We start from the raw sequence: 121,123 nt of genomic DNA, 5'->3' as shown, positions 1-121,123 counted from the left end.
CCTCGGCGGGCGCACCCCTGCTACCATCTCCTATCACCTCTGGCTGGGACCCGGGGCAGAAGGGGACGAAGACACCGAGCAGCCACCAGAAGACAGAGGAGTCAGGAGCGGGAAGACACCCACACCCTCCGTGTGCTCTGCACAAAGCAGAAGCCCCGCCCCCGGCATCCTCTGACCTACAGCCAATCCCCTGTGGCCCGGCCGGCATTCTAAGCCTCGCCCCCGGCATCCTCTGACCTGCAGCCAATCCCCCCCGGCAGCATTCATTCATTCACATTCTAAATAGAAAATACTTACCAGCTGTCGCATCCTCCTCACCGCCGCCGCATCTAAATACCGGGACCAGGGATAAAACCCAGGACATTTCCGGGACGGACCCGCAACCGGGACAGGAAAGAAAAAAACGGGACTATCCAGGCAAAACCTAATTATGCCCCAGCTTGGCCCCGACTCCCACATAGTTTGTGGCTGCGATAGGGTCTTGCCCCTAATATAGGGACCCTGCCCTGCTTAGCAATATTAGTGTTAGGGAAACAGGGAGAAGCCGCACGGTGGCTGCGGCCTGTGGTCCAGGACACAGATCGCCCTACATTAATAAAGACATTATTTACAGTGGTACAATCCACGAGGTACCCACCGAACGTAGAGGCGGAGGCTTCGCAGTATCAGCATCAGATCCGTGGATCCCAGCATCGTGACATCAGCGCGCCCGGGTGTGGCATCACCCGGCAGGTACCCAACGCATCAGTGCACCAACTCAAACACTATAGTGGGACAGCGCTGTCACACACACCTTGGGTGGGGGAGAGGAGCATTGGAGGGTACGGCCGTGCGTGGTTTGGTTGGTGATATATACATATCCTAGGAGAGAAAAAACACAGGCGCATATGGACAAAACCAATGAAGATGAATAAAGTAGCAGATAAAATAGGCATGTAGGATATCAAGATCCTCTCCTCACTGCTGATCTGTATGGCGGCTAGTTTTTTTGGCTCCACCTGGAACGCAGAGACTCCGCACAGGCTCAGATGTGTCTGCAGCTTCCTCCAGTGTTGTCCTGGCTATCCCTCCAGTCTCGCAGGATTGTGAGTATGACGTAAGCGCGTTGTATCCGTTGAAGGGAGGAATCAGCATACACTGTCCAGCTAATACTAGACCAATATTGCCAGATAGAGCTAAGAACTCAGAGAGTCAGGGAGATCTTAAGGGAATGCTATTCCAGTCTCCACCCTACGCGTATCGTCGTGAAAAAGACTTCATTCCCATACCCCAGCTACACACACACACACATAGTACAAACACACCTTATCAACTGTATACACACCACACACACCTTATTTACTGTATACACAACAAAGCTACTGACACACACACACATACACCTAATCTAAAATAAATACAGATACTGACACACACCTCATCTACTGTATACACAACACTGATACAGACACACAGACAGACACACTTTATCTACTGTATGCATAACACATTTACAAACAACATGCACAATATTCATACATGACACGTGCTCACAACAGAAAAACACCATATATACTGTACATGCAAACATCTTCATTTGAGGTATGGGATTTCACCGTAATAGTGTTTGGACACCATAGGTTCATCCCTGGTTTAGAAGGGACAATGAGGTTATGAGGAGTATAACTATTTTACACCTAAAATTAAAGACTATAAAGGGGGGGGGGGAGGGGAGCACATTCTTGTAATTATTTAGCAGCTGCAACAGTGTATCGGTGATTAAGAGTACAAACATATTTTAGCACCATCCCGACTCTTGCGTTCCGCTCAAGGATGTCTTCTCTCTACCCCCTTTGTATCTAAAACCCTCTCCCACCTTAAACCTTTCTCACTGACTGCCCCACACCTCTGGAATGCCCTTCCCCTCAACACCCGACTAGCACCCTCTCTATCCACCTTTAAGACCCACCTTAAAACACACTTGCTTAACGAAGCGTATGAATAGCTCCGCGGCTAATACTATACACATGATACATATTGTAAAGCTTGACTCCTTGCAGACGCACATACCAGAATGCCCTCCTACTGTCTCTGTACGCCCTTCCTACCTACTGATTAGACTGTAAGCTCTTCGGAGCAGGGACTCCTCTTCCTAAATGTTAATTTTGAAGTCTGAAGCCCTTCTTCCCATTATCTGTTATTTGTACTATTTGTTATTTATATGATTGTCACTTATATAACTACTGTGAAGTGCTATGAACATTAATGGCACTATATAAATAAAGACATACATACATACATACATACAACACCATATTGCTTATTATTTTTTTATTGTTTTATGGGATGGGAGACTTCACTAGACACCCTTGCCCCACAACATTCCATAGTGTTGTTGAACACCAGTAAAAACACATAGAATAGAGCATGACTTTATCCACATTGGTGTAATCCCTACAAACAAACTGAAATGTACTGTATACTGAAGGTAGTCCTCGTTATCCAATGTTTTACTTTACAACGAATGGCATATCCAACGCTTTGCAATGCAACCCTAAGGGCCATTTTTCGATGCCGGAATGCGTTATCCCACGCTCACTGCCACTGATTAATATAGGACTCACTTTACAATGGTTTCACTATCCAACGCTACTTCCAGAACAGATTGCGTTGGATAACCGAGGACTGTCTTTATAGTATCTAAATAATCAGGCATCCTCCTCAAGAAGCAAACAAAAATTTAGAGTGCAAAGTGACTTCACACAGTATGAAGTAAAGTACTATTATTACAGTATAAAAAATGATACAAAAGAACCCAGGTGGGAATGCAGCTTCATAACAAGATTTCCCAAAAAGTCTTAATGCCACGTAGCAGAAACAGATCTGAAGTGCAAAATCAAGTGCAGATTAAATTCTGGCAGGGTTAGAATATTTAATGGTTATTTCACGAGTCACTTTCAAAATAAACAGGTCATCCCTAATCATCTCAAAGAGAGAGGAAGGCAAACATGCTGACTCCTCACTGGCCAAAACTTTGGTGACTGGTGTTCCTGCAAGGAAGCTACACAGCGACGGATATTTTCAGTGACGTCACCTCAACCTGCTCTTGGTGTGCACAGACCAGACAGATGGACTATGTGTCTGTGAGGAGTCAGCATGTTTGCCTTCCTGTCTATTTGAGGGGATTTTGGAAGACCTGGTTATTTTGAAATTGACTCGTGAAATAACCATTGAATATACTAACCCTGCCTGAATTAAGTCTGCACATGATTTTGCGCTTCAGATCTGCTTCTGCTATCCTCCACAGGAAGTTGGTGCCCTACTGTTCTTAAAATATAGGTTTCGGATCTGTCTCTGTTTCCAGCACAAAGATTGGTTGTCTCTGTGTTCCCCAAACTATATATAAGATTCCTCTCAGTCACTACATGTTCAGAGATGAGGTAGAGTTGCACCTTTTCATATTTGAGTGGTGAAACATCCAAACTATAAGTTGTATCTCTCAAAGTTTCCCTTTGTGTATTCTTGCAAATAAGTTACCTATAATAAAGGTGGGAAAGAGATGACTATGTAAAAAGGAGTCCAACTCTTGTCATCTTCACCCTATTGGTTTGGTGGAGAATGTCTTGCTCTCCTCATGCTTCTCCCCAAGTCTTCCCAGCTCCACAGACTCATTTCGACTTCGCTGACGGAAGACTTGAGAGACTTTGTGAAAGCTGGAAACCTCGGATGATGTCCCCTCAAAGAGCTTGGCCATGAATCCCAACCCAGCAGTCCTAATGAAGGAGCCACCGGCAAATGCATACAGGACGGGGTTGATGCTACTGCTCAAGAAGGCCACGGCTGTGACATTGGGTCGGGCAACGCGAGCTGCATTCTTGAGATTTTGTGCTGTGGTGCCTGAGGTAAGGTTGCCAAACACCTGCAGGATATTTACCACCTGGTAGGGCAGCCAGAAGAGGGCAAAGGTCACGATGATCATGACCACTAGCCGTCCTGTTCTGCGCTTGCTCTGGAATTTTGCGGTACGTAGCCTGAGTCTGATGTACAGGTAGCTGAATACAATAACTGTGAATGGGATAATAAACCCCAGCATAGTCTCAAAGAGGTACTGAAAGACAATTTGCCGAGGGCTGGTATGGAAGGGCAGGCAGATCAGTCGGTTGTTACCTACATTCAACACAGTGCGGTAAAATGGCATGGGGATGGCAAGCAAAGACGCTAATAACCATATGACTGCAACCAGGCTTCTGACCACGGGCTTGGTCCGCATCTTCTGGGAGGAGAACGGTTTAGCAACGGCCAGAAAGCGGTCCACACTCATGAAAGTGATGAGGAAGATACTGGCATACATGCTCAGGCAGCTGACGTAATGGCACAGCTTACAAATTGTGTCCCCAAAGACCCAATTGCCGGTGGTCAGAAGGTGGAGGAAGAAGGGTGCTGTGAGAAGTACTATGATGTCGGCCATGGCCAAGTGGAAAATGAGGATGCAAGTGACTGTGCGATTCTTCATGCGGGTCAGAACAGTCCAGATGATGAAGGCGTTGCCTGGGAAACCAATGAAGAAAGCCAGGGAGAGGATGGCGATGCCTAGCCGAGGGGATGATCCAGACGGAGGGGGTACTGAGTGCCGGGTAGAGTTTGCAAGAGAGGAACTGTCAGTGGTCATCAGGGCAAGCATTGTACTCTAAGTTGATGGGAGATGAGAAAAATTAGTAAAAGTTGAGATCATTCTTAAAATAGCTAATTCAGAAAAGTGTTTAAGCAGCATGGGCTATGTAAAGCTAACTTAAATATTGAATATTGCCCACCTTCCCCAAAAAGGCACTGCTTGCATGCGAAGGAAGAGAACACAATTGTCTGTATCAATGCAATTTAAAACAATATTAATATATTACTATCCACCCTGCATCTCTTCTAACTGACTTCAATTGTGGGGAAACTACTTGAAGGTTTAATACGGGATAATATTCAGGAAAACCTAATGGAAAACAAAATTATTAGTAATAGTCAGCATGGATTTATGAAGGATAGATCATACCAAACTAACCTTATTTGTTTCTTTGAGGAGGTAAGTAGGAATTTAGACCAGGGTAATATAGTTGATGTGGTCTACTTAGATTTTGCAAAGGCTTTTGATACGGTTCCACACAAGAGGTTGGTGTACAAAATCAAGCAAATTGGATTGGAAACTGGTTGAAGGATAGAAACAATGGGTTGTCATAAATTGAACTTTTTCAGGTTGGGCTAAGGTCGTGAGTGGAGTACCTCAGGGATCGGTAGTGGGACCACTGCTTTTTAACGTGTTAATTAATGACCTTGAGGTTGGCATCGAGCGCAAAATCTCCATCATTGCTGACGATACTAAATTGTGTAAGGTAATAGAATCAGAGCAGGGTGTAATTTCTCTCCAGAAGGACTTGGAGAGACTGGAATTGTGGGCAGGTAAATGGCAGATGAGGTTTAATACAGATAAATGTAAGGTTATGCATTTGGGAAGTAATAATAAACAGGTGACTTACGAATGAAATGGGGATAAATTGGGGGAATCCTTGATGGAGAAGGATTTAGGAGTGCTTGTAGACAACAGGCTTAGCAATAGAGCCCAATGTCATGCAGTAGCTGCAAAGGCAAACATGATCTTATCTTGCATTAAACAGGCAATGAATGGAATGGAAGTAAACATAGTTATTCCTCTTTTCAAAGCATTAGTAAGACCACACTTGAATATGGAGTACAATTTTGGGCACCACTCCCTAGAAAAGACATTATGGAACTAGAGAGAGTGCAGAGAAGAGCCACCAAATTAATAAAGGGGATGGACAATCTAACTTACGAGGAGAGGCTAGCTAAATTAGATTTATTTACATTAGAAAAGAGGCGTCTAAGAGGGGATATGATAACTATGTACAAATATATTTGGGGACAATACAGGGAGCTTTCAAAAGAACCATTCATCCCAAAGCCAGTACTAAGGACTCAGGGGCATCCCTTAAGGTTGGAGGAAAGGAGATTTCACCAACAACAAAGGAAAGGGTTCTTTACAGTAAGGGCAGTTAAAATGTGGAATTCATTACCCATGGAGACTGATGGCAGATACAATAGATTTGTTCAAAAAGGTTGGACATCTATTTAGAAAGGAAAGGTATACAGGGATATAGCAAATAAGTAAACATGGGAAGGATGTTGATCCAGGGATTCTTGGAGCCAGGAAGGAATTTATTTTTCCCCTTATGAGATATCATTGGATGATATGACACTGGGGTTTTGTGTTTGCCTTCCTCTGGATCAATAAGGAAGTAGTGATATAGGATAACGTATCTGTTGTCTAAATTTAGCATAGGTTGAACATGATGGACGTACAGTATGTCTTTTTTCAACCTCATCTACTATGTTACTATATATGTAACTGTTACATCGGACCCATGTGTGGCGGGGGAAGGGAGAACCAGGCTTATAATAAAGGTCAAAGCCCACTTGGTTACCCCTGACCCATGTTTTGGGGTCCTAGAGTGTCAGCTCTTGGGCCCGGGCATTGTGTATGCATTACTGTGACTGTGTGCAAAATATGAGACAATTGCCGTTTGTGTTTGACCGTTTCCAGAGGTGCTGGGACGCCCTGCTTCAGCACAGAGCAGGAAAAGGTAAAAATGGGTATGAAGGGGTTAAAAGATATCTGCAGGTATACACGGAGTCCTTAGTATAGCAAGGGGCTCCCCAGTATAGCAGTGATACCCACATACTGTACATGCCCAGGTATCCTGAGCCTAGAGTAGGGGTTCAGGAAGGTGCTCACGCTAAGGTTATGAAGCTGAGCAGGTTTTTCAGTGTTTTCTCAATGTTTAAAAGTATTTTTCTAATGTGTGCCAGGAATGAGGCTAGTTTATGACCCACCATTCCAGGGGGCAAGTAAGCATAACCGAAGGCTAGCTTATAAGGGACCCTGGGGAGAGGCCCTCCAGGATGTATACAAAAAGTTAGAGCTTCAAAGGGGTTAAACAGCTGGCCAGCAACTGGGGTGATTCTTTGACTAGAAGCAGATATTCTGTCACTGAGCAAAGGGGGCTTGGCCAGGTGGTATTATAAGCTGGTGCAGGCCATGGGGAAATTGTTCTCTACTGTAACATCAAGAAGGAGGGGGTGGGGGTGAAGAGGAGTTTTATCACCATCACAGATTTGAACCCCTCTCAAGATGCATCAGTTCTAAGAGATCCATCTAAGTATTTCATGAGTCCATCAGTTTCATCTTGTGTGATTCACCTGAGATTCAGTCCCATTTGAGAAGTTCCAGCTCTTACATACATAGTTACATAGTTACATAGTAGATGAGGTTGAAAAAAGACTTTCGTCCATCAAGTTCAACCTCTTGAGTAAATCGTCTAAATTTCTCAGAGGATAAGTGACCGGAATTCAACAGCAAGAGGCCACAGGAATGAAAAGTGGCCTGGAATATTTTGCTGTGTGTTTGAAATTAGGAAAGATTAGTTTTGTAATCGGAGTTTCTAAAGTAAGTGTGTCTTTTTACTGTATTTTTGTGTAACATAGTTGTGTGCGTTCATTAGGTGAATAATCGCAATTTATTTTTATCTCTCTGCTTGCTCAATCAATGATCCCGGTAATTAAAAGTCGTAATAAACTGGGTCCATCGTGACACCATGTACATGTGATATGGAGCGTTTACAGAAGGAATCAGGGAAATTTTGATAGGCAGCCCACATATTACAATACAATGCATACAGTACAGTGTATACTGTACAGTGTATACAATGCACACAGTACACTGCATACAGTACAATGTATACAATGCATACAGTACAATGCACACAGTACAATGCATACAGTACAATGCACACAGTACAATGTATACAATGCATACAGTACAATGCGTACAATACATACAATGCATAGCAAGACACGTAGAGGAAAAACAGAGCACTATCCAGGGTAAAAAAAACTGATTCAGAGGGGGCTCACTCATAAAAGAAATGATCAGGTTTTATTGGATCATACAAGAATAACCTCTATAGAGGTAGCATAACACAACGCGTTTCGCGCATATAGCGCTTCATCATGGTGTAAAGTTGTGATATAAAAATTGACATATTTAAATGATCTGGCGTGCAAGTGACGTCAGATGCCAAAACACACCTCAGCTACATTCCTCCATTGATCATAATGAGCATGTATTCCCATTGGACTACAGGGAATCAAAGCAAAAGCTTTATTATTGAGAACAACAGAGTGAGGGGGAGAGGGATCTCTAACGTCACGCGTATCTGCGTATGTAGCACATGCCCCCTCTACGTAGGTGCGTGACCAGGGCCAGTTAATTCAATAAACAAAAAATGGACAAATTAACCCCATAATGCCCAGATCTGCCAATAGTGAAGACAAAATATAAAAACAATCACAAGTTCATAAAAAAAACTTGAAATTGAAATTGATGTACCACAACAGAACCCCCCCACAACCTCGCCTTTTTCACCCCCCTTCTTCCCCCTTTTTTCACACTTCTTTTTCTTTATTCTTCTTGACATGTCATTTGCAACTCTGTTGTGAAACATCAATTTCAATTTTTGTTTTTATGAACTTGTGATTGTTTTTATATTTTGTCTTCACTATTGGCAGATCTGGCCGTTAAGGGTTTAATTTGTCCATTTTTTGTTTATTAAAGTTTGCTTTGATTCCCTGTAGACCAATGGGAATACATGCTCATTATGGTCAATGGAGGAAAGTAGTGGAGGTGTTTTGGTGTCTGACGTCACTCCCGCGCCAGATCATTTAAATATGCCATTTTATTATCACAACTTTTCACCATGATGAAGCGCGAAACGCGTTGTGTTATGCTACCTCTCTAGAGGTTATTTTAGTATGATCCAATAAAGCCTGATCATTTCTTTTATGAGTGAGCCCCCTCTGGATCTGTGTTTTACCCTGGATAGTGCCCCGTTTTTCCTCTACGTGTCTTGCTGTTCTACCTACATGGATGCACATCATTGGACCTCCTAAGGACTTATCTGGATATCTACCAAAGTGAGTTCCACTTATGCCTCTATCATTGTTATATTACTAGTGGGTGGGAGATTGCTTCATGTTTATACCGACCAGATACAATAGACACTAGTCTCCCCATACCTGCAACTCACATGGTATATCACTATTATGGAAGTGCCTTAAACTTTCTATATATTAAGCAGTATTTGCTGGATGGATGTCTGTTTGGAAGCACTAGACCTCTTCTACTATTACATACACTGCATATACTGCATACACTGCATACAGTACAATGCATACAGTACAATGTATACAATCCATACAGTACAATGTACAATACAATTTATACAATGCATACAGTACACTGCATACAGTACAATGTATACAATGCATATATTACAATGCATCTCTAACAAAGCAAGCCTTTTCTCTGGAAAAAAAAACCCCAACTTATCTGAGTTGGTGGAAACTCCTCTGACTAAGGATCTCTGGCAAATGTAAGACATTTTATTATCAAAGTTCTTACATGTGGCACAGTTACAAGCAGAGAGAGATACAATGCCCTGTGCCATATCTGTGGGTTGATGAATAGATGCGTACGGGTTGTGTGTTTGCATTGATACACAGTGGCCATATGGATTTTGTACGATTATTCTATAGTACAACAGAATATTGGGGGCTATGACCTAATCTGAATATGCAGGAAAATGTACACAGGGGACTTGCTACTTCACAAGCTGGTGGATGGGAATTCTCTGTTGATATGGAAGTCCCACTGAGGAGTTGAGCTACTGCATGTTCTTGGTTCTAAGTAGGGCAGAATAGATAGAGGGCACATACCAGTTCAGTCATGATGCTGCTCCTGTATCTCAGAGGTGGTGGTCCCAGTAAGCAGTTGCAGATCACAGCTGGTACAGAAATCCTCACTCAGTGGATCTACAGACACTGTCCCCAGAGAGGACTGAGTGTGTCACACAGGTTCACGAAGAAGCTTGCAGGATATTGCAAAGAGGTCCTTCTGTATGTTACCGGACGTACATATTTCCTGCCAGCATGATGCAAGCTGTTTTGTCCTCAGAATGTGGCCATCTCTGCTTATTGCAGTGGTTGATACAAAATTACAAATGGTGGTGTACAGACGAGGCCACGATTATCCTAACGCTTGCTTTAAACTAGCTGGGTTACATTCAGGGTATGTGCTGGGTATGTTCTGGGCTAGTTTGAGGCACCTTTAAGGCATTTCTGCATTGACTAACGACCCATAGGATTAACACAGCAGGGGTCCCTGGCAGTCCAATTCAGTTTGAATGGGACTGCCAGGGACCCCCGCTGTTAATCTGATAGGCCATTAATCAATGCAGAAATGCTGGGGCTAGTTTAAGGCACGTTTAAGGCATGTATGCAGGCTATTCCTGGGTCTTTTTGGTGATTGCCACTGGTTTGTGTTAGAATAGTCGCAGTCTCTACTGTACAACACAATATAGTAACTGAAGCAACAAATTATAAACAAAAGGGTATCATCAGGTGCAATAACCTCCTCATATGGATTCCAAAATTAGTCCCACCCCAAAATATTCAAGAGAGAAAGGTGAGGGGAATAGGGTTTGAAAACATGGACCATGCTCATTGGCATTGCAAAAAAGTTTTATATTGTTGAAAAGAGAAATTTACAAAAATCTAGCACAGTGATTTTCAACCAGGGTTTCGCGTGCACCCCTCAGTGGTTACGTGGTCGCCAGGGGGGTGAGAGCTGGAACAGCTCTTCCATGCTGTCCCAGGCCAGGCGGCTTCCCACATAGCAGTAACCATGCGGCTCCTGAGCTCAGCAGCCACCCGGTCACTGCTATCCTTCCATTCCCTGCCAGCGCCGGAAGTTTCATCAACTTTCGGCTGACAGGAGGGAGAGGAAGGATAGGGTAAGAGTGCTCGCGTGCGCTCTCAGCGGGGGGTGGTGTGTGTGTTAGTGGAAGAGCGTGTGTGTAAGTGGGAGAGCGTGTGTGTAAGTGGGAGGGGAGAGGCTGTGTTTGTGTAAGTGAGAGGGGGAGATTGTGTGTGTAAGTGAGAGGGTGTGTGTGTAAATGAGAGGGGGAGTGTGTGTGTAAGTGGGAGGGGAGAGTGTGTGTTTGTGTAAGTGAGAGGGGGAGTGAGAGTGTGTGTGTGTAAGTGAGAAGGGGAGAGTGTGTGTGTGTAAGTGAGAGGGGGGCGATGGTTGGGGTTCCCTATAATTTCACAATCAAATTCTGGGGTTCCCTAACCAAGAAAAGGTTTAAAACCACTGACCTAGAATAATATATACATTCTCTGCTATAGGTGTCTGTGTGTGTAAGTGAGAGCGGGAGTGTGTGTAAGTAGGAGGGGCGAGTGTGTAAGTAGGAGGGGAGTGCGTGTAAGTAGGAGTGGAGTGCGTGTAAATGGGAGGGGAGAGTGGGTAGGTGTGTAAGTGAGAGGGTATATATGTTTGTAAGTGAAAGGGGGCATGTGTGTGTGTGTGTGTGTAGGTAGGATGGGAGTGTGTGTAAGTGAGAGGGGAGTGTGTGTGTGTGTGTGTGTAAGTGAGAGGGGGAGAGAGTGTGTAAGTGGGAGGGGAGTGTGTGTGGGAGGGAAGTATGTGTGTGTGTAAGTGAAAGGGGGAGTGTGTGTGTGTGTGTGTGAGGGGGAGTTTGTGTGCGTGCGTGTGAGTGGGGGAGTTCGTGTGCATGCGTGTGAGTGGGGGAGTGTGTGTGAGTGTGAGTGTGTGTGTGTGTGTGTAAGTGAGAGGGTTAGTGTGTGAGTGTGTGTGTGTGTGTGTGTGTGTGTGTGTGTGTGTGTGTGTGTGTGTGTGTGTGTGTGTGTGTGTGTGTGTGTGTGTGTAAGTGGGAGGGGCAAGGGTTGGGGTTCCCTAGAATTTCACAATCAAATTCTGGGGTTCCCTAACCAAGAAAAGGTTTAAAACCACTGACCTAGAATAATATATACGTTCTCTACTATAGGTGTCTGTTTGCTGTACAGCTGATACCACTTTATCTCAGACTCTCTTAGAAATTATACAGTAACAACCGTGTTGCAGCAAAGACGTCCCCCAAATAAAAGTTTCCCCACTATGCTTCTCTTACACTGATCCTGTCCACTATAAACTGATGTAGCGGCCGTTATTCGAACAGTTCTCTGCTGTTCCCCGTGCAGCATGAACGCGGCCAATCGCCCCAGGCACCCGCGCTTATCCCAGGCACCCGCGCTTATCCCAGGCACCCGCGCTTATCTCAGGCACCCGCGCTTATCTCAGGCACCCGCGCTTATCTCAGGCACCCGCGCTTATCTCTGGCACCCGCGCTTATCTCTGGCACCCGCGCTTATCTCTGGCACCCGCGCTTATCTCAGGCACCCGCGCTTATCCCAGGCACCCGCGCTTATCTCAGGCACCCGCGCTTATCCCAGGCACCCGCGCTTATCCCAGGCACCCGCGCTTATCCCAGGCACCCGCGCTTATCCCAGGCACCCGCGATTATCTCAGGCACCCGCGCTTATCCCAGGCACCCGCGCTTATCCCAGGCACCCGCGCTTATCCCAGGCACCCGCGCTTATCTCAGGCACCCGCGCTTATCCCAGGCACCCGCGCTTATCCCAGGCACCCGCGCTTATCCCAGGCACCCGCGCTTATCTCAGGCACCCGCGCTTATCTCGGGCACCCGCGCTTATCTCGGGCACCCGCGCTTATCTCAGGCACCCGCGCTTATCCCAGGCACCCGCGCTTATCCCAGGCACCCGCGCTTATCTCAGGCACCCGCGCTTATCTCAGGCACCCGCGCTTATCTCAGGCACCCGCGCTTATCTCAGCCACCCGCGCTTATCCCAGGCACCCGCGCTTATCTCAGGCACCCGCGCTTATCTCAGGCACCCGCGCTTATCCCGGGCACCCGCGCTTATCTCAGGCACCCGCGCTTATCCCAGGCACCCGCGCTTATCTCAGGCACCCGCGCTTATCCCGAGCACCCGCACTTATCCCAGGCACCCGCGCTTATCCCAGGCACCCGCACTTATCCCAGGCACCCGCGCTTATCTCTGGCACCCGCGCTTATCTCAGGCCCCCGCGCTTATCTCAGGCACCAGCGCTTATCCCAGGCACCCGCGCTTATCCCAGGCACCCGCGCTTATATCTGGCACCTGCGCTTATCTCAGGCACCCGCGCTTATCTCAGGCACCCGCGCTTATCCCGGGCACCCGCGCTTATCTCTGGCACCCGCGCTTATCTCAGGCACCCGCACTTATCTCAGGCACCCGCGCTTATCTCAGGCACCCGCGCTTATCCCAGGCACCCGCGCTTATCCCAGGCACCCGCGCTTATCCCAGGCACCCGCGCTTATCCCAGGCACTCGCGCTTATCCCAGGCTCCCGCGCTTATCTCAGGCCCCCGCGCTTATCTCAGGCCCCCGCGCTTATCTCAGGCACCCGCGCTTATCCCAGGCACCCGCGCTTATCCCAGGCACCCGCGCTTATCCCAGGCCCCCGCGCTTATCCCAGGCACCCGCGCTTATCTCAGGCACCCGCGCTTATCTCTGGCACCCGCGCTTATCTCAGGCACCCGCGCTTATCCCAGGCACCCGCGCTTATCCCAGGCCCCCGCGCTTATCCCAGGCACCCGCGCTTATCTCAGGCACCCGCGCTTATCCCAGGCACCCGCGCTTATCCCAGGCACCCGCGCTTATCTCAGGCACCCGCGCTTATCTCAGGCACCCACGCTTATCCCAGGCACCCGCGCTTATCCCAGGCACCCGCGCTTATCCCAGGCACCCGCGCTTATCTCAGGCACCCGCGCTTATCTCAGTCACCCGCGCTTATCTCTGGCACCCGCGCTTATCCCAGGCACCCGTGCTTATCCCAGGCACCCGCGCTTATCCCAGGCATCCGCGCTTATCCCAGGCACCCGCGCTTATCTCAGGCACCCGCGCTTATCCCAGGCACCCGCGCTTATCCCGGGCACCCGCGCTTATCTCTGGCACTCGCGCTTATCCCAGGCACCCGCGCTTATCCCAGGCACCCGCGCTTATCCCAGGCACCCACGCTTATCTCAGGCACCCGCGCTTATCCCAGGCACCCGCGCTTATCCCAGCACCCGCGCTTATCCCAGGCACCCGCGCTTATCCCAGGCACCCGCGCTTATCCCAGGCACCCGCGCTTATCCCAGCACCCGCGCTTATCTCAGGCACCCGCACTTATCTCAGGCACCCGCGCTTATCCCGGGCACCCGCGCTTATTCCAGGCACCCGCGCTTATCCCAGGCACCCGCGCTTATCTCAGGCACCCGCGCTTATCCCAGGCACCCGCGCTTATCTCAGGCACCCGCGCTTATCCCGGGCACCCGCGCTTATCCCAGGCACCCGCGCTTATCCCGAGCACCCGCGCTTATCCCAGGCACCCGCGCTTATCCCAGGCACCCGCGCTTATCTCTGGCACCCGCGCTTATCCCAGGCACCCGCGCTTATCTCAGGCACCCGCGCTTATCCCAGCCCCTGCGCTTATCTCAGGCACCCGCGCTTATCCCAGCACCCGCGCTTATCTCAGGCACCCGCGCTTATCTCAGGCATCCGCGCTTATCTCAGGCATCCGCGCTTATCCCAGGCACCCGCGCTTATCCCAGCACCCGCGCTTATCTCAGGCACCCGCACTTATCTCAGGCACCCGCGCTTATCTCAGGCACCCGCGCTTATCCCAGGCACCCGCGCTTATCCCAGGCACCCGCGCTTATCCCAGGCACCCGCGCTTATCCCAGGCACTCGCGCTTATCCCAGGCTCCCGCGCTTATCTCAGGCCCCCGCGCTTATCTCAGGCCCCCGCGCTTATCTCAGGCACCCGCGCTTATCCCAGGCACCCGCGCTTATCCCAGGCACCCGCGCTTATCCCAGGCCCCCGCGCTTATCCCAGGCACCCGCGCTTATCTCAGGCACCCGCGCTTATCTCTGGCACCCGCGCTTATCTCAGGCACCCGCGCTTATCCCAGGCACCCGCGCTTATCCCAGGCCCCCGCGCTTATCCCAGGCACCCGCGCTTATCTCAGGCACCCGCGCTTATCCCAGGCACCCGCGCTTATCCCAGGCACCCACGCTTATCTCAGGCACCCGCGCTTATCCCAGGCACCCGCGCTTATCCCAGCACCCGCGCTTATCCCAGGCACCCGCGCTTATCCCAGGCACCCGCGCTTATCCCAGGCACCCGCGCTTATCCCAGCACCCGCGCTTATCTCAGGCACCCGCGCTTATCTCAGGCACCCGCGCTTATCCCGGGCACCCGCGCTTATTCCAGGCACCCGCGCTTATCTCAGGCACCCGCGCTTATCCCAGGCACCCGCGCTTATCCCAGGCACCCGCGCTTATCCCAGGCACCCGCGCTTATCCCAGGCACCCGCGCTTATCTCAGGCACCCTCGCTTATCCCAGGCACCTGCGCTTATCCCAGGCACCCGCGCTTATCCCAGGCACCCGCGCTTATCCCAGGCACCCGCGCTTATCTCTGGCACCCGCGCTTATCCCAGGCACCCGCGCTTATCCCAGGCACCCGCGCTTATCTCAGGCACCCGCGCTTATCTCAGGCACCCGCGCTTATCCCAGGCACCCGCGCTTATCTCAGGCACCCGCGCTTATCCCAGGCACCCGCGCTTATCTCAGGCACCCGCGCTTATCCCGGGCACCCGCGCTTATCCCAGGCACCCGCGCTTATCCCGAGCACCCGCGCTTATCCCAGGCACCCGCGCTTATCCCAGGCACCCGCGCTTATCTCTGGCACCCGCGCTTATCCCAGGCACCCGCGCTTATCTCAGGCACCCGCGCTTATCCCAGCCCCTGCGCTTATCTCAGGCACCCGCGCTTATCCCAGCACCCGCGCTTATCTCAGGCACCCGCGCTTATCTCAGGCATCCGCGCTTATCTCAGGCATCCGCGCTTATCCCAGGCACCCGCGCTTATCCCAGCACCCGCGCTTATCTCAGGCACCCGCACTTATCTCAGGCACCCGCGCTTATCTCAGGCACCCGCGCTTATCCCAGGCACCCGCGCTTATCCCAGGCACCCGCGCTTATCCCAGGCACCCGCGCTTATCCCAGGCACTCGCGCTTATCCCAGGCTCCCGCGCTTATCTCAGGCCCCCGCGCTTATCTCAGGCCCCCGCGCTTATCTCAGGCACCCGCGCTTATCCCAGGCACCCGCGCTTATCCCAGGCACCCGCGCTTATCCCAGGCCCCCGCGCTTATCCCAGGCACCCGCGCTTATCTCAGGCACCCGCGCTTATCTCTGGCACCCGCGCTTATCTCAGGCACCCGCGCTTATCCCAGGCACCCGCGCTTATCCCAGGCCCCCGCGCTTATCCCAGGCACCCGCGCTTATCTCAGGCACCCGCGCTTATCCCAGGCACCCGCGCTTATCCCAGGCACCCGCGCTTATCTCAGGCACCCGCGCTTATCTCAGGCACCCACGCTTATCCCAGGCACCCGCGCTTATCCCAGGCACCCGCGCTTATCCCAGGCACCCGCGCTTATCTCAGGCACCCGCGCTTATCTCAGTCACCCGCGCTTATCTCTGGCACCCGCGCTTATCCCAGGCACCCGTGCTTATCCCAGGCACCCGCGCTTATCCCAGGCATCCGCGCTTATCCCAGGCACCCGCGCTTATCTCAGGCACCCGCGCTTATCCCAGGCACCCGCGCTTATCCCGGGCACCCGCGCTTATCTCTGGCACTCGCGCTTATCCCAGGCACCCGCGCTTATCCCAGGCACCCGCGCTTATCCCAGGCACCCACGCTTATCTCAGGCACCCGCGCTTATCCCAGGCACCCGCGCTTATCCCAGCACCCGCGCTTATCCCAGGCACCCGCGCTTATCCCAGGCACCCGCGCTTATCCCAGGCACCCGCGCTTATCCCAGCACCCGCGCTTATCTCAGGCACCCGCGCTTATCTCAGGCACCCGCGCTTATCCCGGGCACCCGCGCTTATTCCAGGCACCCGCGCTTATCTCAGGCACCCGCGCTTATCCCAGGCACCCGCGCTTATCCCAGGCACCCGCGCTTATCCCAGGCACCCGCGCTTATCTCAGGCACCCTCGCTTATCCCAGGCACCCGCGCTTATCCCAGGCACCCGCGCTTATCCCAGGCACCCGCGCTTATCCCAGGCACCCGCGCTTATCTCTGGCACCCGCGCTTATCCCAGGCACCCGCGCTTATCCCAGGCACCCGCGCTTATCTCAGGCACCCGCGCTTATCTCAGGCACCCGCGCTTATCCCAGGCACCCGCGCTTATCTCAGGCACCCGCGCTTATCCCAGGCACCCGCGCTTATCTCAGGCACCCGCGCTTATCCCGGGCACCCGCGCTTATCCCAGGCACCCGCGCTTATCCCGAGCACCCACGCTTATCCCAGGCACCCGCGCTTATCCCAGGCACCCGCGCTTATCTCTGGCACCCGCGCTTATCCCAGGCACCCGCGCTTATCTCAGGCACCCGCGCTTATCCCAGCCCCTGCGCTTATCTCAGGCACCCGCGCTTATCCCAGCACCCGCGCTTATCTCAGGCACCCGCGCTTATCTCAGGCATCCGCGCTTATCTCAGGCATCCGCGCTTATCCCAGGCACCCGCGCTTATCCCAGCACCCGCGCTTATCTCAGGCACCCGCGCTTATCTCAGGCACCCGCGCTTATCCCGGGCACCCGCGCTTATCCCGGGCACCCGCGCTTATCCCGGGCACCCGCGCTTATCCCAGGCACCCGCGCTTAGCTCTGGCACCCGCGCTTATCTCAGGCACCCGCGCTTATCTCAGGCACCCGCGCTTATCTCAGGCACCCGCGCTTATCCCAGGCACCCGCGCTTATCTCTGGCACCCGCGCTTATCTCAGGCACCCGCGCTTATCTCAGGCACCCGCGCTTATCTCAGGCACCCGCGCTTATCCCAGCACCCGCACTTATCCCAGGCACCCGCGCTTATCTCAGGCACCCGCGCTTATCTCAGGCACCCTCGCTTATCCCAGGCACCCGCGCTTATCTCTGGCACCCGCGCTTATCCCAGCACCCGCGCTTATCCCAGGCACCCGCGCTTATCTCAGGCACCCGCGCTTATCTCAGGCACCCGCGCTTATCCCAGGCACCCGCGCTTATCTCAGGCACCCGCGCTTATCTCAGACGCCCGCGCTTATCTCAGACGCCCGCGCTTATCCCAGGCGCCCGCGCTTATCCCAGGCACCCGCGCTTATCTCAGGCACCCGCGCTTATCCCAGGCACCCGCGCTTATCCCATGCACCCGCGCTTATCCCAGGCACCCGCGCTTATCCCAGGTACCCGCGCTTATCCCAGGCACCCGCCCTTATCCCAGGCACCAGCGCTTATCCCAGGCACCCGCGCTTATCCCAGGCACCCGCGCTTATCCCAGGCACCCGCGCTTATCTCAGGCACTCGCGCTTATCCCGGGCACCCGCGCTTATCTCAGGCACCCGCGCTTATCTCAGGCACCCGCGCTTATCCCAGGTACCCGCGCTTTTCCCAGGCACCCGCCCTTATCCCAGGCACCCGCCCTTATCCCAGGCACCCGCGCTTATCCCAGGCACCCGCGCTTATCTCAGGCACCCGCGCTTATCCCAGCACCCGCGCTTATCTCAGGCACCCGCGCTTATCCCAGCACCCGCGCTTATCTCAGGCACCCGCGCTTATCTCAGGCACCCGCGCTTATCCCAGGCGCCCGCGCTTATCTCAGGCATCCGCGCTTATCCCAGGCACCCGCGCTTATCCCAGCACCCGCGCTTATCTCAGGCACCCGCGCTTATCTCAGGCACCCGCGCTTATCCCGGGCACCCACGCTTATCCCAGGCACCCGCGCTTATCCCGGGCACCCGCGCTTATCCCAGGCACCCGCGCTTATCCCAGGCACCCGCGCTTATATCTGGCACCTGCGCTTATCTCAGGCACCCGCGCTTATCTCAGGCACCCGCGCTTATCCCAGCACCCGCGCTTATCCCAGGCACCCGCGCTTATCTCAGGCACCCGCGCTTATCTCAGGCACCCGCGCTTATCCCAGGCACCCGCGCTTATCTCAGGCACCCGCGCTTATCTCAGACGCTCGCGCTTATCCCAGGCGCCCGCGCTTATCCCAGGCACCCGCGCTTATCTCAGGCACCCGCGCTTATCCCAGGCACCCGCGCTTATCCCAGGCACCCGCGCTTATCCCAGGCACCCGCGCTTATCCCAGGTACCCGCGCTTATCCCAGGCACCCGCCCTTATCCCAGGCACCCGCGCTTATCCCAGGCACCCGCGCTTATCCCAGGCACCCGCGCTTATCCCAGGTACCCGTGCTTATCCCAGGCACCCGCCCTTATCCCAGGCACCCGCGCTTATCCCAGGCACCCGCCCTTATCTCAGGCACCCGCGCTTATCTCAGGCACTCGCGCTTATCCCGGGCACCCGCGCTTATCCCAGGCACCCGCGTTTATCTCAGGCACTCGCGCTTATCCCGGGCACCCGCGCTTATCTCAGGCACCCGTGCTTATCCCAGGTACCCGCGCTTATCCCATGTACCCGCGCTTATCCCAGGCACCCGCGCTTATCTCAGGCACTCGCGCTTATCCCGGGCACCCGCGCTTATCTCAGGCACCCGCGCTTAACTCAGGCACCCGCGCTTATCCCAGGTACCCGCGCTTATCCCAGGCACCCGCCCTTATCCCAGGCACCCACGCTTATCTCAGGCACCCGCGCTTATCTCAGGCACCCGCGCTTATCCCAGGTACCCGCGCTTATCCCAGGCACCCGCGCTTATCCCAGGTACCCGCGCTTATCCCAGGCACCCGCCCTTATCCCAGGCACCCGCGCTTATCCCAGGCACCCGCGCTTATCCCAGGCACCCGCGCTTATCTCAGGCACTCGCGCTTATCCCGGGCACCCGCGCTTATCTCAGGCACCCACGCTTATCTCAGGCACCCGCGCTTATCCCAGGCACCCGCGCTTATCTCAGGCATTCGCGCTTATCCCGGGCACCCGCGCTTATCTCAGGCACCCGCGCTTATCTCAGGCACCCGCGCTTATCCCAGGTACCCGCGCTTATCCCAGGCACCCGCGCTTATCTCAGGCACCCGCGCTTATCTCAGGCACCCGCACTTATCTCAGGCACCCGCGCTTATCTCAGGCACCCGCGCTTATCCCAGGCACCCGCGCTTATCTCGGGCACTCGCGCTTATCCCGGGCACCCGCGCTTATCTCAGGCACCCGCGCTTATCTCAGGCACCCGCGCTTATCCCAGGCACCCGCACTTATCCCAGGCACCCGCGCTTATCCCAGGCACTCGCGCTTATCCCAGGCGCCCGCGCTTATCCCAGGCCCCCGCGCTTATCTCAGGCACTCGCGCTTATCCCGGGCACCCGCGCTTATCTCGGGCACCCGCGCTTATCCCGGGCACCCGCGCTTATCCCGGGCACCCGCGCTTATCCCGGGCACCCGCGCTTATCTCGGGCACCCGCGCTTATCCCGGGCACCCGCGCTTATCCCTGGCACCCGCGCTTATCCCAGGCACCCGCGCTTATCCCAGGCACCCGCGCTTATCCCAGGCACCCACGCTTATCCCAGGCACCCGCGCTTATCTCAGGCACCCGCGCTTATCCCAGGCACCCGCGCTTATCTCTGGCACCCGCGCTTATCCCAGGCACCCGCGCTTATCTCAGGCACCCGCGCTTATCTCAGGCACCCGCGCTTATCTCTGGCACCCGCGCTTATCCCAGGCACCCGCGCTTATCCCAGGCACCCGCGCTTATCTCAGGCACCCGCGCTTATCCCAGGCACCCGCGCTTATCCCAGGCACCCGCGCTTATCCCAGGCACCCGCGCTTATCCCAGGCACCCGCTCTTATCTCAGGCACCCGCGCTTATCTCAGGCACCCGCGCTTATCTCAGGCACCCGCGCTTATCCCAGGCACCCGCGCTTATCTCAGGCACCCGCACTTATCTCAGGCACCCGCGCTTATCCCAGGCACCCGCGCTTATCTCTGGCACCCGCGCTTATCTCTGGCACCCCCGCTTATCCCAGGCACCCAAGCTTATCCCAGGCACCCGCGCTTATCTCACGCACCCGCGCTTATCCCAGGCACCCGCGCTTATCCCAGCACCCGCGCTTATCCCAGCACCCGCGCTTATCCCAGGCACCCGCGCTTATCCCAGGCACCCGCGCTTATCTCTGGCACCCGCGCTTATCTCTGGCACCCGAGCTTATCCCAGGCACCCGCGCTTATCTCAGGCACCCGCGCTTATCTCAGGCACCCGCGCTTATCTCAGGCACCCGCGCTTATCCCAGGCACCCGCGCTTATCCCAGGCACCCGCGCTTATCCCAGGCACCCGCGCTTATCCCAGGCACCCGCGCTTATCCCAGGCACCCGCGCTTATCCCAGGCACCCGCGCTTATCTCAGGCACCCGCGCTTATCCCAGGCACCCGCGCTTATCCCAGGCACCCGCGCTTATCCCAGGCACCCGCGCTTATCCCAGGCACCCGCGCTTATCCCAGGCACCCGCGCTTATCCCAGGCACCCGCGCTTATCTCAGGCACCCGCGCTTATCCCAGGCACCCGCGCTTATCCCAGGCACCCGCGCTTATCTCAGGCACCCGCGCTTATCTCTGGCACCCGCGCTTATCCCAGGCACCCGCGCTTATCCCGGGCACCCGCGCTTATCTCGGGCACTCGCGCTTATCCCGGGCACCCGCGCTTATCTCGGGCACCCGCGCTTATCCCGGGCACCCGCGCTTATCCCAGGCACCCGCGCATATCTCAGGCACTCGCGCTTATCCCAGGCACCCGCGCTTATCCCAGGCACCCGCGCTTATCCCAGGCACCCGCGCTTATCCCAGGCACCCGCGCTTATCCCAGGCACCCGCGCTTATCCCAGGCACCCGCGCTTATCTCAGGCACCCGCGCTTATCCCAGGCACCCGCGCTTATCCCAGGCACCCGCGCTTATCTCAGGCACCCGCGCTTATCCCAGGCACCCGCGCTTATCCCAGGCACCCGCGCTTATCCCAGGCACCCGCGCTTATCTCGGGCACCCGCGCTTATCCCGGGCACCCGCGCTTATCTCGGGCACCCGTGCTTATCCCGGGCACCCGCGCTTATCCCAGGCACCCGCGGTTATCTCAGGCACTCGCTCTTATCCCAGGCACCCGCGCTTATCTCGGGCACCCGCGCTTATCCCAGGCCCCCGGGGTTATCTCAGGCACCCGCGCTTATCCCAGGCACCCGCGCTTATCCCAGGCACCCGCGCTTATCCCAGGCACCCGCGCTTATCTCAGGCACCCGCGCTTATCTCAGGCACCCGCGCTTATCTCAGGCACCCGCGCTTATCCCGGGCACCCGCGCTTATCCCGGGCACCCGCGCTTATCTCGGGCACATTTGCGCTTATCCCGGGCACCCGCGCTTATCTCGGGCACCCGTGCTTATCCCGGGCACCCGCGCTTATCCCAGGCACCCGCGGTTATCTCAGGCACTCGCGCTTATCCCAGGCACCCGCGCTTATCTCGGGCACCCGCGCTTATCCCGGGCACCCGCGCTTATCCCAGGCACCCGCGCTTATCCCAGGCACCCGCGCTTATCTCAGGCACCCGCGCTTATCTCAGGCACCCGCGCTTATCCCAGGCACCCGCGCTTATCCCAGGCACCCGCGCTTATCTCAGGCACCCGCGCTTATCCCAGGCACCCGCGCTTATCTCTGGCACCCGCGCTTATCTCTGGCACCCCCGCTTATCCCAGGCACCCAAGCTTATCCCAGGCACCCGCGCTTATCTCACGCACCCGCGCTTATCCCAGGCACCCGCGCTTATCCCAGCACCCGCGCTTATCCCAGCACCCGCGCTTATCCCAGGCACCCGCGCTTATCCCAGGCACCCGCGCTTATCTCTGGCACCCGCGCTTATCTCTGGCACCCGAGCTTATCCCAGGCACCCGCGCTTATCTCAGGCACCCGCGCTTATCTCAGGCACCCGCGCTTATCTCAGGCACCCGCGCTTATCCCAGGCACCCGCGCTTATCCCAGGCACCCGCGCTTATCCCAGGCACCCGCGCTTATCCCAGGCACCCGCGCTTATCCCAGGCACCCGCGCTTATCCCAGGCACCCGCGCTTATCTCAGGCACCCGCGCTTATCCCAGGCACCCGCGCTTATCCCAGGCACCCGCGCTTATCCCAGGCACCCGCGCTTATCCCAGGCACCCGCGCTTATCCCAGCCACCCGCGCTTATCCCAGGCACCCGCGCTTATCCCAGGCACCCGCGCTTATCTCAGGCACCCGTGGTTATCCCAGGCACCCGCGCTTATCCCAGGCACCCGCGCTTATCTCAGGCACCCGCGCTTATCTCAGGCACCCGCGCTTATCCCGGGCACCCGCGCTTATCCCGGGCACCCGCGCTTATCTCGGGCACTCGCGCTTATCCCGGGCACCCGCGCTTATCTCGGGCACCCGCGCTTATCCCGGGCACCCGCGCTTATCCCAGGCACCCGCGCATATCTCAGGCACTCGCGCTTATCCCAGGCACCCGCGCTTATCCCAGGCACCCGCGCTTATCCCAGGCACCCGCGCTTATCCCAGGCACCCGCGCTTATCCCAGGCACCCGCGCTTATCCCAGGCACCCGCGCTTATCCCAGGCACCCGCGCTTATCTCAGGCACCCGCGCTTATCCCAGGCACCCGCGCTTATCCCAGGCACCCGCGCTTATCTCAGGCACCCGCGCTTATCTCAGGCACCCGCGCTTATCCCAGGCACCCGCGCTTATCCCGGGCACCCGCGCTTATCTCGGGCACTCGCGCTTATCCCGGGCACCCGCGCTTATCTCGGGCACCCGTGCTTATCCCGGGCACCCGCGCTTATCCCAGGCACCCGCGGTTATCTCAGGCACTCGCGCTTATCCCAGGCACCCGCGCTTATCTCGGGCACCCGCGCTTATCCCAGGCACCCGCGCTTATCCCAGGCCCCCGGGCTTATCTCAGGCACCCGCTCTTATCCCAGGCACCCGCGCTTATCTCTGGCACCCGCGCTTATCTCAGGCACCCGCGCTTATCCCAGGCACCCGCGCTTATCTCTGGCACCCGCGCTTATCCCAGGCACCCGCGCTTATCTCAGGCACCCGCGCTTATCTCAGGCACCCGCGCTTATCTCTGGCACCCGCGCTTATCCCAGGCACCCTCGCTTATCCCAGGCACCCGCGCTTATCTCAGGCACCCGCGCTAATCCCAGGCACCCGCGCTTATCCCAGGCACCCGCGCTTATCCCAGGCACCCGCGCTTATCCCAGGCACCCGCGCTTATCTCAGGCACCCGCGCTTATCTCAGACACCCGCGCTTATCTCAGGCACCCGCGCTTATCTCTGGCACCCGCGCTTATCCCAGGCACCCGCGCTTATCTCAGGCACCCGCGCTAATCCCAGGCACCCGCGCTTATCCCAGGCACCCGCGCTTATCCCAGGCACCCGCGCTTATCCCAGGCACCCGCGCTTATCTCAGGCACCCGCGCTTATCTCAGGCACCCGCGCTTATCTCAGGCACCCGCGCTTATCTCTGGCACCCGCGCTTATCCCAGGCACCCGCGCTTATCTCAGGCACCCGCGCTTATCTCAGGCACCCGCGCTTATCCCAGGCACCCGCGCTTATCTCTGGCACCCGCGCTTATCTCTGGCACACCCGCTTATCCCAGGCACCCAAGCTTATCTCTGGCACCCCCGCTTATCCCAGGCACCCAAGCTTATCCCAGGCACCCGCGCTTATCTCACGCACCCGCGCTTATCCCAGGCACCCGCGCTTATCTCACGCACCCGCGCTTATCCCAGGCACCCGCGCTTATCCCAGCACCCGCGCTTATCCCAGCACCCGCGCTTATCCCAGGCACCCGCGCTTATCCCAGGCACCCGCGCTTATCTCTGGCACCCGCGCTTATCTCTGGCACCCGAGCTTGTCCCAGGCACCCGCGCTTATCTCAGGCACCCGCGCTTATCTCAGGCACCCGCGCTTATCTCAGGCACCCGCGCTTATCTCAGGCACCCGCGCTTATCCCAGGCACCCGTGCTTATCTCAGGCACCCGCGCTTATCCCAGGCACCCGTGCTTATCCCAGGCACTCGCGCTTATCTCTGGCACCCGCGCTTATCCCAGGCACCCGCGCTTATCCCGGGCACCCGCGCTTATCCCGGGCACCCGCGCTTATCCCAGGCACCCGCGCTTATCCCAGCACCCGCGCTTATCCCAGGCACCCGCGCTTATCTCAGGCACCCGCGCTTATCCCAGGCACCCGCGCTTATCTCAGGCACCCGCGCTTATCTCAGGCACTCGCGCTTATCTCAGGCACCCGCGCTTATCTCAGGCACCCGCGCTTATCCCAGGCACCCGCGCTTATCCCAGGCACCCGCGCTTATCTCAGGCACCCGCGCTTATCTCAGGCACCCGCGCTTATCCCAGGCACCTGCGCTTATCCCAGGCACCCGCGCTTATCCCAGGCACCCGCGCTTATCTCAGGCACCCGCGCTTATCTCAGGCACCCGCGCTTATCCCAGGCACCCGCGCTTATCTCAGGCACCAGCGCTTATCCCAGGCACCCGCGCTTATCCCAGGCACCCGCCCTTATCCCAGGCACCCGCGCTTATCCCAGGCACCCGCGCTTATCTCAGGCACCCGCGCTTATCCCAGGCACCCGCCCTTATCCCAGGCACCCGCGCTTATCCCAGGCACCCGCGCTTATCCCAGGCACCCGCGCTTATCCCAGGCACCCGCGCTTATCCTAGGACCCGCGCTTATCTCTGGCACCCGCGCTTATCCCGGGCACCCGCGCTTATCCCAGGCACCCGCGCTTATCCCAGGCACCCGCGCTTATCCCAGGCACCCGCGCTTATCCCAGGCACCCGCGCTTATCCCAGGCACCCGCGCTTGTCTCTGGCACCCGCGCTTATCTCAGGCACCCGCGCTTATCCCAGGCACCCGCGCTTATCTCTGGCACCCGCGCTTATCCCAGGCACCCGCGCTTATCTCAGGCACCCGCGCTTATCTCAGGCACCCGCGCTTATCCCAGGCACCCGCGCTTATCTCTGGCACCCGCGCTTAGCTCTGGCACCCGCGCGTATCCCAGGCACCCGAGCTTATCCCAGGCACCCGCGCTTATCTCACGCACCCGCGCTTATCCCAGGCACCCACGCTTATCCCAGCACCCGCGCTTATCCCAGCACCCGCGCTTATCCCAGGCACCCGCGCTAATCCCAGGCACCCGCGCTTATATCAGGCACCCGCGCTTATCCCAGGCACCCGCGCTTATCTCAGGCACCCGCGCTTATCCCAGGCACCCGCCCTTATCCCAGGCACCCGCGCTTATCCCAGGCACCCGCGCTTATCTCAGGCACCCGCGCTTATCCCAGGCACCTGCGCTTATCCCAGGCACCCGCGCTTATCCCAGGCACCCGCGCTTATCTCAGGCACCCGCGCTTATCTCAGGCACCCGCGCTTATCCCAGGCACCCGCGCTTATCTCAGGCACCAGCGCTTATCCCAGGCACCCGCGCTTATCCCAGGCACCCGCCCTTATCCCAGGCACCCGCGCTTATCCCAGGCACCCGCGCTTATCTCAGGCACCCGCGCTTATCCCAGGCACCCGCCCTTATCCCAGGCACCCGCGCTTATCCCAGGCACCCGCGCTTATCCCAGGCACCCGCGCTTATCCCAGGCACCCGCGCTTATCCTAGGACCCGCGCTTATCTCTGGCACCCGCGCTTATCCCGGGCACCCGCGCTTATCCCAGGCACCCGCGCTTATCCCAGGCACCCGCGCTTATCCCAGGCACCCGCGCTTATCCCAGGCACCCGCGCTTATCCCAGGCACCCGCGCTTGTCTCTGGCACCCGCGCTTATCTCAGGCACCCGCGCTTATCCCAGGCACCCGCGCTTATCTCTGGCACCCGCGCTTATCCCAGGCACCCGCGCTTATCTCAGGCACCCGCGCTTATCTCAGGCACCCGCGCTTATCCCAGGCACCCGCGCTTATCTCTGGCACCCGCGCTTAGCTCTGGCACCCGCGCGTATCCCAGGCACCCGAGCTTATCCCAGGCACCCGCGCTTATCTCACGCACCCGCGCTTATCCCAGGCACCCGCGCTTATCCCAGCACCCGCGCTTATCCCAGCACCCGCGCTTATCCCAGGCACCCGCGCTAATCCCAGGCACCCGCGCTTATCTCTGGCACCCGCGCTTATCTCTGGCACCCGTGCTTATCCCAGGAACCCGCGCTTATCTCAGGCACACGCGCTTATCTCAGCCACCCGCGCTTATCTCAGGCACCCGCGCTTATCTCAGGCACCCGCGCTTATCCCAGGCACCCGCGCTTATCTCAGGCACCCGCGCTTATCCCAGGCACCCGCGCTTATCCCAGGCACTCGCGCTTATCTCTGGCACCCGCGCTTATCCCAGGCACCCGCGCTTATCCCAGGCACCCGCGCTTATCCCAGGCACCCGCGCTTATCCCAGGCACCCGCGCTTATCTCAGGCACCCGCGCTTATCTCAGGCACCCGCGCTTATCCCAGGCACCCGCGCTTATCCCAGGCACCCGCGCTTATCTCAGGCACCCGCGCTTATCCCAGGCACCCGCGCTTATCTCAGGCACCCGCGCTTATCTCAGGCACCCGCCCTTATCCCAGGCACCCGCGCTTATCTCAGGCACCCGCCCTTATCCCAGGCACCCGCGCTTATCCCAGGCACCCGCGCTTATCCCAGGCACCCGCGCTTATCCCAGCACCCGCGCTTATCCCAGGCACCCGAGCTTATCCCAGGCACCCGCGCTTATCTCACGCACCCGCGCTTATCCCAGGCACCCGCGCTTATCCCAGCACCCGTGCTTATCCCAGTACCCGCGCTTATCCCAGGCACCCGCGCTAATCCCAGGCACCCGCGCTTATCTCTGGCACCCGCGCTTATCTCTGGCACCCGTGCTTATCCCAGGAACCCGCGCTTATCTCAGGCACCCGCGCTTATCTCAGGCACCCGCGCTTATCTCAGGCACCCGCGCTTATCTCAGGCACCCGCGCTTATCCCAGGCACCCGCGCTTATCTCAGGCACCCGCGCTTATCCCAGGCACCCGCGCTTATCCCAGGCACTCGCGCTTATCTCTGGCACCCGCGCTTATCCCAGGCACCCGCGCTTATCCCAGGCACCCGCGCTTATCCCAGGCACCCGCGCTTATCCCAGGCACCCGCGCTTATCTCAGGCACCCGCGCTTATCTCAGGCACCCGCGCTTATCCCAGGCACCCGCGCTTATCCCAGGCACCCGCGCTTATCCCAGGCACCCGCGCTTATCCCAGGCACCCGCGCTTATCTCAGGCACCCGCGCTTATCTCAGGCACCCGCCCTTATCCCAGGCACCCGCGCTTATCTCAGGCACCCGCCCTTATCCCAGGCACCCGCGCTTATCCCAGGCACCCGCGCTTATCTCAGGCACCCGCGCTTATCCCAGGCACCCGCGCTTATCCCAGGCACCCGCGCTTATCCCAGGCACCCGCGCTTATCTCAGGCACCCGCGCTTATCTCAGGCACCCGCGCTTATCCCAGGCACCCGCGCTTATCTCAGGCACCAGCGCTTATCCCAGGCACCCGCGCTTATCCCAGGCACCCGCCCTTATCCCAGGCACCCGCGCTTATCCCAGGCACCCGCGCTTATCTCAGGCACCCGCGCTTATCCCAGGCACCCGCCCTTATCCCAGGCACCCGCGCTTATCCCAGGCACCCGCGCTTATCCCAGGCACCCGCGCTTATCCCAGGCACCCGCGCTTATCCTAGGACCCGCGCTTATCTCTGGCACCCGCGCTTATCCCGGGCACCCGCGCTTATCCCAGGCACCCGCGCTTATCCCAGGCACCCGCGCTTATCCCAGGCACCCGCGCTTATCCCAGGCACCCGCGCTTATCCCAGGCACCCGCGCTTGTCTCTGGCACCCGCGCTTATCTCAGGCACCCGCGCTTATCCCAGGCACCCGCGCTTATCTCTGGCACCCGCGCTTATCCCAGGCACCCGCGCTTATCTCAGGCACCCGCGCTTATCTCAGGCACCCGCGCTTATCCCAGGCACCCGCGCTTATCTCTGGCACCCGCGCTTAGCTCTGGCACCCGCGCGTATCCCAGGCACCCGAGCTTATCCCAGGCACCCGCGCTTATCTCACGCACCCGCGCTTATCCCAGGCACCCGCGCTTATCCCAGCACCCGCGCTTATCCCAGCACCCGCGCTTATCCCAGGCACCCGCGCTAATCCCAGGCACCCGCGCTTATCTCTGGCACCCGCGCTTATCTCTGGCACCCGTGCTTATCCCAGGAACCCGCGCTTATCTCAGGCACCCGCGCTTATCTCAGCCACCCGCGCTTATCTCAGGCACCCGCGCTTATCTCAGGCACCCGCGCTTATCCCAGGCACCCGCGCTTATCTCAGGCACCCGCGCTTATCCCAGGCACCCGCGCTTATCCCAGGCACTCGCGCTTATCTCTGGCACCCGCGCTTATCCCAGGCACCCGCGCTTATCCCAGGCACCCGCGCTTATCCCAGGCACCCGCGCTTATCCCAGGCACCCGCGCTTATCTCAGGCACCCGCGCTTATCTCAGGCACCCGCGCTTATCCCAGGCACCCGCGCTTATCCCAGGCACCCGCGCTTATCTCAGGCACCCGCGCTTATCCCAGGCACCCGCGCTTATCTCAGGCACCCGCGCTTATCTCAGGCACCCGCCCTTATCCCAGGCACCCGCGCTTATCTCAGGCACCCGCCCTTATCCCAGGCACCCGCGCTTATCCCAGGCACCCGCGCTTATCCCAGGCACCCGCGCTTATCCCAGCACCCGCGCTTATCCCAGGCACCCGAGCTTATCCCAGGCACCCGCGCTTATCTCACGCACCCGCGCTTATCCCAGGCACCCGCGCTTATCCCAGCACCCGCGCTTATCCCAGCACCCGCGCTTATCCCAGGCACCCGCGCTAATCCCAGGCACCCGCGCTTATCTCTGGCACCCGCGCTTATCTCTGGCACCCGCGCTTATCTCTGGCACCCGTGCTTATCCCAGGAACCCGCGCTTATCTCAGGCACCCGCGCTTATCTCAGGCACCCGCGCTTATCTCAGGCACCCGCGCTTATCTCAGGCACCCGCGCTTATCCCAGGCACCCGCGCTTATCTCAGGCACCCGCGCTTATCCCAGGCACCCGCGCTTATCCCAGGCACTCGCGCTTATCTCTGGCACCCGCGCTTATCCCAGGCACCCGCGCTTATCCCAGGCACCCGCGCTTATCCCAGGCACCCGCGCTTATCCCAGGCACCCGCGCTTATCTCAGGCACCCGCGCTTATCTCAGGCACCCGAGCTTATCCCAGGCACCCGCGCTTATCCCAGGCACCCGCGCTTATCTCAGGCACCCGCGCTTATCCCAGGCACCCGCGCTTATCCCAGGCACCCGCGCTTATCCCAGGCACCCGCGCTTATCTCAGGCACCCGCGCTTATCCCAGGCACCCGCGCTTATCCCAGGCACCCGCGCTTATCCCAGGCACCCGCGCTTATCTCAGGCACCCGCGCTTATCTCAGGCACCCGCGCTTATCCCAGGCACCCGCGCTTATCTCAGGCACCAGCGCTTATCCCAGGCACCCGCGCTTATCCCAGGCACCCGCCCTTATCCCAGGCACCCGCGCTTATCCCAGGCACCCGCGCTTATCTCAGGCACCCGCGCTTATCCCAGGCACCCGCCCTTATCCCAGGCACCCGCGCTTATCCCAGGCACCCGCGCTTATCCCAGGCACCCGCGCTTATCCCAGGCACCCGCGCTTATCCCAGGCACCCGCGCTTATCCTAGGACCCGCGCTTATCTCTGGCACCCGCGCTTATCCCGGGCACCCGCGCTTATCCCAGGCACCCGCGCTTATCCCAGGCACCCGCGCTTATCCCAGGCACCCGCGCTTATCCCAGGCACCCGCGCTTATCCCAGGCACCCGCGCTTGTCTCTGGCACCCGCGCTTATCTCAGGCACCCGCGCTTATCCCAGGCACCCGCACTTATCTCTGGCACCCGCGCTTATCCCAGGCACCCGCGCTTATCTCAGGCACCCGCGCTTATCTCAGGCACCCGCGCTTATCCCAGGCACCCGCGCTTATCTCTGGCACCCGCGCTTAGCTCTGGCACCCACGCGTATCCCAGGCACCCGAGCTTATCCCAGGCACCCGCGCTTATCTCACGCACCCGCGCTTATCCCAGGCACCCGCGCTTATCCCAGCACCCGCGCTTATCCCAGGCACCCGCGCTAATCCCAGGCACCCGCGCTTATCTCTGGCACCCGCGCTTATCTCTGGCACCCGAGCTTATCCCAGGAACCCGCGCTTATCTCAGGCACCCGCGCTTATCTCAGGCACCCGCGCTTATCTCAGGCACCCGCGCTTATCTCAGGCACCCGCGCTTATCCCAGGCACCCGCGCTTATCTCAGGCACCCGCGCTTATCGCAGGCACCCGCGCTTATCCCAGGCACTCGCGCTTATCTCTGGCACCCGCGCTTATCCCAGGTACCCGCGCTTATCCCAGGCACCCGCGCTTATCCCAGCACCCGCGCTTATCTCAGGCACCCGCGCTTATCCCATGCACCCGCGCTTATCTCAGGCACTCGCGCTTATCTCAGGCACCCGCGCTTATCTCAGGCACCCGCGCTTATCTCAGGCACCCGCGCTTATCTCAGGCACCCGCGCTTATCTCTGGCACCCGTGCTTATCTCTGGCACCCGCGCTTATCTCAGGCACCCGCGCTTATCCCAGCACCCGCGCTTATCCCAGGCACCCGCGCTTATCCCAGGCACCCGCGCTTATCCCAGGCACCCGCGCTTATATCAGGCACCCGCGCTTATCCCAGGCACCCGCGCTTATCTCTGGCACCCGCGCTTATCTCAGGCACCCGCGCTTATCTCTGGCACCCGCGCTTATCTCAGGCACCCGCGCTTATCTCAGGCACCCGCGCTTATCTCAGGCACCCGCGCTTATCCCAGGCACCCGCGCTTATCTCAGGCACCCGCGCTTATCTCAGGCACCCGCGCTTATCCCAGGCACCCGCGCTTATCTCAGGCACCCGCGCTTATCCCAGGCACCCGCGCTTATCTCAGGCACCCACGCTTATCTCTGGCACCCGCGCTTATCCCAGGCACCCGCGCTTATCTCAGCCACCCGCGCTTATCCCAGGCACCCGCGCTTATCTCTGGCACCCGCGCTTATCTCAGGCACCCGCGCTTATCTCTGGCACCCGCGCTTATCTCAGGCACCCGCGCTTATCTCAGGCACCCGCGCTTATCTCAGGCACCCGCGCTTATCCCAGGCACCCGCGCTTATCTCAGGCACCCGCGCTTATCTCAGGCACCCGCGCTTATCCCAGGCACCCGCGCTTATCTCAGGCACCCGCGCTTATCCCAGGCACCCGCGCTTATCTCAGGCACCCACGCTTATCTCTGGCACCCGCGCTTATCCCAGGCACCCGCCCTTATCCCAGGCACCCGCGCTTATCCCAGGCACCCGCGCTTATCCCAGGCACCCGCGCTTATCTCAGGCACCCGCGCTTATCTCAGGCACCCGCGCTTATCTCAGGCACCCGCGCTTATCCCAGGCACCCACGCTTATCCCAGGCACCCGCGCTTATCTCAGGCACCAGCGCTTATCCCAGGCACCCGCTCTTATCCCAGGCACCCGCCCTTATCCCAGGCACCCGCGCTTATCCCAGGCACCCGCGCTTATCTCAGGCACCCGCGCTTATCCCAGGCACCCGCCCTTATCCCAGGCACCCGCGCTTATCCCAGGCACCCGCGCTTATCTCAGGCCCCGCGCTTATCTCAGGCACCCGCGCTTATCCCAGGCACCCGCGCTTATCTCAGGCACCCGCGCTTATCCCAGGCACCCGCGCTTATCGCAGGCACCCGCGCTTATCCCAGGCACCCGCGCTTATCTCAGGCACCCGCGCTTATCCCAGGCACCCGCGCTTATCCCAGCACCCGCGCTTATCCCAGGCACCCGCGCTTATCCCAGGCACCCGCGCTTATCTCTGGCACCCGCGCTTATCTCTGGCACCCGAGCTTATCCCAGGCACCCGCGCTTATCTCAGGCACCCGCGCTTATCTCAGGCACCCGCGCTTATCTCAGGCACCCGTGCTTATCTCAGGCACCCGCGCTTATCTCAGGCACCCGCGCTTATCCCAGGCACCCGCGCTTATCTCAGGCACCCGCGCTTATCCCAGGCACCCGCGCTTATCCCAGGCACTCGCGCTTATCTCTGGCACCCGCGCTTATCCCAGGCACCCGCGCTTATCCCGGGCACCCGCGCTTATCCCAGGCACCCGCGCTTATCCCAGCACCCGCTCTTATCCCAGGCACCCGCGCTTATCTCAGGCACCCGCGCTTATCCCAGGCACCCGCGCTTATCTCAGGCACCCGCGCTTATCTCAGGCACTCGCGCTTATCTCAGGCACCCGCGCTTATCTCAGGCACCCGCGCTTATTTCAGGCACCCGCGCTTATCTCAGGCACCCGCGCTTATCTCAGGCACCCGCGCTTATCTCTGGCACCCGTGCTTATCTCTGGCACCCGCGCTTATCTCAGGCACCCGCGCTTATCCCAGCACCCGCGCTTATCCCAGGCACCCGCGCTTATCCCAGGCACCCGCGCTTATATCAGGCACCCGCGCTTATCCCAGGCACCCGCGCTTATCTCTGGCACCCGCACTTATCTCAGGCACCCGCGCTTATCTCTGGCACCCGCGCTTATCTCAGGCACCCGCGCTTATCTCAGGCACCCGCGCTTATCTCAGGCACCCGCGCTTATCCCAGGCACCCGCGCTTATCTCAGGCACCCGCGCTTATCTCAGGCACACGCGCTTATCCCAGGCACCCGCGCTTATCTCAGGCAACCGCGCTTATCCCAGGCACCCGCGCTTATCTCAGGCACCCGCGCTTATCCCAGGCACCCGCCCTTATCCCAGGCACCCGCGCTTATCCCAGGCACCCGCGCTTATCTCAGGCACCCGCGCTTATCCCAGGCACCCGCGCTTATCTCAGGCACCCGCGCTTATCTCAGGCACCCGCGCTTATCCCAGGCACCCGCGCTTATCCCAGGCACCCGCGCTTATCTCAGGCACCCGCGCTTATCCCAGGCACCCGCGCTTATCTCAGGCACCCGCGCTTATCTCAGGCACCCGCCCTTATCCCAGGCACCCGCGCTTATCTCAGGCACCCGCGCTTATCTCAGGCACCCGCCCTTATCCCAGGCACCCGCGCTTATCCCAGGCACCCGCGCTTATCTCAGGCACCCGCGCTTATCCCAGGCACCCGCGCTTATCCCAGGCACCCGCGCTTATCCCAGGCAAACGCGCTTATCTAAGGCACCCGCGCTTATCTCAGGCACCCGCGCTTATCCCAGGCACCCGCGCTTATCTCAGGCACCAGCGCTTATCCCAGGCACCCGCGCTTATCCCAGGCACCCGCCCTTATCCCAGGCACCCGCGCTTATCCCAGGCACCCGCGCTTATCCCAGGCACCCGCGCTTATCTCAGGCACCCGCGCTTATCCCAGGCACCCGCGCTTATCTCAGGCACCCGCGCTTATCCCAGGCACCCGCGCTTATCCCAGGCACCCGCGCTTATCCCAGGCACCCGCGCTTATCCCAGGACCCGCGCTTATCCCGGGCACCCGCGCTTATCCCAGGCACCCGCGCTTATCCCAGGCACCCGCCCTTATCCCAGGCACCCGCGCTTATCCCAGGCACCCGCGCTTATCCCAGGCACCCGCGCTTATCTCAGGCACCCGCGCTTATCTCAGGCACCCGCGCTTATCTCAGGCACCCGCGCTTATCCCAGGCACCCACGCTTATCCCAGGCACCCGCGCTTATCTCAGGCACCAGCGCTTATCCCAGGCACCCGCTCTTATCCCACGCACCCGCCCTTATCCCAGGCACCCGCGCTTATCCCAGGCACCCGCGCTTATCCCGGGCACCCGCGCTTATCCCGGGCACCCGCGCTTATCTCAGGCACCCGCGCTTATCCCAGGCACCCGCGCTTATCTCAGGCACCCGCGCTTATCTCAGGCACTCGCGCTTCTCTCAGGCACCCGCGCTTATCTCAGGCACCCGCGCTTATCTCAGGCACCCGCGCTTATCTCAGGCACCCGCGCTTATCTCAGGCACCCGCGCTTATCTCTGGCACCCGTGCTTATCTCTGGCACCCGCGCTTATCTCAGGCACCCGCGCTTATCCCAGCACCCGCGCTTATCCCAGGCACCCGCGCTTATCCCAGGCACCCGCGCTTATCCCAGGCACCCGTGCTTATCTCTGGCACCCGCGCTTATCTCAGGCACCCGCGCTTATCTCTGGCACCCGCGCTTATCTCAGGCACCCGCGCTTATCTCAGGCACCCGCGCTTATCTCAGGCACCCGCGCTTATCCCAGGCACCCGCGCTTATCTCAGGCACCCGCGCTTATCTCAGGCACACGCGCTTATCCCAGGCACCCGCGCTTATCTCAGGCAACCGCGCTTATCCCAGGCACCCGCGCTTATCTCAGGCACCCGCGCTTATCCCAGGCACCCGCCCTTATCCCAGGCACCCGCGCTTATCCCAGGCACCCGCTCTTATCTCAGGCACCCGCGCTTATCCCAGGCACCCGCGCTTATCTCAGGCACCCGCGCTTATCCCAGGCACCTGCGCTTATCCCAGGCACCCGCGCTTATCTCAGGCACCCGCGCTTATCCCAGGCACCCGCGCTTATCCCAGGCACCTGCGCTTATCTCAGGCACCCGCGCTTATCCCAGGCACCCGCGCTTATCTCAGGCACCCGCGCTTATCTCAGGCACCCGCGCTTATCCCAGGCACCCGCGCTTATCCCAGGCACCCGCGCTTATCTCAGGCACCCGCGCTTATCCCAGGCACCCGCGCTTATCTCAGGCACCCGCGCTTATCTCAGGCACCCGCCCTTATCCCAGGCACCCGCGCTTATCTCAGGCACCCGCGCTTATCTCAGGCACCCGCCCTTATCCCAGGCACCCGCGCTTATCCCAGGCACCCGCGCTTATCTCAGGCACCCGCGCTTATCCCAGGCACCCGCGCTTATCCCAGGCACCCGCGCTTATCCCAGGCACCCGCGCTTATCTCAGGCACCCGCGCTTATCTCAGGCACCCGCGCTTATCCCAGGCACCCGCGCTTATCTCAGGCACCAGCGCTTATCCCAGGCACCCGCGCTTATCCCAGGCACCCGCCCTTATCCCAGGCACCCGCGCTTATCCCAGGCACCCGCGCTTATCCCAGGCACCCGCGCTTATCTCAGGCACCCGCGCTTATCCCAGGCACCCGCGCTTATCTCAGGCACCCGCGCTTATCCCAGGCACCCGCGCTTATCCCAGGCACCCGCGCTTATCCCAGGCACCCGCGCTTATCCCAGGACCCGCGCTTATCTCGGGCACCCGCGCTTATCCCGGGCACCCGCGCTTATCCCAGGCACCCGCGCTTATCCCAGGCACCCGCGCTTATCCCAGGCACCCGCGCTTATCTCAGGCACCCGCGCTTATCCCAGGCACCCGCGCTTATCTCAGGCACCCGCGCTTATCTCAGGCACTCGCGCTTATCTCAGGCACCCGCGCTTATCTCAGGCACCCGCGCTTATCTCAGGCACCCGCGCTTATCTCTGGCACCCGTGCTTATCTCTGGCACCCGCGCTTATCTCAGGCACCCGCGCTTATCCCAGCACCCGCGCTTATCCCAGGCACCTGCGCTTATCCCAGGCACCCACGCTTATATCAGGCACCCGCGCTTATCTCAGGCACCCGCTCTTATCTCAGGCACCCGCGCTTATCCCAGGCACCCGCGCTTATCTCAGGCACTCGCGCTTATCTCTGGCACCCGCGCTTATCCCAGGCACCCGCGCTTATCCCAGGCACCCGCGCTTATCCCGGGCACCCGCGCTTATCCCAGGCACCCGCGCTTATCCCAGCACCCGCGCTTATCCCAGGCACCGGCGCTTATCTCAGGCACCCGCGCTTATCCCAGGCACCCGCGTTTATCTCAGGCACCCGCGCTTATCTCAGGCACTCGCGCTTATCTCAGGCACCCGCGCTTATCTCAGGCACCCGCGCTTATCCCGGGCACCCGCGCTTATCCCGGGCACCCGCGCTTATCCCAGGCACCCGCGCTTATCCCAGCACCCGCGCTTATCCCAGGCACCCGCGCTTATCTCAGGCACCCGCGCTTATCCCAGGCACCCGCGTTTATCTCAGGCACCCGCGCTTATCTCAGGCACTCGCGCTTATCTCAGGCACCCGCGCTTATCTCAGGCACCCGCGCTTATCTCAGGCACCCGCGCTTATCTCAGGCACCCGCGCTTATCTCTGGCACCCGTGCTTATCTCTGGCACCCGTGCTTATCTCTGGCACCCGCGCTTATCTCAGGCACCCGCGCTTATCCCAGCACCCGCGCTTATCCCAGGCACCCGCGCTTATCCCAGGCACCCGCGCTTATATCAGGCACCCGCGCTTATCCCAGGCACCCGCGCTTATCTCTGGCACCCGCGCTTATCTCAGGCACCCGCGCTTATCTCAGGCACCCGCGCTTATCTCAGGCACCCGCGCTTATCTCAGGCACCCGCGCTTATCCCAGGCACCCGCGCTTATCTCAGGCACCCGCGCTTATCCCAGGCACCCGCGCTTATCTCAGGCACCCGCGCTTATCCCAGGCACCCGCCCTTATCCCAGGCACCCGCGCTTATCCCAGGCACCCGCGCTTATCCCAGGCACCCGCGCTTATCCCAGGCACCCGCGCTTATCCCAGGCACCCGCGCTTATCCCAGGCACCCGCGCTTATCCCAGGCACCCGCGCTTATCTCAGGCACCCGCGCTTATCTCAGGCACCCGCGCTTATCTCAGGCACCCGCGCTTATCCCAGGCACCCACGCTTATCTCAGGCACCCGCGCTTATTTCAGGCACCCGTACTTATCCCAGGCACCCGCGCTTATCTCAGGCACCAGCGCTTATCCCAGGCACCCGCGCTTATCCCAGGCACCCGCCCTTATCCCAGGCACCCGCGCTTATCCCAGGCACCCGCGCTTATCTCAGGCACTGCGCTTATCCCAGGCACCCGCCCTTATCCCAGGCACCCGCGCTTATCCCAGGCACCCGCGCTTATCTCAGGCCCCGCGCTTATCCCAGCACCCGCGCTTATCCCAGGCACCCGCGCTTATCTCAGGCACCCGCGCTTATCCCAGGCACCCGCGTTTATCTCAGGCACCCGCGCTTATCTCAGGCACTCGCGCTTATCTCAGGCACCCGCGCTTATCTCAGGCACCCGCGCTTATCCCGGGCACCCGCGCTTATCCCGGGCACCCGCGCTTATCCCAGGCACCCGCGCTTATCCCAGCACCCGCGCTTATCCCAGGCACCCGCGCTTATCTCAGGCACCCGCGCTTATCCCAGGCACCCGCGTTTATCTCAGGCACCCGCGCTTATCTCAGGCACTCGCGCTTATCTCAGGCACCCGCGCTTATCTCAGGCACCCGCGCTTATCTCAGGCACCCGCGCTTATCTCAGGCACCCGCGCTTATCTCTGGCACCCGTGCTTATCTCTGGCACCCGTGCTTATCTCTGGCACCCGCGCTTATCTCAGGCACCCGCGCTTATCCCAGCACCCGCGCTTATCCCAGGCACCCGCGCTTATCCCAGGCACCCGCGCTTATATCAGGCACCCGCGCTTATCCCAGGCACCCGCGCTTATCTCTGGCACCCGCGCTTATCTCAGGCACCCGCGCTTATCTCAGGCACCCGCGCTTATCTCAGGCACCCGTGCTTATCTCAGGCACCCGCGCTTATCCCAGGCACCCGCGCTTATCTCAGGCACCCGCGCTTATCCCAGGCACCCGCGCTTATCTCAGGCACCCGCGCTTATCCCAGGCACCCGCCCTTATCCCAGGCACCCGCGCTTATCCCAGGCACCCGCGCTTATCCCAGGCACCCGCGCTTATCCCAGGCACCCGCGCTTATCCCAGGCACCCGCGCTTATCCCAGGCACCCGCGCTTATCCCAGGCACCCGCGCTTATCTCAGGCACCCGCGCTTATCTCAGGCACCCGCGCTTATCTCAGGCACCCGCGCTTATCCCAGGCACCCACGCTTATCTCAGGCACCCGCGCTTATTTCAGGCACCCGTACTTATCCCAGGCACCCGCGCTTATCTCAGGCACCAGCGCTTATCCCAGGCACCCGCGCTTATCCCAGGCACCCGCCCTTATCCCAGGCACCCGCGCTTATCCCAGGCACCCGCGCTTATCTCAGGCACCCGCGCTTATCCCAGGCACCCGCCCTTATCCCAGGCACCCGCGCTTATCCCAGGCACCCGCGCTTATCTCAGGCCCCGCGCTTATCTCAGGCACCCGCGCTTATCCCAGGCACCCGCGCTTATCTCAGGCACCCGCGCTTATCCCAGGCACCCGCGCTTATCGCAGGCACCCGCACTTATCCCAGGCACCCGCGCTTATCTCAGGCACCCGCGCTTATCCCAGGCACCCGCGATTATCTCAGGCACCCGCGCTTATCCCAGGCACCCGCGCTTATCCCAGGCACCCGCGCTTATCCCAGGCACCCGCGCTTATCTCAGGCACCCGCGCTTATCGCAGGCACCCGCGCTTATCGCAGGCACCCGCGCTTATCTCAGGCACCCGCGCTTATCTCAGGCACCCGCGCTTATCTCAGGCACCCGCGCTTATCCCAGGCACCCGCGCTTATCTCAAGCACCAGCGCTTATCTCAAGCACCAGCGCTTATCCCAGGCACCCGCGCTTATCTCAGGCACCCGCGCTTATCTCAGGCACCCGCGCTTATCTCTGGCACCCGCGCTTATCTCTGGCACCCGTGCTTATCTCTGGCACCCGCGCTTATCTCAGGCACCCGCGCTTATCCCAGCACCCGCGCTTATCCCAGGCACCCGCGCTTATCCCAGGCACCCGCGCTTATATCAGGCACCCGCGCTTATCCCAGGCACCCGCGCTTATCTCTGGCACCCGCGCTTATCTCAGGCACCCGCGCTTATCTCAGGCACCCGCGCTTATCTCAGGCACCCGCGCTTATCCCAGGCACCCGCGCTTATCTCAGGCACCCGCGCTTATCCCAGGCACCCGCGCTTATCTCAGGCACCCGCGCTTATCCCAGGCACCCGCCCTTATCCCAGGCACCCGCGCTTATCCCAGGCACCCGCGCTTATCTCAGGCACCCGCGCTTATCCCAGGCACCCGCGCTTATCCCAGGCACCCGCGCTTATCCCAGGCACCCGCGCTTATCTCAGGCACCCGCGCTTATCTCAGGCACCCGCGCTTATCCCAGGCACCCGCGCTTATCCCAGGCACCCGCGCTTATCTCAGGCACCCGCGCTTATCTCAGGCACCCGCGCTTATCTCAGGCACCCGCGCTTATCCCAGGCACCCGCGCTTATCCCAGGCACCCGCGCTTATCTCAGGCACCCGCGCTTATCTCAGGCACCCGCGCTTATCCCAGGCACCCGCGCTTATCTCAGGCACCAGCGCTTATCCCAGGCACCCGCGCTTATCCCAGGCACCCGCCCTTATCCCAGGCACCCGCCCTTATCCCAGGCACCCGCGCTTATCCCAGGCACCCGCGCTTATCTCAGGCACCCGCGCTTATCCCAGGCACCCGCCCTTATCCCAGGCACCCGCCCTTATCCCAGGCACCCGCGCTTATCCCAGGCACCCGTGCTTATCTCAGGCCCCGCGCTTATCTCAGGCACCCGCGCTTATCCCAGGCACCCGCGCTTATCTCAGGCACCCGCGCTTATCCCAGGCACCCGCGCTTATCGCAGGCACCCGCGCTTATCCCAGGCACCCGCGCTTATCTCAGGCACCCGCGCTTATCCCAGGCACCCGCGATTATCTCAGGCACCCGCGCTTATCCCAGGCACCCGCGCTTATCCCAGGCACCCGCGCTTATCCCAGGCACCCGCGCTTATCTCAGGCACCCGCGCTTATCGCAGGCACCCGCGCTTATCGCAGGCACCCGCGCTTATCTCAGGCACCCGCGCTTATCTCAGGCACCCGCGCTTATCTCAGGCACCCGCGCTTATCCCAGGCACCCGCGCTTATCCCAGGCACCCGCGCTTATCTCAGGCACCCGCGCTTATCTCAGGCACCCGCGCTTATCTCAGGCACCCGCGCTTATCCCAGGCACCCGCGCTTATCCCAGGCACCCGCGCTTATCCCAGGCACCCGCGCTTATCTCAGGCACCCGCGCTTATCCCAGGCACCCGCGCTTATCCCAGGCACCCGCGCTTATCTCAGGCACCCGCGCTTATCCCAGGCACCCGCGCTTATCCCAGGCACCCGCGCTTATCCCAGGCACCCGCGCTTATCCCAGGCACCCGCGCTTATCTCAGGCACCCGCGCTTATCCCAGGCACCAGCGCTTATCCCAGGCACCCGCGCTTATCTCAGGCACCCGCGCTTATCCCAGGCACCCGCGCTTATCTCAGGCACCAGCGCTTATCCCAGGCACCCGCGCTTATCTCAGGCACCCGCGCTTATCCCAGGCACCCGCGCTGATCTCAGGCACCCGCGCTTATCCCAGGCACCCGCGCTTATCTCAGGCACCAGCGCTTATCCCAGGCACCCGCGCTTATCTCAGGCACCCGCGCTTATCCCAGGCACCCGCGCTGATCTCAGGCACCCGCGCTTATCCCAGGCACCCGCGCTTATCTCAGGCACCCGCGCTTATCTCAGGCACCCGCGCTTATCCCAGGCACCCGCGCTTATCTCAGGCACCAGCGCTTATCCCAGGCACCCGCGCTTATCTCAGGCACCCGCGCTTATCTCAGGCACCCGCGCTTATCCCAGGCACCCGCGCTTATCTCAGGCACCCGCGCTTATCTCAGGCACCCGCGCTTATCTCAGGCACCCGCGCTTATCCCAGGCACCCGCGCTTATCTCAGGCACCCGCGCTTATCCCAGGCACCCGCCCTCATCTCAGGCCCCCGCGCTTATCCCAGGCACCCGCCCTTATCTCAGGCCCCCGCGCTTATCCCAGGCACCCGCGCTTATCCCAGGCACCCGCGCTTATCTCAGGCACCCGCGCTTATCCCAGGCACCCGCGCTTATCTCAGGCACCCGCGCTTATCCCAGGCACCCGCGCTTATCTCAGGCACCCGCGCTTATCCCAGGCACCCGCGCTTATCCCAGGCACCCGCGCTTATCCCAGGCACCCGCGCTTATCCCAGCACCCGCGTTTATCTCAGGCACCCGCGCTTATCCCAGGCACCCGCGCTTATCTCAGGCACCCGCGCTTATCTCAGGCACCCGCGCTTATCCCAGCACCCGCGCTTATCTCAGGCCCCCGCGCTTATCCCAGGCACCCGCGCTTATCCCAGGCACTCGCGCTTATCCCAGGCACCCGCGCTTATCCCAGGCACCCGCGCTTATCTCAGGCACCCGCGCTTATCCCAGGCACCCGCGCTTATCCCAGGCACCCGCGCTTATCTCAGGCACCCGCGCTTATCCCAGGCACCCGCGCTTATCCCAGGCACCCGCGCTTATCTCAGGCACCCGCGCTTATCTCAGGCACCCGCGCTTATCTCAGGCACCCGCGCTTATCCCAGGCACTCGCGCTTATCTCAGGCACCCGCGCTTATCTCAGGCACCCGCGCTTATCTCAGGCACCCGCGCTTATCTCAGGCACCCGCGCTTATCTCAGGCACCCGCGCTTATCCCAGGCACCCGCGCTTATCCCAGGCACCCGCGCTTATCTCAGGCACCCGCGCTTATCTCAGGCACCCGCGCTTATCTCAGGCACTCGCGCTTATCCCAGGCACCCGCGCTTATCCCAGGCACCCGCGCTTATCCCAGGCACCCGCGCTTATCCCAGGCACCCGCGCTTATCCCAGGCACTCGCGCTTATCCCAGGCACCCGCGCTTATCCCAGGCACCCGCGCTTATCCCAGGCACCCGCGCTTATCCCAGGCACCCGCGCTTATCTCAGGCACCCGCGCTTATCTCAGGCACCCGCGCTTATCTCAGGCACTCGCGCTTATCCCAGGCACCCGCGCTTATCCCAGGCACTCGCGCTTATCTCAGGCACTCGCGCTTATCCCAGGCACCCGCGCTTATCTCAGGCACCCGCGCTTATCTCAGGCACTCGTGCTTATCCCAGGCACCCGCGCTTATCTCAGGCACCCGCGCTTATCCCAGGCACTCTCGCTTATCCCAGGCACCCGCGCTTATCCCAGGCACCCGCGCTTATCTCAGGCACCCGCGCTTATCCCAGGCACTCTCGCTTATCCCAGGCACCCGCGCTTATCCCAGGCACCCGCGCTTATCTCAGGCACCCGCGCTTATCTCAGGCACCCGCGCTTATCTCAGGCACTCGCGCTTATCCCAGGCACCCGCGCTTATCCCAGGCACCCGCGCTTATCTCAGGCACCCGCGCTTATCCCAGGCACCCGCGCTTATCCCAGGCACCCGCGCTTATCCCAGGCACTCGCGCTTATCTCAGGCACCCGGGCTTATCCCAGGCACCCGCGCTTATCTCAGGCACTCGCGCTTATCCCAGGCACCCGCGCTTATCCCAGGCACCCGCGCTTATCTCAGGCACCCGCGCTTATCCCAGGCACCCGCGCTTATCCCAGGCACCCGCGCTTATCTCAGGCACCCGCGCTTATCCCAGGCACCCGCGCTTATCCCAGGCACCCGCGCTTATCTCAGGCACCCGCGCTTATCTCAGGCACCCGCGCTTATCCCAGGCACCCGCGCTTATCTCAGGCACCCGCGCTTATCCCAGGCACCCGCGCTTATCTCAGGCACCCGCGCTTATCTCAGGCACCCGCGCTTATCCCAGGCACCCGCGCTTATCCCAGAAACCCGCGCTTATCTCAGGCACCCGCGCTTATCTCAGGCACCCGCGCTTATCCCAGGCACCCGCGCTTATCTCAGGCACCCGCGCTTATCCCAGGCACCCGCGCTTATCTCAGGCACCCGCGCTTATCTCAGGCACCCGCGCTTATCCCAGCACCCGCGCTTATCTCAGGCCCCCGCGCTTATCCCAGGCACCCGCGCTTATCCCAGGCACTCGCGCTTATCCCAGGCACCCGCGCTTATCCCAGGCACCCGCGCTTATCTCAGGCACCCGCGCTTATCCCAGGCACCCGCGCTTATCCCAGGCACCCGCGCTTATCTCAGGCACCCGCGCTTATCCCAGGCACCCGCGCTTATCCCAGGCACCCGCGCTTATCTCAGGCACCCGCGCTTATCTCAGGCACCCGCGCTTATCTCAGGCACCCGCGCTTATCCCAGGCACTCGCGCTTATCTCAGGCACCCGCGCTTATCTCAGGCACCAGCGCTTATCTCAGGCACCCGCGCTTATCTCAGGCACCCGCGCTTATCTCAGGCACCCGCGCTTATCCCAGGCACCCGCGCTTATCTCAGGCACCCGCGCTTATCCCAGGCACCCGCGCTTATCTCAGGCACCCGCGCTTATCTCAGGCACCCGCGCTTATCCCAGGCACCCGCGCTTATCCCAGAAACCCGCGCTTATCTCAGGCACCCGCGCTTATCTCAGGCACCCGCGCTTATCCCAGGCACCCGCGCTTATCTCAGGCACCCGCGCTTATCCCAGGCACCCGCGCTTATCTCAGGCACCCGCGCTTATCTCAGGCACCCGCGCTTATCCCAGCACCCGCGCTTATCTCAGGCCCCCGCGCTTATCCCAGGCACCCGCGCTTATCCCAGGCACTCGCGCTTATCCCAGGCACCCGCGCTTATCCCAGGCACCCGCGCTTATCTCAGGCACCCGCGCTTATCCCAGGCACCCGCGCTTATCCCAGGCACCCGCGCTTATCTCAGGCACCCGCGCTTATCCCAGGCACCCGCGCTTATCCCAGGCACCCGCGCTTATCTCAGGCACCCGCGCTTATCTCAGGCACCCGCGCTTATCTCAGGCACCCGCGCTTATCCCAGGCACTCGCGCTTATCTCAGGCACCCGCGCTTATCTCAGGCACCAGCGCTTATCTCAGGCACCCGCGCTTATCTCAGGCACCCGCGCTTATCTCAGGCACCCGCGCTTATCCCAGGCACCCGCGCTTATCTCAGGCACCCGCGCTTATCTCAGGCACCCGCGCTTATCCCAGGCACCCGCGCTTATCCCAGGCACCCGCGCTTATCTCAGGCACCCGCGCTTATCTCAGGCACCCGCGCTTATCTCAGGCACTCGCGCTTATCCCAGGCACCCGCGCTTATCCCAGGCACCCGCGCTTATCCCAGGCACCCGCGCTTATCCCAGGCACTCGCGCTTATCCCAGGCACCCGCGCTTATCCCAGGCACCCGCGCTTATCCCAGGCACCCGCGCTTATCCCAGGCACCCGCGCTTATCTCAGGCACCCGCGCTTATCTCAGGCACCCGCGCTTATCTCAGGCACTCGCGCTTATCCCAGGCACCCGCGCTTATCCCAGGCACTCGCGCTTATCTCAGGCACTCGCGCTTATCCCAGGCACCCGCGCTTATCTCAGGCACCCGCGCTTATCTCAGGCACTCGTGCTTATCCCAGGCACCCGCGCTTATCTCAGGCACCCGCGCTTATCCCAGGCACTCTCGCTTATCCCAGGCACCCGCGCTTATCCCAGGCACCCGCGCTTATCTCAGGCACCCGCGCTTATCCCAGGCACTCTCGCTTATCCCAGGCACCCGCGCTTATCCCAGGCACCCGCGCTTATCTCAGGCACCCGCGCTTATCTCAGGCACCCGCGCTTATCCCAGGCACCCGCGCTTATCCCAGGCACCCGCGCTTATCTCAGGCACCCGCGCTTATCTCAGGCACCCGCGCTTATCCCAGGCACCCGCGCTTATCTCAGGCACCCGCGCTTATCCCAGGCACCCGCGCTTATCTCAGGCACCCGCGCTTATCTCAGGCACCCGCGCTTATCCCAGGCACCCGCGCTTATCCCAGAAACCCGCGCTCATCTCAGGCACCCGCGCTTATCCCAGGGACCCGCGCTTATCCCAGGCACCCGCGCTTATCTCAGGCACCCGCGCTTATCCCAGGCACCCGCGCTTATCCCAGGCACCCGCGCTTATCCCAGGCACCCGCGCTTATCTCAGGCACCCACGCTTATCTCAGGCACCCGCGCTTATCCCAGGCACCCGCGCTTATCCCAGGCACTCGCGCTTATCCCAGGCACCCGCGCTTATCCCAGGCACCCGCGCTTATCTCAGGCACCCGCGCTTATCCCAGGCACCCGCGCTTATCCCAGGCACCCGCGATTATCTCAGGCACCCGCTCTTATCTCAGGCACCCGCGCTTATCTCAGGCACCCGCGCTTATCCCAGGCACTCGCGCTTATCTCAGGCACCCGCGCTTATCTCAGGCACCCGCGCTTATCTCAGGCACCCGCGCTTATCCCAGGCACCCGCGCTTATCCCAGGCACCCGCGCTTATCTCAGGCACCCGCGCTTATCTCAGGCACCCGCGCTTATCTCAGGCACTCGCGCTTATCCCAGGCACCCGCCCTTATCCCAGGCACTCGCGCTTATCTCAGGCACCCGTGCTTATCCCAGGCACTCGCGCTTATCCCAGGCACCCGCGCTTATCCCAGGCACCCGCGCTTATCTCAGGCACCCGCGCTTATCTCAGGCACCCGCGCTTATCTCAGGCACTCGCGCTTATCCCAGGCACCCGCGCTTATCCCAGGCACCCGCGCTTATCTCAGGCACCCGCGCTTATCCCAGACACCCGCGCTTATCCCAGGCACTCGCGCTTATCTCAGGCACCCGCGCTTATCCCAGGCACCCGCGCTTATCTCAGGCACTCGCGCTTATCCCAGGCACCCGCGCTTATCCCAGGCACCCGCGCTTATCCCAGGCACCCGCGCTTATCCCAGGCACCCGCGCTTATCCCAGGCACCCGCGCTTATCCCAGGCACCCGCGCTTATCCCAGGCACCCGCGCTTATCCCAGGCACCCGCGCTTATCCCAGGCACCCGCGCTTATCTCAGGCACCCGCGCTTATCTCAGGCACCCGCGCTTATCCCAGGCACCCGCGCTTATCTCAGGCACCCGCGCTTATCCCAGGCACCCGCGCTTATCTCAGGCACCCGCGCTTATCTCAGGCACCCGCGCTTATCCCAGGCACCCGCGCTTATCCCAGGCACCCGCGCTTATCTCAGGCACCCGCGCTTATCCCAGGCACCCGCGCTTATCCCAGGCACCCGCGCTTATCTCAGGCACCCGCGCTTATCCCAGGCACCCGCGCTTATCCCAGGCACCCGCGCTTATCCCAGGCACCCGCGCTTATCCCAGGCACCCGCGCTTATCTCAGGCACCCGCGCTTATCTCAGGCACCCGCGCTTATCTCAGGCACCCGCGCTTATCCCAGGCACCCGCGCTTATCCCAGGCACCCGCGCTTATCTCAGGCACCCGCGCTTATCTCAGGCACTCGCGCTTATCCCAGGCACCCGCGCTTATCCCAGGCACCCGCGCTTATCCCAGGCACCCGCGCTTATCCCAGGCACCCGCGCTTATCCCAGGCACTCGCGCTTATCTCAGGCACCCGCGCTTATCCCAGGCACCCGCGCTTATCCCAGGCACCCGCGCTTATCTCACGCACCCGCGCTTATCTCAGGCACCCGCGCTTATCTCAGGCACCCGCGCTTATCTCAGGCACCCGCGCTTATCCCAGGCACCCGCGCTTATCTCAGGCACCCGCGCTTATCTCAGGCACCCGCGCTTATCCCAGGCACCCGCGCTTATCCCAGGCACCCGCGCTTATCCCAGGCACCCGCGCTTATCCCAGGCACTCGCGCTTATCCCAGGCACCCGCGCTTATCCCAGGCACTCGCGCTTATCCCAGGCACCCGCGCTTATCCCAGGCACCCGCGCTTATCTCAGGCACCCGCGCTTATCTCAGGCACCCGCGCTTATCTCAGGCACCCGCGCTTATCTCAGGCACTCGCGCTTATCCCAGGCACCCGCGCTTATCCCAGGCACTCGCGCTTATCTCAGGCACCCGCGCTTATCCCAGGCACTCGCGCTTATCCCAGGCACCCGCGCTTATCTCAGGCACTCGCGCTTATCCCAGGCACTCGCGCTTATCCCAGGCACCCGCGCTTATCCCAGGCACCCGCGCTTATCTCAGGCACCCGCGCTTATCTCAGGCACCCGCGCTTATCCCAGGCACCCGCGCTTATCCCAGGCACCCGCGCTTATCTCAGGCACCCACGCTTATCCCAGGCACCCGCGCTTATCCCAGGCACCCGCGCTTATCCCAGGCACTCGCGCTTATCTCAGGCACCCGCGCTTATCTCACGCACCCGCGCTTATCCCAGGCACCCGCGCTTATCTCACGCACCCGCGCTTATCTCAGGCACCCGCGCTTATCTCGGGCACCCGCGCTTATCCCGGGCACCCGCGCTTATCTCGGGCACCCGCGCTTATCTCGGGCAACCGCGCTTATCCTGGGCACCCGCGCTTATCCCGGGCACCCGCGCTTATCCCGGGCACCCGCGCTTATCTCGGGCACCCGCACCCGCGCGTATCCCGGGCACCCGCTCTTATCTCGGGCACCCGCGCTTATCTCGGGCACCCGCGCTTATCCCGGGCACCCGCGCTTATCTCGGGCACCCGCGCTTATCTCGGGCACCCGCGCTTATCTCGGGCAACCGCGCTTATCCCGGGCACCCGCGCTTATCCCGGGCACCCGCGCTTATCCCGGGCACCCGCGCTTATCTCGGGCACCCGCGCTTATCCCGGGCACCCGCGCTTATCCCGGGCACCCGCGCTTATCCCGGGCACCCGCGCTTATCCCGGGCACCCGCGCTTATCCCGGGCACCCGCGCTTATCCCGGGCACCCGCGCTTATCTCAGATGTTTTGTTAGAATTTCATGGATTCTGTTTCTTCGTTTGCAATAAAATGGATGAATTGTAATGTGTACAGTACTGTGCTACTGTGTCACTGTGTCACTGTGCTACTGTGTCACTGTGCTACTGTGCTACTGTGTCACTGTGCTACTGTGTCACTGTGCTACTGTGCTACTGTGTCACTGTGCTACTGTGCTACTGTGTCACTGTGCTACTGTGTCACTGTGTCACTGTGCTACTGCTCTACTGTGCTACTGTGATACTGTGTTACTGTGTCACTGTGCTACTGTGCTACTGTGTCACTGTGTCACTGTGCTACTGTGTCACTGTGCTACTGTGTCACTGTGCTACTGTGTCACTGTGCTACTGTGTCAATTTCATGGTTTTAAAAAAAAAATAGTTTTTCTGCTCTCGCTGCGCTCGCATCTTAGTGCGTGAGGCTGGAATTCCTCCCGCGGTTTCAAGTCGGGATTCCGATGTACATGACACGTGAAGTGTTCGAATAACGGCCGCTGCATCAGTACACAACACAAACACATATACAAACCTCACCTTCTCTATACACAACACAGATACACTGACACACATAGGGGGCTATGCATTAAGCAGCGCTTTTTTGCGCCCGATTGGAACATTTTTGCTCGGCCGTTACAAAGTGAAGCCAAATGCGGGATTCACCAATCAGTTCATGGCATTTTGTTCCAGCCGAGCAAAAATCTGCCCCGATCACACAAGCTTAACCCCCCCCCCCCCCCGCTATCGCGCTTACACTTGTAAAGCATGATAGCTGATAGCTGAGAGCTTACCGCCTGTAAGAACTGCATTGAGATGTTGCGTCTCCATGCACGGCTCTTACAGGCGTGAAGCATAAATATCCATTTTAATAATAGTGTAAACGTGTAGGGGGTCTTCTGAGCTGAACCGCATTGGTTTCAGGCTCGGGACCCCCTACTTCGTGAGATTCAAACCCTGTTATAAATCCTGCAGGGGGATACCGGCACCCCATAACGGGGCCTGTATCTCATGAAGTAGGGGGTCCCCAAGGCTGAAACCAATGCGTTTCAGCTCAGGAGACCCCCTGCTCAACTACACTAGTATGGAAACACACATAACAATAAAACATAATTAATTACCATAGCGGATAGCCGCTATTGTATTGTATTGTATGTCTTTATTTATATAGCGCCATTAATGTACATAGCGCTTCACAGCAGTAATACATGTGGTAATCAAATAAATAACAGATAATATAAATAACAGATCATGGGAATAAGTGCTTTAGACATTAAGGAAGAGGAGTCCCTGCTCCGAGGAGCTTACAGTCTAATTGGTAGGTAGGGAGAACGTACAGAGACAGTAGGAGGGAGTTCTGGTAAGTGCATCTGCAGGGGGCCAAGCTTTATGTATCATGTGTTCAGAATAGCCACAGTGCTATTCATATGCTTCTTTAAGCAAGTGTGTCTTAAGGTGGGTCTTAAAGGTGAATAGAGAGGGTGCTAGTCGGGTACTGAGGGGAAGGGCATTCCAGAGGTGAGGGGCAGTCAGTGAAAAAGGTTTAAGGCGGGAGAGGGCTTTAGATACAAAGGGGGTAGAAAGAAGACATCCTTGAGAAGAACGCAAGAGTCTGGATGATGCATAACGAGAAATTAGGGCTGAGATGTAAGGAGGGGCAGAAGAGTGTAAAGCTTTAAAAGTGAGGAGAAGAATGGAGTGTGAGATGCGGGAGTTGATTGGAAGCCAGGAGAGGGATTTCAGGAGGGGAGATGCTGAGACAGATCTCGGAAAGAGTAGAGTGATTCTGGCAGCAGCGTTTAGGATAGATTGTAGGGGAGACAGGTGAGAGGCAGGAAGGCTGGACAGCAGGAGGTTACAGTAATCAAGACGGGAGAGAATGAGGGCCTGAATCAGAGTTTTAGCAGTCGAGCAACAGAGGAAAGGCCGTATCTTTGTTATATTGCAGAGGAAAAAGCGTCAGGTTTTAGAAATGTTTGAATGTGAGGGGCGAATGTGAGAGAGGAGTCGAGTGTGACCACAAGGCAGCGTGCTTGGGCTACTGGGTGAATGATCATAGTTCCAACAGTAATGTGGAAGGAGGTAGTAGGGCCAGGTTTGGGAGGAAGTACAGTATGAGGAGCTCTGTTTTAGCCATGTTGTGTTTAAGGCGGCGGAAGGCCATCCAGGATGATATAGCAGAGAGACATTCAGAAACTTTGGTTTGTACAGCAGGTGTAAGGTCGGATGTTGAGAAATATATTTGTGTGTCGTCAGCATAGAGGTGATAATTAAACCCAAAAGATGTTATTAGGTCACCTAGAGAGAGTGTATACAGAGAAAAGAGAAGAGGTCCCAGGACAGAGCCCTGGGGTACCCCCACAGAGAGATCAATAGAGGAGGAGGAGGTGTTAGCAGAAGAGACACTGAAAGTACGATGGGAGAGGTAGGATGAGATCCAGGATAGAGCTTTGTTCCGAATGCCAAGAGTATGGAGAAGGTGGAGGAGAAGAGGGTGGTCCACGGTGTCAAATGCTGCAGAGAGGTCGAGTAATATGAGCAGAGTGTAATGACCTCTATCTTTGGCAGCAGGGAGGTCGTCAGTTATTTTAGTGAGGGCTGTTTCCGTGGAGTGAGCAGTGCGGAAGCCAGATTGTAGAGGGCCTAGGAGAGAATAGGTGTTGAGAAAATGGAGCAAGCGAGAGAATACAAGACGTTCAAGGAGTTTAGAGGCAAAAGGCAGGAGGGAGACAGGTCGATAGTTAGAAAGACAGGTAGTGTCAAGCGTGGTGTTTTTGAGTAATGGTATGACTGTTGCATGTTTGAAGGAAGATGGAAAGGTTTCAGAGCAGAGGGAGGAGTTAAAAATGTGCATGAGCGTAGGGATTATAGTAGGAGCAAGAGGTTTTAGGAGATGGGAGGGAATGGGGTCAAGAGGGCAAGTGGTAGAGGGAGAAGAGGCGATCAACACATCCTCCTCTGAGACAGTGGAAAAAGAGTCAAGGAAGGCAGGAGGAGAGTTAGGAAGAGGTGTAGGATGGGAGGAAGAAACAGAGGGGATGTTCTGACGTATGGATTCCACCTTTTCCTTAAAATAGTCAGCAAAGTCCTGAGCGGAGATGGAAGAAGGAGAAGCCGCTGAGGGTGGTTTGACTGAGGGTGGTTTGAGTAGAGTATCAAAGACAGAGAACAGTCGGCGTGGGTTAGACTTGTGCATGTTGATTAGTGAAGAAAAGTAGGCTTGTTTTGCTTGCGAGAGGGCAGAGTTGAAACAGGATAGCATAAATTTGTAGTGAAGGAAGTCTGCGAGAGTATGAGATTTCCTCAAGAGGCGTTCAGAGGAACGAGTGGATGAACGCAGCATGCGCGTGTGGGAATTTAACCAGGGTCTAGGGTTAAAAGAGCGAGTGTGGCAGAGAGAAAGCGGGGCATGTAGATCAAGAGAGAAGGACAAGACAGAGTTGTAGTTCCTGACCAGGTTGTCAGGGTCTGTAGCAGAGCTGAGAGAGAAGAGGGACTCAAAGTCAGGTAAGTGAATAGAGCGCAGGTTTCTGCAGAACCGGGGGGGGTAGATGGAGGTGGAGAAGGGGAGAAGCGAGATAGAGAGAATGAGATGAGGTGATTGTCAGAGAGAGAGGAAAAGGGGAAATGGAGAAATCGGAGAGAGAGAAGTTTTTAGTGAAAACCAGGTCTAAGTAGTGGCCATCCTTGTGGGTGCTGGCTGCAGTCCACTGTTGAAGGCCAAAAGAAGAGGTTAGAGAAAGAAAGCGGGAAGCCCAAGGGAGAGAGGGGTCATCAATGTGGCAATTGAAGTCCCCAAGGAGAAGAACAGGGGAGTCTGAGGAGAGAAAGAAAGAGCCAGGATTCAAAGTGAGAGAGAAAGGCAGAAGATTGATGAGTAGAGGTAGGTGGGTGATAGATGACAGCCACGTGGACAGGGAGAGGAGAGAAGATCTGAACAGTGTGAACCTCAAAGGAGGGAAAAGCAAGAGAGGGGGGAATCGGAAGAGTTCGGTAATGGCAGAGAGAGGAGAGCAGGAGCCCCACCCCTCCACCCCTGCCATCAGTGTGCGGAGTGTGGGAGAAAGAAAGGCCACCATAAGAGAGGGCAGCTTCCAGAGCAGAGTCAGACTGAGTGAGCCAGGTCTCAGTTATAGCAAAGAGAAGCAGGGAGTGAGAGAGAAAGAAGTCATGCACAGAGAGGAACTTGTTAGAGAGGGAGCGAGCATTCCAAAGGGCACAGGAGAAAGGGAGACAGGAGGGAGGGTGGCATGGGATGGGTATGAGGTTGGAGGGGTTAACACCAGAAGGAGTAGAAGTTGCATGTGGGAGGCGAGGACGAGAGCAAGTAGAAATAAGGCAGGGACCAGGATTGGGAGAGATATCCCCAGAAGCAAGGAGGAGAAGCATGGAAAGAAAGAGAATGTGTGAGGATGATTTGTAGGGGTGTGTTTTAGTGGAAGATGTATAGCTGTGTGGTGTCAGAGGACGCAGGTAAGAAAGGAGTTCATGTGAACTGAGAAGTGGGGCAGAAAGGAGAGATGGAGATATATGAATAGAGTTAGAAACATAAGGAGACTGGTGGAAGGAAGTGCATAATTTGAAAATAAGTGAGGTTGCAGCAAATATAAAAAATAAAGGCGGCATTACAGCAATAGTTAAGTGTTGAGGTGATAGATGGATGATAGCCTCTTTTCCAACGTAGATCAAAAGCAGGAATCAGAAGCAGTAAGTGATGTCTACTTTTCCACTTCTTTTTTAACTTCCTTTTTAAACTTCATATTCTACTTGAAACATTTCTACTTAAAAGCATATCTGCTTAGACGCCTGGCTGCTAGCAGCAGGAGCTGTTATGAGTTTACTTATATACTTTTAGAAAGTCACCTGGTTGGCACAACAAACTTAATTAGCACATGTGAGGGTAGTTAAAGCAAATGGTTTTTCTAAGTTGGGTGTTGCCTTGCACAAGTGTGAAAGCTGAATTAAATTAAGACAGTAGGGGGATGATTTACAGACAGACAATTGGAATATGTTTTTACCTGAGGAAAGAGAAGATATGGTAATGAAGCCGCTTTAAAATCGTTTGTATTAATATTGTGCGGGAGCGGGGGTCTCCTGAGCTGAACCGCATTGATTTCAGCCTCGAGGACCCCTGCTTCCCGAGTTACAGGCCCAGATATGGGGTGCCGGTATCTCCTCCATTATTTACATGTCACATGTCACGTATAGGGTTGCCAGCTGGCTTGTCCAAAAATACTGGACACCCACACCCCCGAACACATATAAAAAATACCCCCACGCCCCCAAATACATTTAAAATATACCCCACCTGCCCAATACATATAAAATATAACCCCACCTCCCCAATACATATACAATATACCCCCACCTCACCAATACATATAAATATACCCCCACCTCCCCAATACAAATAAAATATACCCCCACCTCCCCAATACATTTAAAATTACCCCCACCATCTCATCCCACCCTGGCCCCCCATCATCATGATCTCATCTCATCTCCCCAGGCTGGCCAAATCACCATTTTATCCCCCCCATTATCATCTTATTCTCCCCCCCCCATCTTCATCTCACCCTGGACCCCTCCCCTATCATCTCCCCCTCCCCCCCCCCATATTGTGTCCTTACCTTATTTCCTGCAGGACGCAGACATCACAAGACCTGTCTTTGGGATGCTCGGGTGTGGGCTCCGCCCCCGCTGTCCTCCGATTGGCTGTCCTCACCTCCAGTCAGGACACAACTCATGAGTCCTCCAGTCCTGACTGCGTCCGGCCACCGTCTGCTCAGCCGCGCACAGCGCTTCCGCCCTCGCAAGGTATAATGGTAATACCGGACTTCCTTCACTACAAATTTATGCTGTCCTGTTTCAACTCTGCCCTCTCAGGCTAAACAAACTACTTTTCATCACTAATCAACACGCACAAGTCTAACCCACGTCGACTCTTTTCTGTCTTTGACTCTACTCAGACCACCCTCGGCTGCCTCCTCTTCTTCCTCCATCTCACCTCAGGACTTTGCTGACTTTTTTAAGAAAAGGGGGAATCCATACGTCAGAACATCCCATCTGTTGCCTCCTCCCATCCCACACCGCTTTCCTAACTCGCCTCCTGCCTTTCTTGACTCTTTTTCTGCTATCTCGGAGGAGGATGTGTCACTGCTGATCTCCTCTTCTCCCTCTACCACCTGCCCTCTTGATCCTATTCCTTCCCATCTCCTAAAACCTCTTGCTCCTTCTATAATCCCTATGCTCACACAGATCTTTAACTTTTCCTCTACTCTGGTACTTTTCCATCCTCCTTCAAGCATGCAACCGTGATACCATTGCTCAAAAACTGCAAGCTTGACCCTACCTGTCCTTCTAACTATCGACCTGTCTCCCTCCTGCCTTTTGCCTCCAAACTCCTTGAACGTCTTGTATTCCCTTTATTGCTACACTTTCTCAACACCTATTCTCTTCTAGACCCTCTCTACAACAAGCATGTCAAACTCAAATGCTAACAAGGGCCACATTAAACAAGGTTTAAGTTCAGGTGGGCCGCAAAAAAAAACAACTTAAATTTTCATAGAAACGTAGGTTTATTTCGAGAAGTACAGTGTTGTGTGTGTGTGTGTGTGTGTGTGTGTGTGTGTGTGTGTGTGTGTGTGTGTGTGTGTGTGTGTGTGTGTGTGTTTGTGTGTGTGTTTGTGTGTGTGTGTGTGTGTGTGTGTGTGTGATGACCTCACTAACCGAACCAAAAAAAAGCCAGATGTGAATGATTCTGAACCCATTAACCAGTGTCAGGATGCCCCCTCTTCACAATTTCTAAGCAGCAATCCCGCCTGGGATCTTACCTGATCCGCAGTCCCTCAAGGTACTATACTGGAGGGGAGGTTTCCCTACCAGTCTTCCGATGTCCCCCGTGTGAAACTTGAGTCAGATCCGGAAGAAAGCAGAATAGTTTATTTCGGTGTAGGTATATGGGCAGTTAAGATAAAAACGAGAGACAGAGAGAGGCAGAGAGAGAGGCAGGGAGAGAGGCAGAGAGAGAGGCAGGAGAGAGGCAGAGAGAGAGGCAGGGAGAGAGGCAGAGAGAGGCGCAGAGAGAGAGAGAGAGAGAGAGGCAGAGAGAGAGAGGCAGAGAGAGAGAGGCAGAGAGAGAGAGAGGCAGAGAGAGAGAGGCAGAGAGAGGCAGAGAGAGAGAGAGAGAGAGACAGAGAGAGAGAGAGAGGCAGAGAGAGAGAGAGGCAGAGAGAGAGAGAGGCAGAGAGAGAGAGAGAGAGAGAGAGAGAGAGAGGCAGAGAGGAGAGAGAGGCAGAGAGAGAGAGAGAGGCAGAGAGAGAGAGAGGCAGAGAGAGAGAGAGAGAGAGGCAGAGAGAGAGAGAGAGGCAGAGAGGCAGAGGGACAGAGGCACAGAGGCACAGAGGCTCTCCCTGACACTCTCTCCCTCTCCCTGACACTCTCTCCCTCTCCCTGACACTCTCTCTCTCTCCCTCTCCCTGACACTCTCTCTCTCTCCCTCTCCCTGACACTCTCTCTCTCTCCCTGACACTCTCTCTCTCTCCCTCTCCTGACACTCTCTCTCTCCCTCTCCCTGACACTCTCTCCCTCTCCCTGACACTCTCTCTCTCTCCCTCTCCCTGACACTCTCTCCCTCTCCCTGACACTCTCTCCCTCTCCCTGACACTCTCTCTCCCTCTCCCTGACACACTCTCTCTCTCCCTCTCCCTGACACTCTCTCTCTCCTCTCCCTGACACTCTCTCTCTCTCCCTCTCCCTGACACTCTCTCTCCTCTCCCTGACACTCTCTCTCTCTCCTCTCCCTGACACTCTCTCTCTCCCTCTCCCTGACACTCTCTCTCTCTCCCTCTCCATGACACTCTCTCCCTCTCCACTGACTCTCTCTCTCTCTCCCTCTCCCTGACACACTCTCTCTCCTCTCCCTGACACTCTCTCTCTCCTGACACTCTCTCTCCCTCTCCCTGACACTCTCTCTCTCTCCCTCTCCCTGAACACTCTCTCCTCTCCCTGACACTCTCTCTCTCCTGACTCTCTCTCTCTCCCTCTCCCTGACACTCTCTCTCTCCCTCTCCCTGACACTCTCCTCTCCTGCACTCTCTCCCCCTGACACACTCTCTCTCCTCTCCTGACACTCTCTCCCCCTGCACACTCTCTCTCCTCTCCCTGACACTCTCTCTCCTCTCCTGACACTCTCTCTCCTCTCCCTCTCTCTGACACTCTCTCTCTCCCTGACACTCTCCCTCTCCCCGACACCTCTCCCTCTCCCCGACACACTCTCTCTCCCTCTCCCTGACTCTCTCTCCCTGCACTCTCTCTCTCCCTCTCCCTGACACTCTCCCTCTCGCTGACACACTCTCTCTCCCTGACACACTCTCTCTCTCCCTCTCCCTGACACTCTCTCTCTCCCTCTCCCTAATACTCTCTCCCTCTCCCTGACACTCTCTCCCCCTGACACACTCTCTCTCCCTCTCCTGACACTCTCCCTCTCCCTGACACTCTCCCTGACACTCTCCCTCTCCCTGACACTCTCTCTGTCCCTCTCTCTGACACTCTCTCTCTCCCTCTCCTGACACTCTCCCTCTCCCTGACTCTCTCTCTCCCTGCACTCTCCCTCTCCCTGACACCCTCTCTCTCTCTCCCGCTCCCTGACACTCTCTCTCTCTCCGACACTCTCCCTCTCCCTGACACTGTCTCTCCTTGACACTCTCCTCTCCCTGACACTCTCCCTCTCCCTGACACTCTCCTCTCCCTGACACTCTCTCTCTCCCTCTCCCTGACACTCTCTCTCCCTCTGCCTGACACTCTCTCTCTCTCCCTCTCCTGACACTCTCTCTCTCCCTCTCCCTGACACTCTCTCTCTCTCAGACACACACACACACACACACACACACACTCAGACACACTCAGACACACACACACACACACACACACCACCTTGCTGCCACCACTGCTCCGGGACACAACCCCTTCCTCTCCTCCCCCCCCCCCCCGGCGGCCGCGCAACCCCCTCCATCTCCCTTCTCCCTCCACCCACCCTCTCTCCCTTCTCCCCCTCTCTCTCCCTTCTGCCCCCCCTCCCTCTCCCTCCACCCACCCTCCCTCTCCCCCCTCTCTCCCTTATCCCCCTCTCTCTCCCTTTTGCCCCCCCTCACTCTCCCTTCTTCCCCCCCTCCTCTCCTCCACCCACCCTCACTCTCCCTTCTTCCCCCCTCCCTCTCTCCCACCCACCCTCCCTCTCTCCCTTCTGCCCCCCCTCTCTCCCTTCTGCCCCCCTCTCTCTGCCCCTCTCTCTCCCCCCACCCCTTCTCCCCCCACCACCAGCCCGTTTTTCATACCCACTCCCCTGCACCAGCACCGGCGCGTTTTTCACAACCCACCCCCCTGCACCAGCCCCAGACCGTTTTTCACACCCACCCCCCTGCACCAGCACCAGCCCCAGCCCGTTTTTCACACCCACCCGCCTGCACCAACACCAACCCGTTTTTCACACCCACCCCCCTGCACCAACACCAACCCGTTTTTCACACCCACCCCCCTGCACCAGCCCCAGTCCCTGGCCCGTTTTTCACACCCACCCCCTGCACCAGCCCCAGTCCCCAGCCCGTTTTTCACACCCACCCCCCTGCACCAGCACCAGCCCGTTTTTCACACCCACCCCCCTGCAACTTAAATTTTCATAGAAACGTAGGTTTATTTCGAGAAGTACAGTGTGTGTGTGTGTGTGTGTGTGTGTGTGTGTGTGTGTGTGTGTGTGTGTGTGTGTGTGTGTGTGTGTGTGTGTGTGTGTGTGTGTGTGTGTGTGTGTGTGTGTGTGTGTGTGTGTGTGTGTGTGTGTGTGTGTGATGACCTCACTAACCGAACCAAAAAAAAGCCAGATGTGAATGATTCTGAACCCATTAACCAGTGTCAGAATGCCCCCTCTTCACAATTTCTAAAGCAGCAATCCCGCCTGGGATCTTACCTGATCCGCAGTCCCTCAAGGTACTATACTGGAGGGGAGGTTTCCCTACCAGTCTTCCGATGTCCCCCGTGTGAAACTTGAGTCAGATCCGGAAGAAAGCAGAATAGGTTATTTCGGTGTAGGTATAGGGCAGTTAAGATAAAAACGAGAGACAGAGAGAGGCAGAGAGAGAGGCAGGGAGAGAGGCAGAGAGAGAGGCAGAGAGAGAGGCAGGGAGAGAGAGAGAGAGGCGCAGAGAGAGAGAGGCAGAGAGAGAGAGGCAGAGAGAGAGAGGCAGAGAGAGAGAGGCAGAGAGAGAGAGAGGCAGAGAGAGAGAGGCAGAGAGAGAGAGAGGCAGAGAGAGAGAGAGAGAGAGACAGAGAGAGAGACAGAGAGAGAGGCAGAGAGAGAGAGGCAGAGAGAGAGAGAGGCAGAGAGAGAGAGAGAGAGAGAGAGGCAGAGAGAGAGAGAGAGGCAGAGAGAGAGAGAGAGGCAGAGAGAGAGAGCAGAGGAGAGAGAGAGAGAGAGAGGCAGAGAGAGAGAGAGAGGCAGAGAGGCAGAGAGGCAGAGGGACAGAGGCACAGAGGCACAGAGGCACAGAGGCTCTCCCTGACACTCTCTCCCTCTCCCTGACACTCTCTCCCTCTCCCTGACACTCTCTCTCTCTCCCTCTCCCTGACACTCTCTCCCTCTCCCTGACACTCTCTCTCTCTCCCTCTCCCCTGACACTCTCTCTCTCTCCCTGACACTCTCTCTCTCTCCCTCTCCCTGACACTCTCTCTCTCTCCCTCTCCCTGACACTCTCTCTCTCTCCCTCTCCCTGACACTCTCTCTCTCCCTCTCCCTGACACTCTCTCCCTCTCCCTGACACTCTCTCTCTCTCCCTCTCCCTGACACTCTCTCCCTCTCCCTGACACTCTCTCCCTCTCCCTGACACTCTCTCTCCCTCTCCCTGACACACTCTCTCTCTCCCTCTCCCTGACACTCTCTCTCTCCTGACACTCTCTCTCTCTCCCTCTCCCTGACACTCTCTCTCTCTCCCTCTCCCTGACACTCTCTCTCTCTCCCTCTCCCTGACACTCTCTCTCTCCCTCTCCCTGACACTCTCTCTCTCTCCTCTCCATGACACTCTCTCCCTCTCCTGACACTCTCTCTCTCTCCCGCTCCCTGACACACTCTCTCTCCCTCTCCCTGACACTCTCTCTCTCCCTGACACTCTCTCTCCCTCTCCCTGACACTCTCTCTCTCTCCCTCTCCCTGACACTCTCTCTCTCTCCCTCTCCCTGACACACTCTCTCCCTATCCTGACACTCTCTCTCTCCCTGACTCTCTCTCTCTCCCTCTCCCTGACACTCTCTCTCTCTCCCTCTCTCTGACACTCTCTCCCTGACCTCCCTCCGACACACTCTCTCTCCCTCTCCCGACTCTCCTCTTCCCTGACTCCTCTCTCCCTGCACTCTCTCTCTCCCTCTCCCTGACACTCTCCCTCTCGCTGACACACTCTCTCTCCATGACACTCTCTCTCTCTCCCTCTCCCTGACACTCTCTCTCCCTCTCCCTGACACTCTCTCTCTCCCTCTCCCTAATATTCTCTCTCTCCCTCTCCCTGACACTCTCTCCCCCTGACACACTCTCTCTCTCCTCTCCCTGACACTCTCCCTCTCCCTGACACTCTCCCTCTCCCTGACACTCTCCCTGACACTCTCCTCTCCCTGACACTCTCTCTCTCCCTCTCTCTGACACTCTCTCTCTCCCTCTCCCTGACACTCTCCCTCTCCCTGACTCTCTCTCTCCCTGCACTCTCCCTCTCCCTGACACCCTCTCTCTCTCTCCCGCTCTCTGACACTCTCTCTCTCTCCGACACTCTCCCTCTCCCTGACACTGTCTCTCCTTGACACTCTCCCTCTCCCTGACACTCTCCCTCTCCCTGACACTCTCCCTCTCCCTGACACTCTCTCTCTCCCTCTGCCTGACACTCTCTCTCTCTCCCTCTCCCTGACACTCTCTCTCTCCCTCTCCCTGACACTCTCTCTCTCCCTCTCCCCTGACACTCTCTCTCTCTCAGACACACACACACACACACTCAGACACACTCAGACACACTCAGACACTCAGACACACACACACACACACACACACCACCTTGCTGCCACCACTGCTCCGGGACACAACCCTTTCCTCTCCTCCCCCCCACCCGGCGGCCGCGCAACCCCCCTCCATCTCCCTTCTCCCTCCACCCACCCTCTCTCCCTTCTCCCCCCTCTCTCTCCCTTCTGCCCCCCCCTCCCTCTCCCTCCACCCACCCTCCCTCTCCCCCCTCTCTCCCTTATCCCCCCTCTCTCTCCCTTTTGCCCCCCCCTCACTCTCCCTTCTTCCCCCCCTCCCTCTCCCTCCACCCACCCTCACTCTCCCTTCTTCCCCCCCTCCCTCTCCCTCCACCCACCCTCCCTCTCTCCCTTCTGCCCCCCCCTCTCTCCCTTCTGCCCCCCTCTCTCTCTGCCCCCTCTCTCTCCCCCCACCCCTTCTCCCCCCACCACCAGCCCGTTTTTCATACCCACTCCCCTGCACCAGCACCGGCGCGTTTTTCACACCCACCCCCCTGCACCAGCCCCAGACCGTTTTTCACACCCACCCCCCTGCACCAGCACCAGCCCCAGCCCGTTTTTTCACACCCACCCGCCTGCACCAACACCAACCCGTTTTTCACACCCCACCCCCCTGCACCAACACCAACCCGTTTTTCACACCCCACCCCCCTGCACCAGCCCCAGTCCCTGGCCCGTTTTTCACACCCACCCCCTGCACCAGCCCCAGTCCCAGCCCGTTTTTCACACCCACCCCCCTGCACCAGCACCAGCCCGTTTTTCACACCCCACCCCCCTGCACCAGCACCAGCCCGTTTTTTCACACCCACCCCCCTGCACCAGCCCAGTCCCAGCCCGTTTTTCACACCCACCCCCCCTGCACCAGCACCAGTCCGTTTTTCACACCCACCCCCCTGCACCAGCACCAGCCCGTTTTTCACACCCACCCCCCTGCACCAGCCCCAGCCCGTTTTTCACACCCACCCCCCTGCACCAGCACCAGCCCGTTTTTCACACCCACCCCCCTGCACCAGCACCAGCCCAGCCTGTTTTCACACCCACTCCCCTGCACCAGCGCCTGTGACTCCGGTAACATGAATGATTGTACTGCTTGGCAGCATCACCTCAGGACAGATCGGTCAGTGAGCAGCAGCAGAGACACACAGACACACAGACACACAGACACACAGACACACAGACACACACCTCAGTGCTGCGGTCTGGTTACTCTGAAGTGAATAATGGCGGACCGGCTGCAGGCCCCATTGGATGGGAGCGGTCATGTGACCGCTCCTTCCTTCCCCGAGAGGCAAATTTCAATTTGCCGCTCTCGGAAGAGTTTCTCCTCCTCAGCACGCATCAGCGCACATGCGGAGGGAGAAACTAGGTCGTTGTGAGCGGGCCGCAAAAATATCCGTTGCGGGCTGCATGCGGCCCGCGGGCCGCATGTTTGACATGCCTGCTCTACAATCTGGCTTCCACACTGCTCACTCTACTGAAACAGCCCTCACTAAAATAACCGACGACACCATGGACCACCCTCTTCTCCTCCACATTCTCCATACTCTTACCTCTCCATCGTACTTTCAGTGTCTCTTTTGCTAACACCTCCTCCTCCTCTATCTATCTCTCTGTGGGGGTACCCCAGGGCTCTGTCCTGGGACCACTTCTCTTTTCTCTTTACACACTCTCTCTAGGTGACCTAATAAAATCTTTTGGGTTTAAATATCACCTCTATGCTGACGACACACAAATTTACCTTTCAACCCCTAACCTTACACCTGCTATACAGACCAAAGTTTCTGAATGTCTCTCTGGAATATCATCCTGGATGGCCATCCGCCGACTGAAACTTACTGTAACATGGCAAAAACAGAGCTCCTTATACTTCCTCCCAAACCTGGCCCTACTACCTCCTTCACATTACTGTTGGAAATATGATCATTCACCCAGTAGCCCAAGCACGCTGCTAGGGGTCACACTCGACTCCTCTCTCACATTGAAAACATTTCTAAAACTTGTCGCTTTTTCCTCTGCAATATCACAAAGATACGTCCTTTCCTCTGTTACTCGTCTGCTAAAACTCTGACTCAGGCCCTCATTCTCTCCCGTCTCGATTACTGTAACCTCCTGCTGTCCGGCCTCCCTGCCTCTCACCTGTCTCCCCTACAATCTATCCTAAACGCTGCTGCCAGAATCACTCTACTCTTTCCTAAATCTGTCTCCGCGTCTCACCTCCTGAAATCCCTCTCATGGCTTCCGATCAAATCCCGCATCTCACACTCCATTCTTCTCCTCACTTTTAAAGCTTTACACTCTTCTTCCCCTCCTTACATCTCAGCCCTAATTTCTCGCTATGCACCATCCCGACTCTTGCGTTCTTCTCAAGGATTTCTTCTTTCTACCCCCTTAGGATCTAAAGCCCTCTCCCGCCTTAAACCTTTCTTACTGACTGCCCCGCACCTCTGGAATGCCCTTCCCCTCAATACCCGACTAGCAAGCACCCTCTCTATCCACCTTTAAGACCCACCTTAAGACACATTTGCTTAAAGAAGCATATGAATAGCACTGTGGATAATCCTGGACACATGATACATAAAGCTTGGCCCCCTCCTACTGTCTCTATACGTTCCCTTACCTACCAATTAGATTGTAAGCTCCTCTGAGCAGGGACTCCTCTTCCTTAATGTTACTCTTATGTCTGAAGCACTTATTCCCATGACCTGTTATTTATATTATTTGTTATTTATATGATTACAACATGAATTACTACTGTGAAGCGCTATGTATATTTATGGCGCTATATATAAATAAAGACAAAAGCCATAGGTGTCTGGCATTACCTCCAATTTTATACCGGACAGGCATAGGAATTACCGGCCTGTCCGGGTGAAAACCGGACACCTGGCAACCCTAGTCACGTGACGTAAACTATTTAAAAATGGCGGCGACACTGGCATCCGATGCCCCATACCGGGGCTTGTAACTTGGGAAACAGGGGGTCCCTGAGCCAGAAATCAAAGCGGTTCAGCTCAGGAGACCTCCTGCTCCCGCACACTATTAAAAAAAAAAGAAGACATTAAAGGCAATTAAGGGGTTAAGGCACAATAGCATGTTTATTGGGGACAATCAGGGCCGCCAACAGAAATCATGGGACTCAGGACAAATGAAAGGAGCAGGCTCCCCCCCCAACCCATAGCGCACCTACCACAGAAAAAAATGTTTTAGCGCGCGACCTTTTAGCGCGCGACCTTTACTTAACTGTTTTTTTGTTATTGTTAATACGGAAAAAACATTACAATGCAATCTGTTTATTTTAATATTTTCAACAAAAGACAAAGATACCCAATGCTACATCCAATGTGACAAAAGGCCTGGGGGGGATTCAGTATGGGCCTGGGGTGTTCCCTACCTGCCTTTCTGGGTTAGGGGGGATTCCAATATCTCCTGTGTGAAGCTTGAGTCAGATCTGGAAGAAAGCAGTATAGGTTATTTCGGTGTAGGAATAGGGCAGTTAAGATAAGACAGAGAGAGTGTGGGTGAAAGAGAGAGACAGAGAGAGAGAGAGTGGGTGGGTGGCTGACTCTTGGGTGGGTGACTGACACTTGGGTGGGTAACACTTGGGTGAGTGACTGACGAGTGGGTGGTGTCTGTATTTATTCACAGACACACTCTCACTCAGTCACACACTCACTCAGACACACTCACTCACACTCACACCCACACTCCCTCACACACACTCAGACACACTCCCACACTCAGACACTCTCTCACACACACAGACACACACACCAGCACGGGCAGCCAATCAGGAGGAGGGAGTGCCAACACGGACAGCCAATCAGGAGGGGGGGGTGGGTTTCTTTGCAGCGCTGCCTGGTGGATCGCAAGCGCGCTAAATCCTGTCACCCCGTGGTGACCGGGCGAATGGATTTATCGAGGGACACAGCCACGCAAGGGAGCCCGGGCGGCCGAGTCCCCCTGACTCACAGGGCCGGGACGCCAGTACCTTCTGTGCCCCCCCTGTTGGCGGGGGGGGCGGCACAGTTTCCCACAATAAACATTGCCCACAATTGCCCACAATAAACATTGCAATACACAACAAACCCACCCCCTGTGCCCCCAACAACCCCTATACCCCCCTAACATACATAAAATATCATTTTTTATTTTTTTTTATGCACAGGAATTATACTATAGGCTGGCGGTGGCCCTTGGGTGGTCCCCACGGATGTCCGGGGCCCCGCTTTATTGTGGTGCCAAACCTGTGCCCCCCCCCAAAAATACATAAATAAATACTTTTAAATAAGTACACCCCCCTCCACCCCCCACCCCCCGCCCCCTAACACATACAGTACAATAATGGGCAAAATTACTATTATCCATATCTGGTGGGTGGGTTGTGCATTTGCCCATTTAAAATAAAACATTAAGCTGCATAAATAAAGTAAATAAATCTTATAATCACCCCTGCCAGGCTGCCACGATGAAGGCCATCCTCATCCTCTTCACCGTCCATGTCCTCTGTTGCCACAAACAATACAGAAGAATAAAAAAAGACAATCTAATGTCCCCTAACCCCTTAATCACCTTAGCGGTTAGTAACCGCTATAGTAATTAAGGGGTTAACCCACCCTGCCCTAACCCACCCTGCCCCACTACCCACCCGGTAGGGCTAACCACCCATCCATGGGGACAATACCCCCTTCAACCACCCCCGCTACCCACAATTAAAAATAATACACACAACAACCCCACTACCCACTTCCTAGGCCCCCAATAAACCATTACAATATTTAATAAACAATACACAAAACCCTGGGCCCCCACATAAAACAAATATTGATTTATTTTACACACAGGATTAATACCCCAGGCCGGCGGGGGTCCACGAGTGGCCCCGACGGATGTCTGCAGGCCCCACAGGGAACCCCGGGGGGTACCCACGGCATCTGGGGGCCTTCGGGTGGTCTCCGCTAAGCTCCGTGGCCTCTGGGTGGTCCCTGCGGGTCACCGCGGCCCCCAACGGGGTCCACGGGTGGTCCTTGCGGTTGTCTGGGTGTCCCTGGGTCACCCCCACGGGTGTCTGGGGACCCTCGGGTGGTTCCCACGGGGGTCTGGGGAGCCCTCAGGTGGTCCCTGTGGGTCCACAGGGCTGCCACAGCTGTGGGGCACCCAGTTCCCCCCGTGGGTACCCACAGGTGTCTGGGGGCCTCCGGTGTCTGGTGGTCTCCATGGGTCCCTGTGGGCCCCAATGGGGTCCACGGGTGGTCCCTGCGGGTGTCTGTGGGCCCTCAGTTGGTCCCTTGTGGGTCTCCGCAGGCCTGCAGTACCAATCTGTATTTCAAAAAATAAAACATATCCTATATTTCAATAAATACACCCCCCCCCCAAACACATACAGTAAATTAATGGGCCACACCCTTCATATTGCCAGGGGAAACTAGATTTTATTTACTTTATTTATGCTGGCTAATGTGTTTAATAATGGGCAAATAATCTATTATCCATATCTGGATAATAGTTATTTTGCCCATTACTGTACTGTATGTGTTTGGTGGGTGAGTGGGTGGGTGGTGGGGTTGTATTTATTGAAATGTAGGCCATGTTTTTTTTTTTTTAAATACAGGATTGGTACCGCATGCCTGCGGGGACCCACAGGGACCAACCGAGGGCCCACAGACACCCGCGGGGACCACCCGTGGACCCCATTGGGACCCACGGAGACCACCTGGAGGCCACGGAGCCTAGCGGGGACCACCCGGAGGCCCCCAGACACCCGTGGGTACACCACGCGGTGCACTGTCTGGCCTGTGTTCACCCATCGGGACCACCCAGGGACCCCCGCTGGTCTGGGGTATTAATCGTGTGTGTAAAATAAATAAATATTTGTTTTATGTGGGGACACAGGGTGGGTGGGTTGTGTATTGTTCTGTATTAAATATTGTAATGGTTTAGTGGGGGCCTAGGAGATGGGTAGTGGGGGTATTTGTGTGTATTCTTTTAATTGTGAGTAGCGGGGGTGGGTAAAGGGGGTATTGTCACCAAGGATGGGTGGTTAAGCCTACCGGGTGGGTGATGGGGGGGTGGGTTGGGTTAACCCCTTAATTACTATACTATATTACCAACCGCTAAGGTGATTAAGTGGTTAGGGGACATTAGATTGTTTTTTATTCTTCTGTATTGTTTGTGGCAACAGAGGACATGGACGGTGATGAGGATGAGGACGGCCTTCATCGTGGCAGCCTGGCCGGGGTGAGTGCAAGATTTATTTACTTTATTTATGCTTGTTAATGTTTTATTTTAAATGGGAAAATGCGCTATTATCCATATCTAGATAATAGTAATTTTGCCCATTATTGTACTGTACAGTATGTCTTAGGGGGTAAAAGGGGCGGGTGGGGACGGGTTTGCATTTATTTAAAAGTATAGTTTATTTTTTGGGGGCACACCATTGGTACCGCAGGCCAGCGGGGATCCCGGACTCCCGGGGGGATCACGAGAGGGCCACAGACAGCCACGGGGATTACCCGGGGACACCCGCTGGCCTTTTGTATGAATGGTGTACAGTACCTGAAAAAAGGTACACAAACATTTGTTGTCTATCTCCAGCTTCTTTTGCGCCTGTCTTTAGCTGGCGCGTTTTTGTGGCGTGCTTTTAAAGCACGATTGAGTTAGCGCCGCTTAGAGAATCACGCTGACTGGCAAAAATCGGCACGTTTGCCGTTTTTTTTTGCCTGATTGGACATGCTTTGCTCACAGGGCTGAAAAAATGCCTTTTAAGGCCGATAAAGCGCTTAGTGAATCGCGCAGAAGCCTGTATCAGCCTTAAAAGCCACTTATTGCTCTTAAAAGCAGTTAACAGCTTAGTGCATCGCCCCCATAGACACAGACACACAGACACACAGACACACCCACATTATCTACTGTATACACAACACAGGCACAGCGACCCACACACCTTATCTACTGTAAATACCACACAGACACACAGATACAAACACAGCTTATGTTCTGTATACACAATGCAGACACCTTATTTACAACAGTATATACATGACAGGCACACCTACTGTATGCATAACTGATATCACAACTGATATCTTTTCTACTACTGTATGTGCACAACACAGTTATTGACACTCACTTCATCTACTGCATACACACCTTATATACACAAATTAGATGCACATACACCATATCTACTGTATACACAACACAGCTACTGACACACAAGCACACTCCCTAGATGCTGTATACACAATACAACTACTGACACACACATTATCTACTGTATACACAACTATTTACACACACACACACACACACACACACAAATTATCTGCCGTATACAGCACAGCTACACACAGACACACACAGTATCTAATGTATACACAACACAGCTACATAAATATAGGCACTATATTGCTTATTATTTTTTATTGTTTTTTTGGGGGGGGGGGGGATGGGTGGCTTCATGAGTTGTTGAACACCAGTAAAAACAGATAGAACAGAGCATAACTTTATCCACATCTTTCTACTCCAGACAAAGAAACTGAAATGTACCTACACTGTAAATAATCAGACATCCTCTGGTCTGTAAACAAGAAGGAGGTGCCCTCCTGTTCCTAAAACATCGGTCTCTGATCTGTCTCTGGTCCCAGTACACAGATTGGTTGTCTCTGGGTCTCTGAAAGTGTCTCTCAAAGTTATTCTTTGTGTGTTTTTGTAAAGATGATGGCTATCTAAAGAGGAGCCTGACTCTTATCTTCACCCTATTGGTTTGGTGGAGAATGTCTTGCTCTCCTCAAGTTTCCCCAGCTCCACAGACTCAGTTCGACTTCGCTGACGGAAGACTTGGGAGACTTTGCGGAAGCTGGAAACCTCGGATGATGTCCCTTCAAAGAGCTTGGCCATGAATCCAAACCCAGCAGTCCTGATGAAGGAGCCACCGGCAAATGCATACAGGACGGGGTTAATGCTACTACTGAGGAAGGCCAGGGCTGTGACATTGGGTCGGGCAACGCGAGCTGCATTCTTGAGATTTTGTGCTGTGGTGCCTGAGGTAAGGTTGCCAAACACCTGCAGGATATTTACCACCTGGTAGGGCAGCCAGAAGAGGGCAAAGGTCACGACGATCATGACCACTAGCCGTCCCGTTCTTCGCTTGCTTTGGAACTTCGCACTACGTAACCTCAGGCCGATGTACAGGTAGCTGAATACAATAACTGTGAATGGGATAATAAACCCCAGGATAGTCTCAAAGAGGTACTGAAAGACAATTTGCCGAGGGCTGGTATGGAAGGGCAGGCAGATCAGTCGGTTGTTACCTACATTCAACACAGTGCGGTAAAATGGCATGGGGATGGCAAGCAAAGACGCTAATAACCATATGACTGCAACCAGGCTTCTGACCACGGACTTGGTCCTCAGCTTCTGTGAGGAGAATGGTTTAGCAACGGCCAGAAAGCGGTCCACACTCATGAAAGTGATGAGGAGGATACTGGCATACATGCTCAGGCAGCTGACGTAATGGCACAGCTTACAAATTGTGTCCCCAAAGACCCAGTTGCCAGTGCTCAGAAGGTGGAGGAAGAAGGGTGCTGTGAGAAGTACTATGATGTCGGCCATGGCCAAGTGGAAGATGAGGATGCAAGTGACAGTGCACTTCTTCATGCGGATCAGCACGGTCCAGATGATGAAGGCGTTGCCCGGGAAACCAATGAAGAAAGCCAGGGAGAGGATGGCGATGCCCAGCCGAGGGGATGATCCAGACGGAGGGGGTACTGAGTGCAAGGTTGAGTTTGCAAGAGAGGAACTGGCAGTGGTCATCAGCTCAAGCATTGTACTCTAAGTTTCGGGGAGAAGAAAAAAAGGATTAAATGTTGAGGTCATTCTTGAAACAGCTAATTCAGACAAGTGTGTGTGTGGGGGGGGGGAGGCGGACTGTGTAAGTGGGAGTGTGTGTGTTTGTGGAGGAGTGTGTGTTTTTGAATGAGTAATTGAGAGTGGGAGAGTGTTCGTGTGTGAGGGGGAGTGTGTGTGTGTATGTGTAAGTGTGAGAGTGTGTGATAAGTGGGAGAGTGTGTGCATGTGTGTCTAAGTGGGACAGTGAGTAAGTGAGTGTGCATGTGTAAGTGAGAGAGTGAGTGTGTGTGCATGTGTAAGTGGGAGACTGTGTACAAGTGAAAGGGGGAGTGTGTGTGTGCAAGTGTGAGGGGGAGTATAAGGGGGAGGGGGAGAGAGACGGGGAGGGAGGGCGAGGGTTGGGGTTCCCCAGAATTTCACAATCAAATTCTGGGGTTCCCTAACCAAGAAAAGGTTGAGAACCACTGTCTAACAAGTGGCACATTTCCAAGCAGAGATAAAGAAAGAAAATGTCCTGTGCCATATCTGTGGGTTGATAAATAGATTCCTACAGGTTGTGTGTTTACATTGATACACTGGCGACACACTTTATTCGAGCTCGGCTAGTCCCACGAATTCGGGTATACCCGGGTGTATTGAGGTTTGTGACTGTTTTCTGCCCGAGTGCATTGAGGTATTTTCTAGGCAGGGATTGAAGCATTTTATTCCCGCTGGCTGCAATACTGCACAGTATATATATATATACTGCATTACAATTCATGAATTTATGCCATCTGGTAGACACGCGAAGCATTGCAGCCTATTAAATCCTAATCATTATCATTTAACAGATCAGCCGCCCGTCAGCCAGGCATGAACCCAGGCTGGGAAGGCAAACGCAACGGGGCTTGTCAGAGGTGAGGAGCGGCGCATTCCAGGTATCTGCCAGGTACATACTGGGTATTTGCTCGAATAAAGTGTGTCGGTGCAGTACAGTGGCCATAGTGATTTTGTACGATTATTCTATAGTACAACAGAATATTGGGGGCTATGACCTAATCTGAATACGCAGGAAAATGTACACAGGGGACTTGCTACTTCACAAGCTTGTGGATGGGAATTCTCTGTTGACATTGAAGTCCCACTGAGGAGTTGAGCTACTGCATGTTCTTGGTTCTAAGTAGGGCAGAATAGATAGAGGGCACATACCAGTTCAGTCATGATGCTGCTCCTGTATCTCAGAGGTGGTGGTCCCAGTAAGCAGTTGCAGATCACAGCTGGTACAGAAATCCCCACTCAGTGGATCTACAGACACTGTCCCCTGAGAGGACTGAGTGTGTCACACAGGTTCACGAAGAAGCTTGCAGGATATTGCAAAGAGGTCCTTCTGTATGTTACCGGACGTACATATTTCCTGCCAGCATGACACAAGCTATTTTGTCCTCAGAATGTGGCCATCTCTGCTTATTGCATAAGTAATTGTTCGAACAAAATTAGAAATGGTGGTATACAACACAATATAGTAACTGAAGCAACAAATTATAAACAAAAAGGTATCATCAGGTGCAAAACATTCCTCATATTGTCCTAAAATGAGTCATACCCCCACAAATACAAGAGAGAAAGGTGAGGGGGGAGGGGGGGGGGTTAAAAACATGGAGCATGGTCACTGGTATTACAAAAAAAGTTTTATATTTTACACAATCTAAATATACAAGTATATATAATATATATATTATATATATATTGTGCTATAGGTGTCTATTTGCTGAGCAGCTGATATCACTTTACCTCTGACTCTCTTGGAGATGATAACGACGAATTTGCTGCAAAGGCGACCCCCAAATTAGGGTCTTCCCATTATGCTTCTCCTTCGCTGCTCCTTTCCACAACGCCAGCATGAACTGGGCCAACCTCATGAGGAAAAGACAGACACTACTTCAAGGACCTGGAGTTCGCCAGCACTTCCCTCCTGCATCTCTGCTGTGAGTGTCTGCTGTACAGCTGATAGCTGTTATCATCTCAAAGAGAGTCTGAGGTAAACTGATGAGTCACTGCAAAGGCAGCAGCCAAAGAGTGTCAGCCATTTTCTGCCGTTCACTGATGTTACAGCTGACTGCGCCAACCTTCTTATCCCTCTGCAGAGTTACGTGTTAGCTGTCTAGCAAGCCCCCCCATTTCACACCTCACGACCCCCCTCTATTTCCCTCCCTCTTCCCATGTTTTTTTTCCCCTCTGTCTCACCACTCATTCTCTCCCCCACCCATTAATGACCCCAATCTCATTCAATCCCTGCCCCCCGCCTCACACGTATTTCTCTCCCCTGCGTCTCACTCTTACTCCCACCCTCGTGCCTCTCACTCTCCCCCAATCAATTAACTCAGTCTCTCAATACCCCCTCCTTACACTCATTCCCTCCCCCTCACACAATCCCCCCACAAAATACATGCCATAAAACCCCACCTCTAATACATAGCAAAAAACGACCCCTCCAAATACATACAAAAAAAATCCTCACCCCCAATATATACAGACCCTCCCAATACATATATAAAAAAAAAATACATATAAATCCTCCCAAAACTCCAAATAAACCCCCAAATCCATATAAAAAACAACAATCCATATAAAAAAAATACATATTTAAAAAAACAATACATATATAAAAGAAAATACATATAACCCCCCAATACATATTAAAAAAATCAATACATATTAAAAACCTCCCTAATACATATAACCCCCAATACATAAAACACCCACCCAATACATATTAAAAAAATACATATAAAAAAACCTACCCAATACAGTACATACAAATCCCCCCAATATATATAACCCGCCCAAATACATATAAACCCTCCCAATACATATACTGTAACCCCCCAATACATATATTAGATATAAAAAAAAACAATACATATAACCCCCAATACATATTAAAAAAACAATACATATAAAAAAAACAATACATATTAAAAAACTCCAATACATATTAAAAAAAACAATACATATTAAAAAACCCATTACGTATTAAAAAAAAACAATACATATACAAAATCTCCCCAATACATATACAAAATCTCCCCAATACTTATAAACCTCCCCAAATACATATAAAAAAAACATTACATATAACCCCCAATACATATAAAACCTTCCTAATACATATAAAACCCTCCTAACACATAACACCCCAATACATATTAAAAAATCAATACATATATCCTCCCCAATACATATAAACCTCCCAAATACATACAGAATACAACGACCCTAATACATATAAACCTACCCAAAATGTATAATAACCCCACCAATACCATGTGAGTATATCTCCCAATACGGTTGGTTCCAGTACCATGTGATGGCAGCTATTTTTTTAAAGGATGTGGCATCATCCCTTTATGATGTCACATGGAACTCTAACCAATCGGATTGGGGGTGTACCATGCGAAACCTCATATGGCACAGCCTGTCACGGGAGACCAGGACTAATACCAGGGATCAACTCGCCAGACAGAACACAAGAGTTTATAAAATTAATTTATTTGAAAAAGATTATCTACAATAGAACAAGTAAACAGACACACATACCCGGAAGACCTAGTTGCAGGGACCTCCTTTCAGAGATGTCCCCTGTCCTTCCTGCACAGTGCATACAGGGCTGTTTTTCAGACCTGAGACCAGCACTGGAGCTCTGCATCTGCAGCTGGAAATCACCACCAGAAGTGGAGCTTGAGCTAACTAGGGGTCCCCATCCCCACCTCTTTATAGCATTAACCCACAACTTTGAAACATTCAGGGCCAGGAGCTGTCTACATGCCCAGCCCCTGATTGGTGGGTAGAAATGCAACATAAAAAGAGAAACATACTGTACTGTACAAAATGCTACAGTGAAAGGTCACAGACACTTTTGCAACATTTCTCCTGCAAACCAAATTAACCCCTGGTCACTTAGGTGCTGGAACCAGGTTTACAATACAAATTGTGAACACTTGAATAGTGCATCTGTGGAGGAAGACCAGAGCTGGACCTCAGGAGCTGATCAGCGAAGGACGCTGCCGACACGTGATCACGCAGTGATGTCACTACGCGACAGACGCACAGACTAGCACACACAGCGGAGGTAAGCCTGTGCATCAGGAACCCCAAAGGAAGCCTGCAAGAACACCGAGGACTATAGAGGTGCCACAAAATCGCACCAAAGAACCCCCCCCCCCCACCATAACTAGAGGATTAAGCCTGTGACGGCCAAAAAGTTCACAACTGCGCAATTTTAATTTGGAATTCGTTAGTGCGATTCTTACAGATTCTGTGTTATGTTATTTTAGTTAAGTTTTTTTAAGTTATTGTGCCATGATATCTCTTTCTCTTCCCTATGTATATTCCTACTGATATACATCCACCCCCGGACAAGGGGCAGGAAAGTTGAGTATATACTCAACCTCTCATCTCATCCTACCTCTCCCATCGTACTTTCAGTGTCTCTTCTGCTAACACCTCCTCCTCGTCTATTGATCTCTCTGTGGGGGTACCCCAAGGCTCTGTCCTGGGACCTCTTCTCTTTTCTCTGTACACACTCTCTCTAGGTGACCTACTGTAATAACATCTTTTGGGTTTAATTATCACCTCTATGCTGACGACACACAAATATACTTTTCAACACCCGACCTTACACCTGCTGTACAAACCAAAGTTTCTGAATGTCTCTCTGCTATATCATCCTGGATGGCCCTCCGCCGCCTAAAACTCAACATGGCTAAAACAGAGCTCCTCATACGTCCTCCCAAACCTGGCCCTACTACCTCCTTCCACATTACTGTTGGAACTACGATCATTCACCCAGTAGCCCAAGCACGCTGCCTAGGGGTCACACTTGACTCCTCTCTCACATTCAAAACATTTCTAAAACCTGTTGCTTTTTCCTCCGCAATATAACGAAGATACGCCCTTTCCTCTGTTGCTCGACTGCTAAAACTCTGATTCAGGCCCTCATTCTCTCCCGTCTTGATTACTGTAACCTCCTGCTGTCCGGCCTTCCTGCCTCTCACCTGTCTCCCCTACAATCTATCCTAAACGCTGCTGCCAGAATTACTCTACTCTTTCCTAGATCTGTCTCGGCATCTCCCCTCCTGAAATCCCTCTCCTGGCTTCCGATCAAATCCCGCATCTCACACTCCATTCTTCTCCTCACTTTTAAAGCTTTACACTCTTCTACCCCTCCTTACATCTCAGCCCTAATTACTCGTTATGCACATCCAGACTTTTGCGTTCTTCTCAAGGATGTCTTCTTTCTACCCCCTTTGTATCTAAAGCCCTCTCCCGCCTTAAACATTTTTCACTGACTGCCCCACACCTCTGGAATGTCCTTCCCCTCAGTACCCGACTAGCACCCTCTCTATCCATCTTTAAGACCAACCTTAAGACACACTTGCTTAAAGAAGCATATGAATAGCACTGTGGATATTCTGAACACATGATACATAAAGCTTGGCCCCCTTTTGCAGTGATTTGCAGCAGCGGCAGGAAGAGGTCTGTGTCTTCAAGACCCACTCCCGGAAACGGAGACCCGATCCGGAAGAGAGAGATGGTGTCTAAGGAGTTTTCACATCAGCCCAACCCTGCTGGAGGAAAAACCAACACCTAACGAGTGACTGCAATTCACTGCGCAAAAACTCCTGCTTTCTTGTGAGTAGGGTTCCGGTTTTTACCAACCGGACCAGCCACCTGCTTTTGTTCCAATTTTGTTATTTTAACTATTGTTGTATTAAATTAGCTCTTTTATTTTTCAGCCTTGCTTGTAATTGTCTTTTGTCTTCAATTTGTTGTTTGTCTTGTATGTGTGCTGTCTGTTCAATTTAGTAGCAGTGTTGCCCTATGATTTGTCTTTCTTCATTTATATTCCACATATTCTATGACATCTGGCTGTGGATTCATCTACATTCCTGGAAGTACAAGTATTGAAGCTAGTCTTTGTGCTTCTATCCAAATTGGACTATTTACAGACTCTGTTTGGACTTTTTAGGCGCCGGTCTGTATGGTTTTTCTGTTGATAGAAATACGCTATACATAAATCAGTTATATACATACATCCCAGTATTGGATATATACATCCAACGGTTATGTACCTTACTTAATAAACACCCGTGGGGTAGCCAACATGGACATAAGGATTCAGGCCCCTACTTAGCATCGGGATTACACAGCTCAACCCCATTATAGTGCGGTCCTTGGGGGCCACCCGATCCGACCTCGCTATAACCAGGGTCGCGCTATTTAAAAAATGGCAGCCGCGCGCCCGATCGGGAGGAGGAGTGGGGAAGAGGTGGAGTGAGGCGCCGGCAGCCCTACATGTCCCCTAGCAGCCACTGTAATTTTCCCAGCATTCCCCACACTCCCCTCATCAGCTCCGCACCGTCCAACCACGGATTCCCGCACCAATTCTTCAGCCTCGCACCGATCCCCCCCCACACTACCCTCCCAGCCTCGCACTGATCCCCTCACCGACCCCCCCCCCAGCCTCGTACTGATCCCCGCACCGATCCCCCAGCCTCACACCGTCCCGTCCCCCCCAGCAGCCCCACGATGCCCCCAAAGGTGGGTGGCTTGTGACACCAAAAGTAGGGGGGGGGGCTGTGTGTGTGTGTGCTCTGTGTGTGTGCACTGTGTGTGTTTTCTGTGTATGCGCCTGCTGTGTGTGCTTGATGTGCTGTGTATGCTGTGAGAGTGTGCAGTGTGTGCTGGTTCTGTGTGTCCAGTGTGCTGTGAGAGTCTGCTGTGAGAGTGTGCTGTGTGTGTGTGCTGTGAATGTGTGCTGTGTGTGTGTGTGCTGTGAGTCTGTGCTGTGTGTATGCAGTGTGCTGTGTGTGTATGCAGTTTGCTGTGAGAGTGCTGTGTGTGTGAGTGTATGCAGTGTGCTGTGAGTGTGGTGTGTGCAGTGTGCAGTGTGCTGTGAGTGTGTGCAGTGTACTGTGAGTGTGTGCAGTGTGCTGTGAGTGTGTGTGTGAGTGTGTGCTGTGTGTATGCAGTGTGCCGTGTGTGTATGTGCTGTGGTGTGAGTGTATGCAGTGTGCTGTGAGTGTGGTGTGTGCAGTGTGCAGTGTGCAGTGTGCTGTGAGTGTGTGCAGTGTACTGTGAGTGTGTGCAGTGTGCTGTGAGTGTGTGCAGTGTGCTGTGAGTGTGTGTATCGCGCTATAACGGGGTTGAGCTGTAGTCTGAGGTACAGTAAAGTAAAGGGGTGTAACGCATAGCTCACCACAAACCAGACGCGACCGCGAGGCTGAGGTTGGGAATTGTATAAACGCCAACCCACAACCGCGAGGGCACACCTAGAGTGTAGATTGGTCTTGCAAGTCAGATCAGGAGTATAGAAGGTAGAGTAGTCATTTATACTTGCTGGGATTGGAGAGTAGTGGATTATCGAGTTGCTTTACCAAGGTCAGGATTGGATAGTGGAGAGTAGTCGTTGAGGATAGCCGAGGTCAGGAGGAGTTCAGGAGTCCAGATACAAGGCAGGGGTCAGGCAGCAGCAGGAACAAAGCAGGGTACAGCGAGGTACAAGGCAGAATTGCAGCAAGGCACAAGGCATGATGCAGCAAGACACAGCGTCACATAAGGTTATGCTCTGCAATGGGTGAATGAGCAATGCAGCTATTTAAAGCGCCATCAGCCAATGAAGAGCCAGGGCAGGACAGAGGAGGAGAATCCGATAGGCTGCTGGGTCACACAGGTATGTCCTGTGACACAGCCAAATTAGGAGCAGAGGCGGAGCTACAAGGCTGGCGCCCTAGTCGCACGTCACTGGTGCACCGCGCATGTCCCTCTGTCGAGCATGCCCGAGTCTTGGAGGCGGTACTGAAGACGCGCTGTTCCTTACGCGTCCCTGAGGTTAGGGGGTGGAGTATGGTGCGTGCGTCACTCACGCCGGGCCTGCCTGTCACAGGAGCGGAGGCAGAAACTGGAGGAACGCGTATGCCGCGCACCTGCACGGAGATGGGACCTTGAGGTGGGGCCTGCGGGAGGACAGATTGCCTGTGCTTAGTCCACGTGCGTAACAGGGCCAAGAGATTGTTGTTGTTTTGGCAGGGGTTCCCAGGTGAGGAAAGGGTCTCCTGCTGCCAGAATGGTGAATCCTCACAGTACCCCCCCCCCCTCTAGGAGCGACCTCCAGACGACTCCACGATGGCTTGTTTGAAAACTTCGAATGAAAGATACGGACCAACTTGGCTGCGTGAACACAGTGGTTTGGAATCCATGATCTTTCCTCCGGGCCGAAACCCTTCCAGTGTACAAGATAATGTAATGAGCCTCTTGAAAACTTAGAGTCCAGAATGGGTTGAATCTCGTACACAGGTTGACCTTGCACCATGTGAGAAGAAGAAGGTGAAATTGGGACCGAGTGTACAGTATATTCTGGACAACATGCTTGAGTAAGGAAACATGAAAGACGGGCGGAATCCTCATTGAAGAAGGCAGCGAGAGTCTGTATGCGACTGGATTGATCCTTTCTGTAATAGGAAATGGACTGAGAAATCTGGGTGCAAATTTCATGGAAGGAACCTTTAGCCTGATGTTTCTGGGTGACAGCCAGACCTTGTCACCGATCTTGAATTCCTGAGCAGGTCTGTGGTGGTGATCTGCCTGGGTCTTCTGCCTATTGGTGGCTGTCCTGATGTTTACCTGAACCTTTTCCCAGAGATTTTGCAGTTCTTTGATCCTGTCGCCTGCCTCTGAGACCCCCGATGAGGAAGAAGAGAGAGGAAGAAAAGACAGGTGGAACCCGTAGTTCATAAAAACGGAGACTCCAGGGTAGATCCGCTTCGTGCATTGTTATGAGCAAACTCTGCCCGAGGCAAGAGCTCGGACCAGTTGTACTTGGAATCGGACACAAAATATTGTATGTATTGTTCTAGTGACTGATTGGTCCCCTCAGTCTGACCATTTGGTTGATGGTGATATCCAGAGGAAAAATACAGAGAAATGCCCAATTGTAGGCAAAACGAGCGCCAGAAGCGAGACACAAACTGAGAACCTCTATCCGATACAATGACCAGTGGCACTCTGTGAAGACGGAAGATTTCTCTGATGAATATATCAGCCAATTAGGAAGAGTTGGGAAGACCTTTGAGAGGTATAAAGTGGAATTGTTTTGAGAATCGATCCACCACCACGAGGATCGTGTTCATGCCCCTGGATACGGATAAATCAACAATGAAATCCATGGACAAGTGTGTCCATGGCCGGTCGGGAACAGGTAAAGGCTGAAGAAGTCCTGAAGGGAGAATCCTAGGAGTTTTAGTCCTGGCACAAGTTGGGCACGCAGCTATGAAGTCCTTGACATCTTTCTGTATCTCGGGCCACCAGAATTTTCTGGTGATGAGATCTAAAGTTCTCCTGGTTCCCGAGTGACCTGCAGATCTGGAGGAGTGACTGGAGAACTTTTTTGCGATGCAAGGAAGAAGTGTAAAGCCGTTCCTCAGGGACTGTAAGATCGGCAGGGATGTGATCCTGTTGCCGCACGATATTTTTAAGGACATTGAAGGTGGTTGCAGAAAGGATATATTTGGAAGGAAGAATGGGTTTTTGTTGGACCTCAGATTTGTCATCCAAGGAGAATTGACGAGAAAGGGCGTCAGCCTTGACATTCTTGGTTCCGGGAAGATAAGAAAACAATACAGACCGGCGCCTTAAAGTCCAAATGGGAGAGTTATGAGTTCAAATTGATGATTTGGAATGTCCAACGAATGTTGCTTTGGTCCAGTTGACAACAGGTTCCTCAGCAGCAGAATGGATATATCATGCAGGGGAGACAAGAGGACAAGATCATAGTGTAACACTGTGTGATTAAACCAAAGAACACATAAACATAGACAGACTGACACACATAACACTGAACAACACTAAACAATAAGCTGACTAATGATATAGAAGATTTAATAAACACAATAAAATGCAGCTGGCTGGTGACGAGCAGGTCTAGGATCCGGTGTGTAAAAACCGGAATCCTACTTACAGCAAGTCTCTAGGATAGGCGCAGGTGAGGGTAGTGTGTGCGTCCGACAGATGATGTTGGTGGACGTGTGCCACATGTAGATGCCTTCAGGAGCTTCCTATGATCTCGGCCGATAATGGCGACGCTTCCTTCTGCCTCACGTGGTGTCCTCCGACGGCGCCCGGAAGTGCGTCACAGCGGGTGGGACGATTCACCAGGTGTCACTGCCGATACCAAATCCTTCAGCCTGCGACTCCAGAAACTGCTTGGAAGGTCTGCTCCTCTCACAGTACAGCTGTGCAATGATTCTCAATAGCCCAAGGCGTTTCGTGCGCATGCGCACTTCTTCAGGATCCCCTGAAGAAGTGCGCATGCGCACGAAACGCGTTGGGCTATTGAGAATCATTGCACAGCTGTACTGTGAGAGGAGCAGACCTTCCAAGCAGTTTCTGGAGTCGCAGGCTGAAGGATTTGGTATCGACAGTGACACCTGGTGAATCGTCCCACCCGCTGTGACGCACTTCCGGGCGCCGTCGGAGGACACCACGTGAGGCAGAAGGAAGCGTCGCCATTATCGGCCGAGATCATAGGAAGCTCCTGAAGGCATCTACACGTGGCACGCGTCCACCAACATCATCTGTCGGACGCACACACTACCCTCACCTGCGCCTATCCTAGAGACTTGCTGTAAGTAGGATTCCGATTTTTACACACCGGATCCTAGACCTGCTCGTCACCAGCCAGCTGCATTTTATTGTGTTTATTAAATCTTCTATATCATTAGTCAGCTTATTGTTTAGTGTTGTTCAGTGTTATGTGTGTCAGTCTGTCTATGTTTATGTGTTCTTTGGTTTAATCACACAGTGTTACACTATGATCTTGTCCTCTTGTCTCCCCTGCATGATATATCCATTCTGCTGCTGAGGAACCTGTTGTCAACTGGACCAAAGCAACATTCGTTGGACATTCCAAATCATCAATTTGAACTCATAACTCTCCCATTTGGACTTTAAGGCGCCGGTCTGTATTGTTTTCCTTGTCTATCACTAACTGTGTTTGGGTTGGTTTTCCTGGCAGCCTTGCCATATTGTTGTATATTTATCACATGTTGTAATATTTGCACTGCATTGTATAATTTAATTTTTTAGCGCTAATCACACCATCCTTTTTCTAGTCCGGGAAGATAAGAGATTATAATGTTGAATCTTGAGAAAAACAGCGACCATCTGGCTTGGCGGGCTCCAAGGCGACAGGTTCCTTTGATATATAACAGGTTTTTGTGGTCCATCAAGATTGTTATAGGTTCCTCAGTGCCTTCCAGAAGGTGTCTCCATTCTTCAAGTGCTAGTTTCATGGCCAGAAGTTCACGATTCCCGATATTATAATTGCATTCAGCGAAATAATTTTTTGGGGAGAAAAATGCTCAAGGGTGCCAACGCTGACATCAGATGCATCGACTTCGAGAGTGAATGGAAGTTTGTGATCGGGATGGTTAAGAATGAGTGCGGACACAAACGCCTTTTTAAGGCGAGAAAAAGACTGAATGGCTGTGGGAGGCCAAGAAATATTATCTGCTCCTTTCTTAGTTAATGCTGTAAGAGGGGCTACCAAGAAGAAAAGTTCTGAATAAATCTGAGATAATAGTTGGAAAGTCCTAGAAACTGTTGGATGTCTTTAAGAGTGGTGGGTTGAGGCCAATCCAGTACCGCTTTGACTTTTGCAGGATCCATGGTACAGTAAGACCAGTATTGGAGATGATGTATCCTAGAAAAACGGAAGATGCTTGATGGAATTGGCATTTTTCGAGTTTGCCAGAGTCTATTTTCCCGTAGGCGCAGAAGTACTTGTTTAACGTGGGGTACATGTTCCTTCTTGGATTTAGAAAAAATCAAAATGTCATCCAAATAGATAATCACAAAATAATTAAGAAGATCCCGAAAGATTTTGTTGACAAAATCTTGAAACACAGCAGGAGCATTACACAGACCAAATGGCATGACCAAGTACTCATAGTGTCCATCTCTGGTATTGAATGCAGTTTTCCATTCGTCGCCTTGACGAATTCTAATGAGATTATAGGCCCCACGTAAGTCTAATTTGGAGAAAATGTTAGCGCCTTGTAGATGGTCGAAGAGTTCTGATATGAGAGGAGGTGAATAGCAATTCTTAATGGTGACTTTATTGAGACCACGATAGTCAATACATGGGCGTAATGACCCGTCTTTCTTCTTCACAAAGAAGAATCTGGTAACGGCAGGAGAAGTAGAGTTTCGAATGAATCCCCTCTGTAGATTCTCAGCAATGTATTCCCTCATGGCCTTGGTCTCCTGCATGGATAATGGGTAAGAGGCCCCTCTGGGCGGAGACGTACCTGGGAGTAATTCAATGGGACAATCAAAAGGACTATGCAGAGGTAACACTTCAGACTTGACCTTATCAAAGACGTCGCTGAACTCGGCATACTCCTCAGGCAATAGTACTGTCATTTACTGTACATATTGCTCATTGTTTATATGGACCCTCTCTGGTCTGGCTCTTACATTTATATTTGTTTTACTCTATTTATTTTGCTTAACCCATTGAGAGCATCACAAAATACCTACGGCTATACTACCCTGAAAGTGCCCAATCCTGCCTGATCTCGGAAGCTTAGCAGGGTGAGGTTTGATTAGTACCGGGATGGGAGACTGCCTGAGAAAACCTGGTGCTGTATGTGAATCACACATTTTTTTTCTCCCCCATTTTAATCTTTTCTTTTTTATTTCTTTTCTCTTTCCTTTTTTTTTTCATGTTGTTGCAATTTGTTAAGTCATTTATATTGCATTTATGTGATTATTATTACTTATGATCATGTTTTTATCTTTGTTGAATGTACACTTGTTTTTCTTGGATACCCGTGGGTGTGACTGTGTGTACTCAAAATCAACCATTAGAGTATCTATTGTCCTGCCATCTCCCCTTTTTTGAGATGTTACCTCCCATTTCAAAAACAACAATAATATTGTCTATTAATAGATCTATCATTTTACCACTATAGCAGCCATAATTATAGGTCTGCTCAAGTGTTGTGGATTTGAATGAATTATTCATTCTTGTCCTCTGATTGGCTTGTAATTTGAGAACGAACAGCCAATGATAGCAGTTGGTGGGATATACTGTAAAAGGACCCACACGGGTGCCCAAGATTTCAACTGATGAAGTATATTTACTATACGAAACGCGTCGCGAGTGAACTGTGCAATTAGCTTCCCTATTCCATCTTTGGGGGCCAGTTTACACCGTTGTGTACCCTTCCTGTCACGATTTTCCATCTTAACCGGCATCCACAGACGCCTAGAGGGGGCTTTCCTTCCACACATGTGCATTAGCTTTGGATACCACGCCACTACCTGCATACATGCGGAGGTGATTCCTGCAGCAAGTGCCATATAGTGAGTCCCAGCGCGCGGGATCTCCACATAAACGGACCTGAAATTGCCCCCCTGTCTGACTGATGATGATGCCGATCTATTGAACATTTCGCTGACCTGGATACTCATTTATTCTTACTTACATGTAAGTTATTTTATTGCCTTATTTTGTATTACATTTACAATTTTTCCTTACCTTGGTGCACTCCTGTGCTTCTTTTCTTGGTCATTCTGTTCGCCGGCGGGGTCTTCCACCGGAGTTCATTTTTTGGAGTGAGGGGATACACTTCAAGCCATAGGAGCAGCAAGAGGAGGGAGAAGAATTAATTTCAGCAACACTAGGAAGCAAGAGCGCGGACTGAACTTTCTTTGACTAAGAAGAGAGATAATGTATGCCACCGTGACACGTGGAGAAGTGAAGCGAGAGGAATTTATCTCAAACTGAATAAAGCATTGAATAAAGCATTGATTCAGGAACCCCCAGCACTCGTGGGGATCTCATCCATAGCGTTGTGTGTGGGCAGCCAGGGTTCGTGAAGCGAATGAAAGGCAGACATGACAGGAGGCATTACGCCAGGAGCGACAGGATTAGGAACAGGCCGAGACTCATGTACTGAGAGAGTGAGGGATCGGAAGTTCTCCTGAAGGATGCGCATATGTTGGTCATTATCTATTCATTTTTCCTCAATGCTAGACAAAATGTTGGCGTGCGTGCTCAGGACTCTTCCTACCTCAGCGGGGTTGAAGTTTGTGTGGCTGAGCATAGTGTAAAGCGTAGCTCACCACAAATCAGACGCAACCGCGAGGCTGAGGTAGGGAATTGTATAAACGACAACTCACAACCGCGAGGGCGCACCTAGGGTGTTGATTGGTCTTGCAAGCCGGATCAGGAGTACAGAAAGTAGAGTAGTCGTTAATACTTGCTGTGCCGGGATTGGAGAGTAGCGGATCGTCGAGGTACTTTGCCAAGGTCAGGATTGGAGAGTGTAGAGTAGTCGTTGAGGATAGCCGAGGTCAGGAGTAGAGAGTTTGGGAGTCCAGATCAGGGGTCAGGCAGCAGCAGGAAAAAGGCAGGATACAGCGAGGTACAAGGCAGAATTGCAGCAAGGCACAAGGCAGGATGCAGCAAAGCACAGCGTCACATAAGGTTATGCTCAACAATGGGTGAATGAGCAATGCAGCTATTTAAAGCAGAGGAGAAATCCCGGCGGTCACTGCAAAAACTCCATGTAGTTCAACCAAGCGTTATAATAGAAAAAACTTTATTGGTACAAAATGGTGAACATAGAAAAAACCTCTAACGTGTTTCGTCCCGCGAAGGGATAAAGTCTTTGATAAAGTCCCTTCGCGGGACGAAACGCGTTAGAGGTTTTTTTTCTATGTTCACCATTTTGTACCAATAAAGTTTTTTCTATTATAACGCTTGGTTGAGCTACATGGAGTTTTTGCAGTGACCGCCGGGATTTCTCCTCTGTTTCAATTACCTACCGGATCGGCAGGAGCACGCAGACCGCGCTACAGCAGAGAGGACAGCCCTACACCAGCATCTTTGGGGGACTCACGGATTCCAGCCAGCTGAGACGGGTAATACACTGTGTGACACGGGGTCTGGTAAGGGTAGCTGTAACAGGGGAGTAATCCCTGTTCAAGTAATGTGCCTTTAATCTAGCAGTGTGGTGGTGGTTAACTGCTGGTAGTCAATTAATAAACACCACCTGCCTGATTTAGATTGCTTACAAAAGCCTGTCTGTTGAGACAGGAAGGGTGTCTCCTTAGCTCATACCTGAGCTGAACTTGGGAGAGAGGAGAGATTGTCTTTACTCTCACAACCTGTCTTGAGCTCTGCCAGAAGAGCTGCTTTCAAGACACAGGGAAAACTTCTAAACCTGAATGCTGACACACCCTGAGGGAAGGGAGCTGAACCAGGAACAGAGAAGATTTTCCCTCCAAGGAACAGATAAGACTTTCATTCTTAAGAGACTTCTTATATCTGCTTATTTCATGCTATATGTTTTGGGGCTGGGAGACATGCTTAACTAAGGGAGTTGTGAAATTGCATAGTATTTCACTAGAAATACTCCCAAGTGAATAGAAGCTTTGTTTCCCCCTTGTTTGTATGGATTCCTAATGTTAAGGAAAAGGCACAATAAAGCCTCGTTATAATTTCACCTTATAAAGTCTCCAATTGTGTACCTCTGTGAACGTCCGTCTACAGTAGCAGTTTCTGTTTTTCTCTTGACTTACTCGGCGGCATGTATCTCTATGTGTAGCCCTGTACTTCTAAACAGCTACTGAATTTTTAGCCCCCACCTCGGTTAATCCTTTACACGTGCGTTTCTGTTATATTGTGACTTATCTATTCATTTACTGCTGATAGTGGTGGTCACCTCCGTTTTTTGTACACAGGAACTTTAGGACTGCTTACCTTATATAGCAAGTTTTGGTAGCATCAGTGCTTCTTTGGGGTCATATCCCCCCTTTTTTTACCAGCTATTTAAAGCGCCATCAGCCAATGAAGTGCCAGGGCGGGACAGAGGAGCAGAATCCAATAGGTTGCTGGGTCACACAGGTGTGCCCTGTGACACAGCCAAATTAGGAGCGGAGGCGGAGCTACGTGTCACGCACGTCACCGACGTGGAAGGCTGGCGACCTGGTCGCACGTCACTGGTGCACCATGCATATCCCTCTGCCGAGTGTGCCCGAGTCTTGGAGGCGGTACCGAGGACGCGCTGTTCTATGCGCATCACTGAGGTCGGGGCAGAGTCCGGTGCGTGCGTCACTCTTGCGCCAGGCCTGCCTGTCACAGGAGCGGAGGCGGAGACTGGGGGAACGCATATGCCCCGCGCGTGCGCGGAGACGGTACCTGGAGGCGGGGCCAGCGGGAGGACAGACTGCCTGCGGGTAGTCCACGCGCGCGTAACAGGGCCAAGGGATCGTGCATCCTGAGTGTCTTTCATGGCAGAGGTTCCCAGGTGAGGAGAAGGTCTCCAGCCGCCAGAATGGCGAATCCTCACAAGGGGTTACATAAGAAAAGAAAAATTCAAACACAAAAATAGGCAAACTCACTTTGCATGTCGATTTTTTTTAAATACATCAAATAAACAGATAATGAACAAACAGTCTATAAATCATTGAAGACACAAAGAAAACACATGCAGAATTTTTTGAACCGTTTATAATATTGTCGTCAAAGGTAGACCTTTCACAGATATGGAACATGACATTGAACTGCAAGAAATCAACGGATTTGATTTGGGTCTTATAATACACTCCCGAAAATCTTGCACAGATATTGCAAACCAGATAGGGCAGGAAATGCATAAGAAACTCCTCCAGCAGCAGCGGAAAGCACAGCGGAGCACAGCCGTAAAGCAGACAGGGTGTAGACGTGGGTGGTGACTAAAAAAAGTTTATTGCAACAGACATGTGTAGCTGATGGATCCTCTGACGCGTTTCAGCCCTCAGGCCTTTGTCAAAGAGTGATCCATCAGTGTGGGGAGACATTGATCAGGCCTTTGTTCACGCTGATTGCTCTGATAGGACTAAGTTGATAAAAAGAAACAAGAATCAATCAATGACAAAAAACAAGTTTCAAGATCATCCTTTATTCATAACCAAATTTAGCAGACAGGCCCCACAGATTCAACACATTATATCCAAGCATTGGAACGTGTTGAAACTTGATCCAGATTTGGAACCATTTGTATTGAGGCCCAGATTCGCATTTAGAAGGGCTTATACCCTGGCTACTTCCTTCTCCAAAAGTCTTTTTCAGTCGCCATCTCAATCCAAGGTTAGGAACATACCCAAAGGGTTTTTCAAATGTGGCTTTTGTAAATGCTGCCAATATGCATTACCCACTAAAATAGTTGCCACGGTGTCCACCGTCACCAAATTTAGAATCTCAACATTTATCAACTGTCACACGAGCTATGTTGTGTAGGTCATACTGTGTGGTTGTAATGCTAGATACGTTGGCAGGACAATTCGTCCATTACACATGAGAATATCAGAACACATAAGATTGATCCACAAAAAAGATCTTTTACATCCTGTATCCAAGCATTTTTCATCATGTTCACTTGGCGGTTTAAAGAACTTTAGGTTTTTTGGCATTGCACACATCCCCACACATATCAGAGGGGGGGACCGACTTAATAGGTTAAATAAAATAGAGATGCAATGGATCTTCCTGTTAGATACTCTTCAGCCACATGGTCTTAACGTTGACTGGGAACTGCAGCATTTTTTGCATGACTAGATATATTCATGTTCATATATGTTCTTCCTGGTTTTCCCCTTTGCCTCTTCCCTCCCCTCCCCCTTCTTCCCCTTTCCCCTTCCCCTCATTGTTCTGACATTAGCCCACTAATATAAGTCTATGTTAACTTTGCACACAATGTTGCTATGTTGTTGCCACTATTCACTCATTATTAATAGAGATGTCTATTTTCTATCTTATTGAACAATGTTATCATATACCAGACATATGTATTCTTTATGTTCTATTTCAATGATTTGCCAGGTATAATCCAGTACATACATATGCTTATACACCTATTTGCATATATACTTATATATGTATACATTCCTATATTATGTAGTTGTATTTGCTAATTATTGTACAAAAAATGAGTTCCTGGCATTGTTTTTAACACTGTTTTTAATACCCCTGTTACATGGTAATTAGGAGAGTTACCCACCTCACCTGATTTCTACCTGGCGCAGGTGTTTTGTGTTAACTCTGCCTATATCCATGTACTCCCCACACTGATGGATCACTCTTTGACAAAGGCCTGAGGGCTGAAACGCGTCAGAGGATCCATCAGCTACACATGTCTGTTGCAATAAACTTTTTTTAGTCACCACCCACGTCTACACCCTGTCTGCTTTACGGCTGTGCTCCGCTGTGCTTCCCGCTGCTGCTGGAGGAGTTTCTCTGCATTTCTCTGCTGGACTGCATGCCAGGTAGTCGCTGCTCCTGGAGGAGATCACTGCCGGTCATTTGACAGCCCCACATGACGTCGCAGTCACGTTAGAGGTGGCGGTGCAACATTGAAGATACTGAAGACCGAGACACGGTGCTTTTCATTTTTCTTACCTTGCTGCTCTCGGAGGAGATCACCACTGGTCACTTGACCGCCCACGTGACGTCACAGTCAGGGTAGGGTTGGCGGTGCAACACTGAAGATACTGAGGACCGAGCCACAGCGCTTTTCATTCTCCTAACCGTGAGTGTATGCAACAATTGGTGCCCAGAGCTGGGCCAGTTGCTATATCGTGTTATATATTCACACATAAATGTATTTATGTCTGCAGCGACTACCACATAATTTCTGATGCACCTGATGGGATAACTTGTTGATCCACTTCTACCAGGAAATGCATAAGGCCGTAGTTCAAAATATTACGAACAAAAAAATCAAAATGTTCTGTGTTAGGTTCGAGGAATCATCTCGAAAAGGAGGAATAGGACTCAATTTCCACAGTCTCAGTACCACAAGATTTGCGTAAAGCAGATGTGGTGCCTATATTTAAAAAATGTTGATAGATCACAACCGGGGAGTTACAGACCTGTAAGCCTGACTTCAATAGTGGGGAAACTACTTGAAGGTTTAATACGGGATAATATTCAGGAATACCTAATGGAAAACAAAATTATTAGTAATAGTCAGCATGGATTTATGAAGGATAGATCATGCCAAACTAACCTTATTTGTTTCTTTGAAGAGGTAAGTAGGAATTTAGACCAGGGTAATGCAGTTGATGTGGTCTACTTAGATTTTGCAAAGGCTTTTGATACGGTTTCACACAAGAGGTTGGTGTACAAAATAAAGAAAATTGGACTCAGTAATAATATATGCACCTGGATTGAAAACTGGTTAAAGGACAGACAACAGAGGGTTGTCATAAATGTATGTTAGTATATGCAACTGAAACAATCTTAGGTAATATCCCATATCTGAATCCTGTCTGCCTCAACTCTTAATTGAATTGTGTTGCCACCTAGGCAGGGAACGCCCTGTGTAGAAAACCATCTGTTTGAATGTGCCTCAGATGTGCTAATTAAGCAGACAGAACCAAACTGTCAGGCCCATATAAACCCAGTCAGAACAGCTAGTCTAATAAAGAAAACAACCAGGGAAGCGCTATATTAGTTGGGATCAGGCTCAGCAGCCAATTTTATGTATAAACCACATATAAAACAATAGCATAAAATAGCATGATTGAATACACAAAAATATAATATATAAAATGAGTAACACAAGTCTCTGCCAGTTCGAGATTGTCCAGGTGATGTAAGTGCAAGTTAATGCCCCTGTCTGATGTGACAGACTCGGGCAAGAGTGACCTTTGAGAGGTATAAATCCAGAGTGGTAGCTGGGATGGAAAGCGCTACCAACTGTGCAGGTAATGAAGTGTGTAGAAATGGGAAGGTGCCGTAGGCATCAAATATGGAAAAAGCTCACCCAGACTTCAAACTCTTTGCGCTGGTGGCTCCTTTTGTTTCGTCCTTCACAGCCTCGCTGCAGAAACTCCGCTGTACAGCTCTCCTGGGCTTGCACACCAGGGATGGAACTACTCACAGGGCGCCGGGTTTCCGGGTATGACGTCACGGCCGGACGTGACGCACCAACCCTTCCCGGCTGTGCCTGGAGCTGCCGCAGCACACAGGGGCTGAGAGCCGAATTTCACACACCTCACACAGCTTCAAAGTTCCACAGCCTCCGCAGTACACTCTCCAAGGGACTCCACGTTAGACCACCAGGACTGGGGCAATGAGACAGGGATGCACAAGAGCTGCAACCCCTCTAGACTCCTCCTCCTACGCGTTTCAGCACGTGACGTGCTTTCATCAGGGATACCATGGGGGTGTTTAGAGTGGACTATAAATACCCATCTAGACAGCGGTCATCAATTAGCCTAATTGGCTTCCAATGACAATCTCACACCCTCAGTACAACAGTGCATTTCAGCACAACCCCCATGTAATGGTTCATGTCACAAAAAAACAAGGTGTATAAAGAAAAATTACAATACAACAACATAACATTTGAATGAATTGATACATTATTATTAAACATTACAAAGTCCCACTGTTTATACTACATAACAAATATGCAAACACTAAACAACACATAAAGAGTAAATGTAAATCCTGAATTCATTAACTCAATTTAACATTTCAACATTACATCTTGGGATATTCCTCAAATTTGCCACAAGTATATAAATCAATAAATGGCATATAATAAAAATGTGCTAAAAATACTATACAACACTCCAAGAGTACACTTAAATGATGAACTCCCTTACTTAATTGGATACCCAATCGGTGAGTCCTGTGATGTTCAACAGAATAGCCTTAAATGCATGATTAAATTGCATCCCATACAAGAAGAGTATGGATCACCTGGGTAGAAAAAAAAAAAAAAAAAAAAAAAAACCCACATTACACTAAAATAACATTTGGAGAACCTAGATGGAGGGGGACGTATTGGATTAATAAAAACATATGTTAAAAATATAAATATAGTTTTAAAAATCTGTGTTTAAAACTATATTATAAGATATATAAAAACCCCACACCTTCATTGAAAGGCAAGGAGATCTAAGTCCTCATTTAGACCTTTGGGGCTTAGTGTCTGTAGTTTAAAAATCCAATACGTCTCTTGTTTTCTCAATTTTAAAAGTCTATCCCCTCTCATATTTGTTTTTCCAATGTGTTCTATACCCGTGACTGTTAAACCTTCTGTACACATATTGTGTTTAATTAAAAAATGGCGTGAAACTCCATGACCTGTGAAGCCTTTTAGGATGTTTCGTCTATGTTCAGTGAACCTTTCTTTAAGACTTCGCTTGGTTCTTCCTATATAGTGGAGACCACAGGGGCAGGTAAGCAAGTAAATAATAAAATCTGTATTGCAGTTGATAAAATGCTTAATTTTAAAAACTTCTCCTGTGGTCTTTGATTTAAATTCGATACTTTTATTAGTTATGTGTTTGCAGGTCAAGCAGTTATTTCTTCCACATTTGTAACATCCTTGGGGGGGTGCTGGTAACCACATATTTGTATTTGGTATTGGGGTTTCCCTCATGTCTGGTTCTAATTTCCTTAAAATTGTTGGAGCTAGGACGTTTTTCAGGTTCCTTGCCCGCCTGAACACGATCTCTGGTTTGTTTTTCAGGACTTTACCTAAAATTGGATCATTTTGTAAAATCCCCCAATGCTTAGTTAAAATCTTTTTTATTTCATTTGATGCCCTATTAAATCTTGTAATAAATGAACAGCTGCCTACATTACGTGGATCAATATTTACATCCTCACTTTTTTTGGATTTTCCTGTAATCAATGCATTTTGATTATATTCCTTTACCTTGGATACTAGTGCTTCTAATTTGTCTTTTTGGTAACCTTTCGCTAGAAATTTGTTAACAAGAACAGTGGATTGTTCTTCAAAATCTGAATTCCTTGTACAATTTCTGCGCACTCTCAATAGCTGCCCGTAGGGGATGTTATTTAGCCAGGTCTTTGAATGATTACTTTTTTGATCTAAATAGCTATTGGAGTCCACCGTCTTAAAAAAGGTTTTTGTTAAGATTTTGTCCCCTTCATTAAATAAGGTTAAATCCAAAAAATTGATTCTGGAAGGGTTATGCTCATGGGTGAACTGTAGATTGACACTGTTATCATTAATATACTTATAAAATTGTAAAAGCTCCACTTCAGTGCCCTTCCAAATAATTAACAGGTCGTCTATGAAGCGTTTATAAAAAAATATATTTTTATGGAAGGGATTATTTTTCCATATATTGTCATCCTCCCATTTCCCCATGAACAAATTAGCAAAACTGGGGGCAAATTTTGTCCCCATTGCAGTTCCAATGTTTTGAATATAAAATTTGCCTTCAAATAAAAAATAGTTATTCTTTAAAATGAATTCAATACTTTTTAAAATAAAAGCTCTTTGGTCAGCATGCATAAAAGGGTCCTGTTTTAAAAAATAGTCCACAGCCTCTAGACCTTTTTCGTGTAAAATGCTTGTATACAATGCTGTGACATCGCATGTAACCCATAAAAGATCATCAGCCCATAGAACATTTTTTAAAAGTTGTAAAATGTGTTGTGTATCTTTTGTATGGGATTTAAGTTCTCTCACATGTTTCTGTAGAAAAGAATCCACAAATTCCGACAAAGCTGATGTTAGCGAGTTTATGCCTGAAATAATCGGCCGGCCTGGTGGATTGATGAGGCTCTTATGAATTTTCGGCAAATGATATAGTACAGGAGTGCTGGGTTGCTCGATGTTTAAAAACTTGAATTCTGCTGTATTAAGAACATTATTCGCCAAACCTTCCTTCAAGTGTTTTAGAAGGTTGATCTGAAATTTAGTGAGGGGGTCCCCCACTAGAAGTGAATAGGATTCCCTATCTCCTAGTATCCTTAGGGCTTCCGCAACATACTCTTCTTTGTCTTGGATGACAATTCCACCCCCTTTGTCGGCTTGACGGATAACTATTCCACTATTTCCTTTCAGATCCTCGACTGCTTTTAATTCTTTTGGTGATAAGTTAAACTTTGTTTTCGGTGGATGTTCGCATAAATACTCTAAATCCTTAAAAACCAGATCATAAAAAACTTCTACATTATGTCCTTTTGAATAAGAGGGATAAAAATTAGATTTCGGTTTAAAATGTGTGTGAGAAATTTCATAAGGTTTAGTCATTGAATTAAAAAGTGAAGCTGCTTCCTCTGGCCCCTCGTTTTCTTCAAATAGTGCAACCATAGATTTTACGTATTCCTCTTCTCTCGTTTGTGCCATGCTATCATAGATAGGAACTGGAGTTGTTCCATTTTTCAGAAAATGGCGTTTAAGCGTTAGTTTTCTTGTGAATCTATGTAAATCAATGAACAAATCGAACAATACTGGTCCACTGGTGGGTGCAAAGGTCAAACCCCTCTCAAGTACTTTACTTTGGTCAGAAGTTAAAATAACCTTGGATAGGTTGAAAATACTTCCCTGTTTGCTTAACCTATCTAGTTTGCACTGTCTTTTTCTTTGAATTTCCTTTCCCCCTCTGCTACCTCTCTTTCGAGTTTTCTTAGGTCTTTCTGGGTTTGGATCAGTAACTGCTTCCGTTTCTCCTGAAGTGCTCTTTCTTTCTCCTTCAGATCTTTCAACTCCTTCTCTTTCAGATATTTTGCATCTAGGGGCAACTGTTTTCTTCCCTTTTGGTCTCTCTCTAAAAAAGATACCGCTGTTGAATTTCTAGAGCTATCCACAATTCCCAACCTGATTTTGGGTTTGGCTCCCAGATTAGGCTCAATGTGCGAGACTTCAGTAATTCTAAAAGTATCAGAGGTCGGTCTTGTGGAGTCTGATCCCAGACCTTTTGGTGTTGATAAATGGAAGGCTCCCCTTGATTGTGGATGCCTTATGGTTCCTAAAACTTTATGAGACTTGTTATCCTCAAACCTACTTATATTCTCAGACATAGCTATGGGTTTTCTATGTTTGTCGGTTGGGATATATCTTGGTGAATCAAGAGGCTGTTTGCCACTAACATTAATATTACGATTCTGTTCCCTTACTGTATATGGCCTATACCTACCAGATTTCATATTCTCATTCCCCTCCCGTTTTTTTGCCCAGTTTCTTTGTTTATTTGTTGCATAATCTGTGAGGTCTCTTTCAAATTTCCCTTCCTTAGATGATATTAATTCTGCTTCAAATTTCTCTAATTTACAATCTGTATCTGAAACTAAGTCACAAAATTCCTCAGTGTCACTAAAGAGTTTTAGTTCACCCTGTAGTTTATCAATTTCAACTGCCAAATTTTCCAAAATTTTCTCTCTATATGTGATTAAGATTCTAATGAGGGCAAATGAGGAGACATCAAGAATCTCATTCCATGATTTGGTAAATTCCAAATCATCAAATGCGGATTTCTTAGAGAGTCTTAAACCACGTGGGATTTTACCTTCATTCAAATATTTTTTCAAAAAATAGACATCCCACCAGTGGCGTGCCTCCAGTTTGAGCATTTTTTCTAGTTTCAAAAACTCAGAGGATAAGTCACAAATTTCCTCATCCAAGATTAAAGTAGTATTGTTGCTTGCTAGTTTTGTATCTTTTAGATGTTTCTTTCTCCTTGAAAGTCTATCATTAACTGTCCTAAAACTTGCCATTATGGAACTGCAGAAAAACTAAATCCTGCCTCCAAGAATTGGTGATTTCAGGAATAGAATCAACTGGCTGCACTATAAGGGTATAGGGTTGAACAAGCAAACAAAAGAAAAATTAGTGCGCCTGGTGATCTGTTCCTGAAACCACTGAAACATAAGAGCCTCATCAATCCACCAGGCCGGCCGATTATTTCAGGCATAAACTCGCTAACATCAGCTTTGTCGGAATTTGTGGATTCTTTTCTACAGAAACATGTGAGAGAACTTAAATCCCATACAAAAGATACACAACACATTTTACAACTTTTAAAAAATGTTCTATGGGCTGATGATCTTTTATGGGTTACATGCGATGTCACAGCATTGTATACAAGCATTTTACACGAAAAAGGTCTAGAGGCTGTGGACTATTTTTTAAAACAGGACCCTTTTATGCATGCTGACCAAAGAGCTTTTATTTTAAAAAGTATTGAATTCATTTTAAAGAATAACTATTTTTCATTTGAAGGCAAATTTTATATTCAAAACATTGGAACTGCAATGGGGACAAAATTTGCCCCCAGTTTTGCTAATTTGTTCATGGGGAAATGGGAGGATGACAATATATGGAAAAATAATCCCTTCCATAAAAATATATTTTTTTATAAACGCTTCATAGACGACCTGTTAATTATTTGGAAGGGCACTGAAGTGGAGCTTTTACAATTTTATAAGTATATTAATGATAACAGTGTCAATCTACAGTTCACCCATGAGCATAACCCTTCCAGAATCAATTTTTTGGATTTAACCTTATTTAATGAAGGGGACAAAATCTTAACAAAAACCTTTTTTAAGACGGTGGACTCCAATAGCTATTTAGATCAAAAAAGTAATCATTCAAAGACCTGGCTAAATAACATCCCCTACGGGCAGCTATTGAGAGTGCGCAGAAATTGTACAAGGAATTCAGATTTTGAAGAACAATCCACTGTTCTTGTTAACAAATTTCTAGCGAAAGGTTACCAAAAAGACAAATTAGAAGCACTAGTATCCAAGGTAAAGGAATATAATCAAAATGCATTGATTACAGGAAAATCCAAAAAAAGTGAGGATGTAAATATTGATCCACGTAATGTAGGCAGCTGTTCATTTATTACAAGATTTAATAGGGCATCAAATGAAATAAAAAAGATTTTAACTAAGCATTGGGGGATTTTACAAAATGATCCAATTTTAGGTAAAGTCCTGAAAAACAAACCAGAGATCGTGTTCAGGCGGGCAAGGAACCTGAAAAACGTCCTAGCTCCAACAATTTTAAGGAAATTAGAACCAGACATGAGGGAAACCCCAATACCAAATACAAATATGTGGTTACCAGCACCCCCCCAAGGATGTTACAAATGTGGAAGAAATAACTGCTTGACCTGCAAACACATAACTAATAAAAGTATCGAATTTAAATCAAAGACCACAGGAGAAGTTTTTAAAATTAAGCATTTTATCAACTGCAATACAGATTTTATTATTTACTTGCTTACCTGCCCCTGTGGTCTCCACTATATAGGAAGAACCAAGCGAAGTCTTAAAGAAAGGTTCACTGAACATAGACGAAACATCCTAAAAGGCTTCACAGGTCATGGAGTTTCACGCCATTTTTTAATTAAACACAATATGTGTACAGGAGGTTTAACAGTCACGGGTATAGAACACATTGGAAAAACAAATATGAGAGGGGATAGACTTTTAAAATTGAGAAAACAAGAGACGTATTGGATTTTTAAACTACAGACACTAAGCCCCAAAGGTCTAAATGAGGACTTAGATCTCCTTGCCTTTCAATGAAGGTGTGGGGTTTTTATATATCTTATAATATAGTTTTAAACACAGATTTTTAAAACTATATTTATATTTTTAACATATGTTTTTATTAATCCAATACGTCCCCCTCCATCTAGGTTCTCCAAATGTTATTTTAGTGTAATGTGGGTTTTTTTTTTTTTTTTTTTTTTTTTCTACCCAGGTGATCCATACTCTTCTTGTATGGGATGCAATTTAATCATGCATTTAAGGCTATTCTGTTGAACATCACAGGACTCACCGATTGGGTATCCAATTAAGTAAGGGAGTTCATCATTTAAGTGTACTCTTGGAGTGTTGTATAGTATTTTTAGCACATTTTTATTATATGCCATTTATTGATTTATATACTTGTGGCAAATTTGAGGAATATCCCAAGATGTAATGTTGAAATGTTAAATTGAGTTAATGAATTCAGGATTTACATTTACTCTTTATGTGTTGTTTAGTGTTTGCATATTTGTTATGTAGTATAAACAGTGGGACTTTGTAATGTTTAATAATAATGTATCAATTCATTCAAATGTTATGTTGTTGTATTGTAATTTTTCTTTATACACCTTGTTTTTTTGTGACATGAACCATTACATGGGGGTTGTGCTGAAATGCACTGTTGTACTGAGGGTGTGAGATTGTCATTGGAAGCCAATTAGGCTAATTGATGACCGCTGTCTAGATGGGTATTTATAGTCCACTCTAAACACCCCCATGGTATCCCTGATGAAAGCACGTCACGTGCTGAAACGCGTAGGAGGAGGAGTCTAGAGGGGTTGCAGCTCTTGTGCATCCCTGTCTCATTGCCCCAGTCCTGGTGGTCTAACGTGGAGTCCCTTGGAGAGTGTACTGCGGAGGCTGTGGAACTTTGAAGCTGTGTGAGGTGTGTGAAATTCGGCTCTCAGCCCCTGTGTGCTGCGGCAGCTCCAGGCACAGCCGGGAAGGGTTGGTGCGTCACGTCCGGCCGTGACGTCATACCCGGAAACCCGGCGCCCTGTGAGTAGTTCCATCCCTGGTGTGCAAGCCCAGGAGAGCTGTACAGCGGAGTTTCTGCAGCGAGGCTGTGAAGGACGAAACAAAAGGAGCCACCAGCGCAAAGAGTTTGAAGTCTGGGTGAGCTTTTTCCATATTTGATGCCTACGGCACCTTCCCATTTCTACACACTTCATTACCTGCACAGTTGGTAGCGCTTTCCATCCCAGCTACCACTCTGGATTTATACCTCTCAAAGGTCACTCTTGCCCGAGTCTGTCACATCAGACAGGGGCATTAACTTGCACTTACATCACCTGGACAATCTCGAACTGGCAGAGACTTGTGTTACTCATTTTATATATTATATTTTTGTGTATTCAATCATGCTATTTTATGCTATTGTTTTATATGTGGTTTATACATAAAATTGGCTGCTGAGCCTGATCCCAACTAATATAGCGCTTCCCTGGTTGTTTTCTTTATTGTCCTTATTCAGCAAGGTTTGGGTACCTTGCATTGGAAGCTGCTTATGTGTTTGGATCATTTTGGTTCCGTCTGCCATTTTTTGTGCTATAACCACAATTAACCCCTCTCACTCCTAATGGTTCATGTCACATAACCTATTAATGGTATAAAAGTATATGTATTCATAGGATTTAACTACTCACATCATCAAGGTGTATTTTCGTTTCCATTCAATTTATAATTAAAATTTTTTTTTTTTTTTTTTTTTTTTTTTTTTTTTCCCCTTTTTTTCCCCCCTTTTTTTTTTTTTTTTTATCACACTTGGATTTATTTAATAATCCATTTTACGGTGAGTGGTTTCAGGAACAGATCACCAGGCGCACTAATTTTTCTTTTGTTTGCTAGAACAGCTAGTCTGCCTGCAGCCCATCTCCAAGTGCCCATTATAAGTGGCAGGTCTACTGAACAACTGAAGTTTAAAAGGAAGTGGCCCATTATATGTGGCAGGACTACTGAAAAACTGAAGTTTAAAAGGAATTGGCCCATTATAGGTGGCAGGACTACTGAACAACTGAAGTTTAAAAGGAAGTGGCCCATTATAAGTGGCCGGACGACTGAACAACTGAAGTTTAAAAGGAAGTTCAAAAGAAGTGAGGAAGTGGACACCCCTATCTGGCCCTGATTCCTGCATTTGAACTACGCTGGAAAGGAGGATATCATCTATACCAGACTGCATCATTACTGCTGTGATGCTGTCTTTACCATTTATATTTGCTGTGACTTCACTTCTCAAATTATGCACTTCTTTTTACCAGCCTCGGTATGTCTCTAGCTCTATTCATATATCTCCATCTTTCCTTCCTTCATCACTTCTCTGTTCACATGAACTCCTTTCTTACCTGCGTCCTCTGACACCACACCGCTATATCCCCTGCACTAAAAAACACCCCTACAAATCATCCTCACACATCCTCTTTCTATCCATGCTTCTCCTCCTTGCTTCTGGGGATATCTCTCCCAATCCTGGTCCCTGCCTTATTCCTACATGCGCTCGTCCTCGCCTGACAAATGCAACCTCTACTCCTTCTGGTGTCAACCCCTCCAACCTCATACCCATCCCCTGCCACCCTCCCTCCTCTCTTCCTTTCTCCTGTGCCCTTTGGAATGCTCACTCCGTTTCTAACAAGTTCCTATCTGTACATGACTTTTTTCTCTCTCACTCTCTGCTCCTATTTGCTATAACAGACCTGGCTCACTCAGTCTGACACTGCTCTGGAAGCTGCCCACTCTTATGGTGGCCTTTCCTTCTCCCACACTCCGCACACTGATGGCAGGGGTGGAGGCGTGGGGCTCCTGCTCTCCTCTCTCTGCCGTTATCGAACCCTTCCTATTTCTCCATCTCTTGCTTTTCCCTCCTTTGAGGCTCACACTGTCCAGATCTTCTCTTCTCTCTCTGTCCATGTGGCGGTCATCTATCGCCCACCTACCTCTACTCATCCCCCTTCTGCCTTTCTCTCTCACTTTGAATCCTGGCTCTTTCTTTCTCTCCTCAGACTCCCCTGTTCTTCTCCTTGGGGACTTCAATTGCCACATTGATGACCCCTCTCTCCCTTGGGCTTCCCGCTTTCTTTCTCTAACCTCTTCTTTTGGCCTTCAACAGTGGACTGCAGCCAGCACCCACAAGGATGGCCACTACTTAGACCTGGTTTTCACTAAAAACTTCTCTCACTCTCCGATTTCTCCATTTCCCCTTTTCCTCTCTCTGACAATCACCTCATCTCATTCTCTCTATCTCGCTTCTCCCCTTCTCCACCTCCATCTACCCCCCCGGTTCTGCAGAAACCTGCGCTCTATTCACTTACCTGACTTTGAGTCCAATTTAAGCTCCTCCCTCTCCTCTCTCAGCTCTGCTACAGACCCTGACAACCTGGTCAGGAACTACAAGTCTGCCTTGTCCTCTCTTGATCTAAATGCCCCGCTTTCTCTCTGCCGCCTCGCCCTTCTAACCCTAGACCCTGGCTAAATTCCCACACGAGCATGCTGCGTTCCTCCACTCGTTCCTCTGAACGCCTCTGGAGGAAATCTCATACTCTCGCAGACTTCCTTCACTACAAATTTATTCTATTTTGGTTTCAACGCTGCCCTCTCGCAAGCTAAACAAGCCTACTTTTCTTCACTAATCAACATGCACAAGTCTAACCCACGCCGACTGTTCTCTGTCTTTGATACTCTACTCAAACCACCCTCAGCTGTCTCTCCTTCCTCCATCTCCGCTCAGGACTTTGCTGACTATTTTAAGGAAAAGGTGGAATCCATACGTCAGAACATCCCCTCTTTTTCTTCCTCCCATCCTACACCTCTTCCTAACTCACCTTCTTCCTTCCTTTACTCTTTTTCCACTGTCTCAGAGGAGGATGTGTCGCTGTTGATCGCCTCTTCTCCCTCTACCACTTGCCCTCTTGACCCCATTCCCTCCCATCTCCTAAAACCTCTTGCTCCTACTATAATCCCTACGCTCACACACATTTTTAACTCCTCCCTCTGCTCTGGAACCTTTCCATCCTCCTTCAAACATGCAAAAGTCATACCATTACTCAAAACCAGAAAGCTTGACCCTACCTGTCTTTCTAACTATCGACCTGTCTCCCTCCTGCCTTTTGCCTCTAAACTCCTTGAACGTCTTGTATTCTCTTGCTTGCTCCATTTTCTCAACACCTATTCTCTCCTAGACCCTCTACAATGTGGCTTCCGTACTGCTCACTCCATGGAAACAGCCCTCACTAAAATAACTGACGACCTCCATGCTGCCAAAGACAGAGGTCATTACACTCTGCTCATATTACTTGACCTCTGCCGCATTTGACACTGTGGACCTCCCTCTTCTCCTTCACATTCTCCATACTCTTGCTATTCAGAACAAAGCTCTATCCTGGATCTCATCCTACCTCTCCCATCGTACTTTCAGTGTCTCTTCTGCTAACACCTCCTCCTCTATTGATCTCTCTGTGGGGGTACCCCAGGGCTCTGTCCTGGGACCTCTTCTCTTTTCTCTGTATACACTCTCTCTAGGTGACCTAATAACATATTTTGGGTTTAATTATCACCTCTATGCTGACGACACACATATATACTTTTCAACATCCGACCTTACACATGCAGTACAAACCAAAGTTTCTGAATGTCTCTCTGCTATATCATCCTTGATGGCCCTACGCAGCCTTAAACTCATCATGGCTAAAACAGAGCTCCTCATACTTCCTCCCAAACCTGGCCCTACTACCTCCTTCCACATTACTGTTGGAACTACGATCATTCACCCAGTAGCCAAAGCACGCTGCCTAGGGGCACACTCGACTCCTCTCACATTCGCCCCTCACATTCAAAACATTTCTAAAACCTGTCGCTTTTTCTTCCGCAATATAACAAAGATACGCCCTTTCCTCTGTTGCTTGACTGCAATAACTCTGACTCAGGCCCTCATTCTCTCCCGACTTGATTACTGTAACCTCCTGCTGTCCGGCCTTCCTGCCTATCACCTGTCTCCAATACAATCTATCCTAAACGCTGCTGCCAGAATCACTCTACTCTTTCCTAGATCTGTCTCAGCATGTCCCCTCATGAAATCCCTCTCCTGGCTTCCGATCAAATCCTGCATCTCACATTCCATTCTTCTCCTCACTTTTAAAGCTATACACTCTTCTGCCCCTCCTTACATCTCAGCCCTAATTTCTCGTTATGCTCCATCCAGACTCTTGCGTTCTTCTCAAGGATGTCTTCTTCCTACCCCCTTTGTATCTAAAGCCCTCTCCCGCCTTAAACATTTTTCACTGACTGCCCCACACCTCTGGAATGCCCTTCCCCTCAGTACCCAACTGGCACCCTCTCTATCCACCTTTAAGACCCACCTTAAGACACACTTGCTTAAAGAAGCATATGAATAGCACTGTAGATTTTCTGAACACCTGATACATAAAGCTTGGCCCCCTGCAGACGCACTTACCAGAACTCCCTCCTACTGTCTCTGTACGTTCTCTCTACCTACCAATTAGACAGTAAGCTCCTCGGGGCAGGGACTCCTCTTCCTTAATGTTACTTTTATGTCTAAAGCACTTATTCCCATGATCTGTTATTTATATTATCTGTTATTTATTTGATTACCACATGTATTACTACTGTGAAGCGCTATGTACATTAGTGGCGCTATATAAATAAAGACATACAATACAATACAATAAATGGAACGTTTTCAGGTTGGGCTAAAGTCGTGAGTGGAGTACATCAGGGATCGGTACTGGGACATAGGAAATGTATAACCACTGCTCAACCTTAGTATTCAAATCTCATAGGTAAAAAGTGGTGCATGGGAAATGGAATCACATTAGATGTAGGAATGATCTAGGATGACCAAGAAAGAAATCCCATAAATTTGCACTCAACTAAATTATAACTCTAGTGGATAGAAACAATTTTCAAGCCATATGGGTTACCAGAAGGTTAAAACACAAAACAAAAAATTATTTAATATTACATAAATTTACTCTTCTAATTGAAATCTATTTTTAGTTTTAGCTTATGTATAAAATTATCTTAAAACAGTTCTCTAAAGAAAGCAGCGACGGAGCAAGTCAGCAGACCACGGTATGGGTGTATTATTTAGGACAAATGTCTGTAATCAATATACTTTCACGACGGCCCTATTTGTTGTTATAAGCGCATAAATACAGAACTAGTCAGTATAAGTCTGTATATAGTACAAATATCAGTATGAAAATAGGCTTGAATATGCCTAGCTGCATTCACTTCATACACCAAAACTGGCTTACGTAAGCCCAAGACCGTCTCTAATGCGTCACTACACAGAATGCATCTATATTCCCATAAAGTACTCCTTAAGTGTACATCGTGTCTATAGTGCGCTAAATATCACCCGTATTCTTGATGCCTGACACCCGACGATCGTTTCTTGAAGAAGCGCCAAGAGGCGTGAAACGATCGTCGAGTATCAGGCGACGCGCAGACTAATGACGTCAGCCGGTCTTTGTTTTGGAGCTTGAAGACGGAGCGGGAGGCAAAAACCCTGTAGCTGACGGGTTACATCAAGAATACGGGTGATATTTAGCGCACTATAGACACGATGCACACTTAAGGAGTACTTTATCCCATCTTTGAGGAGTATATACTTTATGGGAATATAGATGCATTCTGTGTAGTGACGCATTAGAGACGGTCTTGGGCTTACGTAAGCCAGTTTTGGTGTATGAAGTGTATGCAGCTAGGCATATTCAAGCCTAGTTTCATACTGATATTTGTACTATATACAGACTTATACTGACTAGTTCTGTATTTATGCGCTTATAACAACAAATAGGGCCGTCGTGAAAGTATATTGATTACAGACATTTGTCCTAAATAATACACCCATACCGTGGTCTGCTGACTTGCTCCGTCGCTGCTTTCTTTAGAGAACTGTTTTAAGATAATTTTATATATAAGCTAAAACTAAAAATAGATTTCAATTAGAAGAGTAAATTTATGTAATATTAAATTATTTTTTGTTTTGTGTTTTAACCTTCTGGTAACCCATATGGCTTGAAAATTGTTTCTATCCACTCAGAGTTATAATTTAGTTGGGTGCAAATTTATGGGATTTCTTTCTTGGTCATCCTAGATCATCGGTACTGGGACCCCTGCTTTTTAACTTGTTTATTAATGACATTGAGGTTGGCATAGAGAGCAAAGTCTCCATCTTTGCTGATGATACTAAATTGTGTAAGGTAATAGAATCAGAGCAGGATGTAATTTCTCTTCAGAAGGACTTGGAGAGACTGGAAACGTGGACAGGTAAATGGCAGATGAGGTTTAATACAGATAAATGTAAGGTTATGCATTTGGGATGCAAGAATAAAAAGGCGAATTACAAATTAAATGGGGATAAATTGAGGGAATCCTTGATGGAGAAGGATTTAGGAGTGCTTGTAGACAGCAGGCTTAGCAATAGTGCCCAAAGTCATGCAGTAGCTGCAAAGGCAAACAAGATCTTATCTTGCATCAAACGGGCAATGGATGGAAGGGAAATAAACATAATTATGCCCCTTTACAAAGCATTAGTAAGACCACACCTTGAATATGGAGTACAATTTTGGGCACCAATCCTAAGAAAAGACATTATGGAACTAGAGAGAGTGCAGAGAAGAGCCACCAAATTAATAAAGGGGATGGACAATCTATTTTATGAGGAGAGGCTAGCTAAATTAGATTTATTTACATTAGAAAAAAGGCGTCTAAGAGGGGATATGATAACTATATACAAATATATTCGGGGACAATGCAAGGAGTTTTCAAAACAACTATTCATACCACAGGCAGTACAAAGGACTTGGGGCCATCCCTTAAGGTTGGAGGAAAGGGGATTTCACCAGCAACAAAGGAAAGGGTTCTTTACAGTAAGGGCAGTTAAAATGTGGAATTCATTACCCATGGAGACTGTGATGGCAGATACAATAGATTTGTTCAAAAAAGGTTGGACATCTTTTTAGAAAGGAAAGGTATACCGGGATATACCAAATAAATATACTGTACATGGGAAGAATGTTGATCCAGGGATTAATCCGATTGCCAATTATTGGAGTCAGGAAGGAATTTTTTTTCCCCTTATGAGATATCATTGGATGATATGACTCTGGGGTTTTTTGTTTGACTTGCTGTGGATCAATAAGAAAGTATAGATATAGGATAAAGTATCTGTTGTCTAAATTTAGCATAGGTTGAACTTGATGGACGTACATCTTTTTTCAACCTCATCTACTATGTAACTATGTAACTATGTAACTATGTAACTAATCAATGGCAAAATCATTCTTGTCATTTGCATAGGGACAGATGTTGGTGAATCTGATACAGTTTGTTTTTATTTTTATTTTGCACATTTACAATGTGGTGCAAAATCAATAAACATGTACTGTTTTATGCACTGTTAGACAGTCTAAAAAAATCCAGATTATCGATGCAATAGCTGAAAGAAAATGTCATTGCGTCTGATGGTGCATTGGAAATGCAAAATAGTTCCTCGTTGATCTCCCTAATGCCGCTATTTAGCAGTGTGCTAATCACAGACTTGAACCGAGCGTGAGTGATTCTGGTGATGAAGATGCAGGGTTGAATCACTTACACATCTTTGTGACATTATATTCACTGTCCACAGAACTCTGAAAAATCAGGTGGAATTGAAACCTGCGCGGAGTCTCTGCAATGCCAGTTGCTGTAAATCGGTTGTGTAAGATGGGTTGTTTATCTTTGAGGACTGTCAAAGCTATTTGGCAATCGCATGAGGCTTGGTGGAAACATTTCAGCAATCCAAGCAGGGCTGCCGACTGATTTCCCGTGGCCCAGGACTAGAGTTTTGACTGGGTGCCCACCCCCCCTTTTGACACCTACTCACTCTCCTCCCCATGTACTTCTTTCCCCCCTCTGTCTCTTATTGTTCCCCCTCTCTTCCTCACTCACCCCTCTCTCTTCCTCAATCCCTCTCTTACACCCCCTTATCCTCACACTCCCCTCTCTCCGCTATCACTCACTCCCTTTTGCTCAATCCTCCTCCTCACACTCATTCCCTCCACCTCCCCTGGCCACACACACACAATTCCCCCTGGCCACACACAACCCCCCCACAATAATAACATCCCCCACACAAAACACACACAGTGCAACCACTGTGTCACCAAATGCATAAAACACCGCCCCACTATCCCCAAATACCTGCAACACCAGCCCCCATCCCCAAATGCATACACTTCTCTATCCCCGTGGAAATGGAGGGTTGGTCAGCGCACGGGATTTAGCTCAGAAATTGAGATAGAACAATGGGAAACACGGAATTAGTGTTTTAGGTAGGCAAACAGAACAATGGAGAGTTAATAAATTTATCTTTAAAAAATTTTTTAAAACCAAATCTAAATAAATAAAAATTAAAAAATTGTGTGGTTTGAGCAGTTTGTGTGCAGTTCGAAAATGCCAATGTCAATTGTGTAAATGCGAGATTGGAACTATAAAGCGTGTAGTTCGACTTGGGGGTAAGTGAAATAAATAAATAAATAAAATATGTGATATATATATGGGTGACTAGCGGGCTTCTATATGTTTGGATAGCCTGCTATTGGTCAGGGGTTAATGAGGTAATAAGGCTGGCTTACAAAGTCTAATATGCAGTCTTTCCCTTAGGGAGTACTGCCAGAAGCAATAGGTAGCTTTCTCACCCTCCCAATGGAGGCAGTATGTGAGTTGCTTCTCTCCCGGGTGCCCAAATTGGAAGAAATGGGCCGAACTCGGTGAGTAAGCAAATAGGATTTATTAAGTGCAAAAAAACAACAGAATAACAGAATAACACTCACGATACAGTTTTAAAACAGCCCAGCGTCAGCCCGATCCATCCGGTGGTATCCCTCTCACCAGTGTGGCTCCCGTGATCGCGTCCGACGGCGGGACCGGAACAAGAGATCTTCCCGGGTTGTCAGCAGGCTGGCTGGGTCCTTCACTCAATAGGCTCCGGCAGGGAACTACGCGTTTCGCAGTGATGCTTCGTCAGGTTCCTGCCGGATGCCCTGTGTCTTCCCTCTTTATAGGCTGATACCTAATTGATTGTTTGATTGCAATCAATTAGTGCTATTACAATTAAATAGTATAAAAAACCTTTATTCTTTATTGGGTGTTGGACTGTTGTCCGGTAATATATAAAATGGTATAAAAATGGTTAGAAGTGTAAATATACACAGTGGTGGTGGTATTAGCAGTAATACTATATCAGGCAGTTAATTATGTGCACATGATAACTATTCTGCAGACTACACTGGCGACACACTTTATTCGAGCTCGGCTAGTCCCACGAATTCGGGTATACCCGGGTGTATTGAGGTTTGTGACTGTTTTCTGCCCGAGTGCATTGAGGTATTTTCCAAGCAGGGATTGAAGCATTTTATTCCCGCTAGCTGCAATACTGCACAGTATATATATATATACTGCATTACAATTCATGAATTTATGCCATCTGGTAGACACGCGAAGCATTGCAGCCTATTAAATCCTAATCATTATCATTTAACAGATCAGCCGCCCGTCAGCCAGGCATGAACCCAGGCTGGGAAGGCAAACGCAACGGGGCTTGTCAGAGGTGAGGAGCGGCGCATTCCAGGTATCTGCCAGGTACATACTGGGTATTTGCTCGAATAAAGTGTGTCGGTGCAGTAGATCTCTAGGATCCTAATGACCTCTCTTGTGACATAAACAATTTGTGGTTTGGGCAATATGCATACATGTTAAACAAATCTCTTAAAAATGGAGGCAGGTGCAGCAAAATTCATTATGAAACAAATTGACTTGCATTCTCAAAATAACCTTTACACTTAGAATTTGCATTTGTGTGGTGTGTGAGATTTTAGCTGAATGTATTCATTGCTCTATCAATAAGCAAAACAGCTCAAATGCTTATTTAAAAATGTTGGGGAAATTTAAAATTTAAAAATGAATTGGAAACTTTCAAAATGGTTAGAAGTGTAAATATACACAGTGGTGGTGGTATTAACAATAATACTATATCAGGCAGTTAATTATTCTGCAGACTACATCTCTAGGATCCTAATGACCTCTCTTGTGACATAAACAATTAGTGGTTTGGGCAACATGCACAAATGTTAAACAAATCTCTTAAAAATGGAGGCAGGTGCAGCAAAATACATTATGACTTCAGCCTTTAAACAGATTGCCTTGTATTCCCAAAATAACCTTTACACTTAAAATATTCATTTGTGTGGTGTGTGAGATTTTAGCTGAATGTATTTATTGCTCTATCAATAAGAAAAATGGCTCAAATGTTTATTTAAAAAATGTTGGGAAAATTTAAAAATGAATTGGAAACTTTGTGTGGCATTCGTGTGGTATCACATATGTGTTCAGTGTTATTTAGTGTTGATTAACATTTGGGTGTTACCTATGTAATTGTAATTGTGACCATGGAATTGAATCCCCGATGAACCACACACTGTAAGACTGAAAACACACACATAGAATGCATAGAATATATGAATTTTACACGTTTTTAACTATTAAGCTATCATTCTAATGAATGTATTTTACTTTATACAAACACCACTGTCACCTTTTAAACCAACCACAAGGGGGAGTCAAGACACACACAAAAACTTTTAATATATTAACATAGGTAACACCCAAATGTTAATCAACACTAAATAACACTGAACACATATGTGATACCACACGAATGCCACACAAAGTTTCCAATTCATTTTTAAATTTTCCCAACATTTTTTAAATAAACATTTGAGCCATTTTTCTTATTGATAGAGCAATAAATACATTCAGCTAAAATATCACACACCACACAAATGAATATTTTAAGGGTAAAGGTTATTTTGGGAATACAAGGCAATCTGTTTAAAGGCTGAAGTCATAATGTATTTTGCTGCACCTGCCTCCATTTTTAAGAGATTTGTTTAACATTTGTGCATGTTGCCCAAACCACTAATTGTTTATGTCACAAGAGAGGTCATTAGGATCCTAGAGATGTAGTCTGCAGAATAATTAACTGCCTGATATAGTATTATTGTTAATACCACCACCACTGTGTATATTTACACTTCTAACCATTTTGAAAGTTTCCAATTCATTTTTAAATTTTAAATTTCCCCAACATTTTTAAATAAGCATTTGAGCTGTTTTGCTTATTGATAGAGCAATAAATACATTCAGCTAAAATCTCAAACACCACACAAATGCAAATTCTAAGTGTAAAGGTTATTTTGAGAATGCAAGTCAATTTGTTTCATAATGAATTTTGCTGCACCTGCCTCCATTTTTAAGAGATTTGTTTAACATGTATGCATATTGCCCAAACCACAAATTGTTTATGTCACAAGAGAGGTCATTAGGATCCTAGAGATCTAGTCTGCAGAATAGTTATCATGTGCACATAATTAACTGCCTGATATAGTATTACTGCTAATACCACCACCACTGTGTATATTTACACTTCTAACCATTTTTATACCATTTTATATATTACCGGACAACAGTCCAACACCCAATAAAGAATAAAGGTTTTTTATACTATTTAATTGTAATAGCACTAATTGATTGCAATCAAACAATCAATTAGGTATCAGCCTATAAAGAGGGAAGACACAGGGCATCCGGCAGGAACCTGACGAAGCATCACTGCGAAACGCGTAGTTCCCTGCCGGAGCCCATTGAGTGAAGGACCCAGCCAGCCTGCTGACATCCGGGAAGATCTCTTCTTCCGGTCCCGCCGTCGGACGCGATCACGGGAGCCACACTGGTGAGAGGGATACCACCGGATGGATCGGGCTGACGCTGGGCTGTTTTAAAACTGTATCGTTGAGTGTTATTCTGTTATTCTGTTGTTTTTTTGCACTTAATAAATCCTATTCGCTTACTCACCGAGTTCGGCCCATTTCTTCCAATTTGGGCACCCGGGAGAGAAGCAACTCACATACTGCCTCCATTGGGAGGGTGAGAAAGCTACCTATTGCTTCTGGCAGTACTCCCTAAGGGAAAGACTGCATATTAGACTTTGTAAGCCAGCCTTATTACCTCATTAACCCCTGACCAATAGCAGGCTATCCAAACATATAGAAGCCCGCTAGTCACCCATATATATCACATATTTTATTTATTTATTTATTTATTTCACTTACCCCCAAGTCGATCTACACGCTTTATAGTTCCAATCTTGCATTTACACAATTGACATTGGCATTTTCGAACTGCACACAAACTGCTCAAACCACACAATTTTTTAATTTTTATTTATTTATATTTGGTTTTAAAAAAATTTTTAAAGATAAATTTATTAACTCTCCATTGTTCTGTTTGCCTACCTAAAACACTAATTCCGTGTTTCCCATTGTTCTATCTCAATTTCTGAGCTAAATCCCGTGCGCTGACCAACCCTCCATTACCACTGCTACTACAAGAAGATTCCGGGCTTTATCTTCTCTACTGGTCCAGCTGCAGAAAACAACAAGGGCAAGTATACACTACCCTTTCTTTGGTTACACATTACCTCACAGACAGTACCGCAAGCTTTAATAAATAGGGAGCGCCCCAGCCTTTTCTCTTTTTGTCACTTCTCTATCCCCAAATGCATACACCTCTCTATCCCCAAATGCATACACCTCTCTATCCCCAAATGCATACACACCCCATCCCTAAATACTGTACAAACACCCCCCGTCCCCAAATACAAATATCCCCCCATCCCCAAATACAAACATCCCCCCATCCCCAAATGCATACCCACTTGCTTCGGAGATAGTCTCAGTCCTCTGGTGCTGCTGCTCTCCTCAGCTGCTGCGGGCCTCTCCCACGCCGGGCCTGCCCCTCTCCCTCACACAGAGCCTGTCCTGCTGGTGCGTGCCGGAAGGTGGGCCCGAACGGAAGTTGGCCTCAGTTTCCAAAGCACACCGGCAGGAGAAAGAGGCAGGCCCACAGCAGCTGGTGAGAGCCAGGGCCCGGTGGCAACCAGAGGTACGGCAGCCGTATGCAGGAGTTAGGCTTGACCCTATGGCCTGGCCCAACTCCAGTGCCAGCCAAGTGCCCACAACCGCCAGGTCCGAGACACATTTCCCGGCTCTCCCACACTGTCGGCGGCCCTGAAGGCAAATTCAATACTTCTAGAATAAACACGGAACGAACCAAATATCAAGGTTTAAAGAAGGTGTTAGAATCGTCTGCATTCGTTGCAAATGTAGGCCTGTTGTATGATGTTTTATTAGAGCTTTCTGAATTTTCTTTAGAATTACAAAGTAAAAAATGTAGTTTGAATAAGGCTCGCTCAGAAATAGATAGAACATTAATGGTTTTAGAATGTAAGACCGAAAAAAACAGGGAATTTCTACTTCAAAGTAAAAGAAGCGCTTGGAAAAATGAAGTTTGGTAATATTTTACTTCATGTTGGTAAAGTTCCCACAGTCAACAGAAATCTGTTTTTAAAAGTCTGATTAACAATCTGAAATCTATTTACAGCATCAGTATGTAAAGAAAAGTGTGATCAGTAATCAGACAAACTTGATACCTTTGCATTGAAGATTGGCCACAGAATTCGAATTTTAGAGACGGGGACAATGAAATAGAAACTTTGGCAGATAATTTTGGATTGCATGGAAGACATATACTGAGCGCTTTCAGAGAATTTAAGGATAGTAAAGGAATTAAGATACACAAGGATCTTTAAAAAAACAATTGAAGCAGTTAATTCAATACCAGATTCCCCTGCAGAGTGTGAGGAGTTTCAGTGGAATGAATTCCTCCATATCACCACAAGGTCTGGGACATTGTGAATTAATCAGTGCGGAGGCGCGCTGAGGCTCAGGGAAAGCGGTGCTTTCCCTGGCCTTACACAGCGCGCCGTCCGTGGGTGTGTCGGGTGTGGGTCTGGGGATGGGCCAGTGACGTCACGGAGCTGGTTCGCCCTCATTGGGCGAACCGCTCACGTGACCGGCCCTGTGCTCCGGCGAGCGCCAAATTTGAAATCTTCCTGAGACACACGCTTCCCCAAGCGTGCGGACGCGTGCGCGAGCCCCTGCTAAAGCCGCTCTCATTGTGGCTGCAGGGGCTCAGTGCCGAGTGTGAGCGCGGCTCAGCCTTGCTCACACCACTATGTCCCAGGCCTTAATGTGGAACACCTACAAAACGTGCTGAAGAAACTGTATGTCGTAAAAACAAAAGGTGCAATATGATTCCAAATGTAAAAGTTTGTGGGACATTTTAGAGAGTATTTCAGTTTAAGTAATATTCATTTTTAAATGTTCTATTAAAAAATATTTATACCTCTTTGTAAACTTAAAGCCGTTGGTTTTGTGCTGATAAGGGATAACAGATATGTATTTATTTTTATTTATAATAATTGTTTTTTGTAAGTGTCACAGGAGACCAGGACTATCACACCAGGGATCAATTCGCAATATAGAACAGACTTCATCAAATTGAATTTATTGGAAAAATATTATCCACAACTATTCACAGGTAAGCAATACACCTTCCCAACTGGGATAACTGGGGATACCCTGCAGGTCTAGGCTCAGTGACCTCCTAAAGAGATTTCCCCTGTTCTTCTCCCACGCAGTGCCTTCTGGACTGGACTCTAGGTCTGACACCAACACTGGAACTGACACTGACATAGAACAGCACTAATAATTATAATAATTGTTTGTTCTTGTACAGCGCTGCTAGTTTTACTTAGTGCTTTACAGAGACAATTTGCAGACACAGTCCCTGCCCTGTGGAGCTTACAATCTATGTTTTTGATGCCTGAGGCACAAGGAGATAAAGTGACTTTCCCAAGGTCACAAGGAGCAACACAGGTTTCCCCTGCTTCAAACTCAGTGCCTGTCAGTGTCTTTACTCACTGAGCCGCTTCTTCTCTTTATCCTGAGACTGAGTCTAAACAGGGTAGGCCTCCCTATCCACCTTATATACCCCATGGTACAGCATGGCTACATTTAGGGAGGGACATTGGCTGGTGTTTCCAATACGACACAGCCCCTGATTGGTGGGTTTCACTGCAACATTAAAAGAATAACAGGAAAACTGTTACAGGGAAAGGTCACAGACAACTTTGCAACATTCCAACTGAACACAACATTAACCCCTGGTCCCTGAAGTGCTGGATCCAGGCTACATAATACACATATATTTACTGCTGCGGCCGCCTTTATCCTCCTACTTGCCCGGATAAATGCGGGGGATATCTCCGTAGTTTCCCGTGCGGCGGCCGCATTCATCAGATAAGCGCTAATGGCGCTTATCATTGAAAGCGCTCGCGGTGCGGGAAACCTAAAAACAAAAAACTGAGCACCCTCCGCGTTGTAAAAATCCTGCGGTGGCGACCGCAGGAGGTTAAAGGCGGCCGCCACTGTACTGCCATAATACAGATGTATTATTGACATGTAGGGGTAATGTCGGGCATGATCTTTATCAAAAGCCGTCACATTTACCCTTACCTATATCAGAAAGTTGTCCCTCAAAAGTATTTTCTAAAGGACGCAGTTACCAGCCAGATTAGTAACCACACAACCCCAGTGGTTCAAACATCTGTAGCAGACACACCATTTAGAAAATGTCCAGCTTTTCCCCCCCAAATTCACATGTGGATCATTTGTGAATACATTTGCAGAAATGGTCACAGATGAGTTGGAAGTATGTAGTCGTTCACTCAAAACCATTAAGGATAATCTCATTATAGAAGAAAAAATAGTTCTGACTAAACTACAGGAGAACGACTCCATTGTTATAAAACCCACTGACCAGGAGGGGTGGGTTGGTCATTATGGATAAAGAATATTATATAGAAGAATCTTTACGTATCCTTCAGGACACATCTACATACCAACCCCTCCCCTTGAATCCAATGGAGAACTATCGAGAATAATTCTTTTAGTTCTCCTTAATGAGGGCCTTGCTAAAAATGTTTTGTCAAAAAATGAACATGAGTTTTTATATACCATGCATCCCAGAATTCCCATAGTCTACATAATGCCAAAGATACATAAGAATTTAGACAAACCCCCTGGACGTCCATTCATATCGAGCATCCAGTCACTCACATCACACCTATCTCAGTTTATAGATTATCATCTTCAAAAATATATCACCCAACACCCATCATATCTCAGGGATACTATCCATGTACTGCAGATCTTAAGGGACGAATACATCATTACGTACATTACATATGGGTCACGGGAGACGTGACATCACTTTGCACGATCATTGACCATAATCAAGGGTGCCAAGCCATTTTCAACACTCTTCAGAAATATTCTTTCATATCACCATCACATAGATTCTTTCTAGTAGACAGCATTAGATTTATACTTACACACATTTTTTTCAGTTTCAATCACCGATATTATTTCCAGGTATGTGACACGGCGCACCGAGCTATGTTATTTATTTATGGACATGTGGGAAGACAATACCATCTGGTCAAATTGCCCACTCAATGCGAACCCGGTGCTCTGGCGTCGCTACATCGATGACATTTTGTTTATTTGGAAGGGGACCGCTGAGGAATTGGATTTGTTTATTTTATATTTAAATCAAAACAACAATAATTTACAATTCACTTGCAAAAGTAGTAGTCATACAATAGAGTTTTTGGACTTGGAAATACCGATAGTGGACAATAAGATTAAAAAAAAGAACATATTTTAAGGAAGTCCAGGCCAACAATTATTTTTTTGACGGACAGTCATCATAATCCATCTTGGATCAGTAACATTCCGAAAGGACAATTTATTAGATTAAAACGTAATCGTACCACCAACGCAAAGTTCAATATCCAAGCATCTGAACTTAAAACTAACTTCGTAGAAAGAAAATATTCAGTACAAAAACTAAATGACACAATATCTCAAGTTGAACTAATGGGTAGAGACTAGGTTCTTACATATAACAATAAAACCAATAGTATAATGGATAAAGTTTCTTTCATAACCCAGAGGGGTAAATGATAAGTGTATATAAGCGCTAGTGTATTCAGTGTTATACAAACAATAGAACAATAGAGCAAAACCTGTGATACAGTCTTTGGATGAAGGTCGTCCTTAAGCTGCCTTAGGGGTTGATCTGGGATCTTCCAACCAGATATGGAAGATGTGTGTAGAATAACCTCTTGTGGCGCTGAGGAAAGATGAATGGAACAAAGTCTTGTGCAGAAATTCCTTCTTTTATGAATACCTCAGAGAGGGAGACAAGAGATATACAAAAAACACCACAATAGTGTGTTACCTTTTGACAATGTATGACATGGTGATTAAAGTATCAAGAGCATTTATTAGTTAAAACAATTGTATCTACAATTGGTGTAAAACATGAATTAATAAACAGTAGATAGACTTCTGTTAGTAAATGAATATGCAGGCTTCCAAGCGCTTCTGCTAAATGAAGCCGTGCTGCTCCGCCAATGGTAAAACCGAAATCCTACTCACCGTCCTTGAGTAGGACATGTGCAGTGGTACGGGGTCTTTTGCCAAGGGTTGCCGCCTGCTGTGGGGTGCCGGACGTCTGTTTGTGAGATGCGGGGAGATTTCCTGGTGTGCTCGTGGTCTCAATACCAGCCGAGTAAATTGCAAGCTTCTCCTCCGCTGACGTCACCGCCTGGTTGATTCAGCTACGGTGTCCCTGGATGACCACAAAACCTTCCTACGCGTTTCGAAACTCCTATTCACGGGTTTCTTCGTCAGGGAATGGTTGCTACATGGGTTGTGCTTCCTTTTATACCCACGATTTTCTAATTAGGTGATGGGAACACCCAAATTAACTGTTCTAATGGTAGTCCAATGTGTGTCAAGCACTTTAATTACATGACACTGTTGTTAGTGAGAAAAAGTTTTTTGCAACTATAATAGCTGCAGGGATGAGTACCTTTCTTAGAAAATAATTGGTTTGCAATGACTTACAAATGCTTTACAAATGGTGGATACAACAAATACAATATACACATCTGGTATGCATGTATCCACTCACACTGAGACCCAAATTATCTAAACCTTATAGAGAAAAGATTATAAAGAAAAGGTTTTACACCATAATGGATTGATGTGTTGATATTAATCAGGGTGTCACTGTGAATGGGACATACTATCCAAAGTCACATATGCATGGTATACAGTTTGACTTATGCATATTACAATAATAGTAATATCAAATGCGTGTGCAGTTATATCGCCAATTATTTATATATATATATATAGACATTTATGCATAAATCCAATTGGAACAATGTATATACTTTTCAGACAAATATTCAATTAACCAATTGATTAATTAGTTAAAGCCAGAATAATGATATACTTGATGTTGCCTAATATTAACAATATCAACAACATTAACAATATTGACAACATTGACAATAACAATAACAAATATCATTTTAAACTGTGGTTCATATTGATTGGACCTACTAGGAAAGTGGTCAATGTTAGAGAGACACATTTAGTTTAGGTTGGAAAACTTGATAGAATCAAGTGTGAATAAAGTGTGAATAATGTGTTATAAATGTAAATGACTAATTTCTACATAATAATAATTAATAATATAATAATATATTTTGTGGTAAATATGTGTTATTCACAATTTAATACCTGTGAATTAATGTGCTAATATTAATGTGAGAAATAAGAAGTGAAATCTAATAATAACGTGATTATATAGTTGTATTATTTGATTATATTTTTATATAAAAATTATGTGATTATATTATTTTGTAATTTATATGATGTTGGCTGGCGGATCCACACTGGTTAGGGATGTCGGCGGACAAGGACTGAGCACCCCGCCATGTCATGTGGATGTTTCTACTTGGATATTTTTACCTATAATATTTATGATATTTATAATGTTTATAATATTTGAAAGATGATGTTGCCATGCTATTTGAGAAATTATGTCAAATCGAATTCCACATTTAGTCCTTGGGGGCTGAGGGTTTTCAATTCAAATATCCAATAGGATTCCCTTCTTGAGATGATATTGATTTTATCACCCCCCCTTTTGCTAAAAGTGGGACACTCTATAGCATGGCATTTGAGTCCTGTTGGGTTTTGTGCATGTTTTGTTTTGAAGTGGAGAGACACATTGTGGGACTCAAAGCCTCTCTTGATATTATAAATGTGTTCTCCAAGTCTTCTTTGCAGAGTTCTGCCCGTGCGGCCCACATATTGTAAACCACACGGGCATTCTAGCAAATAAATTGCAAATTGACTGTGACAATTGATAAGTGTTCTGATCGGATATTCTTTAAATGTAATATTAGAGACAAATTTTGGGGTTTTGATACTGTATTGACATGCTGTGCATTTAGCACAAGGGAAATAGCCTTTAATAGTGTCCCTTTTATTAGATGTTTCTCTACTTAAAGGACAGCTTGGAGACAATTTTGTTTTTAAGTTATTTGCTTTTCTGAAATAAATTTCTGGCTTGTCTTTCAGAAATCCCTTCAAGATGTCATCTTGCCGTAAAAGGCCCCAGTGTTTTTCAAATGTTTTAACAATCTGTGGTGCCAGTGAACTATATTTTCTAAGAAAGGTACTCATCCCTGCAGCTATTATAGTTGCAAAAAACTTTTTCTCACTAACAACAGTGTCATGTAATTAAAGTGCTTGACACACATTGGACTACCATTAGAACAGTTAATTTGGGTGTTCCCATCACCTAATTAGAAAATCGTGGGTATAAAAGGAAGCACAACCCATGTAGCAACCATTCCCTGACGAAGAAACCCGTGAATAGGAGTTTCGAAACGCGTAGGAAGGTTTTGTGGTCATCCAGGGACACCGTAGCTGAATCAACCAGGCGGTGACGTCAGCGGAGGAGAAGCTTGCAATTTACTCGGCTGGTATTGAGACCACGAGCACACCATGAAATCTCCCCGCATCTCACAAACAGACGTCCGGCACCCCACAGCAGGCGGCAACCCTTGGCAAAAGACCCCGTACCACTGCACATGTCCTACTCAAGGACGGTGAGTAGGATTTCGGTTTTACCATTGGCGGAGCAGCACGGCTTCATTTAGCAGAAGCGCTTGGAAGCCTGCATATTCATTTACTAACAGAAGTCTATCTACTGTTTATTAATTCATGTTTTACACCAATTGTAGATACAATTGTTTTAACTAATAAATGCTCTTGATACTTTAATCACCATGTCATACATTGTCTAAAGGGTAATACACTATTGTGGTGTTTTTTGTATATCTCTTGTCTCCCTCTCTGAGGTATTCATAAAAGAAGGAATTTCTGCACAAGGCTTTGTTCCATTCATCTTTCCTCAGCGCCACAAGAGGTTATTCTACACACTTCTTTCATAACCCAGTATAATGAGATGGCACCAACAATAAGAAAAATCTTGGCCAATCCTAAAAAAAAGGACAAAGATCTAGCCTCTATACTACCAGATCAACCAAGAATTATATTTACCAAGGCACCCAATTTCAAAACTAAAATAGCTCCAAGCTGTCCATTAACACACAATAATGTACGTAAGCTACAAAATAGTAAAGGCTATTTCATTTGCACCCAGTGAACAGCCGGCAATTTTTTTGTAAACAGAACCACATTCGAGTGTAATTTCACGTCACGGATATATAGCATTTCATCACACATCAACTGTAGCAGTCAATTTGTGATATATCTCTTAGAATGTCCCTGCGGCTGCTGTACGTGGGTATGACCACGAGACCGATAAAATGGAGGCTCTATGAGCATACCGTATATATAATATCAAGAGTGGTCTAGTTACTCATAATGTCTCACATCATTTTTTAACTGTTCATGGACAAAATCCACGGGGTCTTACTTGCACAGCTATTCAAGCACCCACTCCTCATTGGAGAGGTGGCGGTCAAATCAATCTGTTGGCCCTGAGAGAATCATTCTGGATCTACGAGTTAAAAACTCTGGTTCCAAATGATTTGAACATTGAATTTGATCTCATGGCCTATTTGATGGATAATTAATGTTTATCCTATTTTTTGGACGGGGCCAGTTGTCAGCCTATTTCTCTTTTCGCCGTATCGTTTTAAAATAGCAAATCTGTTGTCCCACATTGGTGTGGCTTGTAATCCAACTGAAGAACAATTGGATCCAATGTATTTCTGGAAACTTTTTCAGGCCAGGATTTTATATACAGGCATACCCCGCATTAACGTACACAATGGGACCAGAGCATGTATGTAAAGTGAAAATGTACTTAAAGTGAAGCACTCCCTTTTTCCCACTTGTCGATGCATGTACAGTACTGTACGGCTATCGTCATATACTGTACGTGCATAACTGATGTAAATAATGCATTTGTAACAGGCTCTATAGTCTCCCCGCTTGCGCACAGCTTTGGTACAGGTAGGGAGCCGGTATTGCTGTTCAGGACGTGCTGACAGGCGCATGCGTGAGCTGCCGTTTGCCTAGTAAGTGATATGTCCTTACTCGCGAGTGTACTTAAATTGAGTGTCCGGGGTATGTCTGTATATTGTGGCAGGACGGCCTCGCGGATGGGTCAGTAAGACGCTAGACACGATGGGAAACTTTAAACTGTAGTGGTTTATTAGCCACAACCAAATAAAGTACGGGTGCACTGTGTCCCTTTAAGAAACCAAATTATAGAAAATAAAACCTATTCCCGTTAGGGAAACAAACTCAACTTCTTGAGCCCTTACTAACAGGGCAGCCAGCTAATCTGGTTATGCCCAAAACATGTGCTCCACAAAGTATAACAATAAACTTTATCTATACTTTAACAATAACGTATAACAATAAAGTCTTATCTGTATTGTAGCTCCAATAGCAAACAGGAACGCCGGTTCCGGGGAGCAGTCTGTGTCCAGCTTGCAGCAATCTTTATCTTTATCCTGGGTTGGGGTCCCAGCAGCAAAGCTCCTCGCTGGACTTGGGGGACCAGAGCAACAGCTAGGGCTTCCTAGCCGGGAGAGTTCTCTCCACCCTCCTGGGGAAAAACAAGCTCACCTTGTGTGAGCCACTTCCTGCTTTTTAAACCTGCAGTCTCTCAGGCCTCCTGCTTAATTAGGCTGCAGGTGTATGCAGTTCTCCAACTGTAGGTTAACTGGTTTAGTGCTGGAAAGTACACACATCCTCCATTCCAGCTTACTGAGTCAGTCACAATATATATATCTATATATATATAGCAACTGTAAATATTACTGTATGTTCATTTGCATGTCTTAGACAGGTCTGCAACCCTGTCTTTCCCCATTGTCACCCAGCATACAGCGCTTCCACTGCAGCAAGGGATTCTGGGAAATGACATGCAAATGAGCACTCAGTGCCACCTTTTGTCTCAAGCTCATATTACACAAGCCAATCCTGTGTTTAAAACAGCATGCAGTGGCTTGAGGATTGGCTTGTGTAATGATTGGCTGTCTAAGACATGCAAATGAACATACAGTAATATTTACAGTTGCTTTATGCTTTACTGTGGAGGGTTTTTGTCACTTTTTTTACCCACCATAACCTTAATGACAGTGGTGATATATATATATATATATATATATATATATATATATACAGTGCTCGACAAATAATGATAACCTGTCGCCCGTTGCGAGTGGATTTAGGCAGCTGGCGACCCGTGCTGCAGCTCAATGAATTCCCCTGCTCGTGCCAATTTTTTTTTTTTTAAATAAATAAATAAATAATCCCCCTCCCTGATTGGGTTAAAAAAAAAGTTAAAAAAAATGGCGGCAAATCCTGTGGTCCCGGCGCGCGTGCACAGGGCAAGCAGAGTGTCCTGCCATTTGTGCTGCCTGTTCCCCCCAGCAACCCAGAATCCCCCGCATCCCTCCCCCCCCTCTCCCCACGTGGGACGGAGGGGGAAGCCCAAACCAAGCCCCGCGCGCAACCCAGCCCCCCCCCCCCTCCGCTCCCCAAGTGGGACGGAGGGGGAAGCCCAAACCAAGCCCCGCGCGCAAAATCAGCCCCCCCTCCCCCTCCGCTCCCCAAGTGGGACGGAGGGGGAAGCCCAAAACAAGCGCCGCGCGCGATCCAGCCCCCACACCCTCCCCCCTCCGCTCCCCACGTGGGACGGAGGGGGAAGCCCAAAACAAGCGCGCGATCCAGCCCCCCCGCACCCTCCGCTCCCCACGTGGGACGGAGGGGGAAGTGCCAACCCAGCTTCCCCCGTGCGCGCCTCCTGCGCCAGTCCCCATAATCACATGCCCCCGATCCTCACTTGCTGCCCGGGGGTGTCCGGGGAGCGTGCTGTGGCGTCGGCCGCTTCTGGGGGGGGGACCTGCTGGGACCTGCTGCTGCTGCTGCTGCTGCTGCTGAGGCCCACGCTGCGCTGTGTGTCCCATGTCTTGGAGAGGGCCCACTGCCGTGCGGAGACCCCACTGCTGCCACGTGTGACCCGGTGAGTGTTTGAGTGACAGACTGAGTGTCTGTGAGTGTGTGAGTGTGCCTGTGTGTCTGTGAGTGTGTCTGTGAGTGTGTCTGTGAGTGTGAGTGTGCCTGTGTGTCTGTGAGTGTGCCTGTGTGTCTGTGAGTGTGCCTGTGTGTCTGTGAGTGTGCCTGTGTGCCTGTGTGTCTGTGAGTGTGCCTGTGTGTCTGTCAGTGTGCCTGTGTGTCTGTCAGTGTGCCTGTGTGTCTGTCAGTGTGCCTGTGTGTCTGTGAGTGTGCCTGTCAGTGTGCCTGTGTGTCTGTGTGTCTGTGAGTGTGCCTGTGTGTCTGTGAGTGTGCCTGTGTGTCTGTCAGTGTGCCTGTGTGTCTGTCAGTGTGCCTGTGTGTCTGTGAGTGTGCCTGTGTGTCTGTGTGTCTGTGTGTGTGTCTGTGTGTCTGTGTGTCTGTGTGTCTGTCAGTGTGCCTGTGTGTCTGTCAGTGTGCCTGTGTGTCTGTGAGTGTGCTTGTGTGTCTGTGAGTGTGCCTGTCAGTGTGCCTGTGTGTGTGTGTGTGTGTGTGTCTGTCAGTGTGCCTGTGTGTCTGTGAGTGTGCCTGTGTGCC

General features: G+C 51.2%; 2 protein-coding genes and 1 pseudogene across 5 annotated transcripts; 1 reads left to right on the top strand and 2 right to left on the bottom strand.

Moving 5' to 3' along the window:
- Positions 1-2,302: 2,302 nt before the first annotated feature.
- On the bottom strand, positions 2,303-71,630 carry LOC142465185 (leukotriene B4 receptor 1-like). 2 transcript variants are annotated; one of them, XM_075569159.1, is made up of 4 exons: positions 71,513-71,630; positions 9,814-10,064; positions 5,030-5,171; positions 2,303-4,666 (listed from the first exon to the last, which is right to left on the bottom strand). In XM_075569159.1, the coding sequence occupies exon 4, from the start codon at positions 4,658-4,660 to the stop codon at positions 3,575-3,577; it is 1,086 nt and encodes a 361-aa protein (XP_075425274.1). In that variant the 5' UTR covers positions 4,661-4,666; positions 5,030-5,171; positions 9,814-10,064; positions 71,513-71,630; the 3' UTR covers positions 2,303-3,574. The 2 variants fall into 2 exon arrangements, with proteins under 2 accessions (XP_075425274.1, XP_075425273.1); XM_075569158.1 differs by lacking the exon at positions 5,030-5,171.
- LOC142465186 (leukotriene B4 receptor 1-like) lies at positions 68,300-71,649 on the bottom strand. Of its 3 annotated transcripts, none has more exons than XM_075569160.1 (3): positions 71,513-71,649; positions 70,931-71,181; positions 68,300-69,724 (listed from the first exon to the last, which is right to left on the bottom strand). In XM_075569160.1, the coding sequence occupies exons 2-3, from the start codon at positions 70,940-70,942 to the stop codon at positions 68,645-68,647; spliced, it is 1,092 nt and encodes a 363-aa protein (XP_075425275.1). In that variant the 5' UTR covers positions 70,943-71,181; positions 71,513-71,649; the 3' UTR covers positions 68,300-68,644. The 3 variants fall into 3 exon arrangements, with proteins under 3 accessions (XP_075425275.1, XP_075425277.1, XP_075425276.1); XM_075569162.1 differs by having other exon boundaries at positions 70,931-71,135; positions 71,513-71,636; XM_075569161.1 differs by lacking the exon at positions 71,513-71,649 and having other exon boundaries at positions 70,931-71,506.
- A 10,663-nt stretch (positions 71,650-82,312) lies between these two features.
- On the top strand, positions 82,313-82,431 carry LOC142465321 (5S ribosomal RNA; annotated as a pseudogene).
- The last annotated feature ends 38,692 nt before the right edge of the window (positions 82,432-121,123 follow it).

The sequence above is a fragment of the Ascaphus truei genome, chromosome 13 (assembly GCF_040206685.1).
Source record: "Ascaphus truei isolate aAscTru1 chromosome 13, aAscTru1.hap1, whole genome shotgun sequence".
In the NCBI taxonomy this organism is placed as follows: Eukaryota; Metazoa; Chordata; class Amphibia; order Anura; family Ascaphidae; genus Ascaphus; species Ascaphus truei.
This window is presented reverse-complemented; position numbering and strand designations above follow the sequence as displayed.